We start from the raw sequence: 144,179 nt of genomic DNA, 5'->3' as shown, positions 1-144,179 counted from the left end.
AAAGCCCTGTGTATTAATATTTCTGTTCCCTTGCTCTGTTGAAACATCCCTGCTTTTCTTTTTGCAAATTGTTGTCCAATATGTTCTTAGAAGAATGCAATAATTACAGAACCCAGAGCTCCATCACTGTTATGACTGCTACACATTCCATTAAGCCATTCTGTAGCATAAAGGCAGGGGAGCGAGGCTAAGCCAGTTAAGGAGGGCATTTATTCCACCTGTTCCTTATTACTGATCACATAATATTACTTTTTTTCTTCCAGCCAATTATGATTTTTTTTCCTTTTTTTTAAAGGGCAGCGCAGAGGCTCATTGGACAGCACTGTTGCTTCCTGGCTCCACATTGGACAGATGATTTACAGGGTGTGCTACTTAATATTATCACTAATTTGAATTTTACACTTTATGTCACAAACTATTTCTTATGCCCAGGTAATAACAGCATTAACAAACAATATGTATATGGAAAAATGCGCATAAATGTTTTGAAAACACATAGTTTTGGCTTAGTGACTTTCCAGAAGACTCCAGAAGACTCCCAGAGTTGTGGGTTTGAGAGTGTGTGTAGAGTCACGTTTCCCATGTTCGTCCGCATTACCTCCTCCCTGAGTACAGAAACATGCAGGTAGCTGTACTGGTGTCCTGTTCAGGGGGTGTCCTGTTCAGGGGGTGTCCTGTTCAGGGGGTGCCCTGCCAGGTTCCATGTCCTGTCTGCGAAAGGCTCCCGGAAATTGTTAGTGTATTTGCTTGTCACATAAAAGCATGATGAAACATGCAATTAACTTGTTCTATAATAACAAGATGCATTGCATTGATACTATAGTCTTATTATATATAAAAAGTATCATAATTTTCCATTGAAAATCACGTTTTGAATAATTTTTCTCAAATTATTTTATCACATTTTTGAGTTTAGTGAAAACTAGCTAATTCTCCTCATTGGAGGTATATTTATTGACATTCATTTATTTACTGTTCTTACAAATCAGTGTATTCTTATTAAGTAGCTGGATCAACAATCAAGACAAAGGAAGAATCAGTAGATGTACGGTTTTGAAAGCCGACAGTTTTTAGAAACAGTTTCTGTAACATTACATTTTTAGTGGCTTTTCCAAAGTAATTTTATACATTTACTTTTAATTCTGTTGGAAGATATAAGTAAAGATTCCGTTTTTTTTTTTTTATTGTACCAAATACTGGTTTTAAAAACTGCACAATAAAAGTTCTTACAGGATAAAACGTGCGTATACACTGCAGTTAAAGGTCTAGTACCTTTCTGCTTCCTGATTTTAGGCTTGAATGAGTTTCCTCTGTTCCTTCTGCAATGCAGTTGATTCTCTTGCTGGGTTCGTATATCTAGACATTCGTGTATCTCTCAAGCTAAGCCTCCTCCTTCCTCATTCCACCATGTAAACACCGGCAGTGTAGCCATTTCCCTGCCTGCCAATGTGCTTCCAGTGATTAATTGGCTCCTTGGATAAGTGTGGGCAGAAGATTAGACCTAAAGAGCCCTCAACCTGAAGAGACCATGATGAGTGTATCATAAAAAGGGGACAGACTTGAACTTTGGGGCCAAATGGGTTTGGGGAATGATGGTGGTGCATAATTAACGCAAGCAGGGGCAGATTGAAAAGGGCTATTTTGTGATTTCACATTTTTTTTCAATACTTTGCTTCTTTTACTTTGGCAAGGAAAACTTTATTTGAAAAAGGCATATTTGAATTGTATGATTCATGCCAAATGTCTTATAATTAAGACTGGCTCAATACACACAAAACAAAGTGAATGAGAATATACCTCAGTTTGGCACTCCTGCCCGTTTGATAAAAGACCTGGAAGTTGACCATTGTTCTGTAATGCATTGTGCTGAATTTTTCATCCGCCCTGCGGGACAATACAAATTTAATTTTGTTCTTTAATATCCCCACAATGAATCAGGGGAAAGACATCAGCTATTAAACAATAAAAAAAGCAGCTCACAGACAAATATGACAAATTTTATAGCTAATTCATGTGTTATTCCTTAGTAAGAAATCCTATACAAATGCAATGCTACTTGACAAACAGGAAGAGGACTGTTTCAAAGAGGCATATCTCTTCAGACAGAACATGTAATGACTGAAAATCACCAAGGTTGGCTGTCTCATGCTTGCTCATGCTTACAGTTCCTGTCTTGCAGCTGTGATCTTGGTGACTAAGGTGCTGCTCATAAATTATGGAATGATGGAATTCTTAAAAATGCAGCTTTTCCCAAATTCAGCCCATAACAAGCGATTAAAAAAAAATGTGATTCTGTGATGTTGCCTCATGACTTTACAGTTGCATGTTGACAAATGTGTAGCCGTGGAACATTTTAACCCAAATAAACATCACGAAACCTCCGCTCAGTATCGCAAGAAGGCAGATGCTATGGGATCGGTTAATGGAAGGAACTCAGAAGTTAATGAATTCCCAGCAGAGACCCTATTGTAGAAACTATGGTAAAACATAAACTAACCTGAAAATACCTTTGCGTGCATGTAAATAATTTTAGTCGCTTTGAAAATAGCATCCACCTACAGTAAAGACATCTGAAAGCAGCAGATATGCTGAAAATTTGCAAAAGACGTTGGGAAATATCATGACTCCAACGAAGAGACACAGCAACACAAGTGTTCTGTAAATTTCCATAAGGTCATAAATAAAACAAACAGACAAAAACCCCCCAGATAATTCCAGAAGTTTAAGGTAAATAACTTACAAAATACTGATCTGGTAAATCTGTTTCAGGCTCCCTTCTCCAGTGATCAACGATTAACCACATGAGGGCAAAGATGCTGATCATGCAGGTCACCAAAGTCATTGACGCGTGAACAACTGCATCCTGCGAATGTGGCCATGAATGTAAAACAGTCCGTCTCCAGAGAGCCTTCTAAATACATGTATCTCTAATGGCTGAAAATCCATTGAAATAGTCACTCTTCATTCTTTTTACATTTCCCAATTTTGCATCATACCCAAGTTTGGGTTTAGGTTTATTAAATTTCAAGTTGATTTTATTACCATAGGAAATGATGCAAAGTTTATAATTGGTAAGGCAGTACTTTAGGTTACGTGTTTGAATATCCCTAGAGGTGAGCAGGATCTGCCATTCCTTAGCCCACTCTGCAATTTAAGCGAAATTCAGGTGATCTTCGTGTTCCTGGGGATTATATGTCTAGGTGTAAACTGCACTACGGTCTGTTTCCAGGGCAATAAATTGGCCCCTTTCCTTAATTAAATACTATGTGATTCACACACACACCCACACACACAGAGGTTTGTAATTATATCTTTGTGGGGACTCTCCATTCATTTATAATGGGAAAACTGTAATCCCTACATGATCACATTAACCCCTACCCAGCTCTACACTTAACCATAAGTCATCAAACAAAACTTTTGGCATTTTTGCATTTTTTTATCACATTCACATTCAGTTACATTTTGATGAACATTTGCTGATTAGCACTGTTACCTCACACTTCTGGGGGCAGGGTTCAAGTCTCCATCAGGGTTCCATGTGTGTGGAGTTTGTATGTTCGCCCCAATGTTGTCATGGGGTTTCCTCTGGTTATTCTGGTTTCCCCCCACAATCCAAAAACACGCTACCAAATTGCCCGTGTCTGTGTAAGTGAATGGTATATGAGTGAATGGGGTGTGAGTTTGCCCCACCTTGATCCCTACCTTGTGCCCATAGCCTCTGGGAGAGGCTCCAGAACCCCCCAACCCTGAATAGGACAAGTGGTTTCAGAAGATGGATGGATGGATTAAATATAGTGGAATTGCATTTCCTTGCAAAAAAGGTCCATGTTATATAAAGGCCTTACAGCACTGGTACAGAAGGCTAAAATCATCCATAAACATTTAGCTTCATGTCATTATCTCCTATGGTGACCTGATAGAATGTACAATACACAGTTAATTTTTTTCTCATAATTAAATACCATATTGCATACTGTGCTCTCAGCAACCCCATTAAGAAGCCTTTATATAAATACCAATATAAATATTTAAAGTATAAATATTTAAAATGAGATTTGCCATGAGCTTGCCTACAGCTCAGTCACCGTGAAAAAGTTCTCAATTTTGGCACGATATGATATCTAGGAACAAATGATCATTCATCTTGGCTGGCAGGTTGTACTGGGCATGATTTGCCATCAACTTCAAAAGCCAATTGCATTTATTATTCATGGATTCCATGGAGTCAATGGAGACACTCTACTGCTGAATAAATATTTAAAAAGTAATTTGCACAGATCTGTGGTCTAGAAAAAAAAAACCTTTCCTTGTTTGAAGGAAGTTAATATGTTTTAGGACTTATCAAAGTTGTATTAAAGATGTTCAAAGATTTAAAACTCAAAGTCTCAAATCTATTATTTCACATGTGACTCTCTGATCTCAATTTCAGGCTTCTTTTTATGTTGTTTATTACTTTAGTTACACTTTTAGGAACATAATTCAGATAATAATGATGGAATACAGGAATCAGTGCTTATTAATGGCAACAAACAGGTTCTTTGAGGAAAGTCTCAAGGCATGACAAGGACAGGAGTTTTTTGGTATAATTAACAGTCAGGTATCATCTGGGCTGATGTATTTAAATTTTAAAACAAGCAAGACCTTAGATTAACAAGTAACAGATTAGCAATCCCAACCAACCAAACACAAGAATTTTAAAGGTTTGCAAACGTTTCAGTACCAATATAAGAGGAAATGTGGCTGTCTTGCTTGCTATGTTGACAAATTTCCATCACAAAATCTGCGACTTTCACTAAACTGGTCATAATTAAAAGCAATTAACTAAACTCCTAATCGTGTGGGACTGTGAATCAATTAAAAAATTTATCACAGTTTTCTGTGATTTCACATTCAATGACATCTAAAAGTAAAACTTACAATCATAAATATTTACGCATTGAATCCTTACATTATTGTAGAATCAAGACAAAAGGTAGTATATTGATCGTTTTCATGAACTAATTAGTTTAACTAATCAATCTTCTTTGATTTTTAAAATTAGTTTGTAAACGGGCTCAAATTACACAACTTCATTGTATAACATGTCAGTTTTGTCTCTGAGTAGTTAATCAGTTTCGTTATATTGCCATTTATTTCTGCAATTAACAAAAGTATTTCAAATCAAGGTTAAAAGTTAAGGCGATGAAAAAATTACAAAATTAATCAAAAACTGACCAAAAATATAAACCTTATCAGACAAATAGTTTTTTTTTTGGGGGGGTTAGTTGAAAGATTAGTTTTGAGTTCTTTGATTTTTGGCTATCCACTTAGGGAAAATTGTTTAAAAAACATCAAATCAGAGCGATAAATGACAAAATTAGGTAAAGGCGTTGTCAGTTGCTATCAGTAATGTCAGTTGGTAAAGTTAAGATAATGTCAGTTGCTCTACAGATAAAAACAAATGCTGTATTTCATTGTAACTATTTTTTTATTATTATATTCAAGTTTGTCAGAATGACTTATACTTTCATATTTGTTTAATGGTGTAAGTTACAAATCTGATGCACAGATTATTCATTTTCAATGAAAATACTTCTTGCAAGCAACCACTTGTACAAGATGAATTTCAAGGCTTTCAGACTAGTTAGGGGGGCTGTTCTCCCTTGCATTTAAGTCAAATGATGATTGTGATAGCAAACAATGGGAGCTGAGAAAGAAGATGGTGCCTGAAGCTGTCGCGACAGTAAAGTAAGTTTCTTTGTATGTAACGAAACAGTACGGTACAGGTACTATATCTGCATTATATCTGCTTATTCTAGCTGTCCATCACATATACTTTAAGTGTATAACTTTGAGTATACATTGAACGTTGAGAACTACACTCATTTTTGTGATTATTTGTTGTAGGGGAGGGTGTATTGACTGGTCTTGATTATTGAATGGGTTACAGTCCCCTCATCAAGCCATAATTTACATCCATTGTATGCAATTGTAATAAAAGTTAAATATGGACAGTAGTGACATGGTTGCTGCCCATTCCAACTCAACCCTCTGCTACAATACATGTCCTGTTTTGACCAGCAGGTGTTGCTGGTCATCTAGCGTCCCTCCTCTCTCGATTAGCCTTCAGCCGTAGTGTGTTTCACAGTTTTCCTGGGATGCCTCGCAGCTTTCTGGTCATGAGTTTATTTATTGCATTTCCCTGTTTTCCTGTTGCCCTGCGCTTTCATCGATTGGTTGATTTTATTTATGATTTACATCTGCCCCTTGTTTGCCCTAATATTTTCTGTGAATTTAAGTGCCTGACCTCACTCTGCTCGTTAGTCAGTCATTGTCAATGCTATACTGCCTGTTCTTAGATCTGCTTGTTACCTAGTCCTGTTTCCTGTGTTTTCTTAGTTCCCTAGTTTTATTTCATGGTCCTTCTTTAATTCCTGATTATTTATGACTCCTCATGGTACTTGTGTTTTGGAACTTTTCCCCCGGTTGTATTCTGTGTTGTGTTTAATAAACCCCTTTGTCTTAGAGATGCCACTTTCTTTCCACCTGCACCACGTCCCGCTATAACAAGTGGGTCGTTATACACTAGCAGTGTTGCCCATTCTTCTGCCCCTGTTACGTAAGTGATAGACCCACTGAAGTCCTACTACATGCTCTTTCAGGCGTCTCATTCAGTGTATTCTATTTACTATGGACCTCGGACATAAATGTAGTAGGACTGTACTCAATAGGAAGTAAGTCAACAGACACCTATATTCATAAGCCATTACTTCATTTCGTTCACTTCCATTTTTAGAGCAAGACATGAAGGGAAACTACCCACCTGCGTCCCAGACTACCTGTTACATACAGTAACATCACCTGGAATGAAAAACAATCATGCTAGAGAACATACTTCAAATTCAAAGCATTTTGGGTGATGTAATTATATTGTTTTTTTGCTACTGTTTTCTTTTGCTTATCCAAGTGAAATTAAAAGTAGCCCTTTCTACAAAATGGGGAGTTATTAGAAAATCATTTAAGTCTACCAAAGAGCAAATAATAATGATCAAATGCAGCCTTTTCTCGCGGTGAAGTATTAATGGTCTCTTTACTAAATCCACACTCCTACGGTGAAGACTCCAGCTGAGATGTGACAAAGATGAAGGAGGGTCTTCAGCCACATAATGTGGCAGCTTCGGGGTACCAACATTACAACGTAAACCGTTTCATTTATCTCTGGTCATGTTAAATCCCCTTATGTCAAAGGTATTATTGCATGGTTCAGCCTCTTGGTGCCCTTTTCATATTCCCCTCTCATCACGCTATCAATTTAAATACAGCCATTATAGATTCCTGATTATTTGAACTCCATAATTGCATTTAGCCTGTTTAAGCTTGCCGTTTTCCATAATTCTGCTATTATAGTGCATCATTTATAAGAAAAGGTTTTATATAACTGGCTTATCTTAATAACTTGAAACAAATTTTTGTCTAAAAACTTTTCAAGACAGCCGAAACAGATTAACAATTTAACAGTTTTTAAATTATATGGTGCAAATTCAAAATTTTACCCAAATCTGTAGCACATCATGTGTTAGGTAGACGTGTACAGTATGCTCTCGTGCACATACATATGTCTCCATTGGTAACCGATAGCCTGCTGGAGGGCAACAGGTGCCTCAGGTAATGAAACCCACCTGAGACTGATGTGAGCTCAGAAATGTACCTTATCGATAACTTGGCATGCGTAATTGTACAGATCTTTCGGAACAAATGCTTTAGTTGCAAAAATTTGAGAGAATCGATTCACTCAAAGGAAGATGATCCCCATCTGTAATTTTCTAGTAAATCTATCCACACACACAGTATATATATAGTGTGTATATATATATATATATTTTTTTTTTCTCCCCCGTTACATATTACACAGTGCTACTGACATGTACAAATGGTTACACCAGTGGGTGGCGAAAGAGAGGACATCTACGAAATGATCTAGTTCATGATCTCATTCATGGATGAACTGAACAAATCAGTCATCAGAAGGAACAAATTATTCCGGAAAGACACAAGTGGAATGGAACGTCACCGCAGAAAGCTGTGGGAGTAGCTACCCTGACTTCACCATTTCCTTCTGCTTCCTGGCCTTTTTCTGCCATAAACTGTACGTATGATGCTGTTCCAGGTCTGAGCCCCCAGCAGAGCTGCTGTATTCCCAGGCTAAGAAAACCAGTGGAATATTGATTTCGGCATTGATCAGTTATATTTGGACAATTTCGTTGCCATTAAGAAAGCTGTTAAAAATTTATGTAATTTCTTATTCCATGCTGTAATAATAGGATTTGATTTTAGTGATTTTTTTAGATGAGAGTGAATGGTTCTTATTCACTTTTACAGTATGTTCACTTTTTATATACCCTTGGTTATTGAGCTGGGTCTTCGTATTGAGATGTATGGAAATACCCAGCAGTGGATGATGATGTCAGTCTTAAAGCTCAGTATCTGGTCATTCAGGGCACAGTGTCAGATATAAAATGTTGGTATCTGACTATTATCATTTCCGTCAATGACACTTTAGTTGTCAAAGTGAAAGTCAGTCCTCAAACACACAGTATTTAAATCACTGGCCAGCTGCGTCCGCGGTGTCATTTCCATTTCATGAATCATGGCTGTTTCCATGCATTTTAATTTGCTCAGTTTCTATGATATCTAGATTTAATATATTTACATTTTGGAGATATTCTGCAACCAAAGCTATGGCCTTCGTCGATTTACACTGTTCTGGGGGGCAGCGAAGAGCAGGTTAAACTTTTTAAAAGAGGGTGATGAATGCATTGCAGTTGAGAAATCAGTGGTGAGATGTCACTGTGTCAGTGTATCAAAGATACTTCTAGACTAATCATGTGTGTTTCTGAGGCGCCCCTGTCTGTGTACATAAACACCATTTGCATAGATTTGTAATGTGACATCATTTTTAACATGAATTTGACAGACTGTGCCATAACATGTCAGCTTCTGACAAGCTTATGCTATCTCCGTAACCACCGTCCCAGGCTAGATTAGGCCACATTGCTGAAATGTAGTTATTAATAATGAGACACACAGGCCTGGTGTTGTTTTAGGTTCTAACATTGGAATGGCAGTTCAATTATTTCTACATTCCTTTGTTCCAAATTAATGCATATATCCCACAATGCTGTCAATATTTCTTTCCTTATTTCTTTTTATTCCTTATTCCCACACTTTTATGGTGTTTGTGTACTTCTCCCATTCAGACTTGCTGTTGCTCAAGCTTGAAAATCCATTCCTTCAGCCAACCATTTCCCCAAAGATCTGTCTTGGTGCAGCGGCCTGTGGAGTCTGGCTTGTTAACAGAGGTTTTTGTATGTAATTTTGATTGATGTGAGACCGCTTGTTTCATGTTGTTTCCACCTGCACCCTCCTGTGAATGACGGTTTTGCTGTATTGGTTTTATATTCTACACCTTACTCATTGTCATTTGATGCCAAATGTAAAACCACAAAAGTAACATAACTGTGTTTGTGCTAAAGGACTGACTGGCTGTACATCTGTCAGTTGACCCTTATGTTCAGTCTTTACATACAGTATCTGTGCTTAAGGTAGAATCGCTTTTGTTAAAAAATCTGTTGAAAATATATGATCTAGGGATATCTAAAAATATCAATAAGATGCTTCCCCATTTCTGTAATCCTCCTAAGTTCACTTCAGAATTTGCTGCTAAATTACTACATAGGTATCCAAAATGTGAGTCATATCATTTCAAATTAAAAAATAATAATTATGATGTTTTACTGATCCATGTAGTCTAATTTGCATTCATGCACATTCCTAGAAATGCTCACCCATTTGCAGCAACCTGGAACCGATCACAGGGAAACCTAGGGATGAGGAAGGCGTTCCATAAATCGCAGTTTTAGTACAAAATCAAACACAATTAATTGTCTACTGACAATTAATGTGAATGTACAGAACTCACTTTAGATGCAAATGTTCGGTGGTAAACTTTTACATTTTTAGGCATTGGGATTATGGTATATACAGTAAGCATGTCTTTAAATCGTCCTCGCTGTGTTATTGGACGTGTGTCCATGTTTGTGCCCTGCAAAGGACAAGCAACCTTATGTGGATACACTGTGGATACACCGCACATACACAGTAGAGCCAAAAGTATTCATTAAAAGGACTGGCTAATTAAGCCACAACAATTGCTGACACGGGTGTCCGATTCAGCAGACAGCAACAATCTCCAGAAACACAGGCTGCAGGGTAGGTGGTCATACGGAACAAGAATAGTGACTTTCAACTTGGCGCCATCATAGGATGCCAGTCTGCCTTGCTGGAGCTGCCCGGGTCAAGCACAAGTGAAGGAGATTGTAATTATCAATAATGCACATGAACATACATCATAAGAATACACATTGTGTGTGTGTGTGTGTGTGTGTGTATATATATATATATATATATATATATACTAATAGTGACAACGAGATCAGCCTGTGAGAAGCTGACTGTGTTGTTATTTATCTCTTGATGTCATCCAGCTGGCCCAGTTTATCCTTCAGTGGCTAATTAATGCAGCCAGGGCCAGCTGGTATTGTGCTTGTACAGTAACCCTGCAAGATCGTGTACTGAGAATAATTAACGCAAGACGGATATGCAGAAAAACACAGTTGTGAAAATACTTAATCTACCAGATATGAGCAAACAGTATTCAAAGAAATAGTAGTATTTTTAATACAAAAACATCAGATTTGTTTTTAAAAATTAGTAGAAAAAGTAACACACAAAGGAAAAACCTAAAGCGTAACTTTTAAAGATTTTAAACTTTAAAAGGAGCTATATTTCTGCATCCTCATGAGAGAAAGAGAAACAAGATGCTGACATATGAAAATGCCAATGAAGAAAAGAAAATTCATTATCATCTTAGGCCTAGGAGGCATTGATCTTTATAATGTCTACTGAAAAGACTATGCTTAATAGCTAAATAATTGCTACATTGTAATCATTTAAACACTATGAAAATCTTACCCTTAAGGATGAACTTTGATATGCAAGTTGAGGAAGCCTGATAATTGTCTTGCTCAACACTTGCAAGATGGTCAAATTTGACCCCCTGGTGCAATGGATAATATGACTCCTGGGAATATCACGGGGACACCATGAACAGCAGAGCAGGCAGCTTCGCCATTATGCGGATTACAATGGCAGGGAATTGGTATGGCCAGCGCGTCGCACACTTAATTCAATCACACACAGCTGTTAATTTTCTCACATCTTATACGGGATTAAGTCGTATAATTTGAGATTCATGAATAAAAGCCTTCTATCCAGCTTCCAATAATTATCCTGAAGGGGACTGCAGGAGGGTCTGAAACCAGGGATCATTAACCTGTCCATATAGGGACAAAGGTGTCCATTGTGAGATTCATCTGTGTCCTCGCTAAAATCAATACTGGCTACGTTTCAAATGACTATGTTCTGTTGCAAAAAGATCATCTTGATCAAAATGTCCATCAGAATTGGTGTTGAGCCTTGATGTTCAGCCCTGCCTGAAGTCTGTCCGGGATTCCATTCTGGATGGAATGTTGGTGGGCAATTTAGATGTACTACTTAGCTGGAAAACGAAGCAGAGCCACACAACGCAGGGACCACATGCAAAGTTCACAAACAGTACAGTGGAGGCATGATTCAAAACGTCAGCAGCAGAAGTGTGAGGTACCAGTGCGGCCCGCCGAGCCACCGTGGCACTTAAGGAGAATCGACTCCACTGTTTCAAAATATGCCCAGTTACTTCTTATCCTGTACTTTACCTGCCAGGTATGTAATTGCAAAGCAGATACATCTTTGTGGTTCCATCTAAATTGGATCTTATTCAGACAATGTACTTACACTTTGGACACAAATTGTCATATTCCTGTTTGAGGTTTCAATGTGAACTGAAAAAGTATCAATAACTAAGGAATGGTTATTCTTACATTGTATCATTTCGGTCACACTTTCCTCAATTTTCTGTCCATCGTCTAGCCAGCATATGATTTATTCAGAAAGCATTTAAGATTCTAACCTAGAAATACCTTGCACTTACCAAAAATACAGCACAGTGGGTAGTATTGTTACGGCGCATTTCCAGGGTTGGTGGTGGGAGTCCTGCCCCCACTCTGCTTGGATGTTCCCCCCATGTATTCCATTCTCCTCCCACAGTACAAATATAGGCAGTTAGACCAATGGGCATCTGTAAATTGCATACAGTCTGACTGTTTGACTGCGCCCTGTCATAGACTGGCATTTCCCTGCCTGGAATAGGCTCCAAACTCCCTGCAATGTGTACTGGATAAGAGGTTGGAGGATGGATAGGTGGATGGATGGAATTAATACTTTCATTTATTTCAAATTATCTATTTGCTTTCCGTTTAAACCTAAATTTCCATCTTTATGGTATATTATGATATCAATTTGTTTTCCTTTCCAAATCTATATTTCCTCATTTATGATATATTACAATATATTACAATAGCTTAACGTGACCTTAAAAAGCACAGGCATCACTTAGCACCAGCTCCACAAGAGTCACAGCTGTCCTTCAGTACATAGACTAATTGGTTCTTTTCTATAGACCTGGTAGCAAATCACTCAAATTGTGACGAATAATGTTGCTACTCTCTCGGTAATCAATTTCAAGAGATTTGTAAGGAAACCGATCATTTTGCAACCTGAAAAATAAATGTAGTGTCTTGGTTTATTTGTGTCTTTGTCCCTTTGTGCCTGTGTACTAATACATCTGCAGCAAATAGCGCTAAATAGCACTGAAAATGCTGGAAAGTCAAACTCTGTGGATGATTGATTTCTTGCATTTATATAAAGGGCTAGACTGGGATAAAAAAAAAAATGTTATGAACTTTTGCCCTTACAGGTGCAACACACATGCACACTTATGGTGAAATCTGCTGACCGGAGGGAAGGGGGGGGAATGGCAGTTCAATTATTTCTACATTCCTTTGTTGGGGGGGGGGAGTTCCCCATGAAAAATTTTGCCAGCCCATAACCCCATCAACCCACTAGGAAAATGCTGGCATGCTACATGGCCAATCCATGTTCATATATATCAAAATAGAAATAATAATAAATGTATAAAGTGACATCTATCGTTCTCAAAAAAGCACAAGTCACACCCTGGATGGCATGGCAATCCATTGCATGGTACATTAAATTATTCAATAATGGTCATTCGGAGACGACAGTTCACCTAACTAGATCTTCTTGCACTGTGGGATAAAATCTATAGAAACGTGGGGAATGCAAATTGCACATACACTGAGGTAGGGGGCAGAATTCCCAAATGAATCACTGCGGTGTCAGAGCAGTGTTACACACTGGCTCAGCATGCGGCCCACACATTTCCATAATAAATCTTTCTTATTCTGAGTGACACAAGCTTGGTAGCTTACCTGCTGGTCAAACGGTTATCTAGTGATGAACAGTCAGTTAGGAAACAGGAAAGCGCCTGTTAAAAATCAAAAGTAGCTTGACCGTTCATCCTCAACATTAATTTGGAATTATATACACTTATCTGAAGTACTCAGTTTCATCTACCCAGAAATATCACACCACTACACTGTTATATACAGTAGATATATATTTTCATTGGTAGTTTTGGAAATGGCACAAAATCAGAAGGAAAATGTCAAAAGCAAACTCCTGAAGCTGGAACACACCCTGTATTCTCATATTATGAAGCTATATTTTTTGTTTCCTTGTAGTATTGTTATGTGTCATATGTAATAACTGTAATGGTCAATTCGTTGCAGTACTGTATTTTGTGAAAGTTTTGTAAAATTTTAGTCAGTTCCATTGGATCCTTAATAAGCGGATCATTGGCTTATATTTATACATTCATTAGCTGTAAGGACTAGATGAAATATCAGCATTATTTCCTGCCTATTAATGCCACCTGAATTAACATGCTGGGCTTCCAATCCATTCCCTACTGGTTTGTCCTGACCTTCTGGATAACTTTGTTTCACCTGCTAATAGATTCCCTCAGCATGTCTTAGCCTGTCTAGAGAAGCAAAGACTTGATCAGGCTTATCAGTGTAATATTGATCATGGAGTCACACTGTGTTCTTGCAAGATGACAAGGGATTGTTATATAATATGTTAAATGCATTGATTTATGTTAAAGATGATTATACTTATGCTGTAGACAATTAATGTTTAATGTTGGTCTTATTCCCTGAAATGTCACCTGGGTTAAGTTTTTAACACTAGATTTACCGAGTTTTTATTCTCTGCTGAGAGTCCCAAGGTGTTTGTCACCCCTGCTGTGATTTTCGCAGGTCTTCAGCCCCATCCTCCTCCTGCTTTTGTTGTGCAAACACACCCATTACCTGTGAGGCCTGGCGCATTTGCATTTTTTACTCAGAGTAGCTCAAATCCAAGGCAGGCTAAACCTCTGTGTGTGACATGGAAACCTTCACAAAAGTCTGCCATATCTATACCAAATATCCCACACGCTGACTGACCTGCAAATATGAAAGACGCACATTCACAAAATATATGGAAACACAAGTCTGTGTTATTTATAAAACAAATTGAGTGAAAATAGAATGAAAAGTTGCTAATAGAATGAAATGAATAAAATGAAAACATGCTAACACTTCAGTCTCCAATGCATGTTTGTATATAAATGTCATAAGCTGAGTGAAGTCATGGTCCATGGTTTTTGACATGCTCATACACATACAGAATAAAATGTCATTTCATTTTCATTGGCCATCACTGAATTATAACACCAAAAGTGAATTTTGTTTTTGTGTGATCTCTCCAGCTTTGCATGTTTGGCTGTTCATGTAAAAATTGATGTATCCGTGCCTCAGTTCCAGGTTCATCTCTTCGTCATCTTTCTGCCTTTTGTCTCAGTGGTTACTGTCCCACACAGTCTGTCTATCTTTCAAAGTCTGTGTTTGCAGCGTTTGAAAACCCAGTGACCATCATCTCTGTATTTGGCAATGGAGTTCCTTGGCTAGAAGAATCGGAAACAATCTTCTTTTTCCTTTCCACCCTGTAGATGCTTTGTACAGAACGTAGGCATTCACCGCCACCAAGTCCAGCATGTTGTAAAACACAGCTACTGGCCACTTGCTTGTTGCTGCTCGTACTGAATACATGCGCGCCATTCTAAACACTGACGTGGAGAATTCCTCTCCCTGTGCAGTGTCCTTTGCCAATGGAGGAAGTTCACGGCAAACGTTATTCACCATGCCCAGTAAAGTGAAGCAGTCTGTGTGACAGTGACAGTGAGGTGAAGAAATTGTCCATTGTGACATTTCTCCCGTCATCCAGAAATGACTCCATCAGACTCATGACCACGTTCTCTGCCAGCCTTCACCAAGAACTGTGCTGAAAGTTTCACTCCAGGAGAACACATGAACATAGATGTACAGCTGTTCTCGACCAAGGTTCATTGTCCATGCAGTATATTTACATTTACATTTACAGGATTTGGCAGACGCCCTTAGCCAGAGCGACTTACATAAGTGCTTTGAGACTCTGCAATGAATTTCCGATGCTAGCTCAATAAGGACCCCAGCTACGAATACTATCTCTGAGAACGCCATTGAGTAGTGCAGAATTTTTATTTTATTTTATTTTTTTAAAACACACACCAGAAAAAGAGTCGAGTAAGAATATAGAAGTTCTACGTCAGGTATTTCTGAAAAAGAAAAGTTTTGAGTCGTCGCTTGAAGACATTCAAGGATTCAGCTGTTCGGACATCTAGGGGGAGTTCATTCCATCAATTAGGTGCCAGGACAGAGAAGAGCCGAGATGCGTGTCTTCCTTGTGCCTTGAGGGGAGGTGGGACCAGTCGAGCAGTGCTGGAGGATCGGAGAGATCGTGGTGCAGAGCGGGGTGTGATGAGGTCCTTTAGGTAGGATGGTGCCAGAGAATTTTTGGCTTTGTATGCGAGCATCAGTGTTTTGAATCTGATGCGTGCAGCTACAGGAAGCCAGTGGAGGGAGCGCAGCAAAGGAGTGGTGTGGGAGAACTTGGGAAGGATGAAAACAAGACGAGCAGCTGCATTCTGAATCAGTTGGAGGGGACGGATGGCGCTCAGTGGTAAACCCGCTAGAAGCGAGTTGCAGTAGTCAAGGCGTGAGATGACGAGGGACTGGACGAGTATCTGGGTAGCCTGGGTGGAAAGAAATGGACGTATCCTCCTGATGTTAAAGAGGAGAAACCGACAAGAGCGAGAAAGACTGGTGATATGTGAGGAAAATGACAACCGATCATCTATGGTAACTCCAAGGTTTCTAGCAGAAACCGAAGGACGGATCAGGGAGTTGTCAAAGGAGATCGCAAGGTCCTGGAGGGGGGATGAGTCAGCCGGGATGTAAAGCAACTCAGTTTTACTAGTTTTGAGTTTTAGCTGGTGAGTGGTCATCCAAGATGAGATGTCTGCCAAGCATGTAGAGATCTTAGTGGAGACATGAGTGTCTGAGGGAGGGAAGGAGAGGATGAGTTGAGTGTCATCGGCATAGCAGTGGTAGGAGAAGCCATGTGAGGATATAACTTCGCCAAGAGATTTAGTGTAGAGGGAGAATAGGAGAGGGCCAAGAACCGAGCCCTGAGGGACACCGGTAGAAAGACAACGTGGAGTAGATGTGGATCCATTCCATGTCACTTGGTATATCGCATCCAAGCCGGACAAATTTGGGATCAAGTTCTGGATGGCCACGGATTTGGAGACCAAATACGTCTGCAACGTGTCCCCTAACTTGGGAAAGGACCCCAGTCACCAGAAAAGGGAGAGGCTGGCAGAGAACATGGTCATGAGTCTGATGGAGCCATTTCTGGATGACGGGAGAAATGTCACAACGGACAATTTCTTCACCTCACTGGCACTGTCACACAGACTGCTTCAGCGCAAAACAACACTACTGAGCACAGGGAATAAAGTTTGGTATGAACTTCCTCCAATTTCAAAGGACACTGCACAGCAAGAGGAATTCTCCGCGTCAGTGCTTAGAAGTGGCAGTGTCTCCTTGACAATTTATGCACCTAAAAAAACAAGATTGTGTGTGTTCTGAGTTCCTTGGACCAAGATGTGGCGATCTGTGAAGGCAGAAAGAGGAAACCCAACACGATAACAGACTATAACCACATGAAGGTATGTGAATGTGTGTATAATTTTACATCAGTGCTACAATGTTTTCTGATATGTACTATACAGGCCTATATAGAAAGAAGGTAGAAAAAAAGCAAATACACTCATGACTCTCTCTCTCTCTGCTGTTATAGTGTGGTGTAAATGTGTTGGACCAAATGGCGCGCATGTATTCCGTAAGAGCAGCAACATGCAGGTGGCCAGTAGCTGTATTTTACAACATGCTGGACCTGGTGGTGGCAAATTCCTACGTTCTGTACAAGGCATGTACAGGGTGGGAAGGCAAAAGAAGATTATTTTTGAGTCATCTAGCCAAGGAACTCCATTGCCAATTTATGCCACAAAAGGCTATGGGGACAGAGGAAGGCTGCTGCTGTGCCAGGACTTGTATGGACAACTCAGTGTCAGGTACAGGAGAACTGCAACAGAAACCGCAGCAGGTTTACCAGTGCAAAGTGTTACAAATTCACTTGCGCCAAATGCAGGGATGATGGTCACTGGGTCTGCAAACACTGCAAAGTTTGAAACACTCAATTTTTTTTATAAATAAAACAGACTTGTGCTTCCATATATTTTGTGAATGTGTGTCTTTCATATTTGCAGGTCAGTCAGCATGTGGGATATTTGGTATAGATATGGCAGACTTTTGTGAAGGTTTCCATGTCACACACAGAGGTTTAGCCTGCCTTGGATTTTAGCTGCTCTGAGTAAAAAAATGCAAATGTGCCAGGCCTCACAGGTAATGGGTGTGTTTGCACAACAAAAGCAGGAGGACAATGGCCCAAGAAACTCTCAGCAGGGATGCTAGTAGGTGTTAGGCCCAGGGAATTTACGCAAATTTGCGTAGATTTGGCAGTTCTAGTGTTAAAGAGGTCTTGCATCTGAAAATACAGACGCTCCTCTACTTACGAATGAGATATGTTCCGAATGGCCGTTCACAACTTGAAATGTTCGTAAGTCGTTATTCAACATCATTTTAAGGGTTTACGCAAGTACAAAGAACTAGCATGCTGGGAGTACGCACGCTACGCTGCTGCGCGGCGGGAGTAGCGGCCAGAAGTCGTACTGGGACAGGACAGGAAACGGGAGCCCAAGGAAGACAATTTGAACTTACGGTCCTCTTAGTTTGTATGTCTGAAAGTTCGTAAGTTAAACGTTCGTAAACGTTCATGCAATGTACATAGTATTGGAACATTGGAATATTGTAGCATTATGTTGTTACAATGTCACCTGTTGAGGATGCCATTATGTATTTGGAAATTGAACAGTCACTTTTTAAAGCTGATGTATTTGAAGCAGGAGAAATAGCCAAGCATAAGGATTTGAGTGTCTTCGACAAAGGCCAGATTGTGATGGTTAGACAACTGGTTCAGAGCATCACCAAAACGGTAGGTCTTGTGAGGTGTTCCTAGTGTTCAGTAGTCAGTGCCGACCAAAAGCAGTATGAGGAAGGAAAAAGCTGTGAAGCTGCGATGGGGTCATAGGCGCCCAAGGCTTCTAAAAAGTTTCAGAACACACAGTGCATCACAGCTTATTGTTTATGGAACTGCTGACCCTCGTCCACCACCGAAAGCGCCTACAATGGGCACGTGAACATCACAACTGGAACATGGAGCAATGTAAGTAGGTGGCCTGGTCAGATGAGTCATGTTTTTTAATGTTATGTGGATGGCCAGGAGTGTGTGCATTGTTCACCTGGGGAAGAAATGGCACCAGGATGCACTATGTGAAGAAGACAAGCCAGCAGAGGCGGTATGATGGGAAATCTTGGATCCTAGCATTCATGTGGATGTTACTTTGGCATGTACCACCTACCTAAACATTGTTGCAGACCAAGTATAGCCCTTCATGGCAACAGTATTTACTGATGACAGTGGCCTCTTTCAACAGGATGACGCACCCTGTCACACTGCAGAAATCATTCAGGAATGGTTTGAGGAAGATGAGGAAAAGAGTTCATGGTGCTGATTCGGCCTCCAAATTCTCCAGATCTAAATCCCATTGAGCATTCATGGGATATGCTGGACAAACCAGTCCGATCTATGGAGGCCCTACCTTGCAACGAACAGGACTTAAAGGATCTGCTGCTAACATCTTGGTGCCAGATACCACAGGACACCTTCAGAGGTCTCGTGGACTCCATGCCTCGATGGGTCAGAGCTGTTCAGGCGGAACGAGGGGGACCTACACAATATTGGCCAGGTTGTTTTACTTGGTACCACTTTGCAATAAGGCTCCCTTTTACCACTTGTAAATGGTAGTAACTCATTAATAAAAAGAAAACTGTGTTATAACTTGTTTAAATTAAATAATTTACAAAGTGCTACAACCTAATTAATAACCAGATTATAAACCATTCATAAACTCTTTATATGTGTAGCCTTATTGTAAAGTGGCACCTTTTAATGTTACGTTGATCTGTGTTGATATGTTTTGCATAGGCGCAGAGTCTCATGTTTTACCAATGAGACACAGTTTTTTGCCTTTGGTGCTGTTGCATGACCATCTGATGTAAATCTGACCGATTGTGACGGTATTAATTTAAGCCAGATAAAAAAGCTTACTTCATTATCAGAAGTGACCTGCTACAAAGGCTTATCTGAATACATGTAAAAACATATTCCACAGACTTTAGCCTCCCTGCATTAATTTCCAGACTATAAACATATACGCCGGTGGGTCTCCACTCACTGTAGGTAATAACAAGTAGTCGTTGCTGATGATTCTGCTGTCAGTCGTTCCTGAAATGGTTGAGACAAGGCAACCCGATGAAAATACCCTTACCAAGATTAGGCAAAGTTTTCAGATGACTGGAGCCTTCATTGTATTGTATTGAGAGATCAAAGCCAAGCTGAAGTTACGCATTTTGTAAGGTGTGCAGTGTTTCCCCTAGGTTTACAGCTTTTTTTTGGGGGGGGCAGGGGGGGAGGGACAGACGGATACCGACAGGATTCACGGTGTTCATGTCTTTCTTTTAATGACAGCAGTAAAAAGAAAAGCAGATATTTTTGTCTGCTTTTCCGGCGGTTGACGCAACATAAATTCCGACGCGCGCTCCCTGTCTGCTGGTGGGAGTGTGCTCACCTGTGTGTGTGCACACGTGTCTGTGCACACGCATCGGGGTGGTACTCTGCCACGCGCGATACAGAGAGCAGAGGAGAATGGCCGAGCTTCTAGAAAAGAATGGAAGTTTCAAACGGCCAGATACAAGGCTAGCTCCTGATCAAAAGTGTTATATTTCCACTCAATAGGGTACAACTGGCAGCTGAAAAATGCCATCGGCTGCTGTGACCCCTTCACCTGCTGCTCAAATACAGCCCCCACAGTGAAATCCGAAGTTTCAGTGGTTACTGCTACAGGGGTGAAGCAGCATAGCAGTGTCCACCTCCTTTTAGTGGCCGAGAAATCCTTGGCTATGTCATCTGGCCAAGAGACGGCATGTTTAGTGGGCTTGCCCTCAAGGTTTCCATAAAGGGGCTGCATGAATAGCCTTTGGAATAAAACAATGATATAAATTTATTATTCCTAAGCCGCTGGAATGTTAGTGCAGCACTTTTCAAACGAAAGAGTATCCAGCGGAATTTACACAGACCGAATGGTGTGATGACAGTGGTCTTGGGGACACCCCAGGTACCCGATGGTTACCTCGGACAAGGTCTGCTTTTGAAAAAACAAGCTGAGAAATCCTGGAATTGTGGCATGGGATAATGGTCAGGTGTGGTGATGTCATTCAGGTGCCTATAATCACAGCAGGGTTGCCAACCCCCATTAGACTTTGGTTTCAGGTGGAGAGGGGAAACCCAAGGGCTTTTAGAATTTCAGATGGTACCCAACCATTCCATGGCATCAAACTCAGCTTTGGCAACAAAGAGAGTCTGAGTGTCAAGACACTGAGCTCAAGCATGCAGAGGTAGGCCTAGTGTGGAAATATAGCCTTTCAAACCATGTTCGGAGGAGGTGGATGCAACGATAAGGAGTTGTGAGGTGTCATGGCAGAGTGGTGCAGGCAGGAAGAGAAGGTGACAATCCGCTGGCGGGTCACAATACAACAGGGGCTTAATAGGGAACTGAACACTGGGGAAAACAAAGTAAAGGACCACGAGGGGTCAAAAGCAAAAGGGGGGAAACCAAGAACTAACTGCAAAAATGTATACCAGAATAAGGTAACAAGGGGGAAAGGGTAACACAGGGAGCAGAAATGGAAACCTCAACCAGAGCATTAACACAACACATTCTGACACAGACTAACACAATGACCAACCTGGGAAATCAACTAAAGCAAGAACTTAAATACACAAACCAGACCGAGCTAACGAGGACGCAGGAGAGAAGTTAAGCTAACAACCAATCAAAACAGAACACAATACAAGCGACAGGTGAAACTAATGAACAGGGAGAAATCACAGAATTAGGGAGGTTAAACTAGAAAACACTAAGCAGACACTGGAAATCTAAAGACTGATACAAAATACAAGAAGTACAAAAAACCCCAATCCTAACACAGGGAGGGTGGACCATGGATGGTTGACCTGACAGAAAACACAAGGAAAACCAAAACCCAAAACTACAAACACTGAACAAAAGTCAAACAAAATCCATAAGACGTACAGCAGGGTGGTGCCAGTCTTGAACCCACAGGTTTGCAGACTAAGCCACACGCTCAGGTCACTATGCTGTGTGGTGGTCTGGGGAACAGGGAACACATAGTAAGGAAGACTAGGCACTAAGACGGGAGGGGAGGGCAGAACGCCCAGCAATGGGAAGTGTCACAGAGGGTGGGGTTGGATGCTACATACCCTGACATGAGCTCGGTAAAATCCATCAGCAGATGAGGAAAAAACCATCCGCAAGTATACCGGTGCTAGCTAGTTTGGTTGTGGCAGCAAGCTGAATGTCTAAGCATTGACCAGTCTGATGTGATGTGTGCTATCAAGCCATATTCCTTATCAACAGTTTATCGAAATTTCTCACTTTCTTATTGCATACATTTTATATTATGATAAGTTTTTACCTCCCAGCCCTATCTCCCAGTAAATTGCACTGACCAGGGAATTTGCGAAGGCGACAGTCAGTTTCACACCAGTTCTGATTCATGAAATCCCTGTATGTGACAGATCTTTGCTAAAATTGAAATTCAGTTCTTCCTAAGCAAAATAGGAAAGAACTAAATTCTAAGCTGTAAATGCAGTTTAAGTTACAAACATAGTGCTGGTAAATTTGCACCAAACAGTATCTACTGCATAATTTTCTATATTTGCTATCTGCTCTATAAATAATATTCTGGAGGGAAAATGTGTTAACGCAGAACAATGATAATATGTAGCAAAAGAGTGGGAAAGGAGTGCATATAATTTTGAATCCATTTTTTTTCTTTTCTTTTTTTTTGCGATTACGATTTGTGTTCCACCACAGAGGTCTTGATTAAAGCTAGTCAAGTCTGTAATTTTGCAATTAACACTTAATGACATTTTTAATTGGATTCTTTGTGTATTTATTTTTCGCTTGTCATTTTTGTGAGTTGAGTAATGTTGACATTAGAGACAAGGCAGGGAATGACGACGTAGCAATAACTATTGCTGGCTGGCAGACTTATGTGTTTATATAATACATACAAATGCAGGATTATTTTTCTCAATTTAATTGCAGTAGGGAATGTTGTCTATGTGCAAACTATCAGACTTTTGAATAGAAGGGAAAAATGGTAGCAGAAGTCATACAGTATTGACATTAATTTCTGAGTCAGAAAATTATCCGAAATTTGCCATTTTATAACCAAACAGTGAAATATATATGTGTGAAGCTTTTAAGAAAATAGATATTTCATTTAACTGCATTAAATGATGCAACTTAAAAATGCCAAAGCTATTTAATATTAGGTGAGATGGCACAGAATGTAATATGGTATATGGTAATATGGTAATTTTAACACATCTGTTAAGAATGGTTTCAACGGTTAATGCTTGGTGAGGTATTTTGTGATTTCTCACTATTATAAGTGTTAGAACAGGAATTACCTGTTTTCTTCCTTGTGTACAATATACTTTTTTTCTATTCTGGTGAGTTCTCTCAATGTTGTATCATCTGTTTGTGTTCCTGACAATGGGTTTTTGGTTGGCACTATGGACTTTGGATTTGTTTTTCATCTTGCCTGCTTAATGATTTACTGCTTGTGTTTGGGCAACAGTTTTTTCAGACTGTGTTTTGGAACTGAATCCCACAAATGTGAAAAGGGCTTCTCTCTTGTGTGAACATCAAATACGCTTATGGTTACTCCCTAGTCAAAGCTTCCACTACACATAAAATAGTGCAATAGATATATGTTGCATCACCTTTGTTTAAGCACTTTAAAATGTCAGACCAAGTATCAAGCGAAATATTGATACATCCTAAAACCGAGATATATGCTGTGTAATACATTGTGATTTACATTTTTTCTTTATGAAGAAATTTAATCAGTACAAATTCCTCAAAAATGCATATCTACAGAATAAAATCTGCAACGCTTCACTGCATGTTTGTTTATATTACCATACATCATGACTGTGAAGCTCATTGAACCCAGGTGGATGAATGCCAGTGAAGTAGGGCTAAGCAGTGGAAAACAACTCAGTACTGAGATGTCTCCCCTGATTCCCCAGCCAGAGAACTGAGAAATTATGTGATGGTCCCACTCCCTGTAAAATTACCCTGGAGTCTGTGCCAGTGCTTGGAACACGAATCAAAGACACAACAAAGTAACAGTCTGTGAATGAGAAATCATGGATCTGAGTGAGCTGCATAACTGTGCATCGCACAATCGAGAAAAACATGTGTCCTTTATTTGCCATGTGTATATATTACCATCTGTCAAATGTGACTTTGGAGGACATCTAAAGTCACATGTGAAGTGAGTGAAACTAAAATCTGGAAAAAAAATACTTTTACATCTGAATTATGAGTCCTTGGTAGAATATTTTTATTGAGATCAATAAATTTCTAGTCCTCAGTATACGTACATGTTCTCCAGAGCATTAAGATAGATTTGCATTTTCACTATCACCGAATCAGATGTTATGCTTGCGAATTATGTGAACTGTGGTGCTTCATCCATCCATCCATTTTCCAAACCGCTTATCCTACTGGGTCGCGGGGGGTCCGGAGCCTATCCCGGAAGCAACGGGCACGAGGCAGGGAATAACCCAGGATGGGGTCCAGCCCATCGCAAGGCACACTCACACATCATTCACTCACACATGCACACCTATGGCCAATTTAGTAACTCCAATTAGCTTCAGCATGTTTTTGGACTGTGGGGGGAAACCGGAGTACCTGGAGGAAACCCCACGACGACATGGGGAGAACATGCAAACTCCACACACATGTGACCCAGGCGGAGACTCGAACCTGGGTCTCAGAGGTGTGAGGCAACAGTGCTAACCACTGCACCACCATGTCACTCCCTGTGGTGCTTCAGTTCTCAATATATATATATAAATAATAACATAATAATTGATAACATTTAAAGTGTTTCTAGGTAAACTTCTTGTTAGCAGAACACTTTTACCATTCTGCGTAATTCCTTAGATTGTAGTCTTCCAATAATTCCAGTTCCTCTGAGTATCTTAAATATATTCTCCTTTTCAAATTTGAAAATAAGCATTATTGTGTATGTGGTCATCACTGGTAGAATGTCATAGCATAATCTATTAAAGAAATAACTACCTGTATACATATTCTATATACTATATTAGAAGTTGTATATCAAGCATTTTTCCAGTTCCCACCACCTTCCTACCTAGTCTGGTAGTGTACCTGCTAAAGAGAGAGTTAGAGAAACATATCTTTTAAATCAAATATCACAATATAGAAATTGTATTAGAAATACACCAACAAACATGACATCTTAAATATTAGCATGGAAACTGGAATGAGAAAAATACTAATTTTCAGAATTAAAATATCTCTATGTGGTATCAGAGGATGATTTTCATTATTCTGAAAAGCTGACAAATCAAATACCGATAATTTGTGCTTGCACAGGGCATATATATTTACGAATCAAATTTCTAAATATTGTATAATTAATAGCTCATTCACATCATTTATTCATAAATGGGTATCATAACTTAGCTTTCCATTTAGCCGTCCAGCAAAGCCTTTCACTATAAAAACTTGGGAGCTTTCCTGTCTTAATCCAGTACACAATGAGGCAGGATTGTGTCAGCTGAAATTTTACTCATAATGCATCCTTCTGTTGTGATTGCATTAATGTCTGCATATTCTTCACAACAAGTAGGCCTTTAAAAAAACTTGGTGATGCTGGCAGACCCAACTATATAAATTGTACCTCTGTGGTAGCAGGGAGGCACAAACGACTTTTTTCTGCTTTTAAATTTATAGCAAGGTGAAGGAAAAGTCAGGATAGTGCATTTCTTTTTCCTCAGTTTCCAAAAGGTTAACAAGGTCTTAAAGTGCTCAAAAGTGCCATTTCCCCATGGCTAATAAATGTCAGTGAGCATCTTTGTATACCCATAAAGTCTGTACAGTTAGGCTATCGATAATGACTCAGTCTGGTCAGAGTGTACTGGCTCAGGGCAACCTCAGGGCTAAATAAGGTGACATTGTGGCAGATGCCGTTTTCTGGTCCTTGGTAGGAAATGACTATCTATAACAGGAGAACACATCCATTATTATTAGATGAAACAGGTAAGTATTCATAGCTATTTCCAATGACAGGCAATCAATAGCAACTGTCTCCAGTGCATATGAGCTTACAATCAGGACATGGGGAGCTCTTAGCTCAGGGTGTTTTTTACACTATAAGAAACAGGGAATCGGAAGTGCTTAGATTTGGAGGTCAGTCTTCATTCATGAGTGTGGACTGTGTTTTAGCTGCACCCAGTAGATTCATGATGTCTTTTCCACGATTCCAGAGCTTTTGTTGTCGATTCTCAGATATCATTTCCCTGCCCACCCATATACATCTAAGGATTTTGCAATTTCCAATCCTTCAAGTAAAACTTAGCTGTAGAGTAACGTTTGATGTATAGTAACCTTTCCTTCTTTATTGGGAATTCGGATTTAATCATGTGACCTCATGATGTCAACTGTGTCGCGTACATACTACTGTGCTTCATGTGCCACAAGGCTTGTTCTTGAGATATTCCTCTTGTACACACATCAGCAGAGTAGTCTTTATGCTGCACAGTTGGTTTGACATCAAGGAGTCACATGGTTAGAAAAGGTAAGACTTCATTGGATGCCGTTTTAATCAAACATGATTTGTTCCAGGTAATCAATGTGTGTATCAAGATAAGGGGTATAGATATTGTTTAGGTAAATTGGGTGGACATGACTTAAGATAATTCTAAACAAGAAGTATCGGGAACATTACAAAGATCAAATGGCATGCATTGACACCTTCTCCCTGTCTGTCATGTCCACATCTTTTAAGTATGCCCAATTGCAACTACTAATATAAGTTTCCAATCCATTGCCTTAAACAAGCAAGAAACCCTTTTGCCAGTGACAAGTAGGCATTTTTGTGAGTTTTTAGTCTTATTTTTGATAGCTAGATAGCTTTGAGTCAACATTAAGTTGTCTAATACAATGTTTTCTAACCCAGTCCTCCGGGACCCATAGTTGGCCCATGTTTTTGCTCCCTCCCAGTTCCCTGCCAGACAGTCCACAAATTTGCTCCATCTCAGCTCCCAGTAATGTGAACTGTCTAGAGGTCCCCAAGGACCAGACTGGGAAATACGTTTTGCAGATGAACTTTTAACTCAGGGAAAAAGCTAAGTGGTAAGAGTCAGACAGACTTTGAATAAGGTGGTGCCATAGCCATTATAATCATAGGTGTATTAACTGTGAGACCTTTTAGCCAATGTTGCCATCTTACAGGTTGTTATGATAGATCTCTTGGGCGTGACAGGAATAATCTGCACTTTACAATCCCCTCATCTGGCACATTTGTTTTCCCACTGGACCCCTGCCTATCGGTATCAGCCGGTTATCGATGTCAGCAATACTAGACAACCAGAAATCAGCTGGTGATTAGTAGTGGTAATCCATCCATCCATCCATTTTCCAAACCGCTTATCCTATTGGGTCGCGGGGGGTCCGGAGCCTATCCCGGAAGCAATGGGCACGAGGCAGGGAACAACCCAGGATGGGGGGCCAGCCCATTGCAGGGCACACTCACACACCATGCCCTCACACATGCACACCTACGGGCAATTTAGCAACTCCAATTAGCCTCAGCATGTTTTTGCACTGTGGGGATAAACCGGAGTACCTGGAGGAAACCCCACGACGACATGGGGAGAACATGCAAACTCCACACACATGTGACCCAGGCGGAGGCTCGAACCCAGGTCCCAGAGGTGTGAGGCAACAGTGCTAACCACTGCACCACCATGCCGCAGTAGTGGTAATATTAGACAAAAATATTGGTGCACCACTATGTATACTGTAGATACCCCGGCTTTTTTGGACTGCTCGGGGTTTTCACGAACTCCTGCAACGTTTTTTATCACCCAACTCAGTTTTTATTTCACTCAAGTTGACATATAAATATAAATGTCAGGTGGCCCTAATACTCTTCATTCTCAAAGGCTGCAAATTGAGGCCTCCGTTTAGGCAGTAAAGAGTTTCTTTGGTACTTTTCCTTTTCTCTTGATTTCCAGTTGAGGATCCGTATCAACTGTTCCAGAACCCAAAGTACCAAAGCAGCTGGGATGCTTTTTTTGGTACTTTGTGGTGAGACTTGCAAATGTGTTCAGTATTGATTGCCTGTGTATGAAGCACAACAAAACCTCTATCTTGAAAAAAGGTTTTGAACTCAGAAAATAACAGTAAAATGAGTTTAATAAAAGTAAGTAATAAAGACTTAAACTTTAATTCCGATCTGTTCAGAAGAACCAGAAGAAGATCTGAACGGCATAACAAGAAATAAAAAGCATTTGCGGTAATATACTAGGGCTGCGTGTTATTGGAAAAGATCCAAATATCACACTTTGATTTTATTATAATACATATATTTATAAAGAGAAAAAAGGTGGTTCAAAATACGTTCATTTAATGGTACCATTAGTACCATCATCCAGTCTTATAATATAGTATAGCCATTTTTCAAATTTAGCACAGAATGCCCCGCCTTTCATTGTGATGTCATTCAGCAGCAGTATCGGTTTTTACACTGGTGGAAAACCAACACCATGAAGAACCCTACAGTACCTGGTACAGTGGAAAAGTCCCCTTTTATGAAGCCCTCCCTGCATCATCAAATACCATGAAGTGAAGTACTTTATGTGAACAGCACTAACGTCCATTTAGTAAGGATCCCTACTGTAACATTTGTGTTTCCATCCATCCATTTTCCAAACCGCTTATCCTACTGGGTCACGGGGGGTCCGGCGCCTATCCCGGAAGCAATGGGCACGAGGCAGGGAACAACCCAGGATGGGGGGCCAGCCCATCGCAGGGCGCACTCACACACCATTCACTCACACATGCACACCTACGGGCAATTTAGCAAGTCCAATTAGCCTCAGCATGATTTTGGACTGTGGGGGGGAAACCGGAGTACCTGGAGGAAACCCCACGACGACATGGGGAGAACATGCAAACTCCACACACATGTAACCCAGGTGGAGAACCTGGGTCCCAGAGGTGTGAGGCAACAGTGCTAACCACTGCACCACCATGCCGCCCCACATTTGTGTTTGACATCTGTAATTGGTATTAAATACACAGAAGAATTTTAAATAGCCCTTATAATTTAGAGAATCTACATTCTTATTTGTTGGCTTCAATGCCAGTGTCATGATCACTAATTGACATGTAGATCTTTTATACAACCGATTGCCTGATAATTGAACTCACCGGGAACCCATTTCCCATATACTGACTTAAACAACAGCTTCAGCCAACAGTTTACTGTGAGGTACAGTATTGTCAGTTTTCTCCATCCTGAACATTTCCCTCTTTATTTCTGTGACCTGATATTTTCATTGTTTCCTGGCCTTTGCCTGATTTTCTGACTACTTTTTTTGGATGATGATTTTTTACATTTTTCTGCCCTGTTATAATTATTTGACTTTGTGCCTGTTCTGCATTCATAGCTACTGGATTTGGTTTTTGGTTTTGTAAATAAACAGCTATGGATCACTTGGCATCTGGACCACTGCATGATTTGGTACAGTCGGCATAAGAAGATTGCCTGTATTTGGATTTCCTTGGCTTCTCAGGTCAAAACGTTGCACAGAAAGTGCAGGCAAGCATCAAGGTGACAGGGCATCCAATGTTATTGAACTTGAGGTGCTGTTTATGAATTTCCTTTAATTATGCAATTTAGCTGTGTTCTCTCATAAATAAGATGGCCATACGTCCTTTTTTTTTGAAGACTTGTCCTTTTTTTTGGGACCTAAATATGCCTGAAATATGTGGAATTTCACTCTGCTTCATGGTGACATTTGCTACAGTCAGAATCCTTTCTGTGTGAATATTTTCGTTGCTTTGAAGCCTCCCTTTGCATCTTGAACCTGGTGTCCTCTCTTTTACAAAGCAAAATATGATCACCTTATTCACCTATGACTCAAGCCTAGTTTCAGAAAAGAAGAGGAACAGGTCTGAGCTATCGGTATTTCAGCATATATGACCCACACTGCAGCATATGCATAGGATATCTAAACACGCGCATAAATAACTGTCCATAAAATAATGATAACCAATCCTGTCACTGAAATGCACATGAAACTTTTAACGATATTGAATATGTTACGATATGTTATCAAAAATAGATAAACATGACCTTGAGCTGAAGCTGATTAGACCAGAGTAGGACACTTACCTCAATCTCCCTCATTTGCATTATATAATGGACTGTTGAGAGGCTTGTTGCCTCCTGGCTCGGGAAGGTGTTCAGGACACGGAGCATTATATTTTATGACAAAATCATATTTAGCTGCATCTTTCTTGCTGCACAGTGCTATCATTCATAAATAATGTTTAAGCTGCACAGTGTTATCTTTCATAAACCATTTCTACAATTTTTTTCTGCTTTTTAACAAAATACAAATTTATTAATTTGTTTTCTTTCTTGTTTTTAATTTTTGGGCTGAAATGCACTACTTGGTAATGGCTTAATATAGCTCTTTCTGACAACCTGGTATAAATGAATATGTATGTTAAATAACAGGTAACCTGTCATTTTATTTCATGTTCTGGGATAAGTCTCCCTGGTATTCCCTGGTCATTGGGTAATACATATGGTTTTAGCATCGGTCTGCTGTCACCATCCCCACCACTGCTGTAGACACTTTGGTATGCAAGCCAATAACTCAAAAATTGTTAAATGGATTTTTTTCAAACTTTGAATAGACATTATATGGGTGAGGAACTAAAACTAGTTTTGAGATAGACTTCCTTAAACTAAAGCAGTGCTGCATAGGGAGTTTTGACACCTGATCTGTGTATTTTTAAATCCTGTTCTGCTGGACGAAGGCTACTGTATGCTAAGCAGCAGGTCGCTTTCAGGTTAAAAATTTGTAACACAGCATTACACAAGAATAAGGTGAAGCAGGAGGCCCTGGCAACAACCAGAAACCAGCCAGGCAAAGGGCAGATGCAACTTTCTAATGCCAAAGATGACTGTTAGCAATCGTAGGATGACATAGTATGACATCGAGTGACCTTCAAAAGGAATGGGAAACATTAAGTGCAGGATGAGAAGAACTAGGCTGCAATTTGAATTTATATGTATGTATAATTCACAGACAGACACGCAAAAATTGAGAAATGAGTGAAACAAAAAAATTGTGCTGTGATGCTATGGTCTCAATTTCTTCCATGGCTGTGTTGTGTATGTATGTGTGTGCATGCGTGTATGAGTGTGCGTGCGTATATTTATATCTCAGGTAAGATAAAGTCACTTGTTTGATTATATTCCTTGCAGTTTTGTGGACAAGGAAGTGGTCTACTCTAAGTAAAAGAGCCATGAAGTAAAAATACTTGTATTGTTATTTGTACTTGTGTAAATATTGTTATTCTTCAATTCGACGTTCTTTGTCTAATCCCTTGTGTATGCTATAAATTGTCACACCCTCTCCTTGTAGGAATGCCAGCTCACCAGCAGCGAATAGAGCCACTTGCTCCGCTCCTTTAAATCCCCGCTGTACTTCTCGCTGTACTTTAGTGCAAGGAATTGTTGATCCAAATGCCACTTACTAAGCGTATTTACTCTGTCTCCTGTCCAACCCTGAACCTTCCTGCCTGCCCAGCTCCCGTGCCTTTCCAATCTCGATTCTGCTCCTATCTGACCTTCCCAGTGTGTCTCCCTCCTGTCTTGTGCCCTGCCTGTAGGATTGACCACCTGGCTGCCGAACCTTTTTGCTCCATGACCCCAACTCCAACTTCACCTGTTGATTCTGTTTCTTACACTCGAGTCCCGCACTAAAACCCTGTGTCTCCATGCTTTGGGTCCCCATGCCTTGTGTGCCTCACATCAATAACTGTCATTTTTTTTGCACCTGTCTTGTATATTGTGTGACTGCCCTATATTGAAGAATAAAATACTAAAGCGTGATTTAGTATTGTGTAACACATCTTCTGTAGCTGGACAAATACAGCCTTGTTCTAACAATGGAAAGCCCATGGATTCAAATCCCATGAAGCACAAGTGAATTGTACCTTTCCCCCCTACCCTAAGGCTTTTAGGATAAAAGTGTTAGTTAAATGTAAATGTGTTACATGTACATCATGCGCAAAAAAAACCAAAACAACCAAACCTTGGGCCCTTATCTGTTCTTAAACAGACCACAAATTTTTCCGGGCAGCAATTCGATATGCGTTTATGCAGTAACCTATCATGGACCAGACCCCATTTCCCTGCCACTGTTCACCGTTCCGCTGGCCCCCCGTCCTGGGTTGTTCCCTGCCTCGTGCCCATTGCTTCTGGAATAGGCTCCGGACACCCCGCAACCCAGTAGGATAAGCGGTTGGGAAAATGGATGGATGGATGTTCGCCGTCCCACTTAGAGGCTACTTGCGACCCCCAGTGGGCCACCTATGCACAGCAAGGTTGGTTGATTTACTGGAATGCATGCCACTGTTTTGGTAATAGGAAAGAAGTAGGTGCTCCCAGAGAGGAGCTTCTGTTGACAGTGCAGAAGGCAACAGCTCAGCCACCACAACAGCTTTAAGTTCCGAGATATTATGGATAATCGAGGTAAAAATACGTTGGATTAGACTTCAGCTTGCGGTTCATTCATGATCTCACCTTTTTAAATGTTCTAATTGGGTTTAATGGCAATGCTAAGGGAATGTTTTGCAAAAATGGTGACTCAAAGTAAAAAAATAACAAGGTGAATTATCAAGTAAAATTGTGTATTTGAGGTGGACAAAACCCCCCTCCCGGTCAACAAGATTTATGAAAGAGACCCTCAGTAATAAATGAAGATGATGAATGGGTGGGGTGCATGATTGGAAAGGTTTTTTTCCCTCACCTGTGCCCCCCCTCCCTTCAATTCCATTGTGGCCCCCCAGGACTGCTTTTATATCCAGTCAAGTCAGGCAGGTTTAACTGTCACTTCAGCCATTTACACACATACAGTGAAATGAAAGATTGTTCCTCCAGAACCAAGTGCACAAAAAATACAAGGACAGAAACAACACAGGACGACACAAGTGCAATTTACAGGGCAATACAATGTACAGTACAGTCCACTGTAGTAACTGTGCGGGTTTGAATGGATATTGAATAAATAGTATTATTGCAGATACAGTATTGTCACCTATACTGTATTTTAGCAGAAGACAGCAATAAATACTAAATAAATAAAAGTGCATTAGTGTAAACAGTACAGTAGCAGCATGGCAGAGAGTCTGCAGTATATAATAAATGGCATATGAAATACAGTTTATGATTCACTTCACAGAAAATGTTGGTCATAATGCAATAGTAAAGCTAATAGAATATAAATATCCAAACATAAATTAATTATATAAATCACATTTCAGACAGGCACATTAACACATACACAAAGGAATACAAATAACTACCTAATTGGTGGGGAAACATTCTGCAAACTGTCATATAGGTGAAATGTGCAATGCATGAATAAACATACTTTCAGACCTGCATATCACAACAAGGACTCGCAGCATTCGGGTAAAAAAACGCATTAATTAACTTCTACATTTCCATGTCATCCATCCAGTATCTCTAGAAATTGTACAAGTTGGTGAATGTGGGACAACTGTGGCTTAGATGTCCAAATCAAGTGACAGAGTTGTCTGCAGGACACCCTGCTGTCTTTTCTAACAGCATCAAATCTATTTACAAATAAAATAATACAATTGAGTTTTTAAAAATATATGCAGTACAAAAAACAATAAGTGTCACATCTGTGAGATTGCCTTGAGAGCATCTTTGATTATATTCTACGGGACATCTCTTTACCAAGGCCTGTCTTTCAGCAGGGTTTCATTCACATAATAGAGGGAAATGCCTATTCGTCCCACAACCGACTGCTCTGTCCTTTTCTGTACTTTCTCCGGTCCAATGATGCTGTGATAGACCACAGCTGTGTTATTTGGGCTGCTCCCAGTGCTGAATGACAGCTGACTACATAAAGAAGCACAGAAGCCGGCCATCATCACTGACCCAGAAGTGCCCTCCGTACTCGGACCTAAACGTACAGCTGTGATACATGAACTGCAGCAGATTTCGTATCTCATCTGAACACTAGATGTCTGTGGGCTGAACTGTCCCTCTGTTTACCTTGCTTCAGACAGATAATAACTTGGTAAAGAGGAGTGTAATTAACTCAATTCTAGACACTGTCTCAGAAGACTCAAATGTGCCACTTCCTGTATAAGTCTCCATTAAGATGTACCCCAGCAGACTACACTTATCTGCTCCAAGGATAATTTGCCATTTGTTTTGTGTGCATGCATTAATATTCTAGTTAATGCGTTCCTAGAAAAAAAATGTCTTTTAAAATGAACTTCAAGAACAATAAATGGTTCGTATAGTACGGTTGATATAGAGGAAATTCTTTATCCATCAAATACACTCTCACAGTAAAAAGGCAGCATTGTGTTGGAATAGTGCTTTATGTATAACGCTGTGTGCATGAACCCTTTGTTAGCTATACTTCAACAGCTGCTCTTGTGAAGATAGATAAATAAACAAACAAATAAAACCACCGTCGTGCTTATGAGTGTTGGTATGTGTCTCTGTGTGTCTGTTTTAAATGTGTTTCAGCAAAATCCTTTTACGGTATGTTTTTCACTGCCTTTGAATGCATGATCACAAAGGATTTTATGAAGCTTATTTTCTTATTCTAACTATGGAGTCAGTCATAGATGTGGGGGGAATGTTTTTATCCATCAAATACACTCTCATAATAAAGAGACAGCACTGTGTTGAAATAGTGCCTGGGGCATATCCAGCCAATTGGAGTATAAACTGGGGGCCCCAGGGGAAAAGACAGTTAATTACAGATTTCTGATCCTGCAAAGTGAAGTCAGTCACAGAGCGTAATGTCTATCAGACAAAATGTGCTAAAATGGCATTTGGTGAGAGAGCTTCAACAATGAATTGCTTATGCAAATACAGCTGTTTACTGCCCATTGATTTAATCAGGAATTCCTTTCTGTATCACAAACCTAGTGTTAAATAAGCATGTTTCTGCATCCCCCTGTGATTTATTTGTAAGTAAAAATCCTTGGGAAACTGAACAGTTATTATACTTTTAATATTATTATCTTCATCAGCAACAATAATAATAAAAGTCAATAACAATAAAATTACTGTTATCGATGTTGCCTTTAAAATCATCATCATAGAGGAAGGTTGTATTTTCTTATGTGAGTTTTCCATGGATTTCCTGTAGGTTTCTCTTCTTCAGGTTCCGCCTGCAGTCAAAAACCTTCAGTTGGTTTTGACTAGTGTCTGTTATCTGCCTGTTGCGTGTGTCATTGCCTGGCATCCTGAGCAGGGAACTTCCTGGGATCAGCTCCAGGCTTACTGCAATCCTACACTGGGAAATGGATGGAATAATAATTATAATTTGGCAAAAAACAGAGGCTCTGACCTCAGTTATTTATTTATTTGCTGGAATATGTATTTAACACCAAACCGGCTATCTTATGACTAATCCAGTGTCTGCTTCACCTGCCCACCCACTGAAAAGTTTGTACCTACTTAATATTGTTTTTCATAAATCATGTCTACTCTTTCATCCCATGGCACACTCTGAACAAAAATAACACATTAAGCAATTCATGGTTAAGTGCTTGTATCAGATTTGCTCAAGGGTACAACAGCTGGAACACCAGCTGCCTTCAGGCAACCTGCTGCTCCAATAAATAAATACATTACTATGCCAACTGAATCTTTTTCCTACACCAGGGCCCGAAATCTTAATCACCTGACTACTGTGTCTGAATAATCCATAGGCTGACTCCCGTATTAATAGAAATTCTATCTGAAGCCTTTTTCAGAGCATGAAAAGATTGTACTGATGAGTGGGTGAAGGGTTACAGAGAGACGCTGTATATGGAAAAGACTTCATCAAGTAGAAGGTGGAAGATAGTTATTTATCTCAATACTGTATACTGTGTAAGTGCAAAGTGTATTATTAAAGAAAAAAATCTTATTGATGTTATCTGTAAACTTTGTCAAAATATCTCAAACAAAAAAGACATAAATATGAAATATGTATCAACCTGAAAAGCAAATAAAATAACAATCGCATAAAAAAAAAATACAGAAATTCGTGGGAAGAGAATCTTATAATGTTGAAAGATTTCATGAAAATTCAGATGTAAACAGTGTACTATACACGCTTTTCAATCTTATATTATTGCATTCTTTCATTTAACTGAAAATGGGAGGCTTAGTTTGTTAAACTGTCTGTATTTTTTTTCCTCCAAAGCACATGTCTAAAAGCAGGCAGAAGCTGAATGGCAGCATTTCAGAAGTTTAAAGAGCTCTAAAGAAGAAGCTATACAAATACAAATGCAGCTAGTGCCATATCAAAATTTAACATTTAGTCAGGACCTCCATCTTCATATTCTACAAGTGGACTGTAAAGTGTGTTTCCCAATATAATTCTTGAATCTTTTTCTTTTACATCTTGGAAGAGGTAGAGGGTATTTCTGATTTTTGAGATCAGGGTGTAAGGAATGAGAAAGCAGCTGAATGCTTGAAAGAAAATTCCATTTCCAATTTCAGCTTCCTTACATTGTAAGAGAGAACCATGTATGTCATTATATATGCAAAATGCATGTTATATATCAAATGCATTGTGTAAGCGTTTTATATTTCTGCTTAAATGTCATATATTAATTAAAGCATTTGAAGTACCATTTTTACATAATATGGATGAACAGAATGCAATAAGTTTTTTCCATGCTGTTGTCTGATGGTTTACAATATGGATTGTTTGTCATATAAAAAAAAGTGTCAACTATATGGAAAAGTGGAAGCAAAACCACATAACATGCAGCCATTTTAATCTCAGTTTGCCCCCCCCCCCCCCCCCCCCATCCCCACACCATCTCATTTTTAAGTGAAGACGACAGTTGGAGGTATGACATGTCCTGAAGTTAGCGAGGCCTCTGTCTGCTCTCAGCCAGACTAATGTAGAACAGGGTCACCCAGCCTTTCCAACCACATGACCTGGATATTCATCGTTTATCATGTTGGCCGCTGCTAGGGGAGGGAAAGGGGTTCCCCCTTGCCAAATTTTGCCAGGGGAAGGTGGATAGGGGGTCACTTGTAGGGCTGGTTATCATGATAATTTTTTTTCTGTCAAACAATATATCATGATATAATTTTCATTTCTTTTCTTCAAGGCTACATCTTCATTTAAAATTCCCTTAGAATTGCCATTAAATGGATTTAGATGATTAAAAAAAAAGCCAAGAAATTGACTGGATTGCAAAATAAAATGTAATTTTAATGAATTAATTATACAAATAATGAACACAAAATTGAACTCTTTTGTGGATGGGCGTAACAATAGAAAATGGCGACAGTACAGTTTGTTGCTGGGTTTTTTTCTCTGACTGCCTCGCTGTTTGTTCTAGGAAACACATCTGACATTCCTGGCAGAGCTGCCACCCTCCCGGAAGGAAAAGTAAAATGCTGTGTCCTATTTTTAGCCTATACATGATGTGATTTGTCTTGTATTCTTTCAGACTGAAAGTAGAACCCTTAATTGCCTGTGTTTGTGACTGTAAGCATCTGCATTCTGTATGTTCTACTGCATGGCAGTGCTTGAAGGGGTGAAATAAGTTTGTAGCATTTCTGATTTTAGCTGGCAGAAGTTTTTGGCAGTTTACAGTAAACGGCAGCAGTCATGGGAGGCTTTAAAATGCAAAAAGTGCTTCCCCAGACGTCTGTTTACCTTCCTTATCCTCATTATCATCTCCTTCTTTAAAATATGACGTGGCTGCTGAGCTGTCGCTTTCTTCACCGACACTTGAAGCTTCCACTGAGGGAGGGCTTTTCTCCTTGGTGTTACCAAAACAGCAGCATATGCTCTGTTAACTCGATTAACCTTGCTGTGCATCGCTTGGGCTTTGCTTGTCCATTCTTAAAAGGCTACCACACTATTGGTTGAAATTGTGTTTGTTTCTATGAGGGCTGATGTGTACTATGAAGCAATGTTCCCTATCAACAGCTGATCAAAGTGTCTAATTTTCTTACCATTTAAAATGTATATGACCGTAACTGGATATATCGTTTGTTTTTCCCATCCCTGTCCCCAGTCTCACCAACCAGGGGATTTTCTTTGCTGCCGATTGGGTTCAGGTCCTTGTAGTGGAACATTCCGGACTGAAACGCATTTCTCTGCCACACTTCCATGGCCAACTAGAGGCCCTGTTTTGCCCCCATTCTGACAGTGCCATTATACCATAATTGGATTAACATTAATTACAAATTAAATCACTTAATAAAGTAAAGTAAATTGTGTGTTTCCCTTCTCAAAAGTGCACTTCATAAAAGCCCATTCTACAAATTTCAATAGTGCTATACAAAATACATATTTTCTATTTGTCATTGACTTATAAACAGATATTTCATAAAGTATATTAATCCTGAATAGAATGGTGCTGCTGTTTGTCTCCAGAATGCAGTTCGTGGTAGCTTAGTTTTATATTTAGGCACCCTATGTGATGTGGAGGGAGGGTGACTCTCCATCCTAAGAGTCAGGTACCCTGCACGCTATGTGATGTGAAGGGAGGGTAACTTTCCATCCTAAGAGTCAGGTACCCTGCACGCTATGTGATATGAAGGGAGGGTAACTTTCCATCCTAAGAGTCAGGTACCCCGTGCGCTATGTGATGTGGAGGGAGGGTGACTCTCCATCCTAAGAGTTACGTACCCCGTGTCCTATGTGATGTGGAGGGAGGGTGACTCTCCATCCTAAGAGTTAGGTACCCCGTACCCTATTTGATGTGGAGGGAAGGTGACTGTCCATTCTAAGAGTCAGGTACCCCATGCCCGATGTGATGTGGAGGGAGGGTGACTCTCCACCCTAAGAGTCAGGTACCCCGTGCCCGATGTGATGTGGAGGGAGGGTGACTCTCCATCCTAAGAGTGAGGTACCCCATGCCCGATGTGATGTGGAGGGAGGGTGACTCTCCATCCTAAGAGTCAGGTACCCCATGCCCGATGTGATGTGGAGGGAGGGTGACTCTCCACCCTAAGAGTCAGGTACCCCATGCCCGATGTGATGTGGAGGGAGGGTGACTCTCCACCCTAAGAGTCAGGTACCCCATGCCCGATGTGATGTGGAGGGAGGGTGACTCTCCATCCTAAGAGTCAGGTACCCCATGCCCGATGTGATGTGGAAGGAGGGTGACTCTCCATCCTAAGAGTCAGGTATCCTGCATGCTATGTGATGTACAGTAAAGGGAGGGTAACTTTCCATCCTAAGAGTCAGGTGTCCTGCACACTATGTGATTTGAAGGGAGGGTAACTTTCCATCCTGAGAGTCAGGTACCCCACAGGATTAGGTTTCTCCCACCAGATCCTTGTATATTTAAGTATAGAAGAGTTTCTTCTTTTGAACACAAAGGAGTGTATCTATTGCCTGTGCTGTGAGCTTTTCTATTCAGTTCATCTTGTCCCGTCGAAACTAGTTTTGCTTGTCCTGCACAATCATTTAATTTTCTCCATCTTTTGTTGTGTGGTTCATCTACCTGACCTTCCTTGCAAAAAGCATCAATAATAAAGTCTGAGACCACTTTCCTAATTTCCATATCCAGAGAAACTGGTTGGCCCACTCCTGAAATGGAACACTCGTTCCTCAATAAATTTGTCCTTCACAGCCTAATAACAATGTTGTGTGATTCTGATTGGTATCCTTTCAAGGGGGACCTTTTAAATCTCATAAGGTTACCTTCAAGTTTGTTGCCAAGTAAGATCATGTCCATCCATCTTGCCCAAGTAAGGGTCATGGGGGTCCTGGAGCTGGTACCGGGCATCTTAGGACACAAGGTTGGGGAATATGTATGCAAAGCTTACTGGAAATGAACTGGCCTATCATCTCATTGTTGCCATTGCATCTTCCAATACTGTTCTGTGTTTACTCTTGGCTAACCTTGGTGCTGGAAGATGCCTCTGGAGTTAGATTGAGCCGTGAATAAGCCTGCCTCCATTTAAACAACTGAAACTTGGTTACCTTGTGTTTTGGGCTCAGGAAGACATAGCTGCAGCAGGTGTTTTCAACTTCAAACAATACAGTGACAGAAGGAAAAAAAAATTTAAATAAAAATTTAATGAAGCAGCAAATATAATATTCTTCATCTGTTTTAGACTCTTGTTTTTATTATGTTCAATGTGACAAAATTGACTATATTGTGTCCAAGACATCAAGGATGATGACTCAGTAGGGGGCACTGTTGCAGCCCACCCCCTGGGCTGTTGGGTTTGAATCATATATCCACTGTGTGTGTGTGTGTGTGTGTGTGTGTGTGTGTGTGTGTGTGTGTGTGCATGTTCTCTCTGAATTTCATTAATTTTCTCCTGCAGACCAAAGACATGTAATTAAGTTACTTGTTGTCTCTACATTTCCATAATGTATGACCGTGTGTGTGCTTCCTGCATCATCCTGACCAAGCCGTAGCCCTGCTTTGTGCCCTGTGCATCCTGTGATAAGCTCCCCCTTCCCCATGACCCTTGCCAGGATAAGGGGTTGAAAGATGGATGGATGTGCTGTTGCCAGAATCAGACCTCTCCCATCTATATTCTAATCAGGTCTGGTCTCAATACTCTTCTCAGATGTCGCTGGTACTAAGATACAATTTAGTCACATCTGCTCCCAGCACTGATCCCAATCCCAATCATGCCAGCTGAAAACACACAGTCAAGGCAAAGGGCCTGAATCTCAATGATGATTCATTCAATAATGAATCTATGAACAAAACTGAGAGACTGGGAATTTCTTTAGACAACAGGCTGCACATTTAGAAGGCATATTTAAAGTGATAAGGCCCCGATGTGGGCCCTACCACCAGGCGCTATAGGCGACATACTGTAGGAAAATCTGAATATCACTGGTGGCATTCTGTGACGTTACAGTTATTTACGCTATTTTTAGTATTTTAGTACTTGTGAAATAGATGTGAGATGGCGAGTTAGATGGCAGATACCCTGTGCTACTGAAATGCTTTTAATATAAGTTAGTTTGCTTACTGCTCTGGGTTGTGGGGACCTCCACGGAATACACAGAATCTTGTCTAGGGCACCAGAACAGCCAGGGCTATTCCTACTTACCACAAGTATTAAACTTAAAGGGTTCGACTGTTACAGAGCCATGCATGCATGCATGCAGTTGATTGCAGCCATGCAACCGTCACTGGAGCAAATTCTTTTTTTTTTTCACTTTCAGGATCTTCAGATGAAATACAAATGGCAGATGGAAGCCTTGTTCAATGATTTGGTTATTCCGGTTAATGCTAATATATTTCAATGTGAAAAACACGATTTTTGCAATCAGAAATTAATAAGTCAGAGCAGTCTTGCCTTCGAGAGCTCATTCTAACAGGCTGCTTCCTCCCGCTTATCCATTCCATCTCCTCTAAGTGACAAATATCAAACTTCAGCACCGGCAAAAAGTCGATGCGGCATCGTCTTACATAAAAAAAAGGTACATCAGGAAATCGTTCCTGCTCAGCTTTTCGCACGCCCCTAACTTTGAATAGAATCGATGATAAACCAAAAGTGGTTTCATTTTTTCCTCTCCTTTTGTGTGGCGCGTTGTGGGGACAGGAAAGAGACGTGGCAGACAAAGCTTTCCAAGACATCAAGACTAACAAATAGAACAAAACTTATATATTGTGACGCCCGCTCCGTCCGCTCCTCGTGTGTGCCACGCCCCCTAATTACCCACGTGTGATTTCCTGATCGTGCCCAGTCGTGTCTTGTTTCCTGCTGCCTTGTTTCATGTATTTAAGTTCCTGATTTGTACTAACCCGTGTCTGTCATTGATGTTACCCAGCGTTTGTCCGTGCCTGTCCCTAGTAAACTCCCGTTTTGCCCCGTATTCTGCTTGTCTGCCTGTCCTTGCCCGCCTGCACGCACGATCGCCGCTTCGCTCAACCGCGACGTGTGACATATATCAGTACAGAAAGTAAAATTAAACCCCCCAAAACAGTATAATCTTAGGACGCAAAGTAATTAGGCGCAAATACTGTATGCAAACCAAAAGTCTTTCTAATTGCAGAACCACCTATACAACTAAAATGGTAACACGCGGGACACATGCATGAACAGGATGGACTCATCAAAGGACACATATAGGCAGCTTAGGAACATCAGTTATCTTATACGGTCTGTATGAAAAAAAAACCCTGAACAAATATAGCAAAGGTGCAAACTCCACACATTCAGCGGCAATCAAGCGATCAAACCCAAGATTGTAAAAGTGTGCATGTACAACACAAATGATCTTTTGACCAAAAAAAAAAAAAAAACATATCCACCTATTTATTTTATTGTTGTGCTTCTAGCTACCAAATAAAAAACCAAAATAGTCCGTGTAAATAGAATTTTATCATAGACTTGCCTAAAGCTGTTGATCAATTGCCATGGCAATGCAAAATCATCTTAGCCTACTGCTATATGTATTAGGAATTTCATTTGTACACTTTAATCAACTAATTATACATATTATCACTCCACAGTAAATAATCAACTAAGTACAGACACCCTCTTAATTATCCTTTGTTTACTTTTGAAATGGCAAGTAAATAACCCTTAATTAATTCCATAATGTAAAACAAATATGTATAGGATTCATTACCAGTTACTAAATGTAACCTCAAAATGGATACATTTTTGCCATTTCGTATAAGAGCGATGTGGTGATTGCATTGTTTGGATTGTTTTGATCCATCCATTCACAGCAGCAGATTGTTTTTTCTTTGTCAAACACAATAACGAGGCACAAAGGAAGAAGGCACTTTCAATGTATTTATTTATTTCTCCACAGTGAGTAGAATCAGTGATTTCCAGACTCAAAGCATGGCAGCCAGCTAGATTTTATACACTTTGGCCCATTGTAGTATTTGACTGACATAAAAAACACACTTACAACACATCCGTGCCAATACACAGCTAAGGTAGCTTTCCAGTTTGATGTCTACACAGCACAAACAGCGCCATTAACCCCAATTTCACAGATACTCATCCAATCGTGGGTCACATCGAGCCTAATGGTGCTTTTCCACCAAGCTGTACCCGAGCCGTACCACAAAGAGATAGTATTCCATTGTACATTGTGCGACCCACAGCCATGCTCACATAGCCCTGCTTACTAGCTGGTGATCTGTATCAATATGCAAGTATTACCTGACCGAAAAATGACATATTCTATATATTATTCATTGTTAATATTATCGCACACCGTGATGTATTGATGCGTTCCCAATAACTTGGAAATTGAAAACGTCCAATTTCCTACTCAAAATAACAGAAAATGGCTGAATGGAATGGATTCATAATGCAAAATTATGCAAATGACTACTAGTGTTTAATGCTAACGTAACACAACGCTTGTCACAGACATGCTAGTGGAAATGAGTAAATCATGTATTTGCTGTGAACAGCAAATAAACGTCTTTTTGGGTTTACATCACTGTCACTCTCCAATCCCAGCAACGCCTTAACTGACCTTTCTGCAGTGGGAAATTGCAGTGAGCTACAACCGTGCTGTAACTAGCATCTCTTTGTGGCATGGGTCGGGCAGGCTTGGTTCTTGTATGCCAGTGGAAAGACGCCGTACATCTATCGCAGGAAGTATAGGACAGGGCACACCTTGGACAACAAACCAGTCATAACAGATCCAATACGTCAATATAGTCACACCAGTGATATGCATTTGCAGTCTGTCCTATGGCACCACAAAGCCTTCATGTCAGAAACCCTTATCACATCGGCGTGATGCCTTGTCTAACCAAGTATCTTGTACGGTATTAATGTAATGTAAATGTGAAACTACACATTTCCAGAAGCAATGTGTGTTCTGTGCTTAAGGGCTGAAAGACAATTACTTTCCAAGCTTTATGGAACAAACCCATTTTCATAAATAATAAATCATTTGCAACCTATGTCATGAGTCATGCATTTGCAATGTCCAATACTGGTTATCCATTCCAGTAGAAAGAATGGAGTGGGTGCTAATATTCTGCTTTTTAATTGAATTTACCATTGAAATAAGTCACACAACAAGTACAAGATCCGTACTGATATTATATGTGATGCAGAAATTCTGTTTCAGTTCCAGGTTAACCAATCTGGCAGCCCAGCAGACTGTAGAAGTGTACGCACTGTGGAAAATATGTATTCTGTGTTTTATGGTTGTAAATATACATGTATCTCATAATGCATGAGGCCAATTAAAGCTTCTTTTAGGGGTATGTGATATAATTGTTTCAAAGTTGTCTGACGGAAAATTCCAAGTGAAAGCAATGTCAAACTTGAAAATGAATGTGTGTGGAATAGCTCACAATCCAATGGAAATGTGTATTTTTGCGTAATATCCACCTTCCTTTACCACTTATCTACAGTAATAGTGGATCAGGATAAGTGTTGAGCCTATTCCAGAAGGTCACTTACTGGATGGGACACCAGCCCAGTGCAGGGCATACACACTATGGGCAATTTAGAGACAACATTTCACTTACCTGCAAGTTTTTGGACTGTAGGACAAAAGAAAAGGGACAGGAAGTGCACCCACAGCCCTGGAGGTAGAGTGTTAAGTACTGAGCCTCCTTATCATGTATGATAGATATGTTAAACACATTGAAATGCAAGCAGTATTGCAATAAGTTGGCTGCTGATTTTGACAGCAGATGGCTATACAGTAGTTTAGTAAAAATTTGTTACATTCTGATTGTGATGTTTTCTAAAATCCCACGTTTTAGTTATATATGAATATAAATATATGAAGGTCAAACAACATTTTTGCAGATAATGAGATTTCAGATAACTTTCAGCATCTACACCTAAGGTAACACAAAACAGCAGTTTGTCTGCCAAGAGAGCATAGTGACATTAATTCCATTTCACAGCCTCTTTTCGCACCAAGAGCCCAGTAGCACTGTGTTAGAAGTCTAAGCATTGTTAGGTGGAATGGCCTGCCCCTCGCAGCCACCTGACAGGTTTAATGGTACAGCATGAATAAATCCAAAACAATTTATTCTGCCAGTTGAGGCTTCTGGTCACAATTACCGAGCAGCAGCACACAATACAAGCCATGGTCTGTACTGCAGGTCACACAGGGGAGAATTACGTACCTTAATCAAATGGACCACTTGACAGTCACAGTCACAAAGCTGGGGATGTTATGAAGATGCTGGCATATTTAATCCTCGGCTTTCATGGCTAATTTTACCTGGAACATTTGCATTTGTATCACTGCATCTTGTCATATTTCCTAGCAAACCCATTCTCACTGTACTGCCTGTCTGCCCCTGATGCTGCCTCATGCATATTTTGCACAGAAACATAATTTACACTTAATTATATAATTTAGCTTTATGCATGATTTATTTTTTGAATATGTTTTATTTGCATCTGCTTAGACGCTAACTGCATTTCATTGGCTCTGTACCTGAACTCAGCACAATGACAGTTTAATCTAATCTAATGCAATCCAATTATGGTCATTCAAACCTACATACTATAATAACAAATGTGTGTGTGTATATATATATATATATATATATATATATATATATATATATAATGTATATAGACACACACACTATACTGTATGGAGTATTATGGTAAATCCAAATGCTTCAATATGGAGCTTGTTCCCTCCTTTGCAGCTGTAACAGTTGCCTCTCTTGGCGTTCCACAAGATTTTGGGATATGTTTGTGGGAATTTTTGCTCATTCTTCCAGGAGAGCATTTGTGAAGTCAGGCACTGATGTTGGAGGTGAAAGCCTGGCCTGCAATCTCCATTCTAGTTCATCCCAAAGGTATTTGATGGGGTTCAGGTCAGGAGTCCGTGCAGCCCAGTCAAGTTCTTCCACACCAAACTCACCCACCCATGCCTTTATGGACCTTGCTTTGTGCACTGGGTCACAGTCATGCTGGAGCAGAAAAGGGTCTGCCTCAAACTGCTCCCACAAAGTTGGAAGCATAGAATTGTTCAAAATGTCTTGGTATGCTGAAGCATTAAGAGATCCTTTCATTGGAACTAAAGGGCTTAGCCCAACCCCTGAAACACAGCCCCATACCATTATCCCTCCCCCACCAATCTTTACTGTTGGCACAACGCAGTCAGGCATGTACTATTCTCCTGGCATCTACCAATCCCAGACTCGTCCATCCAGACTCCTCCAAATTCTTCACTCTACAAAAGCACGTTTTCACCACCCCAGAGCCCAGTGGCGGTGTGCTTTACATCACTCCATCCAACGCTTCACATTACGCTTGGTGATGTGAGGCTTGAACGCAGATGCTCGGCCAGGGAAGCCCATTCCATGAAGGTCCTGGCGCAGTTGTTGTGCTGGAGTTAATGCCAGAGGAAGTTTGGAAACTCCAGATATTGAGTCAACAGAGTGTTGGCGACTTTTACGGACTACGTGCTCCAACTCTGTTATTTTATGTGGTCTGCCACTTTATGCCTGACTTTCTGTTGCTCCTAAATGCCATAATAGGACTTATAATTGACCGTGGAATATCTAGCAGGGAAGAAATTTTAAGAACTGACTTACTGCAAAGGTGGCGTCCAATGACAGTACCATGCTTGAACTCAATGGCCTTTTGCTTGCTTTCTTATCACCACCTTTCTGTTTTTTTCAGTTTGCCATCCTCTGAAAAATGTAGTTTAGTTTCATGCAAATCAGGTTTGTAACATTTTAGGAAGAGCTATCACATTTTCCCCTATGGATACCTGCAGGGCTGCCTTTTCATTGATTTACTACATGGATGTACATTTATTTATGATAATTTGCAAGGTTGTGCACTAGGCTTTTACGAACTGACGATTTTACATGGAAAGATTATTGATAATTGATGATATCATTGACGATAACCCGATGCTGATATCTGATATTGACTGACTGGAACATAAAATAAGGTTTATGATGCGGCTTTCAGTGCAGTTTAAAGCTTTCCTTTTGTGTGTGTGTGTGTGTGTTTGTGGGCGGGGGCTGGGGGGGGTGGGGGGTTGGATACCTCGATATGATCGTTTATCCCAATATTTTATGTAAGGAATAAACCTCAACAAGGTGTGCAGTTATATGAAAATAATCAATGACAACTGTAATGCTAACCAAGTTGGAGTTGATTATTTTTGTAAAAATAAAGTGGTTTAACTCAGTTATACCACAGCTAATGAACACAAAGAAATAACAGAATAAACTAGCCACAGTTAATTCTTCAAAATTACAGTACTGTGTGAAAGTGTTAGGCAGTCAAAAGAAATGGTTAATGCAGTTTATCTAAGTAGTAAGTGCACTTTTCCTCATAACAAAAAGCACAATTTATCATTTGAACAAATGCAAATTAAGAATAACACAATAAAAACTAGTAAGATTTTCTTCTCTTCTCCAAAAAGCTGCTTACATGTAGTCGGATGGTCAGATGAACACCACTTCAGTTCCCAAACCTCTCTTCAGTGGCACCTCAGCCATTACATGTGTTTATTAAATTTTACCAGTTCACTTAATTAATTAGCTAGTTTAAAACGTTAATGAGATATTGATTAGCTATAGGAGGTGTGCTAGTGGTCGAGTCAAGTAATAAATGGTTGTATTGATGGTTGGTGCAAATACTGGGGTGAGTTTAGCAGAAGTTTTGAAATGGCTAAGCTAGCACACTTTGACAGGCATACAGCAATAGCATTTTACACCAACATGAAGATCATTTAAACATAATTTTCTCTCGCTGCCAAAGACTTTCGCATAGTACTGTATTTCAATTAGCATTTAAAATTATTTCAATGTGTTGTTAAAACTACGGTCCCTATAAGGACAGAACGTCTAGTCAGGCTATTCCCTGGAAGCAGCCAGTCCATAAAGTTACCAGAGAAACTGTCAAACCAAGGAAAATCATGTTGATAAGAATGAGTGTCGTGACTGAATGTGAGCATGGATTGGCGAATCAGAAGCAGGGAGACGGAGAATCAGGAACGAGGGGTTTATTAAGGAAAAAAAACCAAGGCGAGGCACAAAACGGCAATGACTTCAGTGACAGGACTGGAGAAACATACTGGAACGCGGACTGAAATACACAGGACTAATGACGGAAACCAGGAACAGCTGGTAAACGCAGGGATTCCCCATGAGGTTAACGAGGGGGGCATGGCACACAGGAGGGTTGGACGAGCAAGGCGTGACGATGACTGCTTAATTATGAGTTAGAAAGTCACACAGGTATTCACATTAACAGGTTTAATAAAACATAACTGTTATTGTAATATAAAATAATATAACTGTTATTAGACTGCCAGAACTGTGTGATTGCATGAAAATAACCAACACTCATGTGACATTTCTGGACTGAAAAGAAAATAATATCGACCAAAGCTGTAGTATAAACTGAAATATTTCCCAGCCCTAATGTACATGGCAGCCCGACCAGCCCCCGAACGTTACCGGTCCACCAGGTAATCTCCTGGTGCTCCCAATGGCTGCTCCACCCCTAGGTACCCTTAAATGAAGAAAAGAGGAGGTTCATCTGCATATAAAGATTTAAAAGCAGGAGGGTGTATATTTATGCTACATTGGAATGAATTTCAAGATACTGTGCGTTCTTCTGCACAAATCGATTGAAGTGTATGCAAGGAGCCCATTCAGAATAAAAATTATTAATAAAAAGTTGTTTGAGTAACATTCAGTCTATAATAATGCAAGATGATTTTCTGTCTTCTCAATCAGTATTCATTGTCATTATGTCATATTTGTTCATTTCCATGATGTCATATTCCTTCATTAAGACAACACTGGAGACTGAACTATGGATTTCATGCATCATTCTGATTCCTCGACCTTTGTTCTCATCTCACTCTTGACCTCCACCTTGTCGAAGTACCAATCAACGCAACACAGTAACGATTCTTTTGAAAGCAAAACACTGAGACAGGGAGGGAGAGATTGGTCTCTGTTGGTTAATTAACAAGCAGTTAGATTGTAAGTATTGAAACATTTCTCATCACACTGTCAACATTTTCATTTCCTTGCCCAAGCTCCCTATCGCCTCCTTCAAATAACATTTTACATCAGTGCACCTTAAAAAAAATCATTTTAAATAAGCTATACATGAAACATAAAACTAGAATACATAAAAAGGTGTACATAAAACACAGAACAGGATAACGAAATTAGAAATCACACACACACACAGGTTTGTAATTTTTGTGGGGACTCTTCGTTCATTTCTATTTAACCCCTTCCCAGCCCCAACTATAAGTAACAAACAAAATACAGTAAAACCTTGGATTGCAAGTAACTTGGTCTGCGAGTTTTTTGCAAGACGAGCACAAATTTGTGATAAATTTTAACTTGATAAACGAGCAAGGTCTTGCAATACAAGTATTATGTATATGCTTTGTCTACCAAGCGTCACGTGATCACAACTGAGCCGATGGTTCTTCTCTCTCTCTCTCTCTCTCGCTACGGGATTGTGCGTAATCGTCTTCCATGCTCGGTCTCAGTCGACGTCCCTCACTCGTATAGTGAAAATTTAGTAGAAAAGTGCAATCCGAATAAGGGCGTAGCAGTGCGAGCGATGAATCTGTTTAACGACAATGCAATGTCACATTTCCGCGAAATCGAAAAGGAGAGAAAACGCAGCTGTCATTGGATATGTTCCTTGTTAAAGTCGCACAAAAAGAAAAAGATTCCAGTGAGCCAACAGACAGCAGTGATTCTGTTATAGTGAAAGTCGTCCTACAAAATAACCCTCTCTCTCGTCTCCCTCACACCATCCATGATTCTTTTCAAAGGTAAACTGTAGGTTAATCTGTTTTATGTATTTTTACTTTATATTTTGTATTAATAATTTTTATATGAATATTTTTGGGTTGTGGAACGAATCATCTGAGTTTCCTGAAAAAAATGGTCCCCACAACGTTTTTATTATACGGTGGGGAACATTTAATCCACACAATATAATATAAATATAATGCACACACACACGCACACACACACATTTTAACTACTCCTCTTTTATTTTATTGTATCATTTAATCATTCTTATTGACACATGAAATGTATTAAAATCTTTTGTAATAAATAGTTATCACCTGTACATGTTTGGTTGAAATGTTTCATTAATGCATGTGTATGTGAGATGTGTTACCCCGAATATGTTTTATACAACTTTTGTGTACTGGCTCCAAATAAATGAATAATTTCTAAGAATGATAAATCCAACAATCCATCTTCTAACCATTTATAATAGTCATGTTCATGGGGAATTTTTAAAATAACAAAAATAAACTGTTCAGTTAAACTAATGGTGGTCAACTTCTTCACACCCTGGAATAGCGTGAAAACAATGCACTGTTAAGGCCTTTTCTATTTTTACCAAAATAATCAGCAATTCAGGTCAGACAGAGTGACATCTATTTGCTCTGAGAATAAATGAAACTACTGTTATTTCCCCGCTCAAGATGCATTTCTACTGTGCCTGCATCACTGCAAGTCTGTCTTCTGTTTTATTCAGTGCAATCATTTCTGACTCTGAAGCAAATGTTATATTTTTGCATAATCCCAAGTAAACACAAAAACATCATTGCATCATTCATAGTGAGAAAGTCAAAGGGAAAATGTGAATACATCAGACTCAGTGACTGCAAATGAGTTGGTTTACATTCCTCTCCTGACATTTTAAAAATCTTTTACATGGAAAGATTAATGGCCAGCAAAGTAAATATAACTCGCATATAGAAAATCCCCACAAAGTGAAGATAGATCACGGTTCATTTTAACATTACTGAACAATGCATCAATCTACAAAGTGTAATATGAGCAACTAAATTATGTTTGTGGAGTTTTTGTGAACTTACAGAAATTGTTCAATGCAAACATATATGGAACACATTCATATAGAACAGAAATTTGAATAATTTTCTCTCGCTGAAGCTGTGATCTACTACAGGGAAAGAAAAGATTTCTAAGTGTCAGGTCGCATTTTTCAGATTTTTACATTCTTATGACAACTGTTGTGAATATCTCAGTTATGTATTATTCGCAGCCACTCACTGTATCTTCAAAAATTTGCAGATTGATTTAGGCAGATTTAGAAACAGTCCAGAATGCAGCCGTAGAAAAAAGGCTTTTGTGATGCAATTTGTAATGGCTTAAAAGCTTCTCGGAGGGCGTAGTAGCTAGAGAACTGGATTTCTTATCTATTCTAAAGGTTCAAACAGGCAAAGCCACTATTGTCACCTCTACTTGCTGCCTTGTATACCTACTGTAAAACCTACATTGGTTCAGTAAATAAACATTTTTACACATGAATAAAGGTAAGTTGTGCAACTCATTATTCATGTGCCATGCAAATTAAACGGTAAAAAAATTCTCAGAATGTGCTTTAAATTTTACGTTTCAGCATTTAAGGCCTCATTGGCCTGCATTCTCTTAAGGATTACTGCAAAAATTAGTTTAAATGATCTGTCCTCGGGCAAGGCATGGAATATTTGGCTTAGAATAAAAGCAGCACGTGATTATGAAGCAGAGCAGTTCTGAAACCCAACTCTGCCATGGGAGCTCATCCAGCAGAGTGACCATTTGGTTACAGGTGAAAGGTTCTCCAGGGGGTCCCAGGTGGGCGCCAAAACCGTATCAAACTGCAGCTGTCATGGCATGACAAACAGCTCCGGGGACAGAATATGAACTCCTGACTGTCCCTCCATCCACTGCCAATTGAAACTTGCCGTGTAGGATATTCCTTAAAGAAGATGGGTAACACTTTGCAAAATGGTTCCTTAGTAACTTAGTAGTAACCCATTTACTACTGAAGTACAGATCATGAACATATATAGCAGTTACTTGAGGTAAAAGATATTTTATGATTTATTAATGGATTAACAAACATGAGATCAGTATTTCACTTTTTGTGTTAATCATTATTTGTTACTTCAGTAGTTCATAAAGGTCAGTAAAATTAACACACATAGTAATAAGTAAGGTAACTGCTCGAAATAAATTTGTTATCATGATTCATTAGTGATGAAGATGTTTTATGATTTCTACTTTGACATGGTATGTCATGGCAAAACAAGTATGCTTATCACCCTGTTTTCCCTTACTTGTGAAATGATGTAACCTTTTTTGGGCTCTACTGAAGGTATCTTCCCCTCAAAGGAGCAGTTGATCACAAACAGATTTTATGGAACAACCGATAGCTAGTGATTAATGCAATATCCCTTTTAAAGGCTGGTTGTTGCCACAAACATCTTACAATAAATAACGCTCAATGTCAACCAATATGACTACAAAGCACTAAGTAGAACCATAAAGATTGTAAATATTTTGAATGGTAGTACTTCTGCATAATTGTACATGTACTTGGCAAAATAAAGCTGATTCTGATTCCCATTATGAAATAAAAATGCAACAATGGCAACACTTACTGGAGAACTAAATTCCATTACCAGCATTTCTAAGCATTCAAATGTTGTGTCTAAATGCATCTTTCCCATCTGAATGCTATAGCTAGTAGGTTTTAGTCTTGAGACTAAAGTTTGAGTCTAGCAGAGAATTGCAAATTCCTACCTGCACTTTGCAGTTTAATACAAAAAATATGGTTAGGAATTTTTTCTTAGTCCACTGCTTTATGGAATGTTTCTCAATGTGATTGATGTCATTATTGCTAATCATACTTGCATATCACTACACATATGTGCAAATGATCCTGGGAATTATTAAAATGACCAGTAATGCCTCTAGGGGGTGCTGTGATATTGGTTTATATTTTTTTTTTGTTTCAGTGTAGAACAAAACATGTTTGTCTCAATAACCCTCATATGCTCTGGCGGAGATTTTTTTTTTCATTTATGTAACAGCTGCACATCAGAAAATCCCCAAGGCTCGGGGAACTGAAGGTTTATTTGCGAAAACAGCTACGTCTAATAGAAGTTTATTTAATCCTTCTCTATTATTTAGTAAAGCACAACACATCAGGGCAATATTTATATGTAGAATAAACTGCAACACACAGCAAGTCACTTTTGAAAAATAACAGACTGGTAGATTTATGTAAATTATGCAAAATATGAAATGAAAAAAAAATGAAATCAGATTTATTCCTTCAATGAAACGACTCTGAGGTCCAGTTAAATGGGAACCAGCAAAATGAATGGGCATATAACCTGAGTGGGAGTGGTTATCTCCCACATTAGACCAAGATTCGCAGCAAATATATTGCTCGTCTCACACTATGGCAATAAATCTCACTTTTTGATACTGATTTACATTATTCTGTTATTTCATCTTACACAATTGCACAGCTGGCCCAAGTGAACATGGAAACTGTGGAGTTCCATGCATATTCTGCGTGTGCAGAGAGCCTTTCCTCCCAACGCTTAAAGTCAGGCAGTTACAGTAGCTGAATCTGTATCTCTGCAAATGATTTTCCTTAGTGTGTGATTGTGTGTGAATGTAAACATTTAAACAGCAAATTACAAAGGCAACTGTTCTGTTTTAATGAAAGTAGTAGAAAATTAATCCCTGTGAAGTATAAGGTTCCACTGAGGGACAGTTTATCATTAATTTTCAGAAATGAGTGGTATTCAATAAAACGATAATATCTACAATAAAAGTTACAAAACAGTAGTGTGTGTGTGTGTGTATGGATTATGTTTATTTTACACACTGGAAACTAAGTGTTCCCCACAATGTAATAAAAGTCTGTTATTATGACATTGTGGGAACCAGTTTTCAGGTCCCCACAAAGACCTGTGAATGTAATCAAAAATTTAAAAATGCCAAAAATCTTGTACTTTGTTTGGTTACGGCTGGGGTAGAACTGAAATTCGTCATGTTGGGATTAGAGTTTTCCCCATAGAAATGTATGGAGAGTCCCCACAAAGATATAATTACAAACGTGTGTGTGTGTGTGTGTGTGTGTGTGTGTGTGTGTGTGTGTGTGTGTGTAAAGATAGACATGCGACTGGGGAAAAAGAGATGTGAATCTCCAGTTATCACTTAACTTCCTTTTAATCTTGAAGAAACTCACTGCGCTGGAGAAGTTACTAGGGCAAGTTTAGGACCGATAGCTTCCTCCATCGCCAGAACTCCTGGGGGTGTTTCACATGGAGGGGGGATGGGTGAAACTCACCCCACCCAATATCCAGAACAGTGGTGTTTGTTCTACCTAATAATTTCCAGGATTCTGCTTTTAAAAATATGAACACATATTTATATAGCTTACCAGCATGTTTCATATAAACGTTTTACACCAAAGTATAAGCAAATTAGCCCTTTATCTCCAGACCATAGAAAAAGTTCTCACACAGCACCCAGCTACCATACATAGATCTAATTGGAGGAACCTGGCTGCTCTGAACCAATCAATAATGCGTGACTTAATCCCGCTTGTACAGTAGTTGAATTTTTTAAAATTTAACATTAGCTATTTTTTTGACATTTTCATTTATGGGAAAAAAGTCATAAATTAACATTTGAGTATATTTTTTGGCATATTTACGGGAAATTGTAAAATCTACCATGTATAAGAATTATTTTGTGTCCAATATTCCTTTAGAAAGGGTAATAATGGTTTTCAATGTCATTGATATTGTCCGACAAACATTATACATAATCATTGTACTTGCTGAAACATGTAGGTCTTGATAAGCGCACCCAAAGCTCAAAATAATCATTATCCTGAACAATATCGACAATCGCCACATAACGTCTTTCATTTACAACTCTTCAACTGCCTTCCCTCCAAAAGGTCATCATAACATTAAATTCTTTGTGCGACACAGAGGGATCCCTATAGCTGTGCACAACGTGAGACCAACATTTTCCATTTTCATAGTTTCACAATAGCTCTGCGAAGGCTAGTTTATTTTTTATGATTCATTTGCATGTTTTGTATATCAACTTTCCCCCCATATACTCGTATATACTGTGTGTGTGTCTATATATATAAAAAGTGATGGCCTTCCTATGTTCATAAAGGCTTTATTAGCTACAGGGTTACCCTGGCCGATCTACATGCAGCACTGATGAAAATGCAGGCAGTTCTTATATATCTTTGTGTAAGGCATTTTTTATCGGTGTAGTCCCAACATACTGGTGTTTTATAGATAAATTGTTTTGAACATCATACACTGCTAAATTCTCTGCAGTTTTCAGTGTGGCCCCTTTCTTATAATGACATTTACTTTACATAACATTGTAAATGTTAGATATATTTACCAATCTGAGTGAAGACCACCATCGTGGTATATCTGCAAACCTCAATGGTGTTAAAAGCAAAGTCAAAAAACTAAACACAGCAAAAACCAAACTGAACAAAACAAATATTCTTGATATTTCAATAAATTCAGGCAACCCACATGGTGTCAACACAAAATGTAAGCTTGGTCCATGACATTGTTAAATAAATAAAATGCTAGTTTAAAATGGGGCAAGAAATCAGAAACACAAATCATATTATGTGGTATTATGACACATAATTTCACTCCTTTAAATACAGATGTCTAAATATTGTTTGCTATAGTGATGTGAGGTATAAAGAACTTAAATAAATCCCATTAACCAAACACAGACACAAACCCAATGTCATATTATGAAATTATATAAATATGTACATAAACACCAAGTTCGAAAATATTGTTGTATTTTATTAAAAATGCAGAAAAAAATTATACAGGTGTTCAGCCAGAAATATCTATCACTTAAGGCAAAACATAAATAAATATGAGAAAAAATGTATATAATATCCTACTTGAAAAGACTGTGTGCCTTAAAAACTGAAGAATTACTGAAGTTTTCTTTTTGTATACATAGGTTTCAGTCTACAAAGAATACAGTATTGTAATATTTGTCATAATTATAATATTTCTGCTTATTTGTGGATTTTGTTCAATTTTCTGGATAAATAAAAAAGAATCTGGGTTAGTTTGTCAGCTATTACTGTTATTATAATTAAAACTCATTCATTTTCTTTTAAACCCGATGTAATACAAGCCTGGCACAATACTACGTATTGCTAGCATATGACAATTTGAAATATCTAACCTACATTTCTTTACAAACATTGCTTACGTTAATACGAAAACCCACTGCCTTTTCCTAAATCATACAATGCTGGTAATTTTTAAGCGGAGGCAGTGTTTAGATTGCAAAAAAAAAAAAAAAGCAGGCCTTTAAAAACTATAGTGGCGCTTAAGGTGAAAGAACAGAAAGCATAGTGTGTGCATGTGGGCATTTGTGTGCATGTGTAAGCCCGTGGGTGAATGCATTTGTATGTTTGTGTGCAGTCACCGCGCACATACACAGCCATGCTGTCAGCCAAAGACAGCAGCTGCGTTTCCACGCCATTTAATTGTTATAAAGCTAAACGCTAAAACATGCAATATAAAATAACGGAAAATATGGTAATGGAAAAATTCAGCCATGGCCTGTAGGATATATGCTCCCAAGGAAATTAATGGCATCATATATATCTTTTTAATTTTTCTTGAAAATGAAAAAGTCAGACAAATATATTTACACACATCTCAACTTAATGCACAAGCTGTTTAAAAGCCATATATTAACTCAAAACCACAGTAAAATTATTTTATTTGTATTGTTTTTCTTTCTTCTGCTTTGTATTTGTGTTTACGCACGACTATGTACATTTTTTTTATTTTTACAAAGTCTCATAAATACAGTTCAGGCTGGGAAATTTTCACTTTGATTATGTCAACCAATTTAAATGCATAGTCCATTTAAAAATTCAAATTCTTTTTACTGTTATGTTCAAAACTCATCATATACAAGACAATCATTCTTGGTTGTTCTTGTCATTCAGTCTATGGCACATACAAAGCTTTGTGTTAAACTCATTATCACTTGCTACACACAGAAATATGTATGTCTTCTACAGAGATGTTATCAAATGAATGCTTGTTGATAGATTGATCCTTCCAGAGGCAAAAGTCTGAATTAAGGTGACATTCACTTGTCACGTTTCACAGGCAAGTCAAGTCAAACTCTGATATATTTCTTTAAGAAGGCTTGGTAGTAAAATAATATTTGACTATCTGTGATCATTCTGATTTGGAAAGCAATATTTGTCATTGCGGGCCTTGTAGAGTATAGTTGCTTGGATAGAGCTATACTCTTGTTGTGGAATGCCCGTGGGGTAGGTTAGTACTGTTTTGAGGCCCAGTAAAAGTGTTGAAAGTGTGCAGAGACTGCATTCCAGCCAAGGAATTGGGTATCATGTTGATGGTGCTGGACGTAATGAGCTGGATGTCGTCTGGGGATCGCCTCAGTGTCAGGGTGTAATCAGAGGGGCAGGTTAGCCTGAGTGTGTCCTGTGCCTGCAGAGACTCGCAGTCGTGGTCGTGCTCCAGCTGCTTCATCTGGAGAGACAAGATCTCTTCATTCTGGATGTGAGCAATGTCGTTGGCTGCATTCCTTTGCGGGCTGGGCCGCCGGTTCGACTCATGCCGCCGCTTGTCTTTCTTGTAGTAAAGGGCGGCAAAGGCCAAGATGTTGAGGAAGAGGAGTGAGGCCCCCACTGCGATCGTCACGCTGAGCTCCGTAGAGTAGTCACGTTTGTTCTCAATTAGGATGGGATTCTCGTCCAGCTCCCCTGATTTGCGCTGGTCAGTCACTTGCTTGGTGTTGGCCGGCGGGACACCGGGGTGACGAGTGGTAGACGGCCACGTCTTTCCTGGAAACCGTTTGGTGTATGGGAAGGGGGTCGTGTCTTGTGGGGGGATCTTCGTTGTTGTGGACACATAAGGAAATAGTTCATTTATATTGTGCAAATGTGGGACAAGCTCCAACCAGAAGGCAACCTTGGTCGCTCGGTAGTGATCCCTGACTCGGGGCTTCAGGCCAATATGTAGGTAGAGCTGGTCCTTCGGGTTGTACTTCGACCAGGCCACTTCCTCAAATCGGTTTGGCTTTGTATGGATGAATTTTGTGTCCTGGGGAACAGGCTGGTTTGGATCTCTAAAGAAAAAAAAGAAATATAATATTTGTGATTAATGCAATATGCTATAAAAAAAATTATATATATATATATCCAGCAATTATTTTAAGGTTAATTAATGTCCTTGATGCCTAGACTAATGAGACACAGCTGGCCCTCGTTATCCAGTGGAGGATGAAAAGACCAACTAGGCAGCTATAAAAAGTGTGTCTTTGGTGAGCTGCTGTGGAAGAGGTTTGTGATTGAGTGAGTTGTGTCTCTAATTTATGGTTGATTTAACATTTCATCTCACCAAATTATATCTTTGCTGTTTTGGTAGTGGGGCTTTAGGCTTTACAACCCCTTGTAGGATCACACATGCACATATCACAAAGCTTAAATTCCAGGTGGCCTGAGACAAGGCCTACCCTGGTACGAGAAGGCACACATCGACCTAGGCCCCAAAGGGGGGTTTGTGACCCCACACACACAGATAACAAGGGAGGCCAGCACTCCAACTTTTATTGCTCAAAGTTTTAACGACCTACAGAGAACAGAGTGGACCCCAAGGACAGGGGTCCCTCGACTTGGCACACAACCCCCTCCCCAGACATCCTGCCTTACATACCACTCACAGAACAGACCAACACCCCAAAGAAAGTTTCTTTTAAGTTTGGCTTTTGTATATCTGTATATGTATTTACTCTTGACTACTAGTCTTAATATACAGATATGTACAGGTTATGTTCGAATGTGTCTTAACTTTTGGAGATTCTTTTTCTTTGTTTGACAAACCTTCTCCCCCCCTTTTTCTTTGCCACATTCCTCGGCAACCCTTATCTGATCTTTGTATTCTACCATGCCTATCTAAGGGTAAGATGTGCTTATGACATGAGAATATGTCATATAATGTCTGTATAAAGGGTAATATCTGTTGAGGTACAACCTAAACCACCTGTACCATATACTGGTGTGAGTAATAGAACATAACATAATAGCATAATATAAGTAATCATTAATTAATCATCACAGATGGTATTTGGTGTGAACCGCTGGGCTGGTACGGCATGTTTGGTATCAAACCGAAGGAAAATCACTCCAGTTTCCAAATCTGGTCAGTGGTTACCACAAAAGTGGATATATCAAAAGTTACACCAGCCTAATGAAAATCACCATTACCAGAGAAGTCAGTCTGGTCATAAATCCCAAAAAGACTGATACCGACCCCCTTCCGAAGCCCGCCAAATGGATGGTCAGCCATTGGTCCAGGACTCGAATTCCTGGTCACTCCTAATCACGAACCTTACACTATAAAACCTGGCACCTCAGAACAAAGCCAGGAGAGAAAGGCGGAGAAAAAGAGAAGAAAACGGAGAAACAAGCAGCGTTCTTAAAGCCCGTCGGTGAAGACCCAAAGAACTGCAACTCAGCCCAAGCTTCACCAGAAGAAAGAACCGGAGGGACTCCACTCCAACAACCGCTGCAAACACCGCGCCTCCCTGAGAGCCATCACCCATCAGCTCATCAGCCACTGCAACCAACTGCAAAGACCTCCCTCTTTCCTGCATCCAAGTAAACCAACTTCCTTTCCTTTCTAACAACCTAAACTGTCCTATTCACCTGCTATATTCCTTTAGGTTTATAATCCTTACAAACTGCTTGCTTTGCAGAACAGTTTTTCCCTTTTCAGGTTAATCATTTTAAATCTGGTCATTGCATTTTCATGATTACATCGTTTGTGTCTATTCCGTTATTTCATGTTTATTGTTTGTTAGGTGTAATGTCTGTCTTATGTTAGTTGTAGGAATAAATGCATGTCTTTTTACACAACTTCAGCCTCCGTCATTGAGTGCTCACAATAGTCCCTGCCTCTGTGCGATCTGGCTACTACGCTCTGAAACCTCTAAACTCGCCTGAAATATCGCGAGACTCTCTCTCATCGGCCGTGAGGGGAGCTTCGCTACCGATCGTTTACATTACCTGGTGACGCAGCTCGCTGGACGAGCCCACTAACCCAGGTTATTAAGCGATACTGGTTATTAATGAATCCCATTTAAGTCTCACATTAACAGATATCGGGGATTCACAATTGAGTTTGGAGGAGCCGACCCGAATATTCGGCATAACAATTGGTTAATAATCAGCATTAAATAATAATTAATTAAAAGTTAATTAATTTCAAAACATATTGGTGGAGATATTAAAATTACCTGAGCTAATAATTCCTACATAATTGGTGGAGAATGTGGGTACAAGGTTTAAACTTATTGTGAGCACACAATTTAAACTTTTTATGACTGAACGTACAGTTGAATAAGCGCTACAGTGAACTGGTTGGAAAAGTTGAGGATTAATCGCACTCAGGGCAATCTGAAGGCATATAAGCGGGAACATACGGGCTTAATATAGTTATTTTTATTTCTGTTATTAGTAGTTATATTATTTTGTTTTATTTTTGGTTATTTTATTTTAGTTTATTTCGTTAAAACTGCAGTAAACCTTAACCCTATGTCTGACGAGATTCTCAGATATAGCGCGTTGTTTCCAGGATCGATTCGGACGAGTTTCTCCGTTTCCATATATCCTGGCAGAGATCTCTCTATTAGCGAACAGGAATTCTTGTTACGAGGTTCTAACCTGAATTCTGTTGCGCTTGGACTCCCTGAGATAAGACCGATAGCTTAGCTACCTATCAGGATCTTACTCATATGTGTGTGCCTGCTTTAGACAAAGCAAGTTTAACAGCACTTTGCGCTGCGAGCCAAGTGCGTGTGTAATTTGGAAATTGGGAGTCTCCAGTTCTTGAGACCCGCCGTGGTTTCAGCATCATTTGCGACGAGATATAGTGCACTCACTATTTAGATCCGTCGCCATAACGCGAGCGCTGTCTCGCTCCAGTAATTGTTTTAAGGGGTTAAACTGCGCAAGGCGCAGAAGGCCGCAAGCGGCATGTGCATGCATTAAACGTGTGTGTCACTCATCGATCGTCGGCAATCGCCTAGCCATCTCTTTGGTTACGAGTGCAGTCTGCGAACGCCACTCTAACCACTTAGAGGTCAGAGCCCTGAAGGCCTGCCTGACGCCAATTTTTTTTTGGGTCACCAGTGACCCTACCCCTTTAGGCTCACTTGCCTGGGACCCCCCACAAAGGGAGCAACGCCCCATTGAGCCTCTAGTGGTCAGTCATAGAACTACCACTCCATTTCGAAATTGCGCCTCTAGTGGTCAGGCATAGAACTACCACTCAATTTCGAAATTGCGCCTCTAGTGGTCAGGCATAGAATTACCACTCAATTTTGAAATTGCGCTTCTAGTGGCAAGCCATAGCAGTGCCACTCCATTGAAATTGCACCTCTAGTGGTCAGCCATAGTAGGTTAACATCTGAGTTGGGCCTCTGGTGGTCATCTGCGGTAATACCAACACTCATAATTGGACACACAGGTTCTTGCCTGAAAGCCTTAATCAACTTTTTAATTAACTTGATTACAACACATTAACATCTAATTAGGTTATTGCTGCATAACTAATTGATGTTTTCAATTGAATAAGAATCACAACTCATTGGGTTTGATTTCTGTTTTATCTTTTTGATTTATTTTAGGTCTTATTTCACTTTAGGCTTTTATTCACTCCCTCTCCCCCAACAAGGGTACTTGCATAGAAGTTCAACCATTATTAACAACAGTTAACATACACAATCACATCGGAGAGTCGTTTGGGTCTGATCAGTTGAGCTCTTCCTGTGCTAGGTGCCTACCATTCGCTCTCTGTTGGTTGAGCTTGTCTGTGGCTCTGCTGTCACTGCTTGCGATCATACAGTTTGTCAGAACCGAAGGGGAGTTCTCAGCAATTGGAAGCCCAAAAGCGTGCCAGCCCGGCTGCACCCACTGACTCATTAAGGGCAAGGCTGACAGGTACCTCAGGCGATCATTACAACTTTTGAGCAGGACCTCGTCTAGGGTGAGTTCTGAGAACGGCCCTAGCTTGGACTCTCACTAGGGTGGGTGATACCTGAAGGCTATTTTGCCAGCCTTGGTCGAGTCAGGTCTCAGGTAGTGCAGCCGATAAGCTGAGCCCCACCTGGGTTGTCTCAGTTGTGCATACAGAACACCCCCTTCCAAGTTGACATTGCTGGGGATCGGGGGAGTGGGAGCCGGACTCAGGCCTGCTTGGCTGGGATTGAGCTTGTGGGACGTGCCCCGTTCAGGAGGGACACCTGACAGCATTCAAACCTCTCCACCTGCATCACTAGCTTAACACCGCAACAATTCGGATAGGGACAAGTAAAGCAGAACCTGCTAGTGGTCCCCCTTCCGGTCAAAGCGGAGTTGTTCAACAGAGCCCAACCCAGGGGTAATCTGATCTGCAACAGCAAGCTAAGTTTGAATGCAGTCCCATTGCTTTTGAAGCTCTTGCTTCCCACTTTCTATTCCCAACTTCTCCTGTCATCTTCTGACACTGTCAGTAGTCACAGACCGACAATTTCCAGGATAAGGTTTTATTCTTTACCCCTGACTAGGGCATCTCTCAAGCCCTAGAGTAACTCACACTGTTCTAACCTGCAACAACTTCTCCCAGGGAGCAATTTTTGTTTGTTTATTTTGTCGTGGGTAACTATTCCCGTGGTTCACTACACCCTTCCAGTTACCCAGTGACAGGCCCCAGTTCTACTTTATTTTATTTTGTTGGTTTTATTTGTTCACCCAGATTTAGGTGTCAGGTCACCCACCTAGACAACCCCCAGTCTGAGTGTAACAGATTTATGCGGCCACCCTGCAGTTAACCAAGTCACAATGATCCACATGGAAAGCCCCCTCAACCAGTGGAAAGATTTGGGTACCTGGCCTGATGTTGTGACTTCCGACTTCCTGCCCAGTCATGCCGATCTCATACGGTCCAAAGCAGCTGACCAAATTGAAGACGACATCGCTGAACTAATGGCCATGCCACCCACTCAGAAATGCGGGAGTAAAAGGCTAACCAAAGTACTCGGCTCCCTCACACACAAACTTCTAGCCAGGCTGAAGATAAATGAAAAGGAAACTTCCCGTCTCCAGCAAAGGGTGCAAGCACTCCAACAGCAGGAGAGAGACACCCAACAACTTCTGGCCGAGACACAGCGAGATGCGGCCCAAGCTCAACATCGCATTGAGAACTTCGAGCAAGAACTCCAACAAAGAAGGTCTCCGTCCCATGAGGAAGAGGATACAGAAGAAGGCAAGACTCCTCAAACAAGCAAAAAGCTTCAACAGGCCTTGGAAGAGCTCAGAGCTGAAGCTGACAAGCAAGAACAGCAAGCCAGAGCCACCAAAGAGAACCCCGAAGCCAGACTGGACCAGGCCGAAACACTGTTGGACAGAGCCCACACAGAGCTCAAGAACAAGGATGCTCGGATCCAGGCCCTGGAAAACCATCTGGCTGAGGCACAGAGAAGCCTGCACAAGCTGACTCACCAGCTAATCAGCTCCCAAGAACAGCTCACCGATACCAGAACGAAACATCGAGCTGACACAGAAGAGATTGACCGGATGAGACAAGAACTAATACAGGCATATGAGGTGAAGTCAGAATTTGGAGCCTCCTACAATTCAGTGATGGCACCGACTTCCTCTCCAACAGTGCTGTTTCCCCCAAGGCACTCAGACCGCGTTCAAGGGACCTCTCATCGGGACAAGGTACCTCCGTGCCCATCACCGGACCTTGAGGAACCAAGTGCCTGGAAGGTCTCTCTCAAAGAAGGCATCCCAGATGAAACAGGTGTACTGAAGCGATACCAACACCGGGTTACCACAAAGGAGCTTGATAAAGTAGCTCGAAATATCGACATGTTTACGCCTGACCCCATGGGGGGCCACGACATTCATACCTACCTCCAAGACATTGACTTCCACCTCCAAAGACTGGACAATGTGACCAATGAAGACAGAGTCTACCTCATCAGGATCACATCCAGCCTGGAGGTCCGCAGCTTCCTGGATCGACAGCCCAGTCGAATCAAGGCCGACTCCAAGCTGCTACACGAAGCACTGATTCAAGAGTTTGCTGATCCTGAGTCGGAACAAGGTATCAGTGTCGCCTTGGATGTCAAACAGAGCAGACAAGAGACTCCCCAAGCCTACTACAATCGCCTTCGTCGGGCATATTTTGGGTCCAAAAATGAGGCAGACATGGAAGAAGATGCAACCTTCAAGGCTCTCTTCCTTCGGAATCTCCACCCAACCTTAAATCACTACCTTGGGCTCATGGCTTGTCCCCACACCATGACAAGTCAACAACTACGAGACCTTGCAATCAAGGCATACCACAAACAAAGAGCAGCAGCCGAGAAAGCAACTAAAGCGACGGCAGTGCTAAATCTTGGCATTACAGACTCCAACCTGGCATTGGAAGGTGGCCACCCTCATCCGCAACCACCAATCCATGACCGAGGTTGGACAGCAGCAAGCCACAGTGAGCGTTACCCTGGTCCGCCTCCACAGCAGTTGAAGACCCGGCCAGACCGGTGGGAGGCACAGCGCTCTCTTAACCAAGGGAAACCAAGACCCACAGAGCCTTGGAATAAGCGGGGAGATCGGCTAGGAAGCCAGTTCTCTAATCCAAGCTCTCCACTAAGTTCCCGACGGAATCAACCGCGGAACTGGAAAGACAGGAGGAAAAGTTATGAACCAGACTCGAAGCCTGGACAAACCACGGAAAAAGATGAGTGGGTTCTACTCCAGTTGCTGCGTGATTTCTTTGCTCAGCATCCCCTCAAGGGTCAAGAGGACTTTCGGAAGAAAGATCCAAAATGACTAGGACTGAAGCACAAAACACGCAGGACCCCACAATCCTCACCAGAACCCAAACCAGACAATGCCCACGGACTCCCATGGACGTCAGCCCCAAGCGACACTCAACAGCTATCGGCCTTCCCTACCAGAGATATTGGAACAACTGAAGACGTCCCACCTCAACTAGAAAAAGCTGCCGACTCAAGCCTGGTAAGAGCACCTGATGTTGCCGTCACCAACACAGAGCTCGATCAAGAGGATGAGCCCCCACCAGCACCTGACAACGCTGTCCTAGTTGTGTGCCGTGACTCAGAAGAGCACCACCCCTACTGTGGTGAGGCCTCACCAATTCCTGGCCAGGCCCTTGTGCCACAGTTCCTGGGAGATCTGGTGGAAAGGGGGGTAGCCAAGAAATTCTACCTCTCCATCACCCTGGAAGATGTTCTCACCCTGGAGGCCCTCATCGACACTGCAGCAGACATCACCCTAATGTCAGCCAGTCTTTTCTGCCAAGTGCAGCACCTAACCGCCCAGAAGAACAAAACCCTCCAGCCAAGGAAATGCTCTTTGGACGTGCAGGCGTATTCACCAGTGGGCACCAGGATGGATCACATGATACCCCTCAATTGGTCCATTGGTCCCATGAATGTAATGCACCCAGTATACATTTCCCAACTTGAGCCCATTCCTCTCCTCATTGGGAAAGATTTGCTGAACCGGTTCGAGCCGATGTTAGACTTCCAATGTCTGAAAATTTGGGCTCAAGTTATAGAACCACTGCCACTGTGGAAACCTGACGCAGCCACACAGGAATGTCAAACCCTGGCTGCATCCTCAGACCTCACTCCACACCATGGAGAGTACCCAGCTGGAGATCAGAATCGTGACACGAGAGACCCATGCCAGCACCATGACTCCTTCCTGTGTAGGCTGGACCCTACCTCAGGATCCTTCAGCCCCAAGATCAGGAAAGGCATATGGCTCCAAGGCATGGAAGTCACAGATGTGGTAATAACCATGGGGGTAGAAAAATATCCAGTGACAGAAGGGACTGTATGTGACATGGAGCTTGCTGGTGACCAACACCTGACAATCCATGCTATAACTGCCCAGCCTGACACAGTACAGTCACCCAGCTGCCACTACTATTCTCGGGAGGGACCAGCAGCACCCAGCATTTTGGACACGCCGACGCCAATGGAACCGTCGCAACACCACTACGTTGATGAGAATGTCTCTCAAGACATGATCACCATTTATGTAGATGGACGCGCATTCAAACAAAAGGGGACCCTGAAAGCTAGAGCAAGCATTCTGAGGCTCAACGACGACCTCGTCCCACCACAACAGCTCAAGCTCTGTCCTCACACATCGCAGTATGCGAAGCTGGCAACAATCTTAATTGCCCGGGAGGTGGCCTCCGAACATGGAGTAGAGAACCTGCTGATCTGCAAAGACTCCAGCTATACACGTCTCAGCTTCATGTGCTATCTCCCTCACTGGACACAGAATGGCTTCAAGACATCAGGGAACAAGCCAGTCAAACACCATGACCACACGGATGCACTTGCCAAAGCAGGAGCACTGCATGGTGATTCATGGGAGTTTTGTCCCCTCCCACCCACCCACGCTGTCCAGATCGTCACCCGCAGTCACAGCCGAGCATCTGCCCCACCGCCAACGATTTCACTGTTGGAACTTTCCCCTCAGGTTTCCAACTCTGACATCGTCTCCCTCCAGCCCACTGATTCTGTGCTCAGCACGGTCTGCGATCACCTCCGCGACCGCGCTGCGAACTCGATCTCCACAACTGACCAAGAATCCCTTCCTGACCTCCATCACCTGATGACGGCTTTATCCTCTCTTCATCTTGCCGAGGGCGTACCTCTTCATGTCCCTGATGCCCACACTTCACCACGGCTCGTGGTCCCTCAGGCACAAAGGGGGGTCATGCTACTGTACGCCCACGACGCACCCTGTGCAGACCACCGCAATGCCAAAACAACCTATGAGGCACTTAGTCAAGTAGCCTACTGGCCTAACATGCGACAGGATGTGACGGAATATGTGAAAGGATGTCTGGTCTGCTGCCAATTCCAACCAAAAGAAGGACAACTTTTCCAGTTCAAATCTCCCCAAAACCCGCAAGAGAGAAGAACAAAGAGGAAGGGAAGGAGAGAAGGTCACAGATAGGGTAGACCAATGTGGTGGGCTTGACTACTGATATCTGGGTGATCTTGATGTTTTTGTTTATCTGTTTGTTTGTTTTGATAACTTCTCATTTTCTTTGGTTGTTGTTTTTGGTAAGGACCTGGGGTGGCTCACGCGTGCCCGGGAAATTACTGAAGAAGATCCGGTTTTGCACTTTTCTTGTCACGTTTATTTCTTTACAATTGTCCTCTGGCCGAGAATTGTTGCCACTATATCTTTTTCCTGTCCCCTTTGCACAAGGGTGCACCACACTCCAAATCAGTCTTGACTCACCCCCTCACTCCTAATCCGGTCCTTATTTTCTATCCCCTTACCACTAGGATGACGCTGCCCTGCTACTAGCGTTACTCAGCCAGGAGGGGTGAGGCCCCAGTCCAAGAGGGCATCCCCTGGGCCTCCGTCAGGCATTGTCTTCCGGGAACAGCCCGGTCTCTTGATTACTAACTGTTGTACCCACATACAGCGAGTATTCGTCTGACGATGTCGACCGAGCCCATTACCTCCATGAGAGACGCCAAACGAGTGGGACAGGTGTCCGATGGACCCAGGATGCCATGCATCATGCTGCCGTGGACACTACCCACATGCTGGAGCAGTTACCCAACGACCGTGAACCAAGCTGAGTCCAATCGACTGCCCGAGAGGTTCCTGGACGCCTTGCTGGGAGCTGCGGCACCCTGTTCGACAGAGGGTTCACCACTCCTTGCTGTCCCAGAAGCCAGGGGCCAGCCCTTGCGCCTCCTCCCTGTCCATCCAGTCACTGTACCACCCAGAGTGCCAAAAAACGGGACCTTTCATGTGCCTCGTTGCATGTGGATGATCCTGTTTCAACTTCCGTCGCCTGAATGATGGCAATGCCATCATCAGCCGAAAGGGGGGGATATGTAGGATCACACATGCACATATCACAAAGCTTAAATTCCAGGTGGCCTGAGACAAGGCCTACCCTGGTACGAGAAGGCACACATCGACCTAGGCCCCAAAGGGGGGTTTGTGACCCCACACACACAGATAACAAGGGAGGCCAGCACTCCAACTTTTATTGCTCAAAGTTTTAACGACCTACAGAGAACAGAGTGGACCCCAAGGACAGGGGTCCCTCGACTTGGCACACAACCCCCTCCCCAGACATCCTGCCTTACATACCACTCACAGAACAGACCAACACCCCAAAGAAAGTTTCTTTTAAGTTTGGCTTTTGTATATCTGTATATGTATTTACTCTTGACTACTAGTCTTAATATACAGATATGTACAGGTTATGTTCGAATGTGTCTTAACTTTTGGAGATTCTTTTTCTTTGTTTGACAAACCTTCTCCCCCCCTTTTTCTTTGCCACATTCCTCGGCAACCCTTATCTGATCTTTGTATTCTACCATGCCTATCTAAGGGTAAGATGTGCTTATGACATGAGAATATGTCATATAATGTCTGTATAAAGGGTAATATCTGTTGAGGTACAACCTAAACCACCTGTACCATATACTGGTGTGAGTAATAGAACATAACATAATAGCATAATATAAGTAATCATTAATTAATCATCACAGATGGTATTTGGTGTGAACCGCTGGGCTGGTACGGCATGTTTGGTATCAAACCGAAGGAAAATCACTCCAGTTTCCAAATCTGGTCAGTGGTTACCACAAAAGTGGATATATCAAAAGTTACACCAGCCTAATGAAAATCACCATTACCAGAGAAGTCAGTCTGGTCATAAATCCCAAAAAGACTGATACCGACCCCCTTCCGAAGCCCGCCAAATGGATGGTCAGCCATTGGTCCAGGACTCGAATTCCTGGTCACTCCTAATCACGAACCTTACACTATAAAACCTGGCACCTCAGAACAAAGCCAGGAGAGAAAGGCGGAGAAAAAGAGAAGAAAACGGAGAAACAAGCAGCGTTCTTAAAGCCCGTCGGTGAAGACCCAAAGAACTGCAACTCAGCCCAAGCTTCACCAGAAGAAAGAACCGGAGGGACTCCACTCCAACAACCGCTGCAAACACCGCGCCTCCCTGAGAGCCATCACCCATCAGCTCATCAGCCACTGCAACCAACTGCAAAGACCTCCCTCTTTCCTGCATCCAAGTAAACCAACTTCCTTTCCTTTCTAACAACCTAAACTGTCCTATTCACCTGCTATATTCCTTTAGGTTTATAATCCTTACAAACTGCTTGCTTTGCAGAACAGTTTTTCCCTTTTCAGGTTAATCATTTTAAATCTGGTCATTGCATTTTCATGATTACATCGTTTGTGTCTATTCCGTTATTTCATGTTTATTGTTTGTTAGGTGTAATGTCTGTCTTATGTTAGTTGTAGGAATAAATGCATGTCTTTTTACACAACTTCAGCCTCCGTCATTGAGTGCTCACAATAGTCCCTGCCTCTGTGCGATCTGGCTACTACGCTCTGAAACCTCTAAACTCGCCTGAAATATCGCGAGACTCTCTCTCATCGGCCGTGAGGGGAGCTTCGCTACCGATCGTTTACATTACCTGGTGACGCAGCTCGCTGGACGAGCCCACTAACCCAGGTTATTAAGCGATACTGGTTATTAATGAATCCCATTTAAGTCTCACATTAACAGATATCGGGGATTCACAATTGAGTTTGGAGGAGCCGACCCGAATATTCGGCATAACAATTGGTTAATAATCAGCATTAAATAATAATTAATTAAAAGTTAATTAATTTCAAAACATATTGGTGGAGATATTAAAATTACCTGAGCTAATAATTCCTACACCCTGAAAAACTATTGTGACTTCTTAGTATTGTATAGTACAAACAGAAATACCACTGTAATTGTACCAAGCAAAATATATAAAGAGACTCCAGAAGAGGCTGATGTTTTATTAAAAAAAGGCAAAAATAGAACAATAGTCAATTACATCTGTGTAATTTGATATTAGGATTATATATGGCAGTCAAATAAAAACACTAAAATTTACCAATATAAGAAATGCCAAATGAAAATGTTACAAAAAAACTTGCCAGCATTCATACCCAAATGTAGTATTTTTATTTATTGTTTTAAATAGTTGAACTTATTATGTCCATCCATCCATTTTCCTTTGAAGGGTCATGGGGGTCCGATCCCGGAAGCTACAAGTGCAGGGCAGGGAATAACCCAGGAGGGGACAGCAGCCCATCACAGGGCACACTCACCATTTACACACACAGTCTGGCAGCTCCAATTCACTTCAGTATGATACGGAAAGAACATGCAAACTCCACTACAGCCAGGGCAGAGACCTGAACCCTGGTCTCAGAAGTGAGAAGCAACAGCGCCACCATCCCACCCTTATTTACCAAGCCTATGAATCACATTACATCTGGGTATCATATCGTATAATTGCCCTTTGTTTAATTCAGGAGGTCAGTGAAAAGACTAGGCTCTATTTACTGTACAGTCAGGTAAAAATCTCCCAGCATTTTCTACAAGGATTTAAACTCTACATGGATGTCTACTGTGAGGTAAACCATAATTTTTGTGCTACATGTTTAATCTTCGGATTGATATCCATGAGAGAATTTTTTGTGGTGTTTAGAAACATTTTCCATACAAACCGTTTTACTGTATTTGTATTCTCAGCATGTAGGTGTATGCATTAAAAGGAGTCAATTTCTTTGTGAAGCTCAGAGGGAGAGTTAAAAAACTTCTGTGCTAGAACTAATAATTAAAATTACTTATTTCACATAATACTCTGCAAACCAATTTCCCCACTATTACTGTAAGTAATTAAGCAAATGCAATTATGATGAATTTCACTGTATCCTTACCCATGACCAGAAGGTAAGACCACTGAAGCTCCAACTACATGCAAAAACAAAACAACTTGAAAATGTACATTAAAAGGCAAGGTTGCCATTTGCTCATCTAAAAGTAAGTTAAACAAAGATATATTGGAAAGAGAGTCAGCAGCTCAGACAGTAGAAGCCAAGAGTCCATGTTGAATGTGGAAACTGATTGTTTCAAAACATTTTATAGAATGCTGATTGGTTTTTAAATGAGCCAATTAAATGTCTTTGGTTAGGTGTACTTTCAGTAAGGTCTTTTAATTAGGATTTCGGTGTTTAGAAATGTTCCACTTTCCTGCTTTAACTGCTATAAGGCAACTTTTTAATATCAACAAAAGCTCTAGAGCAGCTATATTTGATGATAACCCAGTTACACCTTGAATACCTTGGCCTCAAATCTGGCGCAAGCTCTTTGTAGGCTTATGTCATGTTTCCTGCCCTGCTCTAGTTCCATACCACAGGCCAAATCATTCTGATAGGAAGACCTGGACCTGGTAATGGGCAGATGACTGGTCTCAGGACACAGACTGATGGGTCAATAAACAGGCAGTAGTCAGATATTGACAGGGGAGTAGATAAACATCCCGCCCCCCCCTGAGAAAATATCACCACGGGCTGCCTGCTCAGGTTGGCAATTTCAATCTCTCAGTTGATTTTACCGAGCGGGGGGGATTTTGGGGCCCCAACACAGTGCTGGGTCTCCTGAATGTGTCCCCTCCGAAGCCGCTGGATATTTAAAATGAATTGATGACTTTTGTGTTGCTGCTCTGACTTTCATTTTCTGCTTTATAATTTAGCTAATTACTGTCACTTAGTATTAACTCAAGCATGGAGATATTAGAGTGTTGCATACACAGGCAAAACCATTCCTGCCTTACGCTAGCGTGCAGTAGTATCTTAAGGTAGCCTGCTAATCTAAACAAGAATTTAAAAAGGTACAATATTTAAACAGATGCTATATGTACTGTAATCAGCTGGTGAAGGTTTAATCTTGTGAACTTCAGCATGATTTTTGTTATTTATGTGCAGCAAATAAAGTTTCAGATGGACTAAAGATTTAGGGAACACGAAGGCGATTGTTTCGAAGTCTACCTGGGACATTAGTGAGATTGATATTTCTTTTTTAATTCACCTCTACTCACATGCTAGCTGTTCCCAGAATCACATCATACAACCACTTTTATTTAACCCAAACAGGTGTAAGATACTGTATATTTGACCGAAAGACCATTACTATACATCTTATATTCTATAGTAACTGCAAGCAACCTGTTTCCTTGGGGACCTCAAATGTCTTGGGAAGCGTGTTTGTGTGCTTGTTCATTTAGTTATAGAGGGGGCTTGAGTTTTCACTGGAAGTAGGGGACCAAAACCTACCCTTTTTCTGTGTTACTGTGTGCAATAGATCGATATTCCCTCCAAAGAGCCCTCTTCCCCTACTAGGACAGGTTCCAAACAGTGTTTATGCAAGATGGATGGATGGACAAATTAAAAATAGATATTCTTAACTGAGACAAATCTAACAATTGAATCCAGCCATTTGCATACATACAGGGCCTTGTCAAACCCTTGGTTGCTTTTGATAACAATTGTATAATTGTATGCAACCTGAATGTTGCACAGCTGAAGAGTGAGACGAATGCACTATTTGACTCACCCTGTTTTGGCAAAGTTGGTCCAGTAGGTCATGACCACAGCACTTAGCATCACATCATTCTTGGAGAAATTGCAGTTAAACAGGTCAGTTGGGCCGATCATAGGGATTCCGAAGACATATGGAACCTCGTCTCCATGTGCTGAGTCGGCCCAGCTGGGCTTCATGTCACTTTGGCAGTGATGGTAAAAGGCATAGAAGTAGGTAGGTGAACCATACTGAGCGTGTAGGTCTGCAGTAGCCACAGCCGGTGCCACCCACTGGTGGTCTGTAAAAAGTGCAACCAGTGTTTTCCTCCTGGTTTCTGGGTTCTCTTTGTCAGCCCAATCTGTGTACATGAATTTGATAGTTTCCCGAAGGGTGTCCTTCCCCTCTGGGTAGCCGTACAAGTGATCAACAAAATCAGAGATGGCAAAATCAAAATCATTAGCAGACACACCGTCCTCGCTGTCCACGATTCCATCCACAAATTTAAATCCCTCTCCTTGGTTGACCCCCAACATGATGTCATAATTCAGGAACTCCCCTTGTTCCATCAATATCTGTGGGTCATCAGGTATTACATCCCCGTCGATGACAGGTCCAAAGGCGATATGGTACTTTGCAGGAGTGATGGACTGCTCTGTGAGCTCCTTGTAGTTTTTGGTTTGGAGACATTCCACTAAGTTAATGGTGTCAAGCATGTTGCAGCCAACCTTCTCTGCCAACATCCGGGTGTATTTGGCAGGCTGGTAGTTCACTGCCCAGCTGGACAGAGCTGTACCACTCTGGATGATAGCTTTCTGGAAAAGATCTGCGGGATGGATTGACCAATAAAACATGAACACCTGACAATATATTATTAATTAAAAATAAGTTGGATGCTTTGCAGATTGTACAATAATGTCACAATTTAAATGAAGCAAAATAAGCCACATATGTGGGTGGCATGGTGCCTGCGACTGACTGGAATCCAGTCTTGTACCCTGTGTTGTCTGGGATAAGCTCCAGCACCGCCCGCCCCCCCCCCCAAGCAGCCCCCACCCGCCATGACCCTAATGATAAGTGGTTAGAAGATGAATGGAAGTAGCCTACTAAATAGTCTACTTTAATCAATTATGTAACTAAATAATTTATGACTATCATTAAATTAATTGCATTTATATTATATATTACATATAAAATCAGTACAAAACAACCTTAACTAGGTACAAAGTTGGTTTAACACCATTCAAATTATACGAATTCCTGAGTGATAAAATGTGAAATTCAATCAATTTAAATCAAGGATAATTAATTAAAAGTCTTGCTTCAACAAAAACAGAGAGAATCTCATTTCATTCTTTTACACTAAGTATAGAGACTCAGTGGCTCACAGCAAGGATGATGCTATTATACAGAATAACTCATCCAGTGTTGCATCTCTCACCAGAAAAAGCAATCTGTAGATGGATAGAACTCATCCAGTGTGTTTAGAATACATCATTAAATCATTCTAGCAGATCTGGGGTTGACATGCATGCCAGAGTAGGTTTATATCTTAGGAATATGTTTTTATGTTAATGCTTCATAAACAATCATTCTCAATAACAAAAAACTAGTTTAAACAAGGAACCATTATTATGACTGTCAATATTTAACATACATTAACATCTATTTTAAACAAAATGATACAATACAATTTTAAAATTCCATTGCAATTGTTATGCCTTAACAATAAATTATAAACGCTACATTTAAATATGAGGCGAATGGTCTACATATTGTCCACGGTATGTGATTGTTTGTATATGTGTGTTTGTGTCTGTGTATGGGAGTTAAGGTTGTCATTGTTGGGATTAGGGTTTTCATAGAAAGATGGTCCACACAAAGATATGAATACAAACATTTGTGAGTATGTATGTGTGTGCGTGTGTTTGTGTGGATTATGTATACGTTACATTGTGGAGACCAAAGGTCCTTGTGATAAAAACCTATTTTTGATGTAGCGGGGACCAATTTTTTGGTCTCTACAAGAGGAAACCTCAATTTATAAAAATCTGTAACTGTGATCCAAAAACTGTAGTGTCAGAAGTCTTGTATCTTGTTTGGTTAGTTATGGTGACTTATACAAACATCCGTGTGTGTGTTTGTGTTCAAGGTTGGCACACTGTCCAAAGTGTCCCCCTGCCTGGTATCCTGTACTGCCTGGGATAGGCTCCAGACCCCAGTGGGACCCTGTGCTGGATAAACACGTGGAAGATGGATTCAGGGATAGTATTTAATTGTGAAGTTCTGTTTTTTTGGAGGGAGGAATGAAGATAAATAAAGGTACCCATCCCCCCTGTCTCCCTGCTTCATATGACCTTTGTTTCTTACATATTACAATGTACAATAACACAATATTGAATTTTAATGGAAATAGACAGACATGGAAAATTGCTTGAAACCTGCTTTAAAAACCTAGCATGCTGTCAAGGTCCATTGACTTCTGAAAAGCAGAGCTGTCAAGTTAATTGTTGTTTTAAAATCCATTTTTGTAAGATTATCAGAAAAAAATACTTGAAAGTACAAACAACAATGACTACAGGCTTTGTGTTATAAATATATTTTGTTTATATTGGCATCATATATCATGGGCTCTCTGTAGACAGGGCTATTTACCCACCTTCTGAATAGTGAGAAAGTGTCAACAAGCTGACACAAGACGCTCCAGCCCCAGATCCAAAGATGGTGACCCTTTTAGGATCCCCTTTAAAGGCTTGTATGTTTTCTTTGATCCACCTCAATGCCTGAATTTGGTCAAGCAGTCCATAATTTCCTTTTGCAGCCTGGTCACCTGTGCTCAGAAACCCTGAAAGCAAAAGAAGAAAGGAGAACTTAAGGGTGAAAAATTCCAGTTCGTGACTCGCTGGAATTAAAACAAAGAATAAATCTGTAACGGTTTTGCTCTCCAAGAGCTAATTACCTGCACCAGTACACCATTATTGTAAGGAATAAATAGGGAAACCTGCAAGTCAGCATCGGATTTCGGCAGGGGTGCCATCTGATGTCAGGCCTCCACTGCATCTGGCTTTATAATGGGTAGGACACGGGGGTGATAGGCCTTTAGGACAAGAATTTAGTAGAAGCCGTGGTATTTGTACTTTATATTATAGCTCAAGAGGGGTGGCATGATGGTGCAGTGGTCAGAAATGCTATTTCACACCTCTGAGACCTGCCAGGGTGATGTTTGCATATTCTCCCTGTGTTTCCTGTGGTTACTCTGGTTTCCCCCACAGTTTAAATACAGGCTGAGGTGAATCTGAGTTACCAAGTTGCCCGTACTGTAGATGTGTGTGTGTGAGTGAATGCTATTTGAGTGAATGGTGTGCGTGTGCGAGTGAATGGTGTGTGAGTGAATGATGTGAATGTGAGTGAGTGGTGTGTGAGTGTGAGTGAATGGTGTGTGAGTGAATGGTGTGTGAGTGTGAGTGAATGTTGTGTGAGTGAATGGTGTGTGAGTGTGAGTAAATGATGTGTAAGTGAATGGTGTGTGAGTGAATGTTGTGTAAGTGAATGGTGTGTGAGTGAATCGTTTGAGCGAATGGTGTGTGAGTGAATGGAGTGTGAGTGAATCTTGTGTGAGTGAATGGAGTGTGAGTAAATCATGTGAGTGAATGGTGTGCGAGTGAATGTTGTATGAGTGAATTGTGTGTGAGTGAATCGTGTGTGAGTGAATGGAGTGTGAGTAAATCATGTGAGTGAATGGTGTGTGAGTGAATGTTGTATGAGTGAATTGTGTGTGAGTGAATCGTGTGTGAGTGCACCTTGTGAGAAGTTAGTCCCCCATCCTGGATTGTTCCCTGCCTTGCACCTGGGATAGGCTCTGAACCCTCCACTACACTGAATAGGTCAAATGGTTACAGAAGATGGATGGATGGATTTTAGCTGAAGTACAACATTTCCGGAACTGGGTTCCTTTTCCATACACTTTTTGCTTTACAAAATTCATGAATTTTTGGACACCAGTGGTAACTGATTATCATGTAATGGGAGACAAATAAAAAAATGGAAATAGTAATGAAATTTAGATTTTTGGTTAAACAATTAATTCAATTGCATAATCAAAAAGTTGACATTTGCCACACAGCGAGACAAATGTCAGCTTCTACTACTGTTAGAGCATGGAGGTCCGAACTGATCATAACACAGGCGTGTTATACATGAATGACAAGATAATTTGAATGCATGTCGAGTGTTATTGTGGTCCCCCTGTGCCTCGCTGTCATGGGCTCTGGATGACAGGCCCCAGTGCAGGCTGGGGGATTAGCTCTCCTTGTCGGTCAGAACAAAGCGGATGAAGAGGATGGAGTCCCATGACTCTTGTAGCCAATGAATCTGGTTAGTCATAGAGGAATGGCAGGGACAGCTGGTGGGAGATTACAGGTCTGTCTCAGCGTGCCCACAAAGGCACTTGCAAGTGAACCGGCACGGACATGGAGCCCAGCTCTGTGCTCCACGCATGGCATGCTCCTAGGAGATCAGTGGGAAGGTGAAAGCTTAGTGACTTGGGAAGTGAACAATACACCACACTGTGGACACCATTAGCAATCTCTCCTGAGAAAGTGTATTTTCATATTACTTATTGTGCCTGTGCTGGAATTAATATTATTTACATGTCAGATGCTGCAAGTGCATTCTTTTAAAATATGCATTCTGCCTTTTGTTAATTAAATATTTTTTTTATTTACAATTAAACATTAATTATATGTTTCTCAGTGCACTCTCTGTTTATACTGATATTCATTATAACAGTGAGAGGCATGAATTATTTACATCAGACAATGTTAAAAGCACAGACTAAGCACCCCGGGCTTTGAAAATTATGTTTGCACACGTGACATTTTCTGAGGCTTTCAGCACACGTTTTGGTCCTTAGAAATGCATGGTTGCTTCTAAAATAAAGGTAGCTAAGTAGGTAAGAAGGATAATCAGTTAGTACAGGTGTCCAACAGTTTTGTGCTTGTTAACAATGTCTTTTCTCCTTATATTTCACTCTGCCTTTTTTTTGACGGGATTCCGTTTCAGGAAACCTGAATCAGTGATGCAGTCATATTGCACTAAGGCAGACTAATCCTGCCCACATCCCAGTATTAATTGCGGGATGGCAGGAGTTCGAGATAAAATGTAGGTCACCTCTTTTATTTTTTTCCCCACAAAGACAGCAGTATGAGTGAGTTTGACACTGAAGGCCTTTTGGTGATACTAGCGTTCACATGGGTATGAAGACATTTTATGTAGTATTACACTCCCAATTACATACATAAATGTCTAGACATCAAAGACAAAAGAGTAAATGTTAAATGTTTTATATATATGTACATGCCAGTGAAGAAATATGCATGATATCAGGTGAAGTTCACCCAATAAATTTATGATATGGCTTCTGGCCTGTTTTCTCGAGAGTAACATAGAGTAGGTTAGAGGAATTCATATGAATAATAATAAATAGTGCATCACTGATACAAATTTCCAGACTTTTTTCCATTATTGATACTAGTCCATTTTCATCCTGACACACTCAAGTTGAAATAACATATCAATCACTGGGATATGGGAGAGAGGCAAACAAATACAGTATATCGCAGTTATCAAAGTGACTATTCACATTCTGGAAGGTTACGCAAATACACTAACACTAAACATTTTATTGGCTTTATGGGAATCAATCTGCAAGCTTAATTTCTGTAGTCTAATTTAAAAAATTGTAAAACCAACCTTGAAACAAATTCTGTGAACATAGTAAATGATAAGGGTCAGTAACTGAGGCAGAGTTTTGTGTGGCTTCCGCACAGCTGGAGTTTGTCACAACTCAGATTACGCTCAGTGAGAACTAAGAGAAAATCACTGCCGCTAAAATACTTAAATACTGTAGCCTCATGCAATGTTTTCTTGGTTCCTCAACTATTTAATCATGCATTGATAATGCAGTGAATAAAATAAAATTCATAAATACAAAAACTAATAAGACTGCAGTACCAATACAATATGAAAGCTGTGTTTAGGACTAGGGCAGTTCTTTATATGGGATTGGATTTTGTAAAGAATGGTGCCTGAGTGGGTTCCTAATGTCCCAAAATGTGTTTATATCCACTGTATATCCCGCTGATTTCTGAAACCTAGGAGAAAATGAGACTGCTGTACTTTTTCTGTGTGTCAAGTGTCAGAAAATTACTAAGGTAATGAGGGTTTGTGGAATGTTAGAGGCCACTAAACATACAGAAAAAGTTTTATTTAAGATTGATCGTCCAGATGACCTTGCTTTTATAATGCAGGAATATACCTTGCGTGTGTGTGTATGTGTGTATTTGTGTGTGTTTGTAATTATTACATTGTGGGGACCAAATTTCCCCAGGATGTGATGAAAACCTTGTGGGGGGGACATATTTTTGGCCCCCATAAGTATAACCTCAATTTTCTCTAAATCTGTGAATGCAATCAAAAAAATAAGGTTAGGGCTGGGTAAGGGTTAAGGTTGTGATTGTTGAGATTAGGGTTTTGGCGACAGAAATAAATTTAGCGTCCAAATAAAAATATGAATAAGTGGATTGTTTGTGTGTTTCATAGCTATGAAAAACAAATGGATATTTCTGTAGGTATACATTTTTCCAATAAATGAATATGGAAAATTAGGTTCCTTTTTCTTTGAAATAATTCCTGACTCCTGTATACAGTAGGTGGATGTTTCCAATTTTGATTCCGGTATTTGTGTCCCGAATCCCCGGTCTTAAAGGCGCATGTTAAATTACGCCTGGCCCATCTTTTTCATCAATTGCAGTCTCTTCACTATGGCTAGACAGTGAGCCTTTTCTTTGGCTTCTGATAGAAAGCCTCCATTATATCAGCTATGGGGGAAACGTGGCCATCAGACATCTCCGCATAAAGCCTGCAGTGAAACATTGAACTTCATAAACACTCTCCTTCAGGGATTCCCCCTCTCACCTTGCAGTGGCAGAGCAATTAATGCTTAAGGCAGACACTAGACATCATAATAGAAAAAATGGCCGGACATAAAAGTTACTAAAGACATAAAAAAAATCTGAAAATATTTTTTTTTCATTGCTTTGGTAAATTCTGGAGCCAAAAGATTACATTTGGTAGATTGTGAATTTGTTGTAGCTGTACCTTTTAATACAGTAAAATCCCGTTAAAGTGGACTCACATATAACGGAATATGATCTATAACGGATAAGGTCCGCTGGTCCCGGCAGTACGCCTTTAAGAACATGCAGAGAAAGCATCGGATATACCGGACTCGCATATAATGAAATTTCGTTTATAATGGACAAACAATTTGGTCCCCAGGGCCGCTTTTAGCTGTAGTTTTGTTTGGCTATAACAGACAAGCCGGCTCCGCCTACAAGGCGCGTGGCGTGCCGGTGATATCCAGCACAGATTCGTAGTCGGGATTATTAATAATCACGCATCTGGTCAGGTAAAGTTGGATTACTGCATGTACAATATAATAATTTATACCAAAAGTGTGTCTGCTGGGGTGTGGCATGAGTAAATCCTGTCCTGTAGTTGTGTTCTGGGCATACAGCAACTCTGGATATAATGGACTGTTTTGCCAGGTCCCTTTAAGTCAGTTATAACGGGATTTTACTGTTTATTTAAATATTTTCAGTTTTGTTTTCTGTCAGTAATTCAAAGCATTTGCCTAATATAATACAATGTCTATGGTTTCAATAGGACTGAGAAGACCCATTGTGGGTAAGCAGTCCCTGTTCTCTCCTATGGTTATAAGTTTTGGGTAATGACCGGAAGAACAAGGTGGCCAGTAGTACCAGCCAAAACGAGGTTTCACAGCAGGGCTGCTGGACTCATTCTCCCTGATAGGGTGAGGAGTTCATAGGTCTGGTGCGACCTCAGGGTAGACCAGCTGCTCCTTTGGATGCAGAGCAGTCAGCTGAGGTGGTTTAGGAATCTTGTAAGGATGCTACCTGGATGCCCCCCAAGGGAGCTCTTCCAGAAACACCCCACTGGGCAAAGGACCTGGGAAAGACCCAGAACCTACTAGAGGGACTGAATCTCCCAGATGGCCTGAGAATGTCTAGGGATCCTCCACAACAAGACTGTAACAGTAAAAAAGACATGCGGTGTCACCCGCTGTGCATTCTGCCACCTTGACCCTGACTGGGAAGTGAACGGTGAAAATGCTGCTGCTGATAATGAGGAAGATGAATAGACTGATATCTATGTTTTCTACTATTGAGCAATGGAATGTGTTGATTATAATGAACAAATCATTTCTACAAATGCCTCTTGAGGACACAGGAATAATAGTTCATAAAAAAACCTGACCCTAATCATAATATCTGAACTTGCTTACTTTGTAAATGCAAATTATAAATGACCCGATTTGTATCTGTGTTTGTGTGAGATCTTCATATTTATCACTGACATGTCTATACCTATTTCCCTAAGATATTCCGGAACGGGAATCTTGTGTGCAGTGCAAAAAAAGGGTGATATGACCATTATCTTCTCCGTTTTTTTTTTTTTCTTCAAGCTTTCCAAGATGACATTCATACAACCTACCTGCAGTAAATAAGTTAAATATGTTGATGGCTGCATTGCAAGGTCGAAGCTCAGTGTTTTCAAACTTCTAGCAATGACAAAAAAAATATAAACTAGGCTTAAGATGTGCAGTTAATGCAATGAATTCAAATTTTTATTTCAAAAAGCCCTTGAGAATCAATAAAGCAAATGAGATTTGATTATGGAAATGAATGTATGCATCTTGTCCATATGAACATTATACATAATGTATATGGTACCGTTGCATGAACCCAAGATTAATTAAGCATTTTAATGTTTTCAGTAGAGCATTACTGGAAGTACTTTGCCCAGAGATGAAAATGAAACATCCCTCTAAGCTGACAAACCTCAGAGAAATGCCTCAGGGACACTTACTCCACATTTATGGCCCTGTGTCTACATGACTTGACCTGCGGACACCAATTCTGACAGCATAAGATATTAGACAAACGTGTGGTGGCAGAGCACTCAGCAGAGATGTGGGGCTTGAGATGACTGACAGGTTTGCCAGGCAGAGGAAGCCGTGTGATTGTCAATAGCAGTCCTTGCACAGTCCTGTCTGTCATCCCGTTCCTAGCGTTTGAGCCCTGAGTGTTTAGTGGTAATGACCCTCACCTGTGTCTTCTTGTTACCAGCCCCAGTGTTTAGTTAATTGTTATGTCCTACACCTGCCCCTCACATAGCTCTCATTATAAGTGCATATATGTGCTTACCCTTGCCCTACTCTTTTGCTGGTCATTGTCGATGTGGATCTTTTAGTGTTGTGTTTGTGTACATGCTTGTAGTTTGTTAGTGTTCTCTCTTAGTCTACTCTGTTAGGGCCAATTTCTACTCGATGCTCACAACATCTACATGTCATGGCTGCCGCACGATTTCTGCATTGACTCCGCATGTCGCCTGAGCACCTACGTGAAGACTTAATGCGACGTGTTTGCAATACGCAGTATCACCAAAAACCGGGGTGGTAGAACGATAACCTTTTGTGTTTTATATGTGTTTATATACGGCACAAATAGTATTAAAGTAGCATGCAATATTTTTTTTTTTATACGAATGAGTGACCAGAAGAATTGTGTATTTCCAGAAGCAAGAGAGAAAATATTGCGAGCATTATTCTGTCCCTCTGTGTACAATGTCTTCAGAATTTAATGGCAGTTTTTCTAAGAAAGCAGTACAGTACCATGTGAATGAAGTACAACAACATTCTGATTTAATACTCTTACTTGCCTGCTTTCAGAAGCAGAGTTATTTTTCAATACAGTTCCGGTATTTATAAATGTTCGTGATAAAAATCACTGAGACCGTGGAGGTTAGAACATTTATATTGTTATAGGAAACAACTTAGCAAGCCGTGCAATTTTCATGACCTCTGCTTTTCAGGACTACCTAGTATATGTTTAACATTAAAGTTTACCACCACCATTTTTTTCAAGAGCTCTGCATGTGCTTTCTGAGCCGATCCTAATCATTTCTATCCTTGCAGTTTAAATCACACAAGAATAGATGTGCTTGTCAGAAAAAGTTTTACTATTGTTTTCTTTATAAATACTGGAAGACTTAATGCAAAAATAGATGATTTTTTCACAATATCGTGCATCCTAATTACAAAATACTAACTACTGCGAGATATCTAAGAATACACAATGCAACATTCAGTATGGAGTGCCAATACAGTGTGGAGCAGTGGTTAAGAAATAGAGAATGCTGTAGCAGTATCATAAAATTAGCAACTCCATCGCTGTGGAGAGAGCAAGTGGACTACATACCGTGTTATAGCCTAGACCGGAAACGAAGGAGCTGACTGATATGGTTTTCTCGCACTGCCCCCTAGTGGACATGACCTTTAATCCTCCAGTCAGTACACTGCTTGCGTAGCATGCACGTTGCACTCCGTGCACATCGCTTCACATGAAGTATATCACTGGCCTCAGTCCTAGACCTTGTTTATCCTTCCTACCTTACCTGCCTTTGATTTTTGGCCCTTCACAGTCCTTTTGCTTCGTGTGTAGTTTGTGTTTAAATTTATAAATAAAGCCCAGCTGTCTGTAAGCCGCCTCATGGATTGACATTCAGCCCCTGCGTTCCAACGTGACAGTGATATTGATGGAGAAGTGGTGTCAGTGGCAGCCTGATGACACCAACAGCTGTCAAGAGCAGCTAAACAACCAACCTGAAGACCATAGCAACAGTAGCTAAGCAATCTTTGCCAAACAGGACCACTGTGGCTTACAGTACACGCTTAAAATATTTAAGTCCATATTATAATAATATATATAATATATATGTATATTTAGAAAATGTATGGTTTTCAGCATCAGTCATCTTGATAACCAATTGAATGATGATAAATTAGATTTTCCGTCTCTTTCTTACCCTGTAATACTGTCGTGAAATTAAAACATTTTAGTTTATGGCTCGGTAACTTTGAGTATGTTACATGGTTAAAAGTTACCCCCAGTGCTAACCATTAGGACTAGATGGGAAGGCAGTCCATCACCAGGCATACACTACAGGCAATTTAGTTACCTAATGCACCTAAATGCATGTTTATGCACTGTGGGAGGGAACTGGTGTACCTAAAGGAAACCCACATGAGCACATGCTCTCCAAACCAGACCCAGAGGTGGGAATCATACCCACTATCCTGGAGGGATGGAGCTAGAGTCCTAACCATCAAGCTGTCCATATAAATAACATCACTACTCCTACTGGTTACAAGCATCGGTTTGCTGACTCAGTAAAACTTAATGCAGGAAGATGCGAATATTTGCTTTGCTTTTGGGGAAAGTCTAACTCAGCCATGTCTGCTCCAAAGCCTAAACCCTCAACTGCTTCTTTCATACTTTCATTTATACACCATTTAGACATGCAGCTTCAACATAATCTGCCCCCTAAACAAATTCAATTTTGTCCACCAGAGTGTACAAATTAGTGCTAACACAATTCTCTTTGTCACGATGATAAAAGACCATCTTCCTAATTATGGAACTTCAAACTATATCTCATTATCCTGATGACCACTGTAATTATAATATCTGAAAAGAGCTCGTAAAATCAGTTTAGTCTTTTATATTGCTATGTTGTTCATTTCTAGCAGCAAACACTGTGAAAAATGCCTCTGGATTCTCATTTTGGGAGATGTGAAACACTGTGTCACCCATTTAGGTGGGTTGTGACAACGTCTTGCTCTTTGACATTGTTAATTGAGGATTGAGTACAACAAAGCACAGTACCAAATGGTCTAGCATTATGAACTGGGAGTTAATGGCAATGTCTTACACTGGTTAGTTTCAGCAGGTGGCTTGACTGTGTTAATTCAGAAACAGCATACACAAAAGATACAATCTGAATCATACTATATTTAGAGTGACGTTTTTAATGGCCAGCTGAAATCGATTTGTTGATAAATGCTAACGGTGCGTTTCCCTATAATTTCTACAAAATGTATTAAATAAGGGTGGCCTGTCGATTCAGTGAGTAGCAGGTTGTGGGTTGGATTCCCGCTCTTGGTTCTTGTGTATTAAGGTTGCCTGTACTTCCTATGTTTGGGATGGTTTCTTCAAGGCACAATGGTGACCTCCCACAATCCAACAAAATGGTATGTCGGTGAACTTGCCTTAGTAAATTGCTCTTAGTCAGTACTATTTGACTGACTGGCATTGCCTCTTGAGCCCTTTGGGTTAAGCTCCAGGGACACTGTGACCCTGCACTTTTAGGGAAATGAATGAATTATAGCAGTACAATGCAGCATAGTTGGAAACTTGGTCAGAATAGAGGAAAACAATTTTAAAGGTTTCTCAGAAGGAACCCAGCCATTGAGAAATCTGAAATACTTCTTAAAATGTATAAATTCATGTCATGAACAGCAAGAACTACACAATTATATTTATACGTAACAATATATTTATATTCTATATTTACAAAATGGTGTGTTAGGAGAGGATATAAATTTATATTAAATCATGTGCAAAAATGTCAAAAAGTGTGTGTGCATCGTTTGGATTACTTTATATAATTTTAGCAACATCATTTAGCTAAATAACATCATTGTTAAGTCTTGTTGACAGCAACATATTTGGCTTAACACATAAGTCCATCTAAAACACCAACATTAATGGCTAATTGTGATGCTGAGGGAGTCTCATTACATTCTGTTAGCGTTTTATACGTCGTAGGATGAATTTTTTCTCTTTATTTACTGTACAATCCCATTTCTAAAAAAGCTGGGATGCTATATAACATGTAAATAACAGAATTCAATTATTTTAATACCCAATCATCTTACTGACCTGCTGCCAATTAACATAGTTATTTGTGAGATATTGAACCAGGTGTTTTATTTTTGCATTACAGGCTTTTCCAGTCTTTGACTGCCCCTGTTTCATCTTTTTAGAAACGTGTTGCTGACATGAAATTCAAATTGAGCATATATTTGTTATAAAACAATAAAATGATCAATTTCAAAATTTGATATGTTGTCTTTGTTCTGTCTTCTCTTAAATACAGGTTTATATGATTTGTAAATTGTTGCATTCTGCTTTTATTTACATTTACACAGCGTCTCACCTTTTTTGGAAAAATGGTAAAAGTCATTTCTTTTTGTCTTCAAAACACCACCAGATTCCACTGAAAATACAAAGATGTAGCATATTCACTGGTGAGAGACACCAGTGACCTATATGTATATTAATGCAAGAACAGCATGTTCTATCAATCATGGGGCACTGCAGAGTGTCAGTTTTAGCTCAGAGAAAAATAAATTGAATAAACAAACAAGAATGTTGCTACACTGCTGTAACTTCCTGGGCAGAGAAGAGCATGCTGGGAGGAGAACAGTTATGTTATTTGGTATAATTAATTGTTAATTATATTTACTTTCTTGAATAATACCAGCTACGGATGGGCAGTACTGCTGATTTTCTTTTCGAATTTTTGATTTTCTTTTTGATCCTTCTTTTCAAATTGGTGGCAATAGAATATGTGGTATGTTATGATCATATAAACATTTAATACTTTTAACATTAGAATAGATTCTCAAAAAGAAACATTCAGGTTCAAAATATTCTGTATCAATCTGCGCATTCTTAATACAATAATAGTAACTTCTTTATCTGTTCACAATGTATCATGACCTCAAACACTTGGTTATTTTTTAAATGTTCTGCTACATATTTAAAAAATAAGTTCCCATTTAGTAGGCTGAAGAACAACTCGGCGATTATGATTATGTTTATTCAATGTTATCAATCTGCAAAAGAATGCATGTGCTACCTTGGTCGCAAAAGCAATACGTAGGGGAGCTTGCTAATCATTGTGGACCTCCCAGATGGCTATCAGCACGCACTGTTATACTAATAACAAAATAATAGCCCGTACAGTATTCTTTTGGGGCGATTACTATATGAGTGCTATTGTTACAACAGTGTATCCCCAAGGACTCTGCAGACCTATTAACAGGCCTCACATTTACACCAGCAAACTAATTTATCTATGTAAGATCAAAGACAAAGTTACCTTTGGAATCTGAAATCTCATTATATTACCACCAGTATTTATAAAGAAAACACCTTTAAATGAACCTGCATAAGAAAACATATTCCTTCACCTAAATAGATATCACCAGGAAAAAGAATACTCTAAAAACCAGGGACATTGGACTCTTATTAGATTGTCTTGTATTGTTGTGTTAATTCTTCCAATACATCAGGAATATATGACAAACTGGATGTGATTGTGATTAACAGCAGACAAATCATAAAGATGTGGCAGAGGGTTATATGTATATAGTCAAAGAAAATATTAAACCCTATGTATGTGGGCAGCAAGTGTATATTTGTTCTGGAGGAAAAAAAAAGAGAGAGGCTTACCAGTTGGATTGCTGCGTAGCCAGAGTTCAGCATGGAGGTGGATCAATGATGATTTGGGCTGCAATATCGTGGCAATCCCTAGGCCCACTACTTGTTCTACATGGGTGTGTCACTGCCAAGCACTACAAAACCATTCTGGAGGACAATGTTCACCCAGTGGTTCAAACATTGTACCCTGAAGGTGGTGCCGTGTATCAGGATGATTATTCACACAGCAAGACTGAAGACAGAGTGGTTTGACATTAAAGTGAAACCGAACATCTCACATGACCTTGCCAGTCACCACATCTGAATATTATTGCACCACTTTGGGGTGTTTTGGAGGAGTTTTCCTCCACCAGTATCATATAGCGACCTGGCCAATCTTCTGTGAGAGGAACGGCTCAAAATCCCTCTGGACACTGTGCAGGGCTTGTATCTCTCATTCCCAAGATGAACAGATGCTATATTGGTCACAAAAGGAGGCCCTACACCATACTAATAAATTATTGTGGTTTAAAACTAGGTGTTTCAGTTTCATTGTCCAATCACTGTATGTAACTTAGCAGTCATACAGTAATGAAAAATAACAAGAATTTCTTTTGTTTTCTAAAAAAGTTACTGATCTTGTTGGATGGCTAGAAGAACATCAGTGAGCTTAAACCAATTAATAAATAATTAGTAACATCATTTTTATATTGTCAGAAAAACACAAGAAAATGGGAAAGTCATTTATACTTTACGCTGGGTGTAAAGTTTTCCCACATATCATTAACATAAGCACATCTATGTATCCACTTTCCATCTTTTCTGGTCCTTTGCATGGTTACAGCTAGTTTAGACCATTGTTTCTCAACCCGGGACTCAGGGACTCACGAGACCCCCACATTTTTGCTTTTGGACCTGGGATGAGGCAAAAAGGTAGGTAGGTAAAGGCAGGTAGCAAAACCATGGACCCTCGGGGGGTCTCTGGAGACCGGGCTGAGAAACACTGACCTAGACCCTTACCTAGACTGCATACTGTAAGGCTCAGTGCAGAGGTACACCCTAAATGAGATTTTTGTTATTACAGGATATATTTCACTTAACCTAACTGCATTTTTTTAACTACTGGAGGAAACTCGAGTACTTGAAAGAAACCCACGCAACCACAATGTCGAAAGAGCATGCAAACTCCACAAACAGGAACTCCTAGCAAATGCAGTAGACAAGCTATGCTTTAATTTGAAGCAAACTAATCCATAGTCAACCCACAGGCAATCAACAAACTTGCACATGAAATCACATTTTTGTCTATCATAGACTAAAGGCTATGAGATCTAACATGTTAACTTTCAAACAACCAGCACGTCATCGTTAAAATAAATGCCATTTAAGTGTTATTTTAAAGTACTATCATATGTTTCATGTCTCTTATCTCCACCATTTAGCACTTAGTTCTGGTGAAATTTTGATGCAGTTACATACAGATTGATTGAGTTACATAATTGCAAACAATGCGTTGGCATAAAAATTTCAACCTGTCAGGAGCTCTACAAATTATTTCTACCATGAGAAATCAGCCAAACAATAAATGCAAATGAACTTCCCAAGACAATGTCAGTTATATTTTAGTTGTATGTTAAGGCATATTAAGCAGGAAGAGTGAAAATTAAGTTTACTTAGCTACACTTAAAGACAACGGCAATCAATTGACTAAGGACCTCGAAGACCATGTGTCATCTAAACGCAGTTTAGTGATTTCATCCCCAATATTTAGCTAACATTTAGCCAACAGGTCTTATGATAGAAACATCTTAATGGGTCCTCCTTTTTTGGCATGTCTGCCTGAAGGCATTTTCACTAAGTCATCTGGATTTCCACGCCTTATGGAGACCGCAGAATAGCAGAGAGTGGAGAGCTTCAGTGTTTCCATCTGATGCCTTCTCCAGGGCAAATGCCATCTGGACGTGAATCTGTTTGTCGGAAAGCTATAATCTCTTTAGCGCATCTGTTTCATTTACATGGATTTGCTCAAATTCTGAATGTATCACATCAATATTTCTAAGCCAAACATTCTTGTTATTATATTTTTTTCCAGGAACTCAGCAGTGCATACATTGTATTTACAGATTCAAATTATTATGTGCCAAAGATTATAATCTACGCCATAGCTGATGTGGACCTGGGGACACATTATGGGGGGCATTTTTTCTGTTAATCTGTGAAAAAAATTCATAAAATAGGCAAAAGTTTTGTGTTTTGTTTGGTTTGGTTATTTATGGTTAGGATTATGGCTGGGTAAGGGGTTATCATATTTAGGATTAGCGTCATGCCCATTGAAATGAATGGGGAATTCCTACAAAAATAGGAATATATGAACTATTATTGTCTGTGTGAATGTGTCTATCCATTTTCTAAAGACACTTGTCCTATACAAACAGGGACCCAGAACCCATCCAAGAAGCTACGACCACAAGGCAGAGAACAACCCAGGACAGAGCACCAACCCATCACTGGGCACACACACTCAAACCTAGAAGAAATTTTGCAGCTATGATTCAGTGTGTATATATAATTATTGAAGTTATTTTGAACAGAACTCAGTGTTCTGGATATGACTGTCTATGTGTAGTACAGTAAGTGACATACGGTAAATGCAGAGAAGCAGATTTGTTTTAATTGTAAATTTCGTGTAACGTAAATTACCGAAATATATGTAGTCAACGCAACAATTTTTTTTCTGTTCAGGACTGTTTTCATCTTTGCAGCTCTTTGAAATAAAAATATCCTATACATTCCAGCACATGCAAAATTATTATTAGTAATTTCACACCTTAAATTATCCTTAAAAAGATTCTGCCATTTTATGCCTTTAATATTTACAGATATATAATTCAGTAAAAACAGATGGAGTATCCTCATTTCACTGAAAGTGCAAGACTACTAATTTACACCATATTTTCATTTTTTAAATGTGGCTTTTGGAAAAGTGTGCAAGTGTTTTTATTCTTTATAGTCATGGTTACTATTTCAAAAATATAAAAATCACTTTTTTTTAACAAACAATAACGATCCAGCTACGCTGCTTGGATCCCTAATTACTGTATTAACATGGAGGAATTCAGTGTTGTGAAAATAACTGAATTTATGTACCTACAACTTATAGGCATATACAAACATATAGAATTTTAAACCTAAGTATATTTAAATGTATCCCATCAGACAACATATTAAAGAAAAAAATCAAAACCTGATCCCTTTTGTGTTAAAATAGGGTACCAACTACCAGCCAAGGGTGATTAAGCATAAAGAATGCACAGTACTATCAGATGTGTACGCTCTAGGCTTCTGTTGCTAAGCTATCTCTTGAGAAAACCAGAGATTCAATGATCAGGTCAAACTCCTAGGAGGTTGCGAGCCATCTGTCATGGCTACCCTAATGATCCTTCCCTTATTTCACAGGCTTCAGAAAATCAATCAATAGACTTGCATCAACTTCCCTACAGCATTTTCAGCAGCATATTGTCCTATGAGAGTTTGCGTTCAGAGTCAATGTAGGAACATTCATAATTTCAAAGAAATTGAAAACAGTGAGAACGACATCAGAACCTACAACAGGTGGTGATCCAAACGTTACATTTATTAGTCTCTGGAGGGCTGGGCGATATGACTTCAAATCAATATCAGGATTAATTCAACATTTTACCGCGATTACCATTAATGAATGATTGTTTGGTTTTTTGCCCTCAGTTCAATGACAAGTTTTGTAGTTGCATGCTCAACTATTAAAGCTGAGATTTTTTTTCTAATGAAAGACTGTATATCTTTCTAATTTTAAAATAAGTGAAGGAAGCACACAAATGAACTATTTACATATTCATTGAATATTTGTAACAAATGAAATCAAAGTACAAATTGCTTAAAATGAAAATGTTATTAAAAAGGTCACATTTTAGTTTTGATGTATAAAGCAAGTTCCTAAAAGAGTAGAAAATAAATAGTTTGCACTTCTTGCACAGAAAATTAACTGCGTATAGTGATCACATTTGTATGAGTGAAATTGATCACTATATCTGGATAATCATAATAACCGTTTTTTCTTTTCTTCATGTATCAGTCAGATTACCATCTAGCTGAAATTTGTATATTTAGTACACGACAGTAAGGTAATAAAATAGACAGCATTTAATTTATATAATAATTAATTATTTACTTAATTTTATTGACTCTTTCAAAATGCAGTACAGCTCTTTCAAACGCTTTTCAAATTACAGTACTTTACTAATTAAATTACTGAATGGGGTATAATTTAAATATTATAACACAGTGTAGTACTCTACATAAAATATACCTTGTTGTAGTTTCGGTACTGCATTTCTTTGGCTCGTTTTTGACAAGGCAAAGTAGGCAAGAAAAAATATGTTGTGTAAAATTAACACTGTAAGCAGACCACTTGATAATTATAGCAAATTATTTACACAGCATTTGTACGGGAATGATTCTGTCCCAAGCTTTTTGATCCATATAAGCGGTTCATACTGTAACTATTTTAAATACTGCGGGTGCTAAAACCGATTGCTGGTATTACCTTAGGTAGCTGAAACTGTTTTTCCGCAGTGTTTATGACTGACCTCTTTTTGTTTGGTGTCGTCTTCACTAAAGCCACCTTTGGTACAAGCTGGAGTTGCTTAGTCGACTCGGTGTGTGTGACAGCACATACAGTCGTACGTTTTAAGGGGACAGTACATGAACACACACTGGGGGAAATATTAACAGATTTTTAAAATGAAAGTATTAACAGAATTTAAAAAAAAAAAACTGAGTAACTGACATGGGCAAGATTACATCGATTAGAGGTTCTAAATGTTTTGATTAATTTTCGATGAATTGCCCAGCCTTAGTCTCCGTGTGTTAAGATGTGACCTTTTCAGATTGTGTTTTGATTACAATATGTATAACCATCCATCCATCCATCCATCCATCCATCCATCCATTTTCCATAACCACTAATGCACCAGAGCTTATCCTGCAGGAATGGGCATGAGGCATGAATAACCCATTGGGATGCAAACCCAATGCAGTACTGTATATATATATATATATATATATATATATATATATATATATATATATATATATATATATATATATATTTCTAAAACGTCTCATGAAGCAACAATAGCAAAAGCTCAAAAAAAATACATTTTAAGGTAGGTCTGTGATTTTCCTTTGTTAGCCTGCTCCTGCTTTTGACGTCTGGCCTGTTCTCTGGTTTAGCCCTGCACTAAAGCCAGCATGCCAGCTGAACAGGCAAGGTCTGACAGGCAGAATACCTGCCAATGTGAATGTGCTTTTTGGAGTGTGCTATTTGATCAGGCTTAATAAAGCTGATTTTTCCATAACTCTGCCCTGTTTTCCTGACACCCTTGGAAAAGCCATCTATTCGCACAATTTTAACAGTCACGTTGTTTTACTCAGAAGAGATTAATTTGCTGAATTTTGAGAGGCATGGGCTGTATACCCAGCCTGAACGTCCGCACCACATTCTGTCGGTGTAATTGCCAGCACTGCTGACATGGTTCTTAACCTGAAAATCTCAGCTGAACGTTTTTTCACAGTGATTTAGTAGAAGTATTTTTTTAAAAAGTGGCTGTGTGTCACAGCAGAAGGTAATCCGCAAAAGTGCAATGACATCTTCCAGCGTGCCCTCTGCAAAAGTTTGTCCCTTTGTATAGAATAAGGCTTTGCACATTCTGTATCACATAATCGAACCAAATGTGCATTAATTGAGCACAAACCACTATGCTACAGTACTGTGAGACCATTGATTAACAATGTAGCACTGGACATGTTATAGAGAGCAGCTAAAAGCCATGAAACATCAAAAGCATCAGCCAGTGACCTGACAGAGAACAGAAACACCATTTGTTTAGCAGGAACCTTTTTCCTCTGCAGCACAATCTATTCCTGAATACTTTTTCCCCTTGGCCTGAAAGGCTAAATATAGAGGCAGGTACCGACAACCTAGGCCTGTAACAAATGGCAAGCAAAAATATATTCAGTGTAAATACAAACCTCTGCACCAGTTTCCAGTGAGTGTAAACATAATACTCAGTCATAATACTGTAAGCATGAATGCTACTTTATTCATTATTGTAAAAGAATATTTTTTTTACTACCTAACTGTTATAGTAACTACAGTCAATACTAAACAATAATAAAACACAACAACAAATTCTACTTCAGCAGTATTTAACCATTTCTCAATGGTTTCTGTTGCAAAAGAGTAATCCCTATAACGTATATACAGAGGAACTTTGAGAATGACCTGAAATACCCTCAAATATGTGTCCTTGTGTAATAAATAACATGTGCAATCAATACTTTAAGAATTTATCCATTTTAGTTTGCACAGTTATTCAGAAAAAATATTATAAGTAGCTCATACTGGCCAAATTGACTCAATAATGAAATTGGCCCTGAGTTTATCGCATACTTGACTTTAACATGTAAAGTAAGGTGATTGATTTTTCAAGAGTAATACCTCCGACACATCATACATAAGTCACTCCACCCTTTCTTTCTCTCTTTGCTGTCTTTCCTGTCAAGTTTTATGACCAAATGAACTTTCTGTGGATCTATCAAAAGCTGTTTTTAATGGGCTCACATGCCACTCATGTTCTGTATACAATCCAATACTGTACATTGACCATAGAGCTGTATACATTAAATTTGTCAGTTTGTAGCGTACTGATGTAAGTTTTAGTTTTGATTATTAAAAGACACCTTTGTTATTTAAAGTACGTCTAGTATAGATAGATACGTTCAGAAATACAAGCAATTAACTGCTTTGCACAATCTTCAGCTCAATGCTATCTGTACATTTAAATTTATTTTCAGTTTAACAAACAGATAATTTTAAAAAGACTTATTATAGACAACCCAAATATATGGAAAATGCAATCATGAATTTATTATACATTTATACATTATATTTTTATAGTATAGTTACTCTCTACTTCCTATTCTAAATTTCTAAACAGAATATTTTAATTTTCTGACCTTAAGTTTTATAAATATATTGCAGTAGTCATAGAGCAGACTACACACTTGTCACGAATAGCACACCTTTTGTTATTGATTTTATTCACCATTTTTTATTTATTTATTGTATTGCTTCTGTAGAAAAATTTCATTTCAGTTTTCATTGAAGAAAAGATCTTTAAGTTATTAAGGCTGCAGCATTTTCAGAACTATAAGGAACATTATATAGTAAATTTTAGTGTTGCAGATAAAGCACGTTACATATTTAGTTCATTAGTACCACTTCTCTTACTTTCAGTTTTACCATACTGTACTAGAAAATCAACAGTAATTTAAGCCCCTACTGTACATAATAAATGTTTATATTTAAATCACAAACAGGGACAGTACAAACTACAGTACCACATCTCTTTCAGTTCATATTTCATGAGATTAAATAGAACATTACTGAACGTTCTAAAGAGAAGCTACAGTGCCACATAAATTAATGATGCATATTATTCTGGCTCTTTATTGTATAATTAAAACCATTAAAAATATTACATTCAGGGACTGAATTGAAAAGCTAATTAAACTAAAATGTTGGACTGACATTCACACAGTGAAGCCATAATTATTTTTAAACTTACACATAAAAAAGCTTCGATATATTAAAGAAGATTTCATGGGATGTCTCTTTAAAAGGGAGCTAAACGAAAAAGTCTAGAGGATTAAAGATGTACTCACCTAAAACTCCTAGCCGGTAGTTAATAGTAACCACAATGACGTTACCATAGCTAGCCAGAATGCTGCCGTCAATCATGTTCCCCGTGCCCTCCATGTAGGATCCGCCATGAATGTAGACCATAACGGGCTTCAAGCCATTCTCATCGTGGATATCTGCAAACGAATGTAGGAAGTTCATGTAAAAAGAATCACCGTGTCCAATAAAGTTAAGCGTCTTATCATAATTTGGGTTAGATAAAATATTGTTCATTGAAAACTTTTCAAATCAACACAACTGTAGGTTTTGGGTGGTTTTTGTAGGTTTTTGCACAGTATCATTTGTAACAAATACATTATGAAAGTACAATAACACGTAAAACATGCCCTTCCAATTCATTCATTCATTCATTCATTCATTCATTTATCGTTGCCTGTTTAGTCCTGGCTGTTTATTTGTTTTAATAAAGACATTTTCATTCTAGGACCAGTTGTTACTACTGGAGGTGTGACCATTTCAGGTAAATTTCAACATCACAATATTGCTGTCGATGTATGAGATTTTAGTTTCAGTTTTAAATACGTTACAGCCGTCTGCAAGATCTTCCTTCTCCTACAGCAAAGAGCCCGGCCTTAATAATAAATACCTGCCAAATATTTCCAGCAGACAATCTTGATTTGACAGGATAAAATGAAAACCTTACAGGTCTATCTTACTTAGTGGTCTGGGTATGGTACTTTGGGAAATGAGCAGCTACAGGAAACAGCATTGTCTCTTGAAGAAGCCTGGATTAAGTGAAGTCCATGCTATGTTATTATTCCTGGAAAAATAAGCATGGCTGGCAAAGGAAGCAATCCAGGTTAATTTGGGGGAGATACTGCTTTGTGGGCAGTATTCTCAGTAACAAGCCAAGAGGGCCTGCTGGAGGAAGAAGACAGAGAATTTTATTATTAACTGCCAAAGGAACGGTCTTAGTGAGACTTGCTTAAGGTCACATTTCAAGCTGCATACGAGTAAAGTATGAGGTGTGAAGGTCATTTGCAGATTGGAACAAGCAAAGGTAAGTCATTATTACCAAGTGAATAAATTCCACCTCACAAAACAGTAAACTAGACAGCAAATAAGAACAGTCATAAACCTATGCAGATGACCAACAAGGAAAAATAAAATGTGCATCATCGGACAAAAAAAAACTATAATGTTTATCTGATATTACATGTGCTCCAAATGCAGTTATATAGCAGAGGAAAACAATTTTGTTCCACAGAATTTCAATCCTGCTACAGCGGCTGAAATTGAAAATAGTATTAAATAATACACTGAAAAATAAATTCATTGTGTTGAGTATACATAATTGCGAGCTGGCATCAACAGAATATTTATTTTCTCTTAACACGCAATGCGACACACCTTTACCACAGAAGATGAGTACTGCTTTTTCCCTTCTTAAATACTCCCTGGAATAGTGGGGTGATGGTCATGGAACGTATCTTTACACTATGTGTGTGTGCGTGTATATATACTATTTGTTTAACTATTTATTTATGTTTTTACAAAAACGCTTCTAAAGCCTCTAAATGTAAAAATGACGAGAGAGGCACTTTGCTGCTGCACTGCTGAGATGCAGCAAACTGTATTGCTTAGTTTTAACCTCAAGGGAGCCAATTCATCACCAGTGCAGTTTTTTGTGTATCTAAAGCAGAGGTGCCTGGGACAATTAAACGTGAGGCACTATGGATTTTACATGTCCAAGGCTTCCTATGTGGTTTGCATTCATTCATTACTCATTTATTAAAATAGGGTTTTCGCTCAGAACTCTGCAAAAGCCTGGACAGAAACCTTCACAATATTTAAGACTTTGAAGACAAAGTAAATTTAAAATCTACTTAAGTATCTTAATTTTAATATTAATAGTTAATACATGCTGTGTTTCACTATTGGATAAAGTGACTAGTTTACTAAAACTGAACACCGATGCTATACTCTTGGGAAAAAAAATTATGACGCTTCATTTGCATTGTAGTGTTTCCTCTCAGTATTTTTTTGTAAAAAATGGTTGACAATGTGCTAAAGAAATATTATTTTTTAGTTAAGTGCAAAGTGATTGTACTGAAATGTATGTAATACATTTTGAATACCACTGTAATATATGTATTTCAAATTAATTATGCAACAGATAGGGTTAGGATTTTACCCACCAGAATACCCAAAGGGACTATATTTCAGAAGAAGAAAATAATTATATATAATATTCAATGACTAAACATTTTTATTTGACTAATGTAAAATAACGATAATCAATATGTCACGACCTTTATTAGTTTAATTACCAAGTCTCTTTGAAAATTCTTATTTATAACAGCCGATGTCTAATGACTGCTCATGAATATGTCCAACATACTTTACTGTTTTTACATATTAATGCAACTACAATGGTCTGAATACCACAAACAGTCTTATATAGATCATGCTACAAATACATATAAAATACTGGGTTTTAAAGTACAACTTCATGTTCTGACCATAGTTACCACAGAAAAAAATATTAAAATCGAAAAAATTTGAAAAGGAAAGGAAACACATATGAGTCATGATTCAGCTCAGTGAGCAACTGTGGCTTGGGTTGTAGGTTCCAGTCCCTCCTCCACTCCATGTGTGTGGAATTCAGAGTTCGTAATTGCCCATGGAGCGTGTGCATGTATGTGACGAGCTGGCTTTTAGACCAGGGTATCTGTCATTTCCTGCTCCATAATTTGCATTTAACAAAACCTTCTAAGGAAAAAAGATTTTATAAATGTTATTGTTATTTTTGCAATCCAGTGTATGGCCAGTAGAGGATGACAGTAAAATTCCTGAAACATACAAATGTTATTTTTCATTATCAGTCTTGAATGCTCTTCAATGAGGAATTACTTTCATGCATTCATTAAAATGTCTATTAATAAATAATGGTTAGTGTTCATGCTTAATTAGATTATATAAAAAAATAAAATAAAAGCGAAGGTAGTATTCCTAACTTCTCTTATAGGGTTAGAAACATGCACAATTTCAGTTCCCAGGTTGCATCTTGCCATATAGGCAAGCATTTGGGTCTGAAAAGCATTTTCTATGTTGCTGACTTCACACACAGCGTCCCACAATCTTTACCAGTCAAATGGGAGCACTGCATCTAAATGCTAATTTCTCCAAAGAAGGAAGCGGTTTGAAATAAGGATTCAAAAAGGTGCACGCAACTATGCACTTAATGGGAAAAAGAGGAAAAAAACAAATGATATTCACAAAAACTCAAAAGGGTCTGTTTTCTTTTTCATGCAGCAGGATCAAGGCTTTTTGCAGTAAAAAAAAAATACCTTCATCTCCGTCATCATCATTACTGGTAATATCATCGTCTCGACTCTTTGAGCTGGCTCCTACGATTGACAAGGGGGGGAACAGATTTAAAAAAAAAAACAGCAGCTTTATCAAAAAATGTAAAAATGCATTAAAAGATGCATTAGATGTAAAAAAAAAAAAAAGTCACAGGTAGAAAAATGTTCAATATCCAGCTGAGTATTGGCACTATCTTTGTTATAAAAGGTAAAAATGATGTACAAAAGAAAAAAATACATTGTTTGCAATCACCGAGAAAAATTCACATAAGGGTACTTGTGATGGAATTTAAAAAAATTATCATTCAAAAATAACCCACATGTTAATTTGTCTAAAACTGTATTGTTTTTGATAGTGGATTTCCTTTCGGCATTCTCCTGGCTTATGTTTACCAGGATCAACAGGAAGAGAAAATTTAAATAGTAAGGACTGTATACATGTTTGGTATGATTTACTCAATTATTTCTCATTACCTGGAAATATCAAGAATCTTTGGAATATATACGATAATTAGACACCATATTTAAATAAAAATTTCTCTATATAAAGTTCAAAAAGAACAATTAATTAGCAGTAGTTCACAAGTGGTTTAATGTAAGAATGATTCTGTGATCCATGTTACCTATTCATGATCTCTATGTAGTTAGACAAATACAGTATCTTATCTATACTGCTGACACTCCATACTGATTGAGCCAAGATAAGAAAAAAACTTGTTACTGATGACATCAGATGAGATCGTGATGAATCATAATCGTTTGATCAAAAGAAGGCAGCGTTTGAATGATTGAGGTAATACAACATACTGTATGGACATGCATTTTATTTTCTGATATACTGTACTGTACAAAAGTCTTAGGCAGTCAAAGAAAGTAGTGTTTAAATGATCTGGATATCAGTGTAAATCTATGATATTATGTCAGGCAAAAGGCCCACCTCTGAGGAGTCAGAGGGCTGCGGGCAAGTTAACTTATTCAGGACCGGAGCCAAACAGTGCTCACTGCAGAACCAAATGGGTGGAGCTCGACGGCCAGCCACACCCCAGCTGAGGTCCAACTCCACCTCTTTGGACCAAGCGAAGTGTCACCCCTCTGCCAGCCATTTAACTTGCGTTCATGCAAATATCCCAAGAGAGCTATCGAAAAAAAGAGAAATGGCGGACGAAACTCTGCAGACGGCGATGTTTGCGTATTAATGTATCTCTTTGGGTTCTTTTTTGCAATTAGCACTTTCAAAATTTACCGACAAATAGACACTACATGATCTTACAACACTGTTATTCTAAAAAGCATATTTGCTAATTACATATGCTTGTGAATTTAAATTCCGTCCATGTCAAAAAACGTATTCATTCTTTCCATCATGCATATCGAACCAAAAATGATGTAGGCCTACTAAACTATTCACAATGAATACATACCTTTACAGTCCTAATGTTTAGCCAAAGTAACGAATTAAGATGAAATGTTGCTTTATTTAGCCTTAAATGTTATTTAGCCTCATAGTTATCTAGGCTAGTTTCCCTTTTAAGCTGGGCCCCCTAGAGGGCAGGGCCTGGGGTGACCGCACTAGCTGCTCTAAAGACAGCTGTATCAGGCAAAGTGTGTTAGTTTAGCCATTACGAAGCCTCGTCCTAAAGTCACGCCAGGATTTGCGCGACCACTAGCACACCTTGTTTAACTAATTAATGAACTAATTTCATTGAATAATTATCTGAGCTGGTGGTGACATTTAGCAAATCCATGTAATGGCTGGGGTGCCGCTGAGTAGAGGTTTGGGAACTGGAGCTACAGTATGTTCTAATAAACATCTGACAAGATACTAGATTCTTTTCGGCAAACACAAGAAATTCTTATTTTTCATTGTGTTACTGTTCATTTGCATACATTGTAATGTTGAATTCTGTTTGTTTATTCCGAAGCAAATATACATTTACTATGCAGATAAACAGCTTTAAACATTTTCTTTTACTGCCTAAACTTTTGCACAATATTGTATAACTATACAACACGTACAGTTCAGTTCAGCTGACAGTTGAACCCAGAGCAAACATTCAAACGCTTGAGTGCATTCACCTTACACATCCTCTTTTTAGTCTGATTCTGACAAGGCTGTCTTTGCGGAACAGCATTGCACAGCATTTTTGTGTTCGCATCCTTCTCTCTTCAGGATCCATGTCGATCCAAATCCCCAGCAGACAGCAGACAGCAATGAATATTTGCCATGACTCTTTGAGTTTCTTTTTGATAGACACAACAAATCAAATGTATTGACAACTAATTGATTAGGACCATCTGCATGGATGCTATTTAAATGACATGGAATGTTATTGAACAAGACAATGTACATATGTATTCATGCAAACACAGGTAAATGTATAGATAAATAGATAAATATATGTCCATATACATTCACACAGTAATCCACATAGGTATGGATGTTTGTATGGTGGATGACATGTCCTCTTGCACCTTAAGATGCCATCCATCATTTATTGCGCATTATTTTATCCATCCATTGCTTTTCTATAGCCCTTTATCTTATGCAGGTGTACAGGGATCCTGCGCAAGGAAAGCAGAGAGTAACCCAGGATGAGGAACCAATCCATTGCTGGCAATATTTTATATGTCTTTTTTTTAAAATTATATACATTGACCCTATGTAATTAATAACTAGGTGCAATTGCCACAGCTCTGACAATATTCAAATCAGCGTATTTTCAATTTTGCGATAAGGTTGAATATGCACTGCATTACAGCACTGTTAGTAGATCCTTGTGTATGGTGAAATTCCTTCATGGTAGTTGATTTAATATTGATGTATTATGATTAGTTTGATTGCTAGTCCACTTACAGTATAATGATCTTAAGTTGCTGCAACTTCTTTTATATTTGACAAGTATTTTGCTTTTTGTTTCCTAAATATTATTTAGATTTAGGTGTGGAAGAGTTCATTTACAGGACTTGAAAAATGACAAAAATATTATTATACTAAATATATTGAGGGAAATGGTTGATTGTTGTTAATGGCTCCTCTTTTAAATTGGGGAATTTCCATTTTGAATTTGAAATTGAACAAGATCTCTTAAATATTTTGGTAATTATATAGCTACATATAAAGGGGGCTGCCTCATGCCCATTGCTTCCGGGATAGGCTCCGGACCCCCCGCGACCCAGTAGGATAAGCGGTTTGGAAAATGGATGGATGGATATAAAGGGGGACTTTTATATGTAAATTTTGTGTATATGTAAACCATGGAGCCACCCATGATTAGTTTAGCAATTAATATAAGGCCACAGAGCATTCCAGTAAACATTGTAACTGAGCTTAAATGAAATATGCAATAGGACAGCTACAGTTAAACATGGCAGCATTGGACTGAATTAGACCAAGGCTTTGTGCTGGTGTTCAGATCATGATATTATCTTCATGTGTTTCATTAATCTATTCACCTTCCTTTGTCAGATGATTCCCTTAATTAACTCATAGAATTGTCCCGATTATTTCTGTTCAGATATTTATTACTTGCATCATATTTAGAGGATTATGATGTGTTTCGTTCATTTTTAGTCCCCTGGCCCACTTATGTAGCTGGGATTTAACTTAAGCAACTGATTTGCCTTGCTTGAGGCTTGCAGCACATCTGTTCCACCTGGAATTCATAATTTCGGGCTTGCAGCACAGTAATCAAACCCTCCAGAGCATGATGAACTTTTCGGATATTCATTGGGGGTGAACACAATGATAAAAGCTCTCTGTTTTCTTTTGAAATACAGATCAGAGTTTGGTCAGATTAGGCTCTGAATTCCAGACTCTGTGGATAAGAATACAGAAAACTTACTAGAATTCATTAATGCAGTAGAAAGATCCACAATCAAAATGAGATTATTATTTTCGCTTAATGTTTAAATATAGCGACTATTATACTTTGTAGATGGATGCATAGACACAGCATCTATTATATTCACTACATACTTGGTAGACTTTCTAAATATGTACATGCTTTAATCATTATCGTTCTTTTTTATTCATTAGTTTCAGGGAATGTTCTGAAAGGTAGTACTAGGTATTTTTGTGATAATGGTGATAAGAAATTGTCTCATTAAGACATGGATTTTAATATATTTTTTGTATTTCTAAACGTAAGAATCTTGTACGTAATACTGTTGTTTCATTGAGCATTATACTTGCATTATAGAGGCATTGTATCATGATTATGTATTATACAGTATGTGTTGTTTTATTAATGATTTTCTTAATGATCACTAATGCCTCTGTGTAGCCTATGTGACTTTAGTTTATCGTTAATTCAAAAGAGCGTTCTATACTTAATGAGGTTAGAAAAGTGTAGAATAAGTTATTAGTGATAAAGCATCATACAACAGGCATACTGTACATTTTGTGTGAAAATAACATTCAGCAAGAATCTGATATGCCATTAATACTTTCTGTTCAGATCTGCAGGATCCATTTTTGATTTACAAATGCTAGTGTATCATATTTTAGTATTTTCATTTAAGAGTTTGACCTCATTGTTTGTATACACAATCCCTTTCTGTCCTAGACAATGTTCCATCGCAAATAATTCACTTTTTTTTTCTATTGTATGCTGTTTGTGGTGTGCAAGGGAATATCATATTGATTTGCAACATAAAACCCGGAATCATGTTGCTGATGTTCTCGATGTTGATTTCTCTGTGGGGCAAAAGACACAACATGCCTTAGCTGCATAAGACACTCTAACGCCTCCCAAGGCATGGATAACTGTGTCATATTTGATGGTGAGAATGCTAATGATGTTCCTAAGATAGCAGCAGATACAATGCTGAGAAATTTCATTGGGATCACCATACAAAGTCAATCACTACCATCTAACCCAATGAGCAAAAATGACCAATGCAATGAGAATGGAACCTATCTGTGATTGGTGGCTTGCGATGAACCCGTTCACCTTGGGATTTGAAGCCTTGTATCTTCATATCTCCATACATTACTATGCTGATAAACCATAAATGGAGAGTAAATGTACCCATAAATCATTAGTATTCCTTTTTGCTCAGTATCTTTACTGGATTTCTGCACATGAAGAACTGTTATTGTGTTTTACTTGCTCTCTTTGTATTATTTTTAATTACATTGCACATCCCCCCCCACCACAATTGACCAAGAATTTTTGCAAAAGTCACACAACTGTCTAATCATTAACATAAATGTTTGTTTCAATATCATATAAAGCCTTTTTTATAACATATACAACCAAAGTATTATTTTATATTGGATGTACTCCAATGGGAATTCATTCGGATGATGATGAAACATAAAAAAAATTATATATATATATATATATATATATATATATATATATATATATATATATATATATATATATATATATATATATATAATAATGAATTGACTCTAATAAAGTGACTTACCATCTTCCGTGGGAACGTAGATGTTTAAGTAAAGACAGTCTTCACTTTGGTCCTGCACGTAGGTCACCACTGTATCCAAATTGGCAGTAAACCAGACTGGCAACATGTCATTGAGCAAAAATCTGTCTTCAAGGTATTGTGGACAGACAGGAGCAAACTGAGTGGCATTGCGGATGCCAGACCAAGAAGAGGGGGGTTCAGGAGGCTGGAACCTGCGTTCCCCAATTGGGGGGGAGGCATACGGGATTCCCAGGTAATGTTCCACTGGCCCCAGGATTTCATTAGGCAAAGGCATTTTTAATCCCCGTAATTTCCCATAATTTGTAGTGACTATGGAATATTGGGACTGTTGGCAGTTGATGGCAGTAAATCTCACAGCCAGAACAGCAATCCAGAAAAGCAGATCTACATTCAGAATTACGTGGATGGGGGTGAAGATGAATGGTAGCCATACAATTCCCCGGGGTCTTGCCATGGTCCACTGTAGCCAAACTGGGTTATGATATGCTTGTGCCACAGCACAAACACGCGATCTCACCCAACAATGTTGGACAAACAGAAAAATCGCCCAGCAATAATATATGCCTGCTCAGAACTCCCCATTCCAGGAAGGTCTTGGTGGGAGCCTTGTCTCGGCACTTCAGAGTGGGGGGTGAAGATTTTTCTTTGTTGTGTATTACTTCCCTGAATGGATTCCAGCTAGCTGAAAAAAACTGTGAGGGAAGAAAGAGCAGGCTTTCAATTAACAACTAATAATGTATGTTTTAGAACATCACAAGCATGCAGTATTTCACATAATATATGCAGGAAGCAAATCAATACCTGATACATTTATCAGAGGGTTTGCTAAATTTTGCAGTGCTCTGAGCATTCCTTGGCATTGCATTATTTTTTATCATCCTAAGCTACCCCATAACCCGTCCAACCAAATCTACACACTATAAAATGTCCTGGAACACTTGAGCATCTTATTGAACCTTTGCCAGGTTTGGATATTACAGTTGCACTCTTTCTGACACAAAACCTTGTATTTGAGCAAATGTTAACTAAATGGTAAGTATGGTACAATTTCTAGAGTCATTGAAGTTCATATTTCATAAAATATGAAAGGTATAAAATTCCCTGAGATCACGTAAAGCCTATTTATCACTATGTCCTCAGGGTCAACTAAAACCAGATAGATTAAGCTTAAGCTATCAGTTCTTCTTTCTCTGAGCGATTAGTCATGTTAGGCTATTTTCAGTTACTCAGTTATATTAAATAAAATTATTTCAAACAAATTCATTTAAACTTTTCAAAGCAATCACCTTGCATGAAAAAAAAGATTTGTAGCATTATAATATTTTCCTAATTTTCATAATTGAAAATTAATTTTTGTAATTATATACAATGTCTTTTTATACATTGACTTGATAGCTTGTAGTAATACAGCCTGACTCATTCATTCATCCACTCATTGTCCCCAAAGGATTCATTTCTGAACCTGTTTATGGTGCTCCTTTGCTTCCGTGATCAATGACACTTCTGTAAATTGGACTATCAGTTCAGTAGTCATTTATTAATGCTTTCCTGCATTAACAGAGGTGCTCTGAGAAATGGCTGCCGCAGGTTCAGGCTGTTAGGCTGAACACCATTGATTTATACAGCTATGAAGTGCAATGCGTCATGTTATCGCAGCAACAGCTGTACCCAGAGCAGTTGGTGGAAGTATTGGATTAGTGGAATATAAGACCATTTATGCTTGTAAGAAAAAGTTTGCTTTCATCATGTTTTGCCCTCATGGGGAAAAGAGAAAACAAGTCTATGCAGCAGACATAGGGTTTATTTTTATAATTTATAATTTATATGCATCGTGTCAAGGTTTTGGCTCAGCCATTTTCCAAAGAGGTCATTCCTCTCGGAGTCATAGCATGTAAAGATTCACAGCTCTCTCCCAGCTAATTATATTGGTGAATGACACGTCCCCTTACCCATGAAATGCTGCTAGATGATTACATGCCTATGCTTATACTGTATATACTGAAAACATTATTTTTTCGTGCTTTTCAGTACATTATAAGCAAACCACTCAATGTAATCTCATTATCAATCACTATAAACATTATTTAAGAATTCATTAAATACATTTAACTAAATGAAACATTACATCATTCAAATTGAGTTTTAATAATTTAAATCTTTACATTCAGATGCTGACTAAAAGGGCAACAAGTCATACTTACTACTTCATGTCAATTCTTCTTTTTATTATTATTATTATTATTATATGGTAGCACACAAAATTAACCTGTATAGGGATCACAATAACTTGACATATGGGGTGACGTTTATGAGGACCACTATTTATACAGGCTTTTCTGTGTTAATATTCATAAAACATATCGTAAATAGTTCTGTGCTAGGGCTTTTCAAAGTGTTAGTTGGGAGTAAATGTCACATAACAAATGTAAAAAGGGGAATTTTAATTTTAATCTTAACTTCGGTATAAACTGAAACAAAAAACCTGAAGCCTTAGGCCAGGGACATTTCAAAACCAGAACATTTTAACTATGAATTCTTCCCTATTATAGTGATTCATTTCCCATAAAAAGATCATATCGAGCTCTTTGAATTTATCATATTGTTACTCAAGGGAACTATTCCTGTTACATTATCATTATATTACACATATACAAATGATGGCTTTGATGAGATATAAGGTATAAACTAATGTGAGATACTGAGATATTCAAACTAGAGCTTCCAGAGCATTCAGTAAGCCCGTCTTTAAGGAAACTTCTGTTTTTCTCTTTAAGAAGTAAGGATCAGTTATACTGTCTTAAAGACAGTTTCAGTAGAGTCATAGAAACATCATCCCACTACCAAAACACTTACTGTTAGACTATTATCACACTTTTTCCTGTACTTTAATGTACATTAATTTGATTTTTTTTTCAGCTAACTTTATGAACTTATGAGTGCAAGATATAATAAAAATGCATGGGTGGGAGTAAATATAATAAAAGTGTACATTTGGATATTGGTTAAGTCAAGCTGTTTATTATGGCAATCAAGCAGAATATATATGCAGTTTCACACAGGGCGTACCCCAGGGGTTCATGTTAGGTCCGGTACTTTTCAAATGTGCTATCAGCTTTTTATGTGCTATTGGCTTTTTTGTTCTTCTGCAGGCTGAGGATTGAGTTTTGCTCCTATTCAGATGCCATTCAGATATGTCTGCTGTTTTTAACCGGCACAAGGGCTGCCGGAGGTTAACAGCTCGTGTCAAGCTCCTTTCATTCAAGATAACCTGTGTTGCCTGTATAACATTATCAAATTTGATCACAGCTCAATCCTGGCTAAAAATTAATTACAAATACAGGAAATACCGTTATAATGCCATAATATAAAAACCTATATGAACAAAAACATAATACTTTTTCCTTGTTTTGCATTGCTTTTAATATTTCTAGTCCTTTGTATGACTCAGTATTCGCAGCTCTGCCAAGTCTCCCCCGCGTCACTGACTGACAGCTTCCTGCCCTTCATAGCAGAAGGACAGCTTTGCTATCAACCTTAAATCAGACCCGGTTTATGACTTTGCTCAGACTCTAATCAAACTCCTCCCAATCCCAGTGAAAATATGATACACATCTATGTTGCCGCTTTATTTTTATCCACTTTTCAGAATCTCTAAAAACCATAATTTTAATCAGGCCCATTTTAGGGGTCTTTCTTGTTAGGCCCATTTTAGGGGTCTTACACTAAATAGTTTGAATAATATGGGCCATTTCCAACAGACCGCCCCTAATAAAGGCTTACCCCCCCCCCCCCCCTTCATAAATCTGTAGTGACACTTCTGATTTTAAAATTGCTATAGCTTTATCATTAAGCTGTCTGACCCCATATCTTTTTTTTTTTTTTTTCATCATCATCATCGGAACCCTTTATTGCTGATGCAATATACCATGGCACCAGTCACAAGTACCGGTGAAGAGCAGGCCATCAACCGACCTTACATATACACAGACATCACAGTAGGGGGAAGACCGGCCGGGAGACAGGGGAAGTGAGAAGAATAGAAACAAGATAACATGGTGGGAGAGGAGGAGAATAAAAAAACACCCCCCAGAATGCACTCCAGTAGGGAGTACATTGTGGGAACCGAAAAAAACACCTCAGCAACATAAGCACATGGGCACTACACCTTACATAAAAATGACACGACTTGCAACGGGTAGCGGAAGGGGGTGTGGAGGTGACCCAGCAGAGACAGACAGCCATCCGGTCCTGCTGCCATAGAAACGGCGCTGGTCAGACCCGCCTGTTCACGCTGGGGGTATGAAGCGGCGGAGGCGTGGGATGGGGTGAGGGTAAGTCCTTGGGATTGGGGGAGAGGAATGCAAGAGAGTCTCACTGCCTTGTTCTTCTGGGGGAGTTGTTAGTTCCAGCAGCAGCCTTGGCCAAGGCCAGTGCTGATATGGGGGAGCCAAATACTTGATAGAATAAGGTTGTTTGGGTTTCCATGCGGGGAGCTGAAATTTCCAGCTCCTCTAATGTCCACGCTGATCTCCGCCATCCAATAATTTTTGCAAAGCTGTTAGCTTCTCCACGATGTTATCCAGTTTGCGATCCATCTGCACAGTCTGAGTGCTAACAGCTCTGCCCACTCCATCAATCATTCCGGCCAGCCTAGTGGGGCTTTGAGAGGCTGTCACCGTCTTCTTCAATCTTTGATAAACCAGGGCAATGCCTAATCCAATCAGCATAATACCTGTAATCATGGTTCCGAATAAGTAAATGTCTTCAATGTCCTCCACGGAAAGAGCTGCCAGGCACACGACCCTCCACCGCTCCCATCCGTCCATCGTGTAGCCCGCTGCGTACGTTCCTGCAGGACAGTCAGGTTCCCCCGACCCTAGGCTTCTCGTCGAGAAGATGGTGTCAATTGCGTTGAGAGACCAGCTGATCAAATCCATAATTTTTCGTAGTTTGGAGAGCAGGGCTGAGAGAGTCTCTTCACAGACACAGTATAAGACAGTAGACTAGACGAGACGAGAGGAGCGAAGCAGGGAAGATAAGGGGAGGGAGAGGGTAAGAAGTGCGACCGCCTCCGATGAGAGCCAAACGAGAAGGCTCTTCTCTCTAATTGTCAAATCATAACCATAGATGACCTAATTCTTGCTGTAGTATGACATCTGGTTACTTGGCAAAGACTTTTATACACACTACCAAACCTTATTCAGTGACTTGGCCAACTGTTTATCAAGTAGGATCAGATTTAGGCAATCTGTCTGGAAGGTCCATCCTATGAACTAGCAAACTTTCGGTTTTAGGTCCTTAACTGCTGCATGTGCTGGCCATACTGTAGGTGACCATAAAGTATGGCTTGGGAACAGTGGAAATGTAAGCCGAAGAGTTCCCAGCTCATTCCAAGGCTGGTTTCCCAAAGTGACATATGCCACACAGGAAACTCTGATTTTAATTTTCCAATGAACAACATTGCTCACAAATGTCCAAACACATACTGCTAATAATACTTTTTTTTTTTACCTTTCATCTCCTTGATAAAAACCTCTCTTTATGAAAATGACAACTAATCTATTAAACATTCATTTAAACCATTCATCCATCCATCCATCTCCCATACTGCTTATTTCATCACAATGGCCCCACGTCCTCAGAAGTGCTTGGCACATGATTGGCTACCTTGTGCAGGATGCCAGCCAATCACAGGGCATTTACTCCCACTCTAAAGGCAATCTGGAGACACCTATTCACCCACAGAGCTGGGGGTGGCAACTCAACCCACTTTGTACGGCCACAGTACTACCCACCATGAGACCCTTGCTTAAATACAGTGCAATCAAATTTGAATAAATATTTACAAAGCAAGCTTAAGAATTATTAAAGCAAAAAATTACTGCATTCTCGGCACCAACTCAATAATGTCAATTATAACATTTCAAAGAAATACTGAAAGTGTTAAGGAAGAAATAACTAGCTCCCTCTGTGTAAATACTGTTCTAGAAAACATGGTTGACTTTGCATACTGTCCATCCATCCCAATGGCTTTACTCAAGATTGTGTTTGCTTAAGGGTAAAGTTTATATTTTGTGCTGGCATAGTGACCCATTAAGATTTGAAGGTTGAACTTTATTTTATAGTATAGTATTTACTACTATATTTTATAGTATTTATATTTATACAGAAAAGGGGTAACCAAAATAACATATGTACATTAAAAAGTAAAGTACGCATTCAGAATGATTTTAGCAAATTAATTTGATGAATAGTCAATTTGTACGTTGGAAACATTTCTACATGCAGTAATAAACCAACTGGCATAAAGATTTCTGCGTGCAATTTAATTTTCAAGGGAAATGTTCATTTTCCTCAGCACCCCTGATGAATGCAGAGTGGTCAGCGGGAATTCAGGCACAGTTGGATAATTCTAAAAAGCTGATTAATTAGTTTTCATATTTTTTAAGTAGTGGGAACTGACAGCTTTATTGCATAAGCAAATGCTCGGTGAGTCAAGAGTCCATCACCATCACTTGAACTGTGCTGCATTACCATGTGCTACACTGTCCAAGGAGGTGACATCTTCATTAGCTGGCTTAAAAACAGATGCCTTTGCCGTTTCTAAAAAAAATCATACTATTTCATATTCACTATCTATCTATCTATCTATCTATCTATCTATCTATCTATCTATCTATCTATCTATCTATCTATCTATCTCAGTGATGCTGCAATTTAGTTTCGCCATTCATGTAGGTACAACTCTGATATAGCACCAAAACATAAGATGTTCAGCGCTTGTCTGCATACATCCCATATACAATTTATAAGATTTATGCCTGGTAATTATCAAGGGCAGAGTACCATTGCTCCGTTCCAGAGCTGCCAGAGAGATGTATGTAAGACCTGAATGCTGAAGACCTCATATGTTAATGAAAATACATCCTTTCACAGCAGATGGGGAAGGATGAATCGCGGCAACCCCAGAAACAGTAATCTGCTATGTGTGATAGCAGAAATCATTCACGTGTGTTTTAATTAACATAGGGTTATTAAAACTGGCTTTTAATAATTATCATCACTGCACACAGAACTCTGCAGTTGACCAAAATAAAAGAGAGGGTTTGGTGAAAGCAAACTGAACTTGAAAGGGAAATTTTCTTCAATCCTCTGCCCAACCGTGTGTGTGGAAAACAATTTAGAATTTTCATAACAAACAACAAAAGCAAGAGAATAAAGGAATCATACCCATTATGATAATATTTCCCATTCATAACATGGCCTGCTCGGTGGGGACACCGGAACTTGAGAATTAACAGTGGACAGATCTATTAAAAGGTGACAGGGCTGAGTAAACAAGTCCTCTGGCAGACATGGGGACCGCAAGGCTGGAATCATAAGCGCTCGACAAACAGCATTTGAGTTCGCATTAGCTGAGCTCTGCCCCACACTTTTTTAACCAGACTAAAGAGAAAAATATTGATCACTGTGCCCAATGGGCAATTACTTATTCATTGGTTTGTTTATGGAGCTCATAGGAGAAGGTAAAGGGGATTGAAACTAAAAGACCTTTTTTCTGCATTCAAGACCTATCGGTGTATATATCTATAAAAATATTTTTATATTAAAGACTCACAACATAATATAAACATGTCTTTGTTTTCAAACCTGTGAATTGAAGGGTGCCTTAGTACTGTTAAAGCAATATCATACTGTATAGATGAAAATAAGATTAAAGAGTATATTGATAAATCTTTTTGGAATTTATTATTTGATAATAATGTTGTCATTAAGAACAGCAATGATAATATTAGATCCATCCATTCGTGCTCCAGTCACTTATCCAATACATGACTGTAGTGAGCATTACAATGATCTTCATCTTCATAATTATCATCCAAAATTATGATGGTGATAATATTAACTATTATTATTATTAGTAGTAGTAGTAGAGCATAAGAAGAGAAATATGATTTCCAGCTGTAATTTACTGATGAATTGATATGTTTAATATACAGTAAAATCCATGTTATTTAAGAATGTGTGATGTCATAGTATGATATTAAATATTATTACCAGAGTAGCACGTATATCTCTTTAAATTTTTGTATAATTAATTTTAGGAATTGCATAAACATAAAATACATTTAACTTTTAATTAAGTTAAATCTTTTTAAATTTAAAATGTTCCGTAACTCTTTGTAAATGCCTGAATAACGTCAAGGTGAATTTTTCAACCACTGACTAAAGGATATATATTCGAAAATTGTCCCAAAAAACATTTCCTCTTTTTTAATGCCACAAATTAAAAGTTTACCCAAAGCACACTACTGCCGTTGAATTAGAAATATATCATTTTTTATTTTCAGTCTTGGCAGTATTGTTTGATTAAATTGGCTTATTAAGTGAAAAACATCAAATCAAACGCACCGTTTACCGACATGCACATTGCAGGGGTGAAATTTCTAGAGATCGTGTTTAACACGTTAATCTTTTACAAGGACCTTGAAAAGAATAACTGTCCACACTGCCACCTTGTGGCGTGATGTTGATTTTGCAAGTCGAGTTCATCATAAATTGCCTCATAGCGTTAATTACACATTGGTGGCAAAATAACTGCAATAAAAATTAAAAGGATAAACAGGCTAAGTAAACGTATAGGATTCTTAAAAGCAGGATTCAGAATTCTTTGCGTTTCAGTCTGACCCCATTATATAACACTCTAGGAAAGGCAGCTGTGCCGCGTCTGCGTGCGTTTGTGCTTGTGAATGATGCTTGTGTAATTATACCGTTGATCTTTTTTCTTTTCTTTTTCATTTTTTTTATCCATTCATAAATGTGCATTTCTGTTTTATTAAATTATATAAAATTATTAAAACACTGGATGCAATCTAATGACCAAGCTCTGTCCTTCATGTCGTTTCATCTGGGGCAGAAAGACCAAAGTAAGCTACTTTACCACGACTTCTACTCCCGCCGCTACGCAGGCATAGGCTTTATCGTCCATCTTACTATTTTCATTAGTGCAGGATTTGATGGATCAAAATTACAAAATTAAAATCATAAAATTTTCAAATTTTAAATTGTCTTGCCCGACAAAAAATTAGAAATCAGTCTCTCTCTCTCTTTCTCTCTCTCTCTCTCTCTCTCTCTCTCTCTCTCTCTCTCACACACACACACACACACACACACACACACACACACATATATATAGACACACACACACACACACACATATATATATATATACACACACACACAGTCACACACACACACGTAGTTAAAGTGCACATTTCGTATTTGAATGAATTAGGTCAATCTATGTATTATGGTATTCAGGCAGTTAAATTGTTCATTCAACAATTCCTTTGATTTTCCATTACTGCTATTTCGTGAAACGTCTAACATAGGTGTGTGATTGTGAAGGTGTAATTTAGGATTGCTTACTTCATTACGCTTGTTCGTACTAACGCACATCACTGGAAACCCAATTGCACGCACTTTCTGCACAATGCGGACTCGATCCCCTTGGTGAATAATTGCTGGCATAGTAATGTATGCATCATAAATCTTAAAACATATTCCAAATTACATTTAGAGAACGCCACTTACCAGATCTATGTACCATGAGTCGTTTTCCTATTTCGGACTTCAGGGAAAGGGGTAAATGGATATACGGGGGAAAAAACCTAAACTCCGTGTCCTGTCCTGCAAAAAATGTAATCTCACAGTCCAAATGAACACGGATACAGCCAAGGTGCTATTTCAGAAATTAAAAAGATGCTTTTTTGTAGCTTTTCCGCTGCATGCATTTGAGGAGTTCGCAAAATTTGCTGCAGAGGACCTGCAAATTGTAGGGAATCTTTTTGCCTTCATACGTGAGGGAAAGAGATAGAGAGAGATAGAGTGAATGTGTATGTGTGTGCGAGAGAGAAAGCGAGCGAGCATGAGAGAGAGAGAGAGAGAGAGAGAGAGAGAGAGAGAGAGAGAGACGCAACTGGGGAATAGGGAGGAAACACCGAGGCTCTTCACAGCCGCTCTCTCTCTCCTTCTCTTTCTCCCTTTGCCATTGGGTTACGGTGAATGGAATTTACAAAGCCTACAGCCAATAGATCGCTGCATGCTGTCCATCACGGTTAACCAGCAGCTGATACACCGGCTCCAGCTTCTGAGATATCTTTCCCATAGGCAAGCGTGAAGAGCTGCCGTCCGTGACGCAGTGGCTTCCTCATGTGAGTTATCTTCTTCTGCCGGTCATGTCCTTCCCTGCCCTGGACATATTTCTTTGAAGGCACATTTTTTGACACTTCCCGTAGCTCAGTCTCCATCAAGAGGTGTGCATGCAGGTGGTGTATATTTATTTCATTTAACACAGTTTGATAGGGACGCATTTTAGAGGCTTGCCTAAAGTAAATCCTCTTTAAAAATTGTATTCTGTAGGTACTGAATAGGACCAGCGGGCTTACAGAATTGTGTCTTTGCACTCTAAGTAAAGAAAACAAATCATAGATATTCATTGTTTAAAGGTTCCTGTCTGAAATAGTGAGTGTTTCATCGTCTTCTTATTCATCCATTTTCTATAGCTGCCTGTCCTGTTCAGAGGATCCACAGCCTGTCCCAGAAGCTACAGGCAGGTAATAACCCAGGATGGGGCACCAACCCATCACCGGGCAGGGGTGAAACTCACCATTCTGAATGTTGGTAAGTCCAATTCACCTAGTAATGTTTTTCGACTGGAAGGAATACCTGGGGGAATCCCTACAATGACATGGGGAGAACATGCAAACTCCACACACATGAAATCAGACTTCAACGCTGGTCCCAGAGATGTGAGGCAACATCGCTAATCATCGAGGCATGTATATTGTTATAGTTGATGTTGTTGAAAATGAATGATCAAAGATTTACTTATCTTTACTGCGTTTTTTTCTGTAATACTACAAGTACTATTACTACTATAAATAATAATAATAATATCCACTTAACAGCCATTAACATTTCTCTAGTCATGAACTTGTCAGTTTTAAATTAAGCTAACAATCTGAGCTTCATTGTCACACACTCTCATATTAAAACCAGTGTACCATTGATTTATCCTTTTCTCTTCCAGAATTTCCCCCTGGGATCAGTGAAGCACATCTTAATCCGAACTGCTTAACCAGCACAGGGTCACAGTGATCCTGGGGGCTGTGCTGGGCAGTGCAGGTCACAAGGCAGGGGATACCTTGGACATTGTTTCAGTCTTTCACATAATGCATCTTTCTGCACTCTGTGAAGATCCCCATACAAACTCCAATCCAGACAAAGATCCAGAGTTCTGAAGTGTGGTACCTACTAAGGCACTTTGCCCCCAATACATGACTCTTTCATGTTCCAATCACTATAATTATTAAGGTTTTTGGCATACTGCTTTCATGTCTGTTTTCCCGCAATGGCATATTTCAAAGACTACAGTGAGATGGGAAGAAGACAATGACAGTAGGTGAGGGCTGGATTTCAGTTTAGTTGATGTTTAGTACGCTGTATGGAATAAGTGCTGATGCAGTGAAATGGAAAAGTATAATATTTTATTTATGTAGCACGATACAATTTTCAGGGCAGGTGGAAGGAACTCGTGAGGCGTGTGAACTTGTCCTGACTTTCATCAGAGAGGCAGCACAGACGCCGTGATATCGGGTGAATGAAGGATTTTAATAATAAAACAACAAGGGCCATGACACACCCTGAGAACGAACGTTAATGCCCGGACTGGGGAAAACATACCTAAGGCAGACTTAAGAACATAAGACTAATGACAGCAACAAGAAACAGCCGGTAAACACAGGGAATCCACACGAGGTTAACGAGGGGGGCGTTGCACACAGAGGAGCAGACGATCGGAGGCACTCCTCATAAAATCTAGCTATTCAAAGATGCTTTCCTGTCAACACCTCTAAAATGTTTTTTCAACAAAATGCAAGCAGAAATTTCCATCCGGAGTGCAAGGGCCATTTCAAGCATTTGTGCCAGCTTGCCTTAATAATAGTTTCATTTCTGTGCCAGTGTCAAAGCTATATGAAAATATAGCTCATTGTATTTAATGAGGATGAATTTTGAACTAGATAACTTTAATAAGGTCCCAGATAAACTGGATTCCAAAGAGTAGAACTGTTTTACAATGGCCACAGTATATGAATAATCCAATAATAAAAATTTCAGATGAATGCATGATTTTCAGTACTTGCCAGTTATTCACCAGTAGGTTAACTGGTACTGGACAAGGATTATTTCAGCCAATGCACAAGACATATTGAATGGTTCAACTATCCTGCTTGAGACCAACTTAAAATTCTACCAACATAAAGTCTACCGAAATTTGTACTAATTGTCTAATTGCCAATGCTTGTTCTCAGTCCTTGGCTTCTTGTTGACTCAGCAGTTACACTCATTATTAAGTACACTTGTTTGTTAATGCAAACAATGTTGCTTATGCATCAGCTTCCTCCAAACTGAATTTTGTCACTGAGTATACAGCATGTGAGCTCGGCCCAGGGACGGATTACGGACCGGGCCAGCGGGGCCGCTGCCCAGGGGCCCTTGGGGTGCAGGGGGCCCCTGGGGCCCCTAGCCCAAAACAATTTGCAACGCTTATCAACAATGTATTTTCGTTTGTCTATTTTAGAGGGCCTACATTCTTTGATCCTCTGCCTACAAGGGCCCCTGACCCTATAGGGAGGGCGTTTGGCTGCCAAGGGCCCTTGAATTGTGGTGCTGGTGGTGGTGGGGGGCCCACACAGCCCATAATCTGTCCCTGGCTCGGCCAAGAGGTTCTCTTATTGTTCGACTATGCTTTAGAGGGTTTAAGATGCCTAATAAACTGTAAGAAATTCTGAACATGGCTCAGACAGATGTGATGGTTCTAGTACCTCAGACGCAGCCATTCTCCTGGTATTTTCATGCACAACAAATTCTGGACCTTACAGAGAATGGAGTGATGAATAAGAGAACATTCAGCTGGCATTTCTCTGGCAAATAACACCTTGCTAATGAGAGGTCAGAGGAGAATGCCCAGACTCATTAAAGCTAACAGACAGACAACAAGTGCAGAAAGAGTAGTTCGGTATCACAGTTGTGTAGAGAATAGCTTCTTAGAATGCACAACTCATTTGCTTTTGAAGCCGTTCTAGAGGTTAAAATGTGTTTTCTGCCTGGTACTAAATTGGTGTATGTAATAAATTGGTCATCGTATGTATTGTAGTAGTGACCATTTGTATGCCATAGTTGTCCATTCCGTCCAGCTTTTGGCTGCAAATTGGATTATCAAATATAGCATCACATATATATATATATATATATATATATATATATATATATATATATATATATATATATAAAGAACCATTTTCTTAATACTAAGTCCAGTTATTTCAGTGTAAGACCACTGCACCCGATGGATGGATAGCTGCTAATACATCAAATAGCACGAAAGAGTTGAGCAACGTATTTTCAGCACTGTGTTGATAGCAAAAGAACTGGCTACTTGTTTGGTTCCCCCCCCAATTAGCATGGAACCAGTGAAATAGGTCATGTCAGTTCACTAAATTTCATTTGTTACAAGCAGACCGCTTTCCACTGACAACCAAGCTTTAAAGTCTTAACAGTACTTTCACGGTTTAAGGTACAGTTTAAGGGTTAAAGGTACTAAATATCCATCTCTATAATAAATTTATCTGACTTCTGATTTTCACATTTGTCATTTGTCATCAGAAAAAAAATAAAAATAATATATATATATATATATATATATATATATATATATATATGTGCGTGTGTGTGTGTAACCCATCACCACAAAATGAGTCTTAAGGGTGCAGTTCTACCAGTGTGACTCATTTCGTGGCGACGGGTCACATAAAATATATGACTCTTCATTAATTTACTGTATTACAGTATGTTGTACATATATTGTTTGTATTTACATTTTTATATTTAAATTATTTATATTTTGAATGATTTTATTTAATGCAGATATGTATTTGGGTATTTTGCTGATTATGTATATTCTAAATAATCAAAGTCTGACTACATTTGTTAATCTTATGACAACATTTTATTAATCATTTGCCATTTTTTCCTACATTACATTATTTCTGCCTGATTTTAGGAGTGTTTGCCTTGAAAACTAGCACTTTGTTTTGCAGTATAATGTTGATGCACTGGATTTTTGTCTGGGTACTGTGGGTACACTGCAAACTATCAGTGTTTCTGTGATCCCATTGTCAATATGTGTTCCTGATTCTCACAGTCGATGCAGTGGACATGTTCCAGAACTGCGTCGTTTACTCTAATAAAGACAATCAATCCTGTTCTTTTCCAATTTACAAATTTTCAGTTTGTCAAGTTTCTCTTCAGAAGAAAAACTGCCAAGTTTTATGAAACTGCCAACTATGGGTAAAAAGGTTACTAATGCATTGACAATGCATGTGAATAATGAATGAGCGTTGAATTTTTGTTTTTTATGAGGATAAAAATGTTCTTGATGCGTAATATGGATATGTTCTGAAACACACTACAAATAGTTGGAGTGCAATGGTTCATCAGAACATTGCCAAGGCTTCTTAGTGCAGTGTGACCTGTTCATCCACCACAACATTGCCCAGCTGCCCAGCTTTGTAATATCTCTCATTACTAGGAGAGCCCAGGAGTGGGGCTATCACCATGTACCATTAGCACAGTGTAGTCCTCTACTCTTTTACTGCCTTCCTCCAATACTTTAAGGTTTTCAGTCATATCTCATAGGGCAAAGATGTGGGCAACCAATTGCTGGAACTCCGCGAATGATGCCGTTCCGCCTCTTTGTTTGCTGTTAAGATAAAGGGAACCAGGTTTCCTCATTCTGTATCTCAGGAGCCTCCATCCAGAGATCCAGACTGAAATGGCATGCTGGGGAAAAAACCTAGGCCTTGGGGAATATATCCAATTATCGATTTGCTTGGATAACTTGCTCTGAAACTGGCCACTTTCTGACTTTGGCCACTTTCCCCCGCAGTGACTCTGCTCCCGGCTCCTACCTCTTTCCCTCCATGGGTACAGAACCCACGTAGTTCAGAATGGACCCTAGCAAGCTGACTGAGCATCAGCGGTGGATATACAACCTACTGTGCCTGTACTGCTGGGAATGTGCTTTCTCAGTGACCATCACATCCACATCGTTCACTCGAGTACAGAGAAATAGCTCAGGTTAGGTCCTCCATCATTTTCAACATCAGAATCCTACTCATCCTCTACTAAGACTTTAGTATCCAAGTAGTCATAGCCCAGATTGTCTCTGAGGCTGCCAGAATCTTAATTTATTCCAGCCTGGCTTGCCACCTGACCCTGCCCCTACATGGGGTGGAAGCTCCACTTCACATTCATGAACTGGAAAGTTCGCCGATGGCTGCTGGTTTCATTACACACTGGCCCAGTCCCATTATTCTTCAGCTCATCTTGTTTCACTAACAGCAGATTCACCCGTGGGCATCCATGGCTGCGCAACCATGATGCTACATGAGAAGATGCGTAGAACTCATCCTGCCTCTCTACCTATTTTCAGCTACCCATCCTTACCATCACAGCTGAAAGTACCACAAGAAAGATACACACGCCCTTAGTTTGCAGCGATTTCCAAAACCTATTTAGCAAATGTTACATGCCCAGAGTTTGTGTTTCTGCAGTATTCGCCCTGATTCCTGTCCACCCCAGTGAGATCATGTGTGGGCAGGGTTTTCCGTTTTATAAGGGAGTCTGCCGAGAAGATCGATGGCGTCGGCATTCTCCTGCCTGACGTCCTCCCTCTCTGTTGGTTGTTTGGGCTCACTTTCTCTCTGGTTGTATAGCACGGTTCTAGGAAGGACCTGTGTTGAGATTCATCTTTCCTGCTACGTATGGTTGTAGGGGGCAGTTAGTTTAGACTATGTGCGCACTTACATATCCTGACGTAGGTTTGTTCCCTATTTAAAAACCAATTTAGGGGCGGACGCCACCCTCTGTTCTTTTGTCAGGGTTTAGGTAGCTTAGCTTTAGCTCTTGCACGTAGTTGTGTTTACACGGTTCTGTTATTAATAAAAATGTGAAAATGGCATTGTTTGGACATGTTTGATGTCTGTTCACCCATGTAACATCAAGGCAGGTAAACCTGTTAAGCAGCTCACCTCAGACCTAGACCTGGGGTTGTAACAAGTGGGGGCTCGCTCGGGATCTACACCTCCTTGTCTTGGTGCTTTTTGGGTGGACAAATGTTTTACGGTCGTTAGAGGGGTAGCGTATGGAGTGGTAAGTATGTGGCTTGTGTGAGTTTGGTAGTTGTGTTAACAATGGCAATAAATCCAGTGGACTCATTCTTTGACTCTCCCAGTGAAGAGTTGTTAAAGGGTTGTCGCAAGGATGATTTGTTTCTTATTGTGTCGTATTACGATATTACTGTTGCGCATTCATTAGGGAAAAGGAAGTTATTTACTGTCATTGTGGACGCTTTGACAGCCAGGGAGTGTTACCAGTGCCACAGGACGTAGATATGACTAGCCAGGCAGAGGTTGTGGACCAGGTAACTCCAGTTCAGTCGGATTCAATGGTGGGTGAAACTGTTGTTCCAGTGGCGGTTCAGGAAAAAATAACGCTACCGCACTACGACCCATCTCCCTCTGACTCAGGTGGAATAGGTGATGAGGCATGAGCTAAGGTGCGTATCGCCCCAATTCGAGCCTCAAGAAAAAGCGCAGATATCGGAAGCATGAGCTGCAGCTTGCTATCCGTAAACTGGAACTTGATGCTGAGAAGGAGAAACGTCTTCGGGAGCTTGAGGTAAGGGCTGTGGAGATGGCTTCGGCCTCAGTTGCCCCGGCTGTGTTATTGTTAGGCCTTTGTGCCTGACAATGCGTGTACTGACAATGACCTTTCAGGTCAGCTGTCGGAACCGCCTGTATGTTCTGTTTTGGTACCACCTTTTAGAGAATCCCAGGTGGATACGTATTTTTGTGTGTTTAAGCGCATTGCTGCGGCGCTACATTAGCCTAGGTAGGTTTGGTCCTTGTTACTTCAATGTAAGTTAGTGGGGAAAGCCCAGGAGGTATGCGCTTTGTTATCATTGCAAGATGGCTTGGATTATGAGTTAGTGAAAACTGCTATCTTGCGGGCATATGAACTTGCACCGGAGGCGTACGGGCAGAGGAGTTCAGGGGAAGACAGAAGCAGAGCTCTCAAACTTTTGTTGAGTTTACCTGGGAAAAAGGGTATAACAAATGGCGTACGGCTAGTCGAGCAACTACATTTGAAGCACTATGGGAATTGATGCTTTTGGAGGAGTTTAAGAATTGCTTGCGAGAACAGGTTGTGGTTTATTTAAATGAACGTAAAGTAACGGCTCTGTTTGAAGCAGCTGTGCTTTAATGTTTTTGACTTGGTCAGAAGCGAACTCACCTCGACGTGTTAGCACAGACATATTTTCAGGAACCAGACTTTGTTTCTACTGCCGAAATCCAGGTCATATTATTTTACAGTGTGCTTCTTTGCAGAAAAAGGAAGAACAATTACAGATTCCATATTCTATGCAGTCTAAAAATGTTACATTAGCGGGACCTATTTTTTTTTCGCTTTATCTTGTACCCGACACTACTGATAATTGTTATAAACTCTTTGTTTCCTCTGGTGTTATCCCTAGGTGAATCTACTGAGTATCCGGTTAAAATTTTGAGAGACACTGGAGCAGCCCAATCGTTTATTCTTGAAGGAGTGTTGGCACTTTCAGCTGATACTTTTACTGGTTCTTATGTGTTCTGTTGAGGGTTTGAAATGGGCTATGTTAAAGTGCGCTTGCATCTAAAATTATGTTAATCTAAAATCATCCTTAGTAACAGGCACCTTTAAGGTGTGCGCATGTCAAGCATTACCTGTAGATGGGATTACTTTCATTTTAGGTAATGATCTGGCGGGTGGAAAAGTTTTACCTATCTTGGAAATTTCTCATGAACTTGTTTGTAATGTTTTGGATCAGGGTAAGGGTATGTGCTCTTACTCGTGCTCAGACTAAGAAATTGGAAGATGTTGTGTTTCCTTTTAACATTTCTTCTGATGTCGTACCCCTTTTGATACACAGAAGGTGTGTCTGAAGTCCGATGAGACCAAAGACATGCCTGTGGGACAGGATGGGGAGGATGTCTGCCCATTAGCTGTTGGCAGAGATGACCTTCTTGCAGCACAGAAGCCTGACTATGAATTAAAGAAATAATTTTTATTGGTAGACTCTGAACAGTCTAGTGGTATAACGTCTATGTTAGGGGGAGTGCTTATGCGGAAATGGATGCCCCATGTTGCACTAGACTCTCATGAAGTTTATCAGATCGTGTTACCTACTAAATATACAGCAGAAAGACTGTTATGCATCTAGCTCATGACCATCCATTTTCAGGACATTTGGTATCATAAAAACATATAATCAAATTCTGAAACTTTTTTTAGCCTGCACTTAAACGAAATGTTTGGAGATTTTGTCGTTCATATCACACCTGTCAGATTGTGGGAAAGCCAAATCAGTTGATGCCTCCGGCCGCTCTATGTCCTATTCCTGGTATGGGGGAACCTTTTGAGAGGGTATTGGTTGACTGTGTTGACCCTTTACCCAGAACAAGGTCTGGGAATCAATTCTTGCTTACCATTATGTGTTCTGCAACCCGTTTTCTTGAAGCTGTGCCACTACGCAGAATAACTGCTCCTTTACTGTAGGTACTAGTGCCCTTGTAAAATTACCGCAAGTAATTCAGACGGATTGTGTATCTAACTTTTTATCTCGGGTATTTTATCTCAGGTTTTAAAATCTTTGCAAGTTAAACACGTGACTTCTAGTCCATATCATCCAGAATCACAAGGGTAAGTATTGTCTGGAGACGGAAAGGGAGTGGGATCAGGGAGTCCGTTTAGTGTTGTTTGCTGCTCGTGAGGCTGTTCAAGAGAGTCTTCAGTTTAGTCCTGCAGAGTTGGTGTTTGGACATTCAGTTTGGGGATCTCTGAAAGTTTTGCAGGAGAGTTTTCTATCTGTTGGTGAGGGTGAGTATGAGGTGACTGGTTATGTAACTACATTTAGAGAAAAACTATGGAAGGCTTTTACCTTAGCTAGGGAGGCACTGTCCACCACTCAAGTCCATATGAAGCAGCTCTTTGATAAAAAAAGTGGCATCTAGACAGTTTTCCCCAGGAGATAAAGTTTTACTTTTGCTTCCTTGCCTTGGATCTGCGTTTATTGCAACATTTTCAGGCTCTTAATCGGTAGAACAGAAGCTTAGTGATACGGACTATGTCATTTTTACTCCAGAATGTAGGCGAAAGTCCCGAGTATGTCATATTAATATGCTTAAGGCCTCTTATTCTCGGGATGATGTTAGAAAGGTGTCAGTACATCCGTTTCAATCCGATGTGCCTGTTTCTGTAGCGTCGGTGGTAAGTGAGCGAGATTGTTGTGATTATGATGACCAAGTTCAAAATAGTTTTCCATGTTTTGGTGCTAAGTTACTAAACTCTGTGGTTTTGTTACGGTTGGATTCGTTTTTAAGTTACTTGCCTGAGATGCAGAAAAAGGTACAACGTTTTATTAAGAGCTTTCCTTCCTTGTTTCAGGATGTCCCTTCATAAACTCATGTGTCACAGCATGATATTCAGGTGTTGACTTCCGTTCCGTTGAAGCAACATGCATATCGAGTAAATGTGAAGAAACGAGAGGCTCTAAAACAGGAGGTGAATTACTTGCTAGAACATGGGTTGGTCATTCCTAGTTCCAGCTCTTGGAGTTGCATTCTTGTTCCAAAACCTGAAGGGTCTTCCCGTCTATGTACTGTCTATCGTAGGTTAAATGCAGTTACTATTCCTGATTCATTTCCATTACCCCACATGAACAATTGTATTGGTAATGTTGGGAATGCTAAATAAGATAAATCTCTTGAAAGGTTACTGGCAGGTTCCACTTACTCCTCGTGCCTCAAAACTTTCCGCGTTTGCTACTTTCAGTGTTCGCACAACTGTTCCCTGTTTGTCAAGGTAGACAGGTGTGAATTTTATGTGCAGCACCTCGGCTCACCTTTCTTAAGTATTCTAGGGGCAGTGCACATGGGTGTGGAGAAGAGAGTGGTGGTGACTGACTAGCCAGAACCAACTAACAAGAATGAGCTGCAACAGTTTCCTTGGTTTGCCACTTTCTATAGAAGGTTCACCAGGAACCTCAAGTCCGTTGTGGCACCCCTCATGGGCCCAGCTTGCACGACGCACTATCAACTCATAGAGTGATAAAACACAGATATTCTTCCTTCAGTTGAAAAAAATGTTTGCCTGGGTCCCCACTCTTGAACAGCCCGTCCCCGACTAGGGCTTAATCGGCAGTCTTAGGGCCATAATGTCCCACCAAACAGTGCACCTCTCAAGCTTCACCTCTGCAGCTTTCATTTACACAAAGTGTTGGAGACATAGCAAAATTATTATATGGGTAATTGTGAGGTGCTAGCAGTAAAATTGGGCATCAGCTGAAGATGCCAAACACCCCTAATAAGCACTCACTGACTCACCGACCTGAATTAAATCTATGGCACCGAAAGTTTAAATCTTAGGCAAGCCTGATGTAGTCATTGCTGATAACTGGTTCTGGTGAAGCAGTCAAGTTTGGGAAGCAGTACACATGCAACTATTCTATGTGTTACACCGACAGAAGGCTGAAGTCGATCATCATCGCTGCCCCGTGCGACTCCCCCACTCTTGACAGCAGGTATAGTTGTCAACCTGTGAATTTCTGCTCCATCTCTCTTCAAAAATCCTGTCCCTTCAGTTCATTGATTTTAGCAAGATCCTTATACAGACCAACCCAGTCACCCATCTCCAAATCCCAGGCATCCAGTATTCCCCAGTCGCACATTTCCCCCATTTAGCATATTTCTCTGCTCAAGTCTCTTTGCTACAACACTCTGTATCTTTTGACCACCCCGATGATGCCTTTGCCTCCAATAGACATTGTTGGTGCCCATTATTGGTCTATGTCCTCCTGGAGTCCAGACAGCGAAAAGGTATGCTGTGGTATGTTGTAGACTTGAAGGGTAATAGCCCAGAAGAACAGTACTGGGTGCCAGCAGCTGACATACTGGATTCTACCTCTTTCACTGTCCGCAATAGCACTGCCCAGCCCTGTGACCATCCCCTAGGTCATTGGTCTCAGGTGTCTGGAGTTGCCTGTGGGAAGGGGATACTGCCATCTGCACCTCAAACATGTAGAGATGTTCATGAGTCACAAAATGTAACTCTTAGTCAAGTCTGAAGTCTATGAGTTAGAGTCTAGTTCAAGTCTGAAGTCTATGAGGGATAAGTTTGAGAAAAGTTTCAAGTCTTTGCATCCTAGTCCTAGTTAAGTCTCTAATTGCAACTTAATATGTATTCCAAGAGCTTTTTGTTCTTTTAAATGATGTCAATTATATTCAAAATGACCCGTCCTGGGTTGTTCCCTGCCTCGTGCCCATTGTTTCTGGGATAGGCTCCAGACGCCCCGCGACCCAGTAGGATAAGCGGGTTGGAAAATTGATGGATGGATGGATGGATATTCAAAATGAATAAAAAACACTATTTAAAGAAAAGGTACATCTTTCACTTAAACATATTTTGGCATTAATGCAAATATTGTCTCAGTGGGCTCTATTTTGACAATGCACAAGGTGCAATTAACAGTTATGGTTGTGTCCAAATCCATTTCACTATTTTTATGGCAGAAGAACAGACTAATTATTCAGTGGTGTCAACCAATTGTAATGACACATCACCTCACCTTTAACAGGCAGGGGTGCTTGAGCTACAGTGGATTGCTATTTTAACGCTGTGTTTATCTGGCAAACCAAACTGGTTGTCGGCCGAGGAAACAGGCGTATTCATTGTGTGAAAATGCACAGTTTACAAGAGCACCATTTCCAGAGTGCCCATAGTTTTTTTTATGTAGACTATGTTTATCTGTACCTGTGTCTATCTTCTCTGCAGCATAGTCTAGCAAAAACACCCATGAAAACACTGAAAGCTGCGGTAAATTTGAAAAATTGCATGAAAATATTGTGGAGCTGGCTTGATTTTGTCTTCATGTCTGTGATCACGGAGTCACATAATCCTGGACAGACAGGTTAAAACTCAGGGAGAGCTTCCTGCAGAATTTTTCAGCTCCACATTAAGTTGATGATAAGCAATTAAAAAGACCAATTGGATGTTGGGTTACATCTACAGTATAGGTGTGGAGTTTTAGTCAAGGGAGGTGATGCTACCATTATACAGTATAATTCCTTGGTAAGACCTCACCTAGAATATTGGGTGCAGGTTTGGTCACCATACCTTAAGATGGACATTCCTGCCTTGAAAAGGGTGCAACGTAGGGCGACGAGAATTATTCCTGGTCTTATAAGAATGTCTTATGAGGAGAGCGTAGCTGAGCTGAATCTGTTTAGCCTCGAGTAAAGGAGACTAAGGGGGGACATGATCCAGGTATATAAGATTCTAACAGGTCTGGATGCTGTTCAGCCAAATGGCTATTTCAATATTAGTTTAAGTACTAGGACTTGCGTCATAAGTGGAAATCAGCAGGAGAACATTATAAAATGAATCTGAGGAAGCACTTCTTTACATAGCATGTAGTTAGAGTATGGAATAATCTTCCTGCTAGTGTAGCACAAGCTAAAATCCTGGGTTGCTTTAAATCAGAGCTAGATAACATTTTAACAACTCTGAGCTAAGTTCTCCCCAAACGAGCTTGATGGGCGGAATTGCCCCTTCTCCTTTGTAAATTTATGTTCTTATGTACATAGGCGTGAAACTTCAAGCACCATTTTAGCCATATTTCAGTGTTTCTCAACCCAGTCCTCAGGCACACAGTTCATGTTTCTGCACCCTTCCAGCTCCTTACCAGACAGTCCACCTTTTTACTTCCTCCCAACTGCTCACCTCAGGAGAAACACTGCTATATAGACAAGTAGATCTTGTCCATGAGCCTTGTATTGTTCAGTGCTATTACTGAAAAAAAGTTTCATATCTCAATCAGTGACACCTGTAGAAAATTTTGTTTGGGGTGGTCATAAGGGATTTTTTTATCATTATTATTTTTGTGGCTGGCCATGCTGCACCTACTCTCTTCTGTGGTTCCACTTGGAAAATTCTGCATATTTTGTTTTTATTATTTTGATGTTGGGTGGTAACAAAGGAGGCCTTGAACTTGCTATAGGTGTGGCTATGACAACTGAAACTACCCCTTTGATCCACCCCTGATTTTAACTTCCAAAACCCCCCAAACATACAGTATGGTAACTACACTGCAAAGTAAAAGCATAAATGAAAACAGTGTACTGTACTTTGGAACATTCATTCCAGGATGAACCCATAATCCCATTAAATATGTGGTTTGACCCCAGTCCACTGACACTATTGGCTAATAGAATATTCATAGAATAGTGGGCAAATGTGACAAAATATAAATATTCAAATCTCATACAGACTTACGCACAAAGACTCCCACTACTCGTTGCCAAAGGCCTATCTGCAAAGTATGAGGCTCGGATGATTACATTTATAATTATTTTTCAAGAAATGTGGCTGAATAATAATAAAGAAAAACACATAAATGACTTAAATTTATTGTGTTGCTAAAGGGAAATATATTTCAATTAATCCACATTAATTTAAAAAATGTTTTGAAGGCATTTTCAACTACTTACCTACATAGCTGGAATGAATTCAGCATGACCATGTAATGAAGGACCTTTAGAAAACAATGTTCATCAAAGGACCCCTCGCTACTGATGCGTGATTATATAAGTAACTAAGAACTAAGGAATGGGCGGAATTAATATTTCTGTTTCTGTAGAGTGGCCTATCTATATGATTTAACCGACATTCAATTTATGATTTATGCAGACCCCCTGAAGGGGGGTCCTCAGATTGAAAACCCCAGATCAAACTAAAAAAGCTAATTTGCTTTAATGATTGGTAGGGTTAGGTATAGCTTTCTCGTATCGATTTCCTTGCTAGCACTATGTGTTAAAATGGTACATTTTTCAAGACAATTTGCTCATTATTTGTTTGAATTAAGATGTACTCAAGCTGACCCATTCACAAACGTCACTAAAGCATCCGTGCATGCAAATTCCCAGTGCTGCCGCATTCCCACCAAGCGGACGACAACATGCTAGCACTATGTCAACATCAAGGCTATCCAGACAACAAAGGGCGCTGAACCAAGAGAAAATAATCTATTTAAGACCATTGTGTCATTCAGTCATCAACGCCAAGGAGAAATCAAAGTAGATGAAGGGTACATATAATATAGGCAATTTCTGTGATAATCTTTGTTAGTATGAAGGTCTTTGGGAGCTCACATTTAACGTTACATTCTCATTTGCCTTCAATGCCGCAATACAGGCCAATGTAAGAGGAGGTACCAAGGTCTGCATTTATTTTTACAGTGCTGCAACCATTCTGATTAAGGCAACTGGAATTCTAACTTTGATACCAGTAATGAGAAAGAAAATTGTCAAATCGTTTTTCATGTAAATATGCATGTATGTACATCACTAAATCACAAAATACCTCAAAATGTCACATTTACAAAAAACAGCAAGAGACAGTATCTTTAAAGACTCACTGCCATCTACATACTGAACTGGTCTTGTAAGACATTTGCTAACATTAGCCTACTGATGATTCGATGTGCTTATGTCACACTCTGATCTTAGCTATGTTATTGTAACCCTGGTAAAGATGAGTAAAAAGCATTACAAGAAATTCACCATCTGTAGAATTAGCTAAATGTCACACTGAAAAAAATGTGAGGAAAAATTCTACCTTTAATTAAAATAAATAAATTATGATAAAATCCCTCATCAAGAAATATTTGTTAACAAAACCACATGTGCCATAATTATTGTCACTCCTACATCTAATACTTTGCGATCATTCTGGGACCAGTCCTCTTTACAGAATCTCTCCAGATCATCCAGGGCTCCAGGCTCTCTCTTGTACGGTCCCCTCTTCAGCTCACCCCACACTTTTTCAGTGCGGTTCAGGTGAGGGAATTGAGGTGGCCATGGCAGAAGCTTGATTTAGTGTTCAACTAACAATTTTTTATTGATTAAGCATATGTTTTGGATCACTGTACTGGTGGAAGATGCAACAACGACCCAGTTTTACTTTCTTGATGGACATGTACGTTAACAAGGTTCCCAGAGCTTTTGGAGGAAAAGCAACTCCACGACATTCTCTTGCAGTGGGGATCAGGTTCTTTTCAGTGTAGTTATCCTGCTTTTTTGTGCCAAACCCGGCTTGAGTGTTTGTTGCCAAAAAGCTAATTTTTTGTTTCATCTCACCATAGAACACAGTTCCAGTAAAATTTTCAGTAGCGTTTCACAAGCTCTGAGTGTTCACGCTTATGGTTAAATAACAAGAAAGTATTTTTTCTGGCGTGCCTTCCAAATAATCTTGGAGGTGGCGTCTGATGGTGGTTTTAAAGATTTGCTGACCCCAAGATACTACTTATCCCTGTAATTCACCAACAGTCATCCTTGGGGATTTTTTTGGCCCCTTACGATCCTCCTCACTGTACATGGGGGCAAAATAAATGTGAGTCCTCTTCCAGGCAAGTCTGTAACAGTTTCCATTGATTTGAACTTTTAAATTATTGCCCTAATGGTAGAAATTGGCATTTTCAGGTGAGTAGCATTTTTTTATAACCATTCTCAGACTTATGATGATAAACATACTTCTGCATCATTTGATTTGTTTGTGTTCTCTTATGTTTTCCACATTGAATCAGAATCAGAATACTTTTATTACCCCAGAGAAAATTGCTTTTGATAACAGACTGCACAGTATTCAACTACACAAAAAGGCAAAAGCAGACAATTCACAATACCACCTACAACAATTTCTATATAAAAATACAAGTATAACATGCAGAGATGGTAATAAATAAATCAGTAAATATAATAAGTGCAGTGGAAATTGAAAAACTGCAATATTGAGAAATAAATAAATAGATATTAATAGAAATAGGTAATATTGCTCATGCGCCCTGAGGGATTCACTGGTTGTACGGTCTAATGGCCGTCTGAAGGAATGATTTCCTGAGGTGAGCATTTTATGCTGAGCAATTCCGTAGCTGAATGTGCTTTTCAGTCCAACTGAAAACACTGCAAAGTGGGTGAAAATTGTCAATAATCAGCTGAAGTCTGGGCAGCATCCTCTGCAGTACGGTGTTAGAAGTGCCAGTTCCTCCGCAAGTCTGTTGATATTCACCACTTTCATATCATGTTTTATGAATTAAATACTTACACAATAGGTACTGAATTTTGCCAGTTATTTTCAATTGTCAAGTCATTTTATGTAATTGGGCATCTACTTAAATTTGTACAAAGATGGAACTTCCTCCAGAAACATTAAAAAAATCAGCACAAGTGACATTCTTTGCTGCTCCAATGGCTATGTTGGAGAGTGTAGCGTTCATCGGTTGCACACATTTCAGTGTCACAGAATGTAGTACTGTATATATGTCATCCAGGCAAGCCTACTGTCTCATCCAAACTAAGGATGCGCACATAATGCTTACGTGTCACACTGCATTTCGCCTACTAAATAACAAGTATGTGATTTTAGATGCACCCTAATGGAACTTAGCCTGTGTGTGTCACCTTATATTTATTTCCCAGTGAAACAAGAAGTCATGGATTACTGTCTGAAAGTTCGTAAACTCTATTAAACTAAAAAAAACTATACAGTGGGGAAAATAAATATTGAACACGTCAACATTTATTTTCAGTAAATATATTTGTAATGGGGCTATTGGCATGGAATTTACACCAGATGTCGGTAACAACCCAAGTTGGTAAGAAATCAAAACAAATACGTTCATAAAATAAGTAATGTGTAATAAAGTGAAATGATACAGGGAATAAGGAGGTGCAAAAAGGCATGGAAAGCCAAGAAACCAGCTGAAATCTGTCAGTGTTTAGAAAGCAATCCTGCTTCTATCAATGCAAATTAATATCAGCTGGTTTAGTCCTAATTGACGGCCCATAAAAAGCTTTCTCGTTACCAAGGTGTCACACAAGAAACACCTCATGATGGGTAAAAGTAAAGGGCTCACTCAAGACCTTCGTAACCCGATTGTTGGAAAACGTACAGATGACATTGGTTCTAAGTATATTTACTGAGAAAAATGTTCATGAATTCAGTACCCTTATTTCCCCCACTGTGTGTGTGTCTGTATGCATGATAAGAATTTCTATTGCTGCCAATAACCATTTCTTGATGAAGGTTTTTTGTTTTTTCCTCCTCATAATAAATTTAGTTCAGTTAAAGGTTGAACAGATTTTTTTTCAGTGTCAGATTAAGCAAATTTACCAAAAAAGTGAATTTCTTCTAACTATTTTTAATCATCTTTAATTGTTAATAATTGTGGAGGGGATTGTCTCTTTCCTCTTAAAACGGCACTCAAATTTTCATTTTCTGAAATGTGCATAGTCCCATCAAAGACATAACATTAAAGAAAAAACACTCGAGGATCTAAATGTTTAATATTGCTGAAGAAAAACCGTCTGACACATTAAGTTGACAAGCCAGCATGAATGGCCAGTTCTCTGATCTCTCTGTTTTGCACAAAGTAACCAGAAGCAGGTTGGCCAGATGGTTGAGTCATGAGTACAGCACTACTTTGCACTCTCTGGAAAGTGAACAAATGACAGCGATAGCACTCTCCAGAAGAGTCAAATTGGGTTAAGCGGACTATCAAGCCTACTCATCACTGGCCAGCCGACCTACTTTCTTACAAAATTTATCGCCATCCCTCTAAGGAATGTGTGATGAGCGTGTCTCTGATGCAACCTTTCTTCTTTATTGCATCACTTTGACTGGGAAAGTGATTAAATATCTGTCCAGCTATTCTCCCAGAAGCAGTAATCCAGTGTAGGATCGCAGTGAGCCTAAAGCTCATCCCAGGCAGCACAGAGCACAATGTGGGCAGGATGCCAGTCCATGACAGGACAAACACTATGGGAAATAAAGAATCTGACAAATAAACAAAAAATAAACAAATACGCTCCAATAACTGTAAAATCATCTAGGAGCTTTTTCTTGCCAGATTATGCATTCTGTAGCTTTTCAGGTAATTTAAGCATCTGAAGTCATTGAAATCATTCATTAATGGAATATCCACCACCTAACATCTGTAGTACACCCATATAAAGGGAACCTTAATAATCCTTTCAATTAAAATAACTTCAATTTGAGTAATGAATACTGTTGCCTTAAGATGACTAATTGTAGTTCTAATCTCACTGTTCACACAGGCCTCTCTAGTACTCAAGAGGTGCAATGTCTAATTTTAGGAGTTCTTGGCTTTTAAAATTATGCAAACGGTTTCTACTTTTTGATTTCAAAGTTGAAGCACATCTCATGTTTTCTTCTGTTTTTGTCATAATTACAAAGGTAGGTATAAAATGTTATACTGTTATCCTGTCTATATATGATCTATATGAATATGGTATTACAGGGCATATATTAAACACCTGACAATTTATTGCCACGGAATTATGTATAGTCTTGTTAGATATAGTTGTAGAACACTTTTACAGCTTTTAATAGGCTTAAGCAATAAAACATGACCCCTTAAGTAAATAATATTTTTTTTTATTTGGCTGGTCTGCAAATGTACTACTTTATCTCCTAAGAAATTGTATTAAGAGGTTATTGGGTCATGTAACCGGAAGCAATGTGCTCATTTAAAATACCCTTTTTCCTCTGGGCCTTAGTAAACCAGCCCGGATTTCAATGCATGTCCGTTTTTTTTTTTTTCGGTTCATTAGCCAACACTCCCCCCTCCCTTGACCTTTCCTCATGCTGAAATGGTTTTCCTTTACCCTGATGAATCTGTGTTAACCCTACTCCTGATCCAGCACCATGACTCCTAAAAGGGAAATTATGTCTTCTGATTTTTTTTTGGCAAAAAAACATCAATAATTTTAAAAATTCACCTTGATGTTATTCAGGAATTTTCAAAGAGTTCATAATAAAGAGTTCATATTTATGCAAGAGTTCAATATTATAATTTTTGTTATCAGCTTATTTCTCTTCCTTACTCTCTACTATTAGTACTAATAATAATACTACTAATAATACTAATAATAATACTGATGGGTAGCACTGTGGCCTCACAGCTGCAGGGCTGGGGTGCAGTGTACACTCTGTGTATGTGGAGTTTGGTTACTGCTCCTGTGTTAGTGAGGGTTCCCTCTGGGTTCTCCGCTCCCCGGAAAAGGCTCCAAGCTCACTGTGACCCTGTACTGAATAGTGGATGAATGGTTATAATAAATATTCTGCTGTGCTGTTAAATCCTAAGCTGCGTATTGCATAACTGATCTTCAGTAAAACTGCTGATTTTTGCGGTTGATAGTCAATGTTTTGAAATACTTGTTTGCAGCTATATTGTCGTTAGAAGTGCCAGTTATTTCCAGTGTGTCGGCAATCCATGCAGCTTTTTGACTGATGCAAAACTAACAGCTCTGATTAAAGTTCAGGCCCCAACGACATCCTCTGTCATCACTGCCTAGACTAACAGCTTCGTTCTGTAAGCTTAAATGATGCTTATATGGCATGTATTTTACAGTTAGCTGCCCATTATTCATACAATGAGGAGCTACTTTCCAGTTTTCAAACTTGGAACACAAAGACTGAAGCACAAAGTCACAGTGACCACTTCATTTAGGTTATCACACCAAGAGAAGCATTAAAACTGACATAATCAAGGTTATGAATTATGTACTTAATGCTACTAATGCTGGCGCAAATATTTCCATTTTCCCAAACTTAGTGCAACTTTAGAAACTTTATAAAAATGTTATAAAGCATTTTTCCATCCTGTTGCCTTTCACCAACTGCCCTTCAGTGGTTCCAGTCATATCTGTAGCTAATTGTTCCTATGGATAAAAAGTTGTAAGTTTGTACATTCTTTCCTTGATTTCCTTGTTTAGTGAGATATTGCACTCTTACTTACCCAACATTTTTTGTCTTAGAGCTAGTCTGTTACATTAGTGATATTGAACAGTGAGCATAAGTGTTTAACAGGACTTTTTCTCCCTCCAGGATTCCCACCAGGAGTGGAGGAGTAATCCAGCAATCTGGAGCATCCCACAGTCTGGAGAGTCCTGTAGTTTGGAAAGCAGGGAAGGTCCTAGAACTCATGAGAGATATGCGCCTCAAGGAGTCGGAAAAGGTTCAGCACTTACTGACTGACGTGCAGAGGATAGTTGAGCGTGAGACTACTCAGTTCACTGCCTCTCCTCAGCATGAAACTGCTCAGCCTACCATTTTTCCACTATATGAAGCTGCTCAACCCACCAGCTCTCCAAAGGGATCTTCCAGAGAAGGGCCACATCACCTTGGCAGCCTCCTCGTGCCGTACAAGTTCCCAGCAGGCCAGGTTGGGTCAACCAGGCAGATGCCACACCATAGGGCTTCGAATGGTACCCTCTAAGGCTTGCCTTAAGTCTTGCTCTGTGGGCCCCCACCTCAGGCCAAAGTCCACACCGACCTGGTCCTAAGTCCTAGTGTGATCAATGGTGTCAGCTGGGGCCCTGAAGAGGGGTTGGCCAAGTCACCATCACCTGGAGGTGGAGAAGGGGGGACACTATCTGTGCCGGTTACCCCAACTCTCTTTTGTCCAATGTTGCCTGTCTAGGCAACTCTCCGCATGAGGCCCAGGAGTTAATTCCCTTAGCATCCTCCTGCTCCAGCCCTGCAGTTCCCTCGACACTCTCCTTCTCCAGCCCCTCTAGCCTCTCAGTGCCCTCCAGCTCCACTGGTCCTCCAAGGCCTTGGGGTTCTGTCGTCAAGACAGACCACATCTCACTGATGAACAGGCCCAGGAGGATCCACGTCCCAGGGTCACCACCTAGTTACGCCTTGGTCCCTGTCCCAGTTCCTTGGTTTTGCTCTGGAATGTGTCCCATGTGGCCCTATTCTGTGTTTATGTCCCTGTCCGTATGGATCTTCTACCTGTAGGCCTTGTCCTGGAGTGTGTCTTCTTGTGTGTCCTCCCTGCTGTCCCCGGTTTTGCCTTGGTCTGTTCCATACCCATAGCGGTGTCATGTGTCTTGTCCCATCTCCAGGTTTTTGTCCATTTGGTGTTCCCAGATGTGGTATGTTTAGTCTGACTCTGTCTCTTCTGCTCCATAGACCTCTTTGATATCTGGTGTTTGTCCCTCTGTCCTCTGGTCCATTGTTCCTGGTACCTGGTGTTGTCCTATGCTTGGTCTGTTTCGTATGTGTAGCCCTTTTTGGTATTGGTTTTTCCTGTTGTATTTTTTGTCCCTGGTCCAGCCCATGCCTGTTCTGTGCCTATTTTTGTGTGGTGTGTCCCGTCCTGTCCTGTCCTGTCCAGTGGCTCTGCCCCCTGGTCTTGTGTGGTGTCCAACCCATGTACTCTATCGGTCCTGCCGTGTCCTGTCCCATCTGGTGTACCGTCTGTTCCCAGCCCTGTGTGCCCTCCCTTGCATTCGGTCCCCTTGATCTCCACAGTCCCCTCTCCTATTCGTCCTCCATGGGGGGAGGGGTACTGTTACATCCTGCCCGACATGTCCGCCTGACCCTCCTGTCTCCTCCCTGGTGGCCCTGAGGAACCATGCCTGTTGTGTGTTACCTCTCGTTAGTCTTGGTATTTAAGTACCTGTTTATCTCGTCAGCCCCAATCTGGTCAGTGATGTCGCTCCTCCTGACTGCCTGCATCGTTCCCCGTATTCACCTTCTGGGTTTGACCCCTCATGGTCTTGTATGCTTCCCTTGCTCTTGTTTAGTTCAGCAAACCCCTTTTGTTCACGAAACACCTGTTTTGAGTCCTTCGTCTCACGTTCCATGAGAATAAAAACAATAAAAGACAACTAAAGTCTTCAGTACAGAAAACAATTACCTCTGAACAAAATGCGTTTGGGAAAAGTAAAAATATTGGTATAACTAAAATATCTAAAATATATTGTCAAGTAAAACACAAATGAAAACTAAATAGATTTTTTTGCTGTTCTTTTTTCATTTTTAATATGCAAACTTACATGTGTTGAAAAGAGAATACATTGCTATATTACAAATCCCCAGAAGTTGCTGATATCCTAAGTAATAATTGAGCTTAGCCTTCAAACAAGTTACACTAAACAAGTTACTGCTGTAAATGTGTGAGATTACTTTGAGAATGACCCAGCCTGTGACCAAAGCAAGCATGTCGTCATAGGCAAGGATAATCTAAAACTCACACATAGACGTTAACCACACCATATGAGGACATTTAATTATGTTTATAAAACAGTATTTTCAATTTTTCCATCAGTTGTGTCTCATGTCACAATTACGGTGATAAAGTGACAGAGAGAGCCATTTATGCATGATCATTGGCTTCTTCAGTGCATAGTGGCTTTTATAATTTTCCCCAAGCATGTCACCTTTGGGATTCTTTTCTCTCCTGTAACTGGGTCTCTGCAGGTTATGAAAAATATGGAAAGGCATTAAAAAGACCTTAGATGGCATTAAAAAGTCTGAAATATGATTTCCAGTTGTCTTCAATATTTTTCTTTTTGCTCTTATGTTCTCATTTGCTATATTCCTTTCCTAACTACAACTACAACATGGGTTTTAAGCCATGCCAGTGAAGGGAATCTTATCCCCCTGTTCTGATGATGAGTTGATGAATGGCCACCAGCCCCATCCTATTTGCGTTTCTCACAGCTAGCCTCATAGCCATCCATGGGAGGTACTGTGGCTGTTCTGCAGCATAATGTTTAATGTTTATTATACAGTCTAAGGGAATTCCTCTGTGCCCACTGCACCACATCAGCACTCCAAGCCTCACAATGGGGCCCAAGTCCACAGAGCATACAGTAACACTGAAGGTAATGAAGATGTTGGCCTATTCAGTGAGCTGGACATCCTGCTTAATGGTAGTGTACTACTATTTAACACATGTAAGATTCCATAATAAATAAAGTATCAGATGTTCCTCAACCTCTGAGTCCTGGGACAAGACACCCTCCAGGCTGACTTTCAAGATATCGGGGTAGAGGAAGAAGGGTCTCTCAAAATCAGGTGCACCTCAAACTAGCTTGGAGGTGAGAACCTGCTTCAGTTGCTAAAGTGTGGTCTCAGAGGGTCTACCTGACACATACTGGTCCTTATTTGTGAGGTTTGAGAGAGGGGTGGCTTGGACGAAGAAGTTAGGGAGAAAACAGCAATAATGCCTCATCAGAAAAACCCATACTGTACATGGTTCTTCTTGTTAGAGTAGGCACCTAAGGTTGCAGAATTAGTGAGCCCCTGATGGCACTTAGCATGGTTAGAGTTTTGGGGTAGATTAGTCAACATATCTCCAGGAATTAGTAGTCTCCCCAAGTGATGTTTTAATGTCGTTCTGGAGGAGATATATGCAGCCTGAGAAGGCAGAGAATATCTTCCCGCAAACATGGGCAGAGATGATTTCCTCATCAGTGTGGACACCTTTCAGAGTTCCCTCTCAGATAGCCGACAGGAGAGGCCATGCATCAATTGATTGATTCTGCACATTGACGTGATAGATCTGCTTGGGGGAGAGGCAGCCAGGTCACTGGGCCTGGCAGATTACATGGCCAACTTTTTTGATAAAGGTGTTGGGCCTCTGCAGGATGATCAGAAGCTTGCAGGGCATTCAAGATGAGTTATACACTATATGGCAAAAAGTCTGTGGACACCCTTATAATTAGAGGAATTGCATAAATAGACATGGGTATATTTAGCACACTCATCTATGTTGCCAATAGGGTGGGGCACCTACCCACAACCTCTATTTTTAGCCTGCTGTATTATATGTGCATTCATGCCATTATGCCATCCATATCTCATGCTGTGTTATAGAGAATTCCAATATTTTGGCATGGGGGTCCCCTATAATACATTTCACCAAACAGGAGGGGCATTAACCCACCATAAATTTCACTGATCAAAAATACCAGAGTACACCGACAAAAATTACTTTAAAACAAACTCTTTATGAAAAGCCTTACTTTGTGTGGCTTGTCTCAGTGTAATCAGATTCATATGCCACCATGCCACCCTGACAGCACCCATACGTCTTTACAATGATGTCTGAAGATCAAAAAGTCGGTCAAAATTGTAAAACACCTAGTGATCACAGATATTACATCATGATGACTTTCCTCCAAAGGTGAGTATTTAAACACAACCTTCAAAGAGTATGCTAAAGAAATGAACTGGCCATGAAAAACTGACCTTTAATACGATAGTTCTTCCATCATTATTCAAGATTCAAGATCCAAGATTCTTTATTTGTAATGTACATAGTTAGACAAGTACAACATGCAGTTAAATGTAAACCTGGTTAATCGTAAGACAATAAAATAAATAAATGAGTCACATCTTAGAGCGTTTTGTATAGCTTCCAGCATATGTGTGTAAGACATTCACTCTCAAACAAAACAGGCACAAAAGGCAAGTCTTATACTTGAGGGCTTTTGGTGTACGGCTGTACACATAATCAGATGGAAGGACTACCAATTTGGCAACTGCTGAACACTCATATCAACAGTCTGAGGGCATCCACTGGGATGGGGCTGAGCTTTGACCACCTGCCTGATGGGCCAAGAGCCCTTGGCATCTGTGTAACTACTGTCATTACCACAGAGCCCTTGGTCATGTGAGCTGGCATGGATTCCCCTTCTAGTTCTAAATACCAGGAAGCATGACCAGAAGTGGGTGGTCAACACCTGGGAATGTGTCCATTGCCTGAAACTTAGAAGCACCTCCTCCCGTGAAGACTACTTGAAGTAGAGATCTATCAGCGTAACCCATCAGAAAACCTTGGGAGTAATGGGAGACACTGGACCGTGGTCACTAACACTGGGTAATGATAGCCTAGTGGGTTGGAGTTAAAGATTATTCGACTTTGCTTAAGCCAGCAGAGGTTTCTTTAAGAAAACAGGTGAAACACTGCTTCACAAAAAAAGAAAAGAAAAAAAACATAACATTTGTGTCACATACAGTAATGCCAATGTATAATCACAACAACCATTTCCATGTGGAACTGAAAAGTGCAGTGGTTTAAAAATATCTGACAAAGTATTGTGCAAAACAGCACCACCCATAGCTTGATAAAAGGAATTCCAGTGAAGCGTAGGATTTTCTGCCTCATTAAGCCCATAGACTTCAATGTATTTCTCCTCACCTTCTATTTAATAGCTTATTGAATAGTTATGGAACATGACACGTCTTTAAATCCACCAGGTGAAGCATGTCACGCCTAGTTTTTCCTCTTATTTGCACTCTTGTGAGTTTTCAACCCAAAGAAGGTCGACATGCATTTAATTATACAGATAAATTCACTTGTTCACCAATAGACTTTTTCATTTCTAGACCAGGAATAGAAATATTTTGAGGGAAGGAAATATTGGTCTTGTTAAGTATAACTATTCCTGTTCATATACTATAAAGAAAAACATCCATATTTTGTTTATACCTTTTTATTTTCAGATGAGCCACACCTGTTCCTGGTATTTACCTGAGAGCTGGTGTGGCTCATCAGAAGCCAGGTAGGATAGAAAACCTACTGGATAGTAGCTCTCCAGGACCGGAGTTGGAGACCCCTGTTCTAATGGAACATGATAGTGGAACATGAGAGTCTTTTGGGAAATGTGAGGACTGACTGGCACTCATTTTGTGTATTGTCCTGTATTGAAAAAATAAAGTGTTGCGTCCAGTCTTGAGCTACTCTGGGACGCAATTTATCTCATATTTTCAGACTTTGGGATCGATCCCCCCCCCCCCCCGTGCCTACGAATTTTATTGACATGAACTCGGGGTGAGGTGGGGACTCGCTTATTTCTGCAGATTGAAATTGGCAACTCTAGTAAGGATTGATAGTTTGCTTGACGAAGACGAGCGTCTACAGTTAGCCAACCCCGATGACAAAAACCATTGATTGATGTGACTTCATTTTTGGGTCGACAGGAGCCAGCATTTAGGAACACGATAAGGGTGAAAACTTAGACAACAAAGAGAGATCACAGACGTGCTTCCCACTATGAGAGTGTTCTAGCTTTTTCTGGTGTATTTGTGTTGCAGAGGAAATGCAGAACAAAGCCATAAACCTGTGTAAACTCCTCATAATTTAACCAAATCACACCATTAATTTTACTTGTATTTCTATAATGGCTTTATTTCAGTAAAGAGTGCACTTGTTGAAAATTGTTATAAACATATTTTTTTGTCAGCATCACTTTCTAAGCATCGGTTCACCAGGTTAATAGTTACATAACTGAAGGCCACATTTCATTGAAATTAGCAAACAGTGTAAAGTTTTGGGACTACAGTGTAATGAATAGTCATAACAATGACTAATATAGGATCATGTCTAAAGTATATTGGGGAATCAGTGTAGATTTTTTTTCCAAAAAAATATTTTCATCAGCAGCTGCCACTAAGTTAAGCATAACTCGAAAGACCTCTTATGCACCGACTGAGCACCTACTCTTGTGTACAGAAGGGCCATAAAAGAACAAATATTCTAGTCATATATTATTCCAAAGTGTAGTGCAGCCAGGAAAGAGGATTTTCTGCTTTGCCAAGCTTCGCAAAGCTCTCTGTCACTTCCTCAGAAATTCATCCAGTGATTGGAGAAAAGCTCTGCAGGTGCTCCTCTAGGAGTCACCAGGAAGGGATTGGCGTTCATGGTAATCAAGGAATCGCAATACACAAACCTTGTGTCGAGATAATTGAATATTTCCCACCGTCTTTTCTCAATACATGCCCCGCTTCTCAATAAAACACATCACTTTCACTTTCAGCGGCCCAAACAGTCTGTCAAGGAGAATAAAAGGCTGGTAGGCAGGTACAGTAAAGGGATGCAACAGGTCTGGCTTTCTGCTGATGGAAGTCAGGATGCATTTGCTGGTAACAAAAATAAGAGTAGTCAGCATTATCTTTCATGAAATACTTTCATAAAGTACTTTCATTTTTCAAACAGAGGTGTGTCATTTACCTGCTTCTCACCACGTTTGTATATTATTACAATTTTTTTACCCATTTCTTCTTAAAATTTTTGTGTTACTGCATCATTTGAATCCTGTTCTGATTCTGAATCACTTTCTGTCTTTTTCGCTCTGTTTGTTTTTCTCCAGACCATAAACACATCTGCCTCTTTCCCCTGCTCCCTCTTTCACTCTGTTTCCTTTTCCCTTCCTCCCCTCTATGGACATAATCGGACACAATGCATAAAGCTGTAATGATGCAAAAGGATGAACAGACTTAGTTACAGTATCTCAACTGAGGATTAACAATATGATCATGTTCTCCCATAGGATATTAATTAATACGAATTCATTTGTAAGCTGAAGCGGGAACAAGCTAATTAAACTCTTGACTGACTAGTTTTAGCTCTACTAGCTATCTAGCATTTCTTGGTGTCACAATACCACCACTGGGACACGCGTTCAAAACCCTTCTGTTATGGCATCACCTTTCCTATGTCTACACTACTGTCTTTCTCTATGATCCCTCAGCTGGTCTCTTGCGATGCATTCTGCCTTTTAATTCCCATTAGCTTCTTTGTACATATTTTATAGCCAGAGGTTATTCTAGGGACACTAGGCGGTCCTAGGCAAAAAAACTCCATGGGGCCCTCCAATGCACCCCGCCCCACATGGTAAAATTTATGATCATTATTTTAGCATGAAACCAGATTTGTCATTGCAATGTACTATGTAATCCGCCCAGCTTGGGGGGGCCCAGGCAATTGCCTGCCTTTCCTGTCCCATCTGTGTCTCTGGGACTAGCTTTTGCCCCGATGCTACTCGCACGTTACTGGGCATTCATGGGAAGCTCAGACCAGTCTGACTTATACCTCGTTGGTTCTTTGACAGCTGTATGCCTGTAATGCCTGACTTATATGTGGCTGCAATTGTCCTTCAGAACCATGGATAGCACCCACTGGTTAAAGCTTCATTACATAACTACAGTATCAAGCACCCTGGACTAAGCCACACCCACTAAAACCAGTTACTCCCAAGTGGCTTCACCTTCCCAGTGGCTTAGGGAAGAAGTTGTTGTATGTCCATCTTTGAGAATCTTTCTGGCATTGGTGCCCCTATTTGAGGGGCGATTGTGCATATTTCATCCTCACCAATCAGTGGATGGTGGATAGATGATTGCAAAAAAGTGCCAAAAAATGATACAGAAAATGTCAATAGGTTTAGGTAGAGTACAAAAAGAATTATTCTAGAGTTTTCAAAGAGTGGAAGTACAATAGGAAACATAGTAATTCAACGACAATATTGGGAACTCAATCACTCCTCATGTAATCCTACAACTTTTGTTATAATTCCACAGAAATTTTTATAAAAACTCTTCTCAAGGCCTGACTGAATTTTGGAAATTTGTTTTTAATTCAGGTCTCTGTAGAAGTTCCTTTTCTTTGTTGCATGAAGGCAGAGCATGTCAGAATTTGCCTTCAACTTCATCCAAGAGGAGCTTTTGTCCTCAAAAATATTGATGGCCTCATGATCTTGCCTGAAGTGAGTCACAACAACCTTCTGTTAAGTGCCATAGTTACCTTCTTCTTGACCAGGGGCCTCATGTACTGTATAACGACATGCATATAATTGACACTAAAACATGGCATACGAACAAAACTATGTGTGTATGCAAGAAAAAATCCCGATGCACAAAATGCGTAAGCAGAGATCTATGCACATTCCCGTTACAAATCCCAATGAGCGTGAAATTTTACGTACGTGAACAAGCCCACAGACACCTCCCCCAAACTGCCCATATTTATGTACATTTGCATATGTAAATCTGTATAAATATCCGCTTTGTTCTATGTTTTTCTTAAACAACAGTGGATAAACCATGTGGAAAAAATCAGCGAATGTGAAGGTCATCTTAACAGAAATCGAGAAAAGAAAAGTGATATTATTTGGTGGTTTAAGTAGTGGCATCAGCAATAAACAAAAGTAGACGGAGTGGCACAGCGTAGCGGAGTCAGTTAAAAGTGTTTTTATTTATATGCACGGTGGCCGAAATTAAAAAGAAGTGGTTGGACACAGATGAGTTTTTCTCGTACCATACTTGTTTGAATTACTTGCATGTTTATGAATAAGAAATAGGGCGCAGATGCGGTGTTACTTTTGTTTATTCTGTTTGTTTATTCTTACAGACAATAGTACAAGAGGTGCCCCCAGTGCCGAGGACGACACAGGCTGTGATGGTGCTGCTGTGCCGAGCACATCTTTTGGCGCTGGCTGCACACATTCCTGTTCCTCATAAACCGGGGGGTGACCGTCCAGCCGTGTGCTGACTGAAGCTGTGCTGCAGTCACAAAAAGGAAGCATGAATGCTGTAAGAGATGTTGCCAATGAATTAAAACATCTAAATGATACGCTGTGTGATATTGAAGTTGTAATGCTGTTTCCTTTGGCGGCTCAGGATCAAGTTCATCTTACCAAAGCTCTTCAGATACTGGAAAGCCACGATTTTTTACCAGATTAAGCAACACGCTACATGCATGTACATTGCGACACTTTCTGCGGAGTGTATAGCGGTACCCCACCGGTCTTGTCCTTGCAGCGTTTAGCAGCCTTTAAGCTGCCCCATAGTGCGCTCTGTCACCACCCCAACCCGACAATGCGCATCATTATAACGCTGATCCTGTTCATTCTATGGGTTTGCGAGCAGCGTGAGAAGCCACGACTTCACTGGATACCCACTGTCCCCTAAGGAACTGTCAAATGGTTAAATAAAACAAAGCTTACAATATTGGTCCAAATTATAAAATGAGGAAAATCTTCTTACCGAACAGCCAGCCATCACGTATCACCCCATTTTCAAGTTTGTTTCCATCACTACTGTTTCTGAGAATGAACGAATCATGGGTTGAGCCAGGTCATCTAGCTACAACATTAATGTAGGGGCGTTAGAAGCATTTTGAATGTGGGGGGGGGGGGGAACACACTGGCATAAAACTAATATTTTATGTTAAAAATATTTAAGTCCGAACTAATAATTATAAAATGTTAAGATTTAATGGTGGTGACAACCATGCATTAATGAGACGCATGTTCGAATTGCACATAATTTGTACATTAATAGAGTGAAAGTGCTTTCTATTTATATAAGCAAATTCGTTCTCTGAAGGTGCCTTTATAGCAATGTGAGTGCAGTCGGCGGGTCTGATTACTGGACATGGTTTAATGTTTGCCTGTTCAACCACAGTGTAAGGAAATTTTATATATCTGGGTGACAAGCGAATTATGCCGTCCCATACAGCTGGCATGGCGCGACTTAGTGTTGACTGAGAAATACCCGATCGGTCCGCAAGTTCTTGCTGAAAAGCACCTGTGAGTGGACAGAACTTGTAAAGGAACAGGTATGGCGCAATTCCTCATCGTCTGCCTTTGTAATGCTAGCGCCAGTTCAGCACACAGCTGAAAAAGGATTGCTCTTGGAAATCTGAATCGACTTAGATGCCAGTCATCATCATGGGCCAAGAAATCACTATGATCCCTGAATACGTACTCTCTTATAATTCTTCCATAAACTATGTCTTCCAGTATCGCAAGAGCTGCCGTTGTAGTTGTAATAATTCAGTCATTTTCTGTACCATTTTATTGCTACAAATTGAATTAAATCAGGTGCTGTACATTTGTGAACAACATACAACTAATGTCGGTGTATTGGATAAAGTCAGCGTCATGATTGAGAGTTTAAAAAGGGAAACTACAGTAGCAATGACTTACCACTGGGAGCCGTCCGTGTAGAAGACCGAGCAGAAACGTGCGTACGCCATGTGTGGAGCTGCCGTGAGAAGTTTCATTTTTATGCATCTCGACGTGAGCGTGGAAACGGACGTACACAACATTTTTGTGCGTACGCACCGTTTATACATGAGGCTCCAGGAGCTCATTTATCACCTAAAGGCGTCCCACTTTAGGGTGGTAGCTGAGTGGTGACATTTTTCATTTATTTTTTTTTTTTTCCCAACCT

At 39.8% G+C, this 144,179-nt stretch overlaps 1 protein-coding gene across 2 annotated transcripts; it reads right to left on the bottom strand.

Moving 5' to 3' along the window:
* Positions 1-55,493: 55,493 nt before the first annotated feature.
* nlgn4xa (neuroligin 4 X-linked a) lies at positions 55,494-113,001 on the bottom strand. Of its 2 annotated transcripts, XM_048977946.1 has the most exons (7): positions 112,725-113,001; positions 103,110-103,822; positions 97,656-97,715; positions 94,329-94,481; positions 74,816-75,001; positions 72,193-72,982; positions 55,494-57,790 (listed from the first exon to the last, which is right to left on the bottom strand). In XM_048977946.1, exons 2-7 carry the CDS (start codon positions 103,582-103,584, stop codon positions 56,941-56,943), a joined length of 2,514 nt encoding a protein of 837 aa, XP_048833903.1. In that variant the 5' UTR covers positions 103,585-103,822; positions 112,725-113,001; the 3' UTR covers positions 55,494-56,940. The 2 variants fall into 2 exon arrangements, with proteins under 2 accessions (XP_048833903.1, XP_048833904.1); XM_048977947.1 differs by lacking the exon at positions 97,656-97,715.
* Positions 113,002-144,179: the final 31,178 nt, after the last annotated feature.

Source organism: Brienomyrus brachyistius, chromosome 16 (genome assembly GCF_023856365.1).
Source record: "Brienomyrus brachyistius isolate T26 chromosome 16, BBRACH_0.4, whole genome shotgun sequence".
NCBI classification, from domain to species: domain Eukaryota; kingdom Metazoa; phylum Chordata; class Actinopteri; order Osteoglossiformes; family Mormyridae; genus Brienomyrus; species Brienomyrus brachyistius.
Note: the sequence above shows the minus strand (reverse complement) of the source record. Positions and strands in the feature narration are given on the sequence as shown.

Excerpts from the sequence above, each read along its gene's own strand:
- nlgn4xa (XM_048977946.1), bottom strand. The coding sequence starts at position 103,584 with ATGGCAAGACCCCGGGGAATTGTATGGCTACCATTCATCTTCACCCCC. Across the intron at positions 97,716-103,109 it reads CTACGTTCCCACGGAAGATG|GAGCCAGCTCAAAGAGTCGA; the intron begins GTAAGTCACTTT and ends TGTCAATCGTAG. Across the intron at positions 72,983-74,815 it reads ACTTTCTCACTATTCAGAAG|ATCTTTTCCAGAAAGCTATC; the intron begins GTGGGTAAATAG and ends TCCATCCCGCAG.